The following is a 144,179-nucleotide window of genomic DNA, read 5'->3' as shown; positions in this document are numbered from 1 at the left end:
GGAAGCCTCTCCTCAGTGCAAGACGTATGAAAGCCCGCATAGAGTTTGCCAAAAAACATATGAAGGACTCCCAGACTATGAGAAATAAGATTCTCTGGTCTGATGAGACCAAGATTGAACTTTTTGGCGTTAATTCTAAGCGGTATGTGTGGAGAAAACCAGGCACTGCTCATCACCTGCCCAATACAATCCCAACAGTGAAACATGGTGGTGACAGCATCATGCTATGGGGGTGTTTTTCAGCTGCAGGGACAGGACATCTGGTTGCAATTGAAGGAAAGATGAATGCAGCCAAGTACAGAGATATCCTGGAAGAAAACCTCTTCCAGAGTGCTCTGGACCTCAGACTGGGCCGAAGGTTCACCTTCCAACAAGACAATGACCCTAAGCACACAGCTAAAATAACAAAGGAGTGGCTTCGGAACAACTCTGTGACCATTCTTGACTGGCCCAGCCAGAGCCCTGACCTAAACCCAATTGAGCATCTCTGGAGAGACCTGAAAATGGCTGTCCACCAACATCCAAGCTGACGGAACTGGAGAGGATCTGCAAGGAAGAATGGCAGAGGATCCCCAAATCCAGGTGTGAAAACCTTGTTGCATCATTCCCAAGAAGACTCATGGCTGTACTAGCTCAAAAGGGTGCTTCTACTCAATACTGAGCAAAGGGTCTGAATACTTATGACCATGTGATATTTCAGTTTTTCTTTTTTAATAAATTTGCAAAAATTTCTACATTTCTGTTTTTTTCTGTCAAGATGGGGTGCTGAGTGTACATTAATGAGAAATAAAATGAACTTTTTTGATTTTAGCAAATGGCTGCAATGAAACAAAGAGTACATTTTAAAGGGGTCTGAATACTTTCCGTACCCACTGTATATAAACGTTAATGATGACAACACTGATCATGCTGAGGATGATCACAGCATATCTTTTGGATATTGGGTGTTGAAACAAATCCTGCATGCTTACAGAATAAGGATAATTAGTGTCTTTCTAAGATGAAAAAATATATATCTATATATGATCTCTGAGTTTTATTTGCATCTATTTTCAGATTGTTGATGATTCAGGACTTTATGGAACCTTGAATTAGACTTGTAGATTTCCCAACAAAATGATTCATAAATTAACAGTCGATGAATGTAAAGAGGAGTGCATGAGATGAATGACTGTGTGAATAGATGCTCCCATTCACACACTCCTCTGTCTGTGTCTGGAGGAAGGTAACTGTAGGCAGATGTAGGGGAGTTTAATTTGAATATCCCAGCACCAAGTTTCAGTCTGGACACTTGACCTGACAAGTGTTACACTTCCTGGGGTAATTTAATCCCCTCCACCGCCCCAGGACCGAGCCCAAGCAAGGGTTAATGCTTTCTGCACATTGACATGGGAGGACAGGAGGAGGTGAGGAAGGAATGTGGAGAAAGATGTGATGAGGACATGGAAGAAAAGTTGTAGAAGGAGGAAATGTAAATGAAGGTGGCAGACATGCAGTATGACAGAAAACGCTGCAAGTTGACAGAACATTTGAAAGAGTGGGAGAAGGAAATGAGAAAAGAGAGGAGGTAGACTTAAGGACATTGATGTCCAACCTCTTTACGATGTGTGTATCTCAGCAGCAGCAGTGGGTCCAGGAATTCAAGCCAGACAGAAGTCTGGAAAGAAATCAGGCCCAATCTTTTCTGAGTCAATTAAGAGAAGATAAATAAAAGAAGCCCTCAGACATGGAGGAGGAACCTTAATTTAGACCTTGTTTAATGTTGAAATACTATATAGCAGAATGGAACAAAAACTACTGCCTTGCTATGTGCTACTGCTTTGTTGGGGGGTTACTTCATTGAAAAATGTTGCACAAAATGTATTTGTCTTTTCTGTATTTTTGTAAATAAAAGTCCAATTACAGAAACATTCATGTCTTCTGGAAGATGTAACGCTTCTGAAACCGCTCATGGTACAGCAGTGATGGTTGGCACCACTAAAGCAATTAGAGCCAAGCAAATATCAGTCTTTTAGCTGACTGATGTACCTCTGTCCAAACCTGCTTTTTCCCTACTTCTCTCATTGGTTTTCTTTTTTGTGTTCAGTTCTGCAGAATTTATCAAAGAAGTGTACGTCCTAAAGCACGTCAGATCAAACTCCCATTTTGAAATCGTGTATTTTTTCAACTTCGATTGTGTTCAAGATCTTTGAAGTCTTTGAATACAAGCTCTTCTTAATTGTCATTTGATAGTTTCTTAGATTTCTCTTTTTAAACAGACATGCCTACAAACGTGCTTTTTGGACACATATGAGCACAAACGTTATCAAGGAGCTAGTGGACGAAGTGGAGTATATTTACCAGCCAAAGAGCCTAATATTTCCAACAGGAGTCGGTGGAGACCAAACTAGAGGTAATTGGAGAGTGAGTATATTGGCCTCAGGGCAGCCTGGTGGCCACATCCAAGACTCCAAACTAATGCTAATGGTGCTCTTGGTCTACTGGATTTGTATATCTGCAACTGTTTGCTGACATGTTTGGCGTCCGTCAATGCTGTGTGTCAGCTTGTTACACTGTGGTCATGACTGTTGAAGTAACTCTCACATGAAAGTTACTTCAACATGTGTTCAAAAGCACACACACTATGTCGGTCTGAGAGGAGGTATTTACGGGCCGTGTTGTGTCTGCTCTCTGCTCTTTCTCCCAAGTGTCCATTCAGGTGTCACCCTTATCCCTGCGTAGCAGCTGCAGTGTGAGCGTAGGTGGCTGGGCTCAATCACCGATTAGGGCCATGGTGGTTAAGTGGCCGGGAGAGAGAGTTCAAGCTGTGTGTGTGTTGTGGATTTGGTGATCTCCTCTGCTCGAGCCACGTGTGCTGGTGTTAGTTTCTTTAAACAGCTAGTTTGTTTCATACTGTGGTCTTTTGAGTTGAATTATTACTGCTGTGAATCAGTGTCGCTTTCCTTTCTAGAAAGTAGTTTTCAGTTGTTGCATTGTGAGCATTTCAGTTTATTGTTAATAAATTACTATTTTGTTTCTTCATCCATTGCCCATGACTCTTTTTCCCTGGGTTTATTTATCATCCCCTGGACCTTAATAGGGGAACGTAACACTTATTATTTCATATTTTAACAAACAACCTGCTGGAATGCAAACTGTGAACACACGTGACAATTTAAAAAACAAACCTAACGGAGGCTTTACCTTTGCCTCCTGCTGCTACTAACTACTATACAACCTGCACAGCAGCTGTTTTACAGCTGAACAGGGGCAGCTGAACTTCCACCTTTTCCAGAGCTAAAATAGCTACGCTTGCCCTCCGACCTGTGTGGTCAAACAGGGTTACACACACAGTGAGCCTTCAATAGTATAGTAGGAGAAAACATTGAAAAAATTAAATAAAATCTGGTCACGGTCCAAGTTCTATAAACTGCCAAAAAAAGAGAGCAAATCTTGTATTCAGTATTATAATTTTGTCTTTTTCTAAAAGAAAGTGAGAAATTATGTCCGAGATTGACATTATTCCACTTTCAAGAAAACAACTATTGACCACTTAAACATTTACACTCACTGTAATAAATTGCTGTAAATGTACGGTGGATTTGCAATATCTTACAGTATTTCATAATAACTGTAACATACAGTTAAAATATTCATCCTTTGCATGTAAATTAACAGTTTATGCCATCGCTTAACCGTAATTTATCAGCTTAATACAGTATTTTCTGTGAAGTGGTGGAATTACGCTTCTCTAGTAAGTCACTATCCAACATCGTACTGTTGATTAAAGGCTAATGTTTCTGCTATGATGATAGCATATTTTTATTAATCAAACCGTTTATGGTGCACTAATCATTTTTGAATGACAAGACGTGACCGGCTGTTCCTGAACGTGACTTTGGACAGCACAGCTTCGGTAGTCATCCTTCTCAGCACAGCCATGTGGAGATCAACCGAGGATCTGAGATAAAGTTAGGATGAAGAAGTGAGCCAGTCAAATGCTCTCTCACTGTTCACTCTCTATCCTTCTCTTCTTTTTCTCCTTCTCTTCTCTTTCTCCTTCACACTGTTCATGCAGGTCACATTTACATGTGTTAATGTGTGTGTAATTATTTATTTTATTCTAAACACGCAGTACCTCTTCATTTTGGAATACAAATGTTCCTGATATTTGTATGTACTATATATTATTATTATTATTATTATTATTATTATTATTACAAAGTCCGCTGTATAAATGATTGAGGACAAGTAATAAACTTCAGGACATTGTATTGTATATGACGTTTTGTGTTTTCTACTTTTTTTTTGTTGTTGTGGGGAATTAAATGCAAAAGTAGATTGTATTACCCTTTGTAAATAAACGGTAGCATGCTGGTATATACTTTAAAATGTGTTATTCTTCTATCAGATACTAAAATCCAATAAACAATAAAATACCATTTAAATAAATTACAGTATCTTCACCGTAACATAACGGTAAAGTACTGGCAGCAGAGACGCCAGTACTTTACCGTTATGTTACAGTGAAATTGTTTAATGAAGTGTAGAATTACTAGTAGAAAGTAAAAAAGAAAAAAGGACAATGAAAGGTCTGGAGTCCAGTTCAGTGTGCACACATGTGTGGTGCTGAAACGAGGGACTTCACCCTGCCCTGACCGAGCAGTCAGTCTATCTGATAAATCAGTCTCGCCCTGGGCCAGGACGGGCTGTCTGTCTTCCACGACACCCACCGGGTGGTGCTGCTTCAAACGGCATCACATCTGCCGGTGTCATGTTGAAGCTTGACCAAGACCATCAGCTGATCATAGCTCTATCACTTCCACTTCCTGTCTTATCCTCAGCATCTTTATCTCTGCAGGCTGGTCTAATCTATCTGTGTGCACCTGGAAGACTGTCTGTCTTTCTGCTTCACTGTCTAGCTCCTTCTCTATCCATTGTATTTATGGTTAGGATGAGATATCATAATATTGTACTTGAAAAATGAAGTGAAGCAGTGGGGGTAAAGCAAAAATAGGGGCGGTAAGGGAAAAAATAGAATACAAAGATAAGTTAAACGAAGGAGCTGCATGATAAAACACTTTCAAATACAGTAGCTCTGTCATCAATACTACTTTGTAGTTTTGTATGCACATTTAACTACTAGAACAAGGTTTCTGAGAGGAAATCTGCTTCCTTCTTTTATTCTCTAATACAAATCACTCCTGGATCACATGAATAATATAGAGCTCCTGGCAGTACCAAAGCAGGCCACAGGATGAAGCTAGACAGCAACAAATACAGAAGACACAGACGGACAGACGTTTGTCTGACAGCTTTAGTTTGGTTTCAGGTTACAATTTTCATTCCCATCCCAATGAAAACCATGTATCTCACAGATATGTTGATTTTGAATGTTTGTGATGAACTGAAGGGTGAAGTGTTCCTTTATGGGTATAGAAAGTTCTCCTACACCTTAAGCTAAATAAACTATTTTCAAAGCCTCTTGGATCAGCTGGAAAATGCACCTCCACAAAGCTGAGAACAGGGCCGTTTTTCTCTATTTATAGATATGTGGTTCTCACAGGACAGAGCAAACATAGCAAACATATGATGATCCTTTAGAATATGATTCATTGCTGTTGACTAAATTACCAAACAGAATGTAAAGGAGGTCAAACTAACTCTTAACTTTTTGTGGAGTATTTTCATAGTGTGATATTAATATTTTACTTCAGTAAAATATATGAATCTTTCTTTCAGCACTGCTCCTGACTGATGACCTCAACAGTGAACATCACATTACCTTTAGAGACCCGAGGACCTGATGTACACAGAGGTTCAGTTCTTTCTTCTGCCACAACCTTTTCTCTTTTGGTGAGACGTCATCTTACTTATATCCCGCTGTGTCAGTATGTGCACGAATTATACTATTATGCTGAGTTTACAGTTAAAGCTTGCACGTAAACAAACTTAAAGTGTCTATCCCCATTCACTCACTGAACCCTCGCTAACATCACTTCTTCACAAAGTTCTCGTGTCCTAAATGTTTTCCTTCACTTCATTATCTACTATTTATTTTCTGACAAAGTTAAATCATCAAGGGGTTAATTAAACTCTGTTTGTACACTAGCCATATTTTGGATGATACTTTTTGGTTCTTGATGATGTTTAACGGTTGTAGTCCTTGGATTACATATAAGGAGAAACAGGGTGATCTCTCAGGTAAGGCTCCCAACTAACAACATGATTATAATAATAATATACATGTACAATTATTATATATCTAAATTGATAGTCCTCCTTTCAGAGAACCCAACTGTCGGATTGTTGTAAATATAAACTGTAACTCTGACATCAACACATGGAGGGTCAATAACATCCTCCGTCTAAATGATTAATCCAAAATGAAGTCAAGTCAAATGAAAGATATTTAAACAGTGTATCATAAAAAAATATATGATGTATTTCTTTAACCTCATAATTCCGAACGACGCCCAATTGGGCGTTGCAAGAGTGTTTTGCGAAGAAGAGCATCATGTAAATCACTTTTCCAAAACGAATATAATGAATTTTACCCACATGCTATATACCTACTTAACGACGACATTCTGAGAAAAAATACAAAAAAGTCATTTTACTCACTCAAAACACAATTATACACAAAGTAATATATAAACTACCAAGTTCTAGCACAATACCACGTATTTTTCGGCGAGCTACGCACTCCGAATGCAGATATCATCACAAAAAAAGAGACCGTCATGGCCGAACGATAGCTTAGCAAGCATGAGAATTCCACCCTGAATCCGCAGATATCTTCCATATTTCTCTCCTTCAAACCATTCAAACGTTACACCGTGGAACACACACAAGATCAACCAACCACAGAGCAAAACATTTGAAACGCATCATACCTTGAGCTGATTTTCTGGCCGAAAAACTCTGTAAATCCACTTAAATCCTTTCGCTACATATGCGCTGGTCCCTCTCTTTCTTTTGAGAGTAAAATAGAGATAATGCATGCATTTATGCATAGATAGTCCTCCTTTTACTTTTCAGCGAATCATTTCGACGCTCGGTCTGTTGCGCAACTCTTTTGGAGTTTTAGTGGCTAAAAAATCTGTCAATCACCTGACTGAGCAGCCCACTGCATTCTACACTCATTTCCGCATTCTTAGACGTATCACATGTGCAAATCGACCAATCATAGGCTTCGAAAACTGCCAATACACACACATGGAGCAACAAAAGAATCACATAAAACACATAAATCAGGCTCCTGAGAAGTCAAATATGGTTCAAAATGAACTCTCTGTACTCCAACCTTTATAAACTTGGCCTGCTTCACTTTATCAAAGTAAAACCTTTTTGTGGAGACTTCTGACATGTTGTGCTATGATTGTGGAGAGTTATAGGCTTACTGCTGCATTTTTTTCAAAGACAAAAGTGTTTTTTTTTCCAGGTGAACCTGAACATTTTCAATTTGAGCTGTGTGCCATCTTCATTCAGCATTAGCCAGTAACATATACACTGATATTTACACATCTCAACAATTCTCACAAGTGTTAGTGTAATTAAACCATCAAAATTATTCAAATAGACTTTGTAGTTAGAGAGACAGACTCTTTTGAGTATGGGTATATATTTTTCGAGCAGAGGCCTAAAAATAGGCTTAGAGGTTAAAAGGGTTCAAAATATGAAATAAAATCTCTTTATATATCACTTGAAAACTGTTGGTTAGGTCAGACTGTTTCTTGACAATGACGCTGCAAAACTAACATTAATCACTGACTTCAGCTACAGTAAACCTGTCCTCTCTGGGTCCCGAAGCTATAAATGTACCACAATTAGCAGTTCATACTGCTGCAAGGATGGCAGAGAAAATGCCGTTTTCAAAAGTGCCTTTGTCTCTTTCTTTAAATTAAAAATAAAATGTTTGAGAAGTGGAGTAGAATACACACTACTGGTTCTGTTCTTCAGATGACAGATGATCACAACTTCTTCATTTGGCTTCAGAGACTCTTTCGTCAGAAGCTACTGTTCACTTTCTTATCAATTGTTTAATTAGTCAGACACCAAATTCCCAGAGTGGGAGTTTTTTGTCCATGTGTGACCACTTTGACCTTTTTTGTGGACAGGCAAATGGCAACCAGTGGATTAGGGGAGAGGACAAAGAATTAATTCCTGTGCTCTGTAAATGTTTGTCAGAGGCCCTTCTTCCCCATGGTCTCTCAAAACCCAAAACCTTATGGGAGAACATTTCCCAAACTGCAAGTTAAGCTCCAATATCCTGACGTACACATGGCTAAAGACTGACAGAACTGGGTAACAAAAACACATATCATTTCTGGAGCTTCACTATTACAAAGAAGAGTTTGAGAAGTAATTCAAACTTCAGTTGATGACTTATATTAAAAAGTTAAAGAAAATATTGTACCATATTAATCCAAAATCCCAAGAGCAAAAGTAACTTCCAATCAAACAGTCAAGTGCACATTTAAGACCATATTTTTCCCTTTCACAGATTCCTGTCTGAAAAGTCAGTTGGAGAAAAGTCAGCAAGTCAACAACTTATGGCACCAATGTTAGCTTAATTAGCTAGCAAGCTAAATATGATCAAATCTGATGGCAAAGTTGTCATTTTAGAGCACAAAGCTGAATTCAGACAGAGCTGAATTGAAAGATAGAACCGAGAGTCGTAAATCTGCTGCTGCCATTGTAAACTATACATGGGCCATGCAAGATCAGGGCGGGCCTTTGCGAACGTCTATTCTGTTCCATGTCTAGATTTTTTGCATGTTTCCATGTCTGTATTTGCAACCCAGTCTCACTCCGTTAGTCATGTGACTCGTTTGTCAGTCAAGTTAAGGTTAGCAACGCTCTTTTCCTAAACCTAACAGAGTGGTTTTGATGCCTTCACTTACCTTAAAGTTTATTTTGAAAAGACACTACATATGTATCATGTGGAAACTGACATGCCATCCCTAAACTAATGATAGAGGGGTACTTAGAGCTTTGTAGCCACGAAGTTGGGAGTAAGAATGTGTTGATTTTCAACTAGAAAGATTTGTGAATATGTGTGCAAAATCTACTACGAGGTGTCTTGTGAGGAAAATTTGAAGGAAGAACTTGTAACTACCATAACTTTGTATTTTAAAATTGTGATTGGCTAAAAAGCTTAAAGTTGTTTGTGAACCCGTGGTCAAATGCAGGCCTTGGTAGATACTTTTAACAACTAAGGACTTTACTTTGGCAGCAGATGTATGTGTACAAAAAAGTAGAATTGAGAAATAAACTCCAGAATGAAAGCAAACGGATGTTTTCTTCAGTAAAACGTGTGATAAACGACTGATAAACCCTGGCGTCCCTCTGTAGTGAATACCCTGGAATGAGAAAATAAGCCACATTTGCATCTCTTGCTCGCCTGAACGTTGAGTGCTTTAATTTCCTGGTCCTGTGCACCCAGAGAATAGTCTGCTGCTAATTGGTCCTGTAGTGTGTATCAAAAGCGTAACTGCTGAATGCATGCTCTAATAACAGCTTCATTATACACTGGTTCTTTGCAGTGCACTTTTGTTGGTTTTCAAAGCACTGTTTGCCAACAAGGGTGGCCTTGAGGCAGCAGAATGCTATGAATAACCGATTAAAGAGCCATGTTGCTCTCACACTGTACAGCTGCTTGTACTCTGCCAACACTGTGCATGCACTGTGCTTTTGAATGAAACAAAAAAAAGTAATAGAATGCAGTGAGACTCTAGTTTGTTACAGCCCCTCTCTGCCACTTAGAACTCATCTAATGAATAATGTATTTGTGAGGAGGTTGTTTTATTTGGTCCATACAAAGAATTCCTCAGAAACAATGGTGCTTACATTTTCTTGCTTTTTCAGTACAAAACATGACATTGGTGTGGGGAAAAAAGTGCCTTCTTTAAAGTGACGGATCAGTTTGACACATGCTCACATTGATAAAGTAGTGGGGCACCACTCATCTATTTACGTCTACACTTTGATTGTTGTGAGTGATCAGCACACAGCAGGGAATATAAAACGTAATGCACCACTTGCAGTTTTATGCGAATCTCGATTCATCAGTAGTCACTTGGTTTTACATACTTTTCAAGCTGTAGCCTATTAACTGTATGCATGAGCAGTAATGATAATAGCAACATAAATGGTCATAAGGAGTTTAACGTCCTCCCTGAGCCTGCCGTCTGCCTGCACACTCGATGCCGAGAAAATATATGTTAATATGACAGAGTTTCTGTTTCTGCTCACCACCAGTGGTCTTTTCACAATTATGTTGTTTTTGACATATTACAAATATGTTTCTATTCCTCGGATGTGCGCTTAGTGAGGTCGGGGTAGATGGGTGGGTCAGCCCAGGTTTCTCAGGAGACCGCTGCTCCTGTCCCGTGTGAAACGTCCAAAATGACTTATTTCAATTTTTGCACATACATTGTCACACAGGGAGTGGCAGCCAACATCAGGACAGCGACCTGCTGAGAATAAAATACTTTATCATCAGGAATCTAATCACGTCCTCAAATGAGCTCCAATTGAGACTTATAAAGGGGGCTGATGAAGACCAGCTCGGATAACAGTACCATAGGGGGAACAATCATCTAGTCTATTATCGTGTTGTTTGCGTGGAATACATTACAGGATCTAGGCTTAAAGAGATGTGCAGCACTTTCTTTAAATGTATTGTGATCTCTTCCCACTCGTTTTTTTAATTATCCTTGTCAGTCAGTGCACAGAAAGAGTCTCATTGTGTTTTGTTCTGTTCAACTTCTGGCACCTTCTCTGATTTGTAATCCAAGATGAGAACTGTCAGAAAAGGACTGCCTATTGTTTGGTGTGACTGTCTGTAAACGAGCGCTCTGACAGCAGTGTCAGCCACAGAACATCACAGTTCAATTTAGGGATTTCCCACTTCATGCAGTCTCCACATGAGACCATGGCAGATATTTCATTTTAAACATTCTGCCTTTGAAGGTAATTGAACCCCCCCTCCCCCCCAAAAAAAGAAGAATACAACATGACATAAAACTAAAATGGCATTATGAACAATCTATTCATTACGTTTCCTTATGTCTCACTGAATTTATGTTGCTCCAGCTTTTGTTTTAATGTTTGCGTCTCGCAGTGGCGGGCCGTGCATTTTATACCTAGGCCTTCTGTGCTGTCCTACTACAGTTGATTTACCTCCTAATAACCTCATTATGACACATCAATCCAGCAAACCTGCAGCGAATCCACGGATTCCACCACATAAGAGCACGAGCCATTCAAATACTATTCATAAAAACGACACGATAGACAAATGAACAGTAGTAACATTACTATGTAAAAGAAAACCCCGCAGTTTGTCACTTACCGAAATTTAAAGAGTTTAATCCCAGTACATCGTTTCAGTTCCAGTAAGAAGTCCTTCTCGATTCATGGAGCCAGTGATGACAGTCGAGCCTCCCCAGTTGTATTTCGGCGGTCTGCTGCGGCAGGTTCGCAGCGGGGCCGGGATCCCACCTCCACCGTGGAGCTGTTTCCCTGCGAAATTGTTCGTTGAGTTGTAGAGCCACTCGAGTCTCTCCAATAGTTTTCAAATGCTATGGTGTCATCAGGTTAGCATAGCATAGCTCCAAACCCAGTCATAAAATGTGCAACGCTTCTCCGACGCTGTCAGCAAGAAATACCGTTCATACAAATCATTTTCCTGCTGAGTCAGGGCTGCCAGCTGTGGCGTTGACTGACCATTTCTTACGATGTCCAGCTTTTCCTGAAATGTCCTTCTTTCTTGAGAAAGGTGTTGTCAGTCACTCCGCCACTAAATCTGTTTCTCCTCCTTATTCAGCCATTGAGTGTTGAAAAAACAAAGCTAGGTAAAAAAATAAATAAACTACACCAAGCAAAACCCTAAAAAATTTATAATTTCTTCTATATCTTTCAATTTGAACTGTTACTACTCCAACTAAGCTCTGCTGGCAAGTTAAGTTTCATTTCACAATAGTCACATGCTCGCCCACTGACCAATCACAGCACACGCTGCACCTCACTGCAGAGCTGCACCTGCAAACTGAGCTGCACGTAATGCTGACGTAGCTGTAGGCCAGCTAGCAGCTCTGGCACCTCAAAGAATACGCCCAACATGTCAAACTAAAGATCTGATTGGTTGAAGACTATGACAATCAACAATATCGTCCCCATTCACTTAAACTGCACATGGAGGCACTGGTGAGTCTGCAGGCCTGGGGCCTTTCTTCTTACCTAGAGACACAGAGGTGAAATCTGATTGGATAAAAGCTCTACTTAAAACAAGCTGCACTGGAAGCAGAGCAACTGAAGAGCACAGTAGCTCTGCAATGAGAAAATAAGATAATGGGCAAAATATTTTTATAAATTATAATGCATGTAGTGTATTTAAGAAAAATTATTAAATTATAAAATAGCTATAACTTTGATTCTGTTTAGGCCAGCAGAGAAGGCTTTGCAGGCCCTGACGGCCCACCACTGGCGTCTCGACACAACAAAGAATAGACTACTGTGTGTGTATTGTACCGTTCGCCCATGTGCTAAAAATGTGCAGTAGAGATCAGCCTGTGTGGTTTAACTGTATGTGTGTGTTTGTGTATCTGACATGATGCATGGCGCTGGTGTGTGGGAGGATGTGAGCGGACATGCTTGCCAGAGCCCCCTCAATCCATGTAACCTCTCACTTTTGGCCCTCCACCTCCAGCGGAACTTATACATAGCATATCTGTTTCACCATTTTCCGGCCAAGGACTTTGCAAAGGCTCATTATCGTATTTGTTCTTTGCTGAAGAAAATTAGCAAAAGACCCGGGGCAAGGGATACGAGTCTGGGCATCAACGCTCCCACTAAACAGACTGATCATTAAAAAAACGTGTTGTAAAACAGTGTAAACAGTCATTACCTCGGGTGATGATTGATTTTCACAGGGATTTGAAGAGATATTAGAGTGGAAGTCTGGCATATTTAAAGTCAATCCTTGGTTACAGTGAAAACTAAATTGTAAACTCTGTGCTGCACACACACACAAACACACACGCTACAAAGTGTTCACCATCAAGACCCCGCATGTCCCGATGTATACAGTCATTTAATATGAGTTGCTGCAGGCAGCAGCTTAGTTGAAAGGAAGAGCGCTGATTTGAAAGAAGAGTTCCCATCCTGTTAAATGTAATGTATAAGTGGGGCTGCATTATGAGAGTCATAGGCCGACTTCAGCTTCTTCTCTTCTTTACAGTTCAGACTGACAGATCACTGCTGCTACATGAAAAACAGAACAGTGATCCTTTTTGTGAACTTCTGACAGATAACCTTTACCATTATAACACCATTATTAGTGAGAGTTCTTTTCTGCATCATTAACTAATGAACCCTTTCACACAATTGAGGGAATTTCTTTATTCATTCAGAAGGTTAAAGGTTTTTCTTTATTGTTGTGGTACAACAGGGCTGGGTGGGTTTTGTCTTTTAATATCCTTTGAGCTCTTCACAGGCTCTTCTTCGAACCAATATCACTGATGCTCAGTATGGGTATCGATGATGATCTTGGTGGTTTTAATCACCCGCTGTAGAGCCCTCTTGTCCTGGTCCCATGCCAGTTTGTAATATTTCCAGTCAGGATGCTTTCTATTGCTCCTCTGTAAAAGTTAACAAGAACTTTGCACAGACATTTTGCCTTCTTAGGTTTCCTTAAGGAATAAAGCCGTTTATGAGCTTTCTTCACCAGAATGGAGATGTGTGATGACCATGTCAGGATGTTTGTGATGCTGATTCCCAGGAACTTAAAATAAGCATCTCCATTTACAATTGAAATATTATAATATTTTATAGACTTATCCATCCATTTTCCCCCACTTATCCAGGGGCTGATTCAGACTTATCTCTCCCCTGCAACATTTTCCAGCTCATTCTGGGGGATCCCAAGGCGTTCCCAAACCAGCTGGGAGATGTACTCCCTCCAGTGTGTTCTGGGTCGTCCCCGGGGTCTCCTCCCAGTTGGACGTGCCCGGAAAACCTCCAGTGGGAGGCGCCCAGGAGTAGGGATGGGTATCGTTTGGGTTTTTTCCGATACCGGTGCTAAAACGATACTTTTAAAACGATACCGGTGGCTAAACGGTGCCTGAACCGATACTTTTTTTATTGCCAAGTCAAATTTTTTTTCTTTAAATTTAACAATATATTTAACTGTTTAAAATACACTATACATATTAGTGCTGGGCAATGATTACAATTTTTAATCGCGATTAATCGCATGGATTTTTTGCGATTAATCTCATTGTTATGGCAAAGTTCAATAATTAATTCAAAGGTAGTGTATTTTGCACTTTTATTTTAAAAGTACTGCTATATGAACAAAAGGTCAATAACATTTGGTTTGCAAACACTTTAAACAAATAAGGTTCTTTTTAACAGCAGTATTCCCTTTACACAGTAGCAGTTATATCTCTTCACTATCTGTGCTCAGTGTGTGACTTCATGTGAAACGTTCCACTGCTGTGCAACAGGAATACAATGTTTCATCACGTTTCATCTAAATGTGTGTCGTCTTCATGTCAGAGCATGTGAATGCAGCTGTAACTCAGAGGTGATGATGGTTACCCAGCGATCAAAGAATAAAGACACACTTACGCACAATGTAGGTGTATTTTCCCTTTAACTCACGAGATGCAGGTAGCATGTTTTATACTTAATGTGAATTTAATTCATACTTTGTTGGCATCTTATTCTGAAAACCGGATGTTCCTCTGAAGAAACCGGATGTTGTCTCACGTTAAATCTTTCCACTAACTTTCAAAGTCCTTCGCTCGCTCCCGATCTGTGCCGTTTGAATGCGTTTACCGTGAATTTCAGCGTATAGGTCACTAACATGTAAGTGTCTGCTGAGTTGACCACGGAGACCTGAGTGTCTGCTGACTTTACCGCAGCGATGTCCAGTAGTCTCCATTCCTCCACTGCTGCCAGTGAGCAACGGACTTTCAAAATAAAAACAGCCACACTTTTGACCGTTTACCTTTCGGCATTTTCTCTGTTAAAAGGTTGATGGCTAGCTAGCTGCTGTAGCTATACAAACGGTAGCTATCGTTACCTGCTGCCAGGACGAAGTCATCAGAGTAGTGTTAAAAAAAGTATTTCAATCGGCTCAGGCACCGAAAAGAAGCACCGAAATCTGCATTGCGTTTCGGTCCGGTAGGTACCGGTCGTATAGGTACCGGTGCCATATTGGCACCGGGTTTCGGTACCCAACCCTACTCAGGAGGCATCCTGATTAGATGCCCGAACCACCTCAGCTGACCCCTTTCGACGCAAAGGAGTAGCGCCTCTACTCAAAGTTCCATCCCGATGTCCGAGCTCCTTACCCTATCTCTAAGTCTGAGACCGGCCACCCTACGGAGGAAACTCATTTCGGCCGCGTGTAGCCACACCTTTCGGTCACGACCCTGAGTTCGTGACCATAGGTGAGGGTCGGAACGTAGACCGACCGGTAAATTGAGAGCTTCGCCTTCCGGCTCAGCTCCCTCTTTCCCAAGACGATCCATTCTCATCAGGAAGGCCTAGACGGTGTGTCCCCCTCCTGCCTGAAAGTCTGTGCTGCCTAGCTGGCCCCCATCTTCACGCAGATCTTCAACTGATCACTGGAGCTGTGTGAAGTCCCCTCCTGCTTCAAACGCTCCACAATTATCCCGGTCCCCAAGAAATCCTCTATCACAGGATTAAATGATTACAGGCCCGTCGACCTGACGTCTGTGGCCATGAAATCATTTGAGAGACTGGTGTTGACCCATCTGAAGAACATCACAAAGCTGAACAAGCTCGAAACTGTGGAGATGACAGTGGACTTCAGGAGGAGCCCCCCCAACACTCACCCCCCTCACCATACTCAACAACACTGTGTTTGTGGTGGAGACCTTCGGGTTTATGGGATCCACAATCTTCCAGGACCTGAAGTGGGCCCCCAACATCAACACCATCAGGAAAAAGGCCCAATAGAGGTTGTACTTCCTGTGCCAGCTCAGGAAGTTCAACCTGCCTCAGGAGCTGCTGATCCTGTTCTACTCGGCTATCATCCAGTCTGTTCTCTGTTCTTCCATCACTGTGTGGTGGATCGGCCACTAAACAGGACAGGAACAGACTACAACGGATTGTCAGGTCTGCAGAGGGAATCATTGGTTCCAGCCTGCCCTCCATCCTGGACTTGTTCACCTCCAGAGTCAGGAAACGGGCAGGTAAGATCACTGCAGACCCTTCACACCCTGAACACGAGCTGTTCCAACTCCTCCCCTCTGGTAGGCGCTACAGAGCACTGTACGCCAAAACCACCAGACACAGGAACAGCTTCTTTCTGCTGGCCGTCACGCTCATGAACAATTAATCAGTCATACTGCACTATTACCTCCATTCTGCACATCACCTTAATTCCATTGACACTGTTGTATATATGTTCATATATATAAATGTACTTTTTGGATATATATTCATATTTATATTGTACATAGTCGTTAAATGTTTATGCTTACATCTGTTCTATTTTTTTTCCTATTTTTTTTAATGTATTTAAATTTGTTCCTGTTTATTTGTAAATTATGTGTATGTACACGGAGAGCAATGAAAAACCGGAGTCAAATTCCTTTTAGGCGTACGCGTACATGGCCAATCAAGACCCCGAGATACTTGAACTCCTTCGCTTGAGGTAGGCACTCCGTCCCCACCTGGAGGGAGCAATCCACCGGTTTCCGGCAGAGCACCATGGCCTCAGATTTGGAGGTGCTAACTCTCATTCCTGCCGCTTCACACTCGGCTGCAAACCGCCCCAGTGAATGCTAGATGTCACGATCTGAGGAGGCCAACAGGACCACATTATCTGCAAACAGCAGAGAGGCAATCCCGAGACCCCCTGCGCCTAGACATCCTGTCTGTGAAAGTCACAAACAGGACACAAACTTGATGGATTTTGCAGTTTGATTGTTGTTGTTATTTTTTAACCTGACATCTTGGAGTTTCCTACAGCCCTGCACGGTGTTTACAGGTATTTCTGTCAGGATACATACAACCCCAGCAACCATCACTTCATTAAGCTCATTGCTTTGAGCACACAGTAATAACTGAAGACGTCTCAGACAAGCACATCAACATGGTGTCATAGCTTCTCCTCTATGGTGGCTGAACAGTAACTGGACGATGTTCTAAAATAATATATATATAATAATCATCGGAACAATAAAATTGAAGGGGTCACAAACAGGATATTGAAAAGTGAGCGGCAGGGTGCAATTTTATGGTAATGACTTTTGATTTGCAATTAGTCACTTAAAAAAATAAGTCCACAAAATAAGTAGCACAAAACATCAAGGTTCCAGTTGACCTTTTTTTCACAAAATATTTTTTTAAAAGCACAGGTCTAATTATTAACTAAAGATAATGGCTGCTGTTAATGTTATTAATTACAACCGGACCTTGAAAAAGCCTATTGGTCATTTCGCCTTTTGCCAACAAAAGTCCATTAAAACTGATTTGGCGGGAAAACAAAATCTAATATTCCATGTTTCTTTACTACTTTAAAGCATTCAATATATATAATATGAAATATAAGACCTTTTTAAAGCGTGGTGTGCATCCTTGCATGTAAACAACCATCAGGCCTGCGATGACGTCACGTCTCGATTTGTAAGAGTGTGTCATTTTGCCTCCTCACTGTGAACTCAAAGAACACGAGAGACGGCGAGATTCAGCTGAGCAACAGAACGGCCACTCATTCACTCCAATCAGGGCGGAAAATCGAGAGACAAGAGACCCCTTCCCTGCTGGACACACACATGCACACACACCCTCTCCCCCCCACACACACACACTTGCACAGTGAGCATGACTGGCTTCCTGTGGCCCTGGCAGCAGTTGAAAGCGGTCGGTGGGATCAGACGAAACGAGCCGGGCCTCTATTGTAACAGATGACTGGGACAGCCGTGTCACCGCTCTGAAGCTCCCCGCCACTCCGCTGAAGGGCGGTCGGGGCTCGTCAAAGGATGAGCTCATGTGCGTGGCGGTTGCTCTTGTTGTCATTATTTACTGCTGGTGTTTGGTTGAGCTGACATGCAGCTTCTTTGTGGACAGGAGCACAGATCAGAATGTATCTGTCACGGTCAGAAGCTATTATTGTCAGGTTCACCTCATCCTTTAGATGCTTATTGTTCTCAGCACGGAGATACATATTGCTGGAATACATCATGCTGAGCCATTGCATTGTTTGGCTTTGATCATGGAACCGATCAGTATGTCTGTCAGTCCCGGAAAAAACTGTTTAATTGTACTATGTACTATGCATGAGCTGATCAGATAAATACTTTATGTCTAACACACATAAGTTGGTTAAGCAAAGCTGCAATTTGTTTTTCTTGCAGTTCCTCTCCCCTCTACGGACCGCTTACTGTTGGTTAACTCTCACCACTCTTAATTGTGCTGTTTCCAGATCCTCTTAACAGTGAAAAAGGTTCTGATAAACCCAATATATTATTCTTGCCCCTCACCAAGGGGTTTTAAACACATGGTCAACATTGTGAACATTTTAATGAAACACAACAAAACTACTTGGTCAAGGTTTGGCTTAAAATATGTAATAAGTAAATATTAAGTGAGTAGTAAGTTACTGACGTAAATACAAACAAGTCAACATTGACTTGGACACAAACAGGGGTCTACTGGGTGAATGTCCTGTGCATGTTTGACCTGCCCCTCCACCTTTCTGTGTTGACTTCAGTGGACTATGGTTGGAAACGTAAATGTGATATGTTTAAAACAAGGGTAGATTGTGAGAAAATGTGTCTCCCTCAAAGCATAACTGACAATGCAGTTTTGTTGTGCGGGAACGTGATTGGGAGTCCAGGCTGAAACGGTTGGCAGATAGATAACGAATAGCTGGCGAACATGGTGGAGCATTTATCAGCTAAAATGCAAGATATTTGCTTCATTCTGCTGCATCAGGGCGATTGGTTCCCCCGTCGCTCAGAGGTCCCTGCGGCCGATCGACCCGGTCACAGCTGTTTTCTGTCCTGGCCCCACAATGGTGGAATGAACTTCCCACTGACATCAGGACAGCAGAGTCACTGCCCATCTTTCGCAGCAGGTTGAAAACTCACCTCTTCAAGAACCCTGAGCCTTCCACTTAGCACTCATTGTATTCAGATTAGTTTGTTGCACTTGTTTTCGTTTGTTTCTGCACTGTACGTTTGCTCTGGTTTATGCTCTTAGATGCTTGTTTAAAAAAGGAGATGCACTTATGACTTCTGGTGACTGGTAGTTCTCTTGAATACCTATGTTGAATACACTTATTGTAAGTCGCTTTGGATAAAAGCGTCTGCTAAATGACTGTAATGTAATGTCAAGTTATGGATACAACAATGGATGGGCTACCATGAGTTTCTTTCCTTTGTCAAGCAGTGGTCTCTTTGAAATGACAGAAAAGTCGCTGTGAAGGCAGAACTTACTGGCCATTGAAAACAGCACTTGTGGTGGCATGTTTTGTCAGGTTTTGGTCGAACATAATTCAACCCAAGCAAGATGGGTTAGTCTGAAACGTTTTGTGAACATATGGTAAACATTTTGGCCACCAGGCCATACCACAACTATGAAAAGCTGTCAGGGTGACACCTTTTCTTCAAGATCACAACAATAGCAGGCTGATCGTGAGGTGATTGTGATGTCACAACATTTTTCGACAAGCAATGTGTGCATTTGGATTGCCAACTTATTGACAATGCATTACGCTGTAAGAAAAATGTACTTCAGTTTGCTGGAAAACCTTATTAACAAGTCACAGTTTGAACATAGTGTTGGCGATTATAGAAGGTAAAAACATTTGCAGACATTAGTGGGTATGAACCTGGGTTGTCCATGTACAATGCAGAGCTTTCCACCCACTGTACTAGTTTAATAGTTCAGAGTATATAAACATCATGTACATTTTTCATGCACTGAGCATGTTGGCCCACAAAGTTTTCATCCACAAGAGCGGATATGGGGGCGGGTCGTCCTTCAATCAGAGAATCAGCAGATCGATCCTCAGCTCCGCTAGTCCATGTCAATGTGTCCTTGGGCAAGACACTTAATCCCAAATTACTCCCGTAGGTGTGTCAATGGGTTTGAATGTTAATTAGTCTGATGGGAAGGTGACACCTTGCATGGTAGCCCCTGCCATCAGTGTATGAATGGGTGTGAATGGGTGAATGATGACATGTAGTGTAAAATAGCTTAGAGTGGTCGGAAGAATAGAAAAGCGCTGTACAAGTACAGTCCATTTACCATTTATTGCAAAACACAAACAGGCTTATCAGCCTTCATTGTCTCTTGAACATGTTTCTCTTTTGGCTAACGCGTGTACAATCCACTGCCATCTTTTGAACCCAAGGCTTGTTCTGACATTAGTTTGTTACACTACTTTTGGATTTGCTCTAACATGCCACATGTATCTGCAAGCGGGGGAAAAGTATATCAGCTGATGATCAAAGAGTAGCAGGTGACGTGGCTGAAGCTGTGGGAACACTGCCTGCTGAGGATGACTCGAACAAAAGTGTGCTAGAAACAGCAGCTGCCTAAGAAGTCGGTCCTCCAAATGGCAAATTCAGCACAGTCATCTTCCCATTTGGATCCAGCCATGCAGAGCCAAATGGAAAATATACCAGTCTTCATTGTTTATTGGTAAGCCAACAGTTGGCGCTTTGTTTTCTTGCGGCACAAGCCTTCAATTCAGGTTTGTGAACGCCACATCCATCCTGCACGAGTCAGCACTTTGTGTTTTGAAGTCTTTCTCACTGCCACCGCCGAGCTTCATCAGCATGCTGCCCTACCACGCAAGTGTCCGTGTAACTGCCCGACTCTGTGACGTCACTCATGTCACGTGATGCTACACCTGTTAAATGATACATTTGTAAGAGCTGCATTACTTGACCGACCTTGAAAATATTAACGTTAAATATAAAAAAAGAAAATCTAGTGACAAGTTTCCCTGGGAGGCCAAACCAGCATCTTATGTGGCAGTTGCATGATGGATGTTTTGATACGGTTTTATTCCTATTCATCGGAACGAAGCATCTCGTCGTCTCACTGACACAAAAACTAACTTTTCAGATTTATGGGATCGTCTCACAAAACAAAAAGCAAAGAAGGGAGAGGAGGAGGGGGCTCCATGCACCAGGGAGATGAAGATGAGGAACACTTGTTACCTGTTGCTGCTCTCACTGTTTTGATCTGTTGCTCGATTCATTATGCTAGCCCTGGGGGCTGCATGCACATCGTGAAGCTTACATGTTTTCTAGAAATCTGTCTGAAAGTCTGACTTAACCTCAGTTATTTCAGAAAATTCATGAAAAAATACAGTTTTCTACATTCACTGTGCTTCATCGCTGACTTTAAGAGAACTTTCTGGGCTTACCGACCCTAAAAAACCTTGAGCTTTAGCTTTTGTTAACTCAGCAGGCTTGAGACTACATAGTGAAAAGACTGCATGGTGCAGCAATATCCTGCTCTGTGTTGTGTAGGTTGAGTAGAGTCAGGGAGGGACAATGAAGCTGGTGTGTGTGTGTGTGTGTGTGTGTGTAAACCCATTTGAAATGATCTCACCCCTCTTCAGGTCACTTCATCATTGAGGCCCTCCATCTTTTGTCCTCTCCTCTCTCTCGCTGTATTTCCTTCTGTGTTTTTCTTTTCATTGAAAAGAAAATGTACACGCACACACACACACATACAATCACACACACACACACACACACAATCACACACACACACACACACACACACACACACACACACACACACACACACACACACACACACACAAAACACACACATACTAGTGAGACGAGAGGAGATAGAAAAGTCAACATCGGCAGCAATAATCCAGCACTCTCCCCTTGGAGGACGGGGTGTCAGGGGTTTGTCTTTGCCCATTGTCCAGCCGTGGAGGCCAGAGACAGGGGAGGGTTTCCAGCTTCTGCCCCCAGACAATGGGGCCCTTGGAGGGGGCCAGGACTGACCAAGGGCCCTGGGTTCAGATAGAGGAGGTCAGAGGAGTCATTAGACTTCCCACCTCAACTTGTTGGTCTTTTGCTTTTGGCTGTCAGTTAGTGTAAAACCTTTCATGGACTCCAGTGTGAAGCTGTCTCTTCACAGAGCCTCTTGTTTAAAGTAGCTTCCCAAAGACGTTTCACATACAGCACTTCTCCAGTTCTCAAGCTGTGAAGGTCTTGCCAGTGAGACACCATTTAACATAAAGTAAATGACCTCCCTGTGGTTCAAAGTTCTCTCTTGCTCTCAGCTTCCTTTCTACTTTGTGGTGCATTTTACAAACAAGCAATACATATTTATAAGTATATCAAAGGGTGGCTCTTCCACGCTCGGTCAGTCAGAGAAGCCACAAATTGAGATCCATGTGTAGAAGTCAGTGGATGAGGATTATCCCTCGAAAGACAGCCTCTAAATACAGCAGGCCGACGTGCCTTCCCAACCGTCGCGCCCCGGTGGACCTGCTGGTTTCGCTGCTCCTGGCCGCTTGGTGTATTTTTACAAGAGATGTTTATCCTCAAAATGCTGGTTGAGCTGTAATTTTGGGCCGTCCAATCCGTCTCTGTGTCTGTCTGTTGCTCTCTGGGGGAGGAAGGAGGTTGTGGCTGCTGACCACTAGCACAGACTTGGGGCCTAGCTGCTCGCACAGCTTCCCCTCTGTCTGATACAGCGACTGTCGTGCGACGTGCATCACCTCTGACGTGCTTAGGACCCGGCTACTGGAGAACAACTGCTGCTTGTTTACTGTTTCATTTGAATTTGTGCTTTGAGGGCTGCAGTTCTGAAAAGAAGTATTTTGGTCTGATAACATACAGTTTAGCTATTACTCATGGAGCACGAGTCACCTGCAGTGCCTTCAAATCAGCTCCTTTAAATCAAGATTGATTTAAAGACTTTCCTGTTTGCTGCTGCTGCTGCTGCTGATATTAATACATTTCTGCATTTTACTATACTACTGTATTTTATTTCTTACACTGCTTTTTAGTGTTTTAATGACTGTTTTTAATGTTTCAATGAATGTTCTTAATTGTCTTTAAATCTCCTTTTCTTTTGCTTTATGCTTTGATGCTTTTAATGGTTTTATGTGAAGCACTTTGAATTGCCTTGTTGTTGAAATGTGCTATACAAATAAACTTGCCTTGTCTTGCCTTCAAACTACTGTAGAATATGTTCCATTGACAATCAATGGGGATAACAGTAATAACAGTAATAACACAAATTCACAAATCTTATATTTCAATTCACGACAGAATGAACTGTTTTTGGGGCGATATTAAGTTTTGATTTGAAATATTTGTAGGGCCGATTGGCAAACAAAGACTCAATCTATGCAAGATCCCATTGACGTTTTTACCACTGCTGTAAACTGGAATCTGGTCATATTACATACAATGATGGTGGCATTTTTACAGTCTATTTTCCATAATCAGTCCATTTCCCCGTATTGTTTTTTTGGGGTTTGGAAGTATTTGTTTCGGATTTGAAAGAAAAAAACAATTGGACAGAAAGATGACCTACATAGCTCCAATCTGAGTTCATTAGTACCACATCAGTCCATCCATCGAGTCCTTTTCTAAACCACTTCTCCTAGTCAGGGTTGACGTCACACCCTGGAAATGGTCTATCACGGGGCTATCACACACTGCAGGTACAGTGAAACACATTTACACTCATGTGCAATTTTAGAGATTCCAATTAATCTAAATGCCAATGTCTGCTTGATCCATTGCGTGTTTCGTCACGGCTCCTTTGGGTGCAGTTACCTCCCACAGTCCATGTCGGCATTCTGAATAATTACAAATAAAATACAAACGCAACATCACAGGACTTCCAAATGCATGGTTGAACCAAGTGCTATTAGTTTGAGACTTTTTACAGTGAACATTTGCAAAAACAGATTCCCAAATGTTCTCCAGATACTATATGGGAAATCAATGTCACATGTTGACAGAGATATGATTTGCAAACTGGAGCTATAGCGATAGCCTCATTATATAATGGATCATGACACATTTCGACAATGCTTATCAAATCATTCAAATCAGGTCCTCTTCAAACCAAGGTGTCAGCAGCAATCATATCAGTATGTGTCTAAAGTGTAGAACAAAAAAAGAGCCATGGCAGGCGGCAACTAGCCCCTTTCCCTGCACCATGACAGCACAGCTACGGACCTGCGCTCTGTCACGTCCCCCCAGAAAGCCATTGGGCCTGACTTGGCCAGCAAGAGGAGTGTAGCGTAAAGGGGTATTGGGGGTAAGGGGGACAAGCCATCGGTCTTGCACTAATGGTGAGCCAACAGGCCGTGGGCCATGTGATGAGTGAGATGGGTTTGGGGATGTGGAGGGCAGACATGAGGGACATTGGCTGGCGGCGCATCCCAGATGGAGAAAGATGAGCGCTGCCAGTTGTCACGTTGTCTTTGTAGCACGGTGGAAAACACAGAACCGCAAGTCTGGGGCCATTGGCTGGACCTCATTATCCCATCAGCTCTGAAGTGACTCACTGAGGCAGACTTTCTCTTTGCTGCTGTCACCGGCCTCAGTCTCCCTCTGTGTGCCTTCTCCACCGTTTTAACTGTTGCATCATCCTCTCTCTTTCATGGATTCACAAAGTTTTCCTGTATTAGGGTGTTTTCATAGTTTTGTATCAGCTAACTTGGCTGTCCACTTCAATCACTGTTTTTAAGTGAGACACTAGAAACATAAAGGCAATAAACTGTGTGTGCATAGTTCACATTTCAGTTCATATTTTCCGAATCAACTTTTCAAGTATTGTCGTGTGACACACCAGTATCCCCGTCATTTACATGGAATGTTACTGAGCTATCAGATGCCCATTTGATTTGTGTGTTTCTTGTTGTTCTTCCACGTCTAAAAGTTCCCTTCGGAGCTGTAAACAAAGCCAGTTTTGTTTACCGACAGTATTTCTCACAACACTAATACAAAATACTTTGTATTCGTCCAGAAGTTCAATCAAAAATGTTGTATACATTTCTCACCTCAAACAACATTTGCAAAGCACTTTGGGGGGATTTCTGTATGCCTGCATTGTCGACATGCAGATTTGATTTGTACTCTTTTGTGGTCTTACTTGATTCCTTTTTTAATTTAAATTAACTACAATATTCTACAAAAATATGTGAATATAATGAAGTAAATGTAGCTAACTCGTCTAGTTAAGGAAACGCAATCTGTCCTGAATGTTGGTACCAAATCCCCCTTCGAGCCTCACCAGCCTTTACACATTTGTGGTCTCTCTTTCTTCTTCTGCCACATCCTTGAGCTGCTCTGCCTCTCTAAACTCCTGTGCAACTAAACACCTCCGTACCAAACAAGGGAAGATATTGTGCTACCACTTTCCGTACTGTCGGCCAATGCATTTCACAAACAGCGCTGTCAGGAGAACAGCGTGTAAACTCACGATGGGTGAGGATCTGCAGCGATTGGTATTTTACCACTATGATAGCATTAAGACCAATATTTCTGTATTTTTTGACAGTGTAAACAATCATGAAACAGCTGTGAAATGTCTGCTCAGGATGCAATAACAAGTCTTGTTTTCCTTAAAACATTGCTCTACAGCGCCATTAGTGGTTGAAAATGTTACATGGCAATTTTAATGAGCTGGTAAAATCTATACAGGGCTTTCACCCAGGAATACGCTGAGACGTCTGGCGTGTGAAACCAAAAGTCAACGTTGTCTTCCTTTACCTTACCTCTGTTAAGTAACTTATATACTTAACTAACACTCTTACAAACATTACGTAACAAGGAACAGTTATTTTACATAACAAATGTACATATTTTAACCCAAACCACGATCTTCTTCCAAACCTAACCAAGTAGTTTTGTTGCCTATACAGGTTCTGCAACGCAGGGCCTTGCTGGACGCAGTTGCAGTCTGGATTATTGGAAATGCATGCCAGGTGGGAACTAACAACTTGTCATATGTCAACACTTCACTGACTGGGAAGTTTAATAAGTTTAATACATTATACAGTCAGTGGTGCTCTAAGCTAAATGCTAACATCAGCTTGCTAGCAGATTTAAAATGGTAATGCAAACATGCTGATGTCATTGCTATGCTCACTAAAAGAATCAAAGCTAGATGAACCGTTGCTATTCAAAAGACACCTCATCAAGATGAGTGAAGTGCCGGAGAGAAAACGTTCCAGATTGAAAGACTAATAACACGCATTCCTGACTCAAGGCAAGACATTTTGTTTAATTTCCCCTTTAGTGGATGTCTGTGTCTGTGTGCTTCCCACAAGCGGAGCTGTCCTGAGAGGTGCTCAGGCAGGTACCGTGTTGTGCTGTGATCTGAAGGCTTTAACAGGAGGCAGAAAAAAAAGAAAAAGAAAGGGAAAGCAGTCTCCTGAAAAGACCTAGAAATGAATAGAATAGTGCTGACTGGGAGGTTCTGCCAAACACTAACTCTTTTTATCACCTGTCACCTGACGCCTGTGTCTCTGTCTGTATAAAGCCATTAAGCAGATATCTGAGGCCGCCAGGGCGCCGTGTGACACAAAACAAACGCCCTCTGTCATTCTTTACCTGCAGTTCCTGAGGGAAATGGAGTGAGGTAATGCTGCTCCGCTTACATATGTGCACATGCAGATAACTGCTCTCTGTCTTCCACAAACACGTATTTTCTTTACACGTACATGGAAACAAACGTGCCCACATATGTCATAAACCTTTATTGTCTGATGGATAAACAGAGTGGGTCAACTGTCCCATGTCAGGCTGGTCTTATCCAACATCTGAAATTACTTTTGTATGTTATCATCGATGTTTTTGTCACATAACTTTCCTAATTAGTTACGGCACATTCGTGGTTATTTGAACCCAAACTATGAACCTTTCCTAAACCTAACTAACTAGTTTTGTTGCCTCAACCTAACTGAGTTGGTTCCTGTGAAGACGGAGGGTTATTCTGAAAAGACTGTATTCATGTAACGAGCAGAAATGGACATGTGTTGGTTTCGTAGGAAAACACACGGAAATTGAGCAGTAACTTTTCGTTACCATACAAACTGTTGTATGAGTTCTTTCTGGGACAAACTTTGCTCAGTGAGTCTGTGCTTCACTGCACCACCAAATATGCCTCGTCTTACCTCGGGCTCAGGCTTGCCCTCTTCTTGAGGAGCATTAAGATATCAACGGATTACCACTGTAGTCTGCCTTGTAAATATATGGTCCAATAAAGGTTTATTCAGGGCTTCCTTTTAGAGCGCGGATAAGGGGAGGGGTTGACAGCTGCTTGGATTTCCTTTCATTGGCACAGTTTATACCTTTCAGCCTCACCATCCTCCTATTCATCACTGACATAATACTTGGCCAACTTCACTATTGAGTCATCTCTCGACAGAGTGTCTGCCAACTTCCTGTTTGACTAGATATCTGTGTGTTTGTGTCTCTGTGATATTGTACAGGCAAAGATCAGATTTTGGATTCATTGGAAGAACACCTTCTTTAGAATTGAATGTTTTAAATTTGCAAAAATTGCATAAGTTGTTAACTGCAAAAGCTGTGCCCGTGCAAATGTATTACAAATTAAATTCAACCAGACGTCAAGTATCAATACGATACGCATAAAATGATTTTCTAATCACAATTCCGGGGATGATTTTCTCTCCAGTGGAAAACAGAGAGTCAGTCAGAGGTTAGTCAGAGGTTTTGTGTCTGAGTAGAATATCACAAACCTTTTACATTTGATACAGACTTTGTGTTCTGTATACTGTATTATTGACAGCAGGGTGTAACTGGAGAATGGATTAAAAATATGGTGTGTAAGAAGGCATTGCTAAAACAACAGATGTGGTTTAATCATTTCCTGAAAGAGAAGCAAACCTCAAGCTGCCTATCAAAGTCAGGTTTTAAAATAAGCCATCATCACTGCAAAATCACCGCGGTCACGTGGCCGGTTCGTAATTTGGTCATAAACAAGCCAGACTCTTGCCGTTCCCAGAATTTGTCTGAAGATTATGGAGTCTGCCCTTGCCGACAGAAGTACCTGAAATCTCATCCAGACGTGTTTATTGGCATCTTTGGCGTAAATGACCCCTTCTTCTTCTTCACCCTTGGATGTTTGTATTCTTCCAGTTTCACACCGGTTACATGCAAACATCATCAACACTTGTGCGTATTCTCCGGACAATGAGCGTCTCCATTCACACATATGTGCAATTGGAAATTACACAGGCTTTGTTCTCGGGTACTGGCTCCAACTGATTTGGACATTTGTGTTCTCTCAAACAGTTCCTACGGGTGAAGTCTTGAAGTTTAGGGTTGGAGTGAATGTGTGAAAGGGACTTAAAGATAGGACTGGTAACCTTGAGAAACTAGCAAGAGTACGCTTGATTTAAAAAAAAAAAAAAAGATCCAACCAGGGTTGCCAACTCTTTTCCAATGACAGTAGCTAGCAACGCTAGCTCCAAAAGTTGCTAGAAGTTGCAAGAAGGTCGCCAAGTTGGCTACACTGACAGCCCGTTCCTTCAGGCCCCCTCCAAAGAGTCTCCCCCAAATTTATCATTATGAACATAAACGACCAAATTGGCTAATGTTAGTACTCACAGCTGTTGGGCCAGCAGCTTGTGGAAGACTGATGTCTAGCAATGAGTGCAGAGGTAGAATACGCGCAGGTAGTCAGGTAGTCAGGTAGTCAGGTAGCCCTTTTAAATAATTTCAATTGGGCCGAATGAAATGCTTGGATGGGCTTATTACAGTCCTGTGACAGCTATACATTTTTGTCTTTTTTTGTCAGAGCATTTGATTCATTGATTGCTGTCAAGAAAGTTTTTGAAGAAGATTACCTGCTAAGACAGTGAACCTTTAGGGGCTCAGTATGCTTGAAACAAAGTGGTTCTTACATCATGTTGTCCAGCCATGTCTGAGGGAGAAAGTGTTTGTACCTGTTTCCACTGGCCACACTTGAGGGCGAGTTCATAGCGTCCTCCTGGCTGCATCTCACTGCCTCCCCTATCTCACTTTAGGAGCTCTGTGTCTTTTGCTCTGTGTCTTTTAGTTGTCTTTAAAGGAGGGGATCTCTGTCTGTCTGTGTGTCATTTGCAAATCTCGAGAACCGCTCATCTGCTCATCTCCTTGACACTTGGCAGGTGTAATGCTGGGGACCCAAGGGAGTACTTTGTAAGTAGTCCAGCATGTTGTCTGCAGCGGGCAGATGGTGGCTCTGAAGTTCACTTTTACAACGAATACTACACCTTTTTAGAAATGATCTCTGCTAAGTGTATTTCTCTGATGGTTCAGATCATGAGCAACCAAGTCTCGGATGTGTTTCTCAGAGGCGGATGTAGTGATTTAGGGCACTTTTCTCCCAACTTTTTTGAAAATACATATATATGTATATATACAATGTATAAAACTGTTCTATAAAATATATTAAACAGTTTTATATATATATAAAACAGTATCTTTAAGTATTCCATAAAGACGTTAATTTAGCCAGCAAAGTTAACGTCAGTAAAGTTAATCGCCAATTGCAGTGTGAAGATGTAATGTTACCTAAATATGTTTATTTGTGCTCTTATAGAGCCAACTGTAGAACTCCAAACCAGAAGGAACGGGACTATGTTCAAATGGGAGTGGAGACAGAAATGCAAAAGTGTGTTTCAAGACGATGAAGAAGTAAGGCAGTCAAATCCTCTCTCTCTTTCTCCTTCTCTTCTCTCTCTCCTTTACTCATGCAGGTCACGTTTACATGTGTTAATGTGTGTGTAATTATCTATTTTTCCAGTACCTCTTCATTATGGTTACATGCTGGTATATATTGTAAAATTACCGTAAGACCCAATGATACTATCACATACTGTAATACACTATACGATAAGGTGCTGTACAAATAAATTACGGTAGCTACACTGTAAAATAACAGTATATTGCTGCCGTCTATGTTGCCAGTATTTTACAGTTATTTTACAGTGAAATTGTTTGTCGTTGATGTTTTTTACCTGAACTAGAGTGTATTTCACCTGTGTTTCTGACCGGGAGGTAACAGACAGGGTGTGTGTGTGTGTGGGGGGGGCCTGCCACATACAGTGGAACCCCAGGGCAGCACCAGACCGTATCTAATGGGAATTAAACAGTGTATTAAAACATCACCCAGTCATCTTTCTGCCCAGCCTCATCACAACAGTTGAACCTCCTATGCTTGGCTGGTGGACAAGCTCCAGCTGCTTTAACTTGGAGCAGTGCGTGCTGTTTAAATTAAGTGATAAAGTGAATGTGCAGAAATGAAAAGTGAAGAAAGAAAATTCAAAACGTCTCCATTACCATCTTGTAAGACAGTGCATTCTTCTAGTATTAAATCTTGAATTGAAAAAAGAAGAAGATTGAATTGTAGCAGTGTGCCAGCAGTAAACCCAGACTGGTAGTCACTCTATACCTGCTTCATCATTGAATTTGACATTCAGGTACAGTTTGTATTTCAGAAAAAATTGTTCTGAGATGATGTATGCTGCTGACATTTTCAATGAAGTGCAAATCCCTTCCTTCCACGGTGCAGTGTATAAGGAGCCAAACACACCTGCAGAGCAGAATTGTGTTCGTCCCTTCAACATGACCACCCAGACTTTCTTTTCTTCTCACTGGATCAAATTTGACATGTCGAATATACTGCTTTAAGGTTTACAGATGTCAACTTTAAATACAATGTAATACCAAACATTGGTAACGTTTAGATTAATGGATTTCGGGAACTAAATTCAATAAATCATTTCTCTATCATATGAAGTGGATACATTAAAAAAGAAAAGAAGTTCCTCTCATTCAATTAGGATTATCCTCAGGTTTAAAAAACAGACAATTGTATCTCCCTGACTTTGAATGGAGTTAACAGTAATTTAACATATCAACCTGGTCATTGATTTACTCTTCTTACATTTATTACATGAATAAACATTAGCCTAAAGATTGAGTACTTGTCAACACATTGTTACAAAGTGCTTTAGGAGACAATTAATTGGTCACAGTCAGATGGGAGTGACAGCGCTCCACCAACATTGCTCATTAGCTGAGTAATAGAAACTGGACGGATCAATACTGGAGCAGCAGAGCCATGAAGATGGGTATATATTCTTGTTGGTTTTAATCTCCAATAGGCCTTTCAAAAATCACAATCTTAAAGTTTTGAGACACAAAGAGTAACTGCATAAAGGTTAAATCCCTACTGTGTTATAGCACTGTGCTCAGGGAACAGTCATTCAAAGGAGGGTATCTTGAATTCATACTACAATCATTTTTATTCATTCACAAATAAGTGGTCATTTCAGATTATATGAAAGGACAAGGAAAAGTGTTTAAATGGATGTGGGTCTGTGTGTGTGTGCAAATGTGTGTGTGATTTGAATTTCAAGCACAGAAATTAATCTGAGACTAGTCTGGCCTGGTGCCACAGGAGCAGCAGGCTTTTATTCTGCCTGGCAACAAACCTTGAGACACATCAAACACACACACACACACCGGGCAGTTATCACCTCCACCGGCATGGGCCTGTGTGATGTCATCAAAGACAGAAGTCCCAGGTGCTGATGGGATAGGAAATGGTCTCTCTAGCTCTCCCCCGACTCCTGGCACCTGGCTGACAACTGATGACATCTCCCTTTTCATGTAATGATCCCCTTGACTTCAAAGTGAAAGTAGGGGAATCCCTCCTCAAACACACACACACACACACACACACACACACACAAGTGCAGGTACACAAAGCATAAAGATATGTATTCATCTCATTTTTCTTCCAAGTGGGAAGGTGTGAGATGACTATAGCTGGTTTTCCCTTTTGGTAAATATTCTTTAGATGTCAAACTACTCTCCAATACAGGCGTGTCTTATGATATTATGGTCACTTTTTGGGAAACCGAAGACATTTCACAACATTTTCATGATAGTTTAAAAGATTTCAGAAATATGCAGACATACCACCTGAAATGAACATGCTAACCGACTAGCCCCATCCCGTCCTGTCTTGTAATATCACTTGTTCCACGAGAGGCAATAGTGAGTTACTGTAAAAACATTCTGCAGAGAATGAAGTAGAGCTGCGCCGAGGGCCTGTCAATAATACATCCATGGTCCGTGTACGTTTTGGTAGTTTGTTTTATTGGATTAAATTGAAAGTGGCAGAAACAAGAAAACCACTCACACTAACGCCTCATCCTACCCAGCACACTGGTTGTGGGCCTCAGAGGCTATTACTCGGAGTCTGGTGGCTTTGAAGAGGGCATAGATAAGTTTCTCTTTCAGTTTCGTTCGGATTAAGGGCTGTCTGATGGCCAGTTAAGAGGGTGAAATGTTGTTTGTACTCCTGTTTTGTTTCTCCAAACAAGGGCGTGCAGACTACCATCAACTGTGGGTCATACAATGATTATGGATACCCAAACTATCCATTTAAGTGACATTTTACTGTAGTAGTTAGTCAAGGTAGAGCTTACTATTTTATAACTTTTTAGTAGTTTATCTTTATTTCTGTAATGTAGCTACACCTTTCTCTCTGAAATGTAGAGTAGAAGTCCCCACAACACTCGCCCCCCCCACACACACACACACACTCCTCATACACCCTAAAACCGCCCCCACCCCCCAACTTGTCCTTCACAACTTTCCAGGTGAGAAAAGAACTGAGAAGGATCAAAGGTGAGAAAGGCCACGGGTCCAGACGGCATCAGCTCAAGGCTCCTCAGGTCCAGCGCAGACCAGCTGTGCGGGATAGTGGAGCACGTCTTCAACTTGAGCTTGAAGCTGGGGAGAGTACCACAGCTGTGGAAAACATCCTGCGTGGTACCAGTCTCAAAGACCCCACGACCCAAGGACTTCAAGAGCTTCAGGCCGGTGGCCTTAACATCCCACCTGATGAAGATGCTAGAGAGGCTGGTCCTTGGGCATCTCCGCCCCCTGGTGAGCTCATCTCTGGACCCACTCCAGTTCGCCTATCAATCTGGCACCGGGGTGGATGACGCGCTCATCTACCTGCTACACAGATGCCTTTCTCACCTGGAAAAGGCTAGAAGCACTGTGAGACTCATGTTTTTTGATTTCTCCAGTGCCTCCAACACCATCCAGCCGTTGCTTCTGAGGGACAAGCTGGAGCAGACCAGGTGGACCACCACCTCACTGCATGGATCCTGGACTACCTCACCAACCATCCACAGTATCTGCGGATCACCATATACACCTCAGACTTCACACTCTCCTAACTGCCACCTGCAAAAGTTCTCTGACGACTCTGCAATCGTCGGCCTCATTTCCGCCGATGATGACAGGGAATACAGGGAACTGAACCAGGACGTTATTGGTAAAATCAAAGAGCTGGTGGAGGACTTCCGCCGGGGTAAACGCCCTCCTGCGGTACCAGTGAACATCCAGGGAAACTTTGAGATTGTGAGATCTTATAAGTACCTGGGTGTTCACTTGAACAATAAACTGGACTGGATTGATCACACACATGCACTTTATAAAAAGGGTGCAGCTCCTTCAGCCACCGGTTGATTCCCCCCGGTGTGTGAAGGAGAGGTACCGCAGGTCCTTCCTTCCTGCTGCTGTCAGGCTGCGCAACCAGCTGTGCTCCCAGTACACCACACAACACCAAAAACACTAATAATCTGTGCAATAATTACACTGTGCAATACAAAATACTCTGTCTGTATATATAATATTCTTTTTATTTCTTTTTTTTTTCTTTTGAGTTTATTGTGGATTTCTTTGTACTTTTTTGTACTTATTTGATATTCTTTACTGTTTAACATTTATATTACTTGTCGCTCTTGTTTTTTTTTACCATGTATCTTGTGTGCACTGTCCACTTTGCTGCTGTGATCCTGTAAATTTCTTCACTGCGGGACTAATAAAGGATTATCTTATCTTATAAATTAAATTGAGTTAGTTTACAATCTGTTCCTTGGCTTTGGAGTACACTCAGATACTACTGTAGACAGCAGAATAAACACACTGTCAAATTCATTCCTCACTTTTGTTCGTGTGTTTTTGGCTCGGAAAAGCTAAAAAAATATACACCACCCTTCAAACTCTTAAAGTACAGTTAGAATATGGTGTTGCTCTGCTACAGTGGAGAAATCCTGACAAACCCGCTGTGCATTGCTGAGCTATGATTGGTCAGTCTAACTTTGGGGTAGGGGTTACGCAAACAGTCAGTTGGCATGATTCACAGTTAATCTATAAAAGATATACCTCAGGAGAATTTTCCTCGTCCTTTTGACGAGATAGAGACAGGTCTAAGATCATTTTCATAAGACTGTAAGCTGAGGTCAGACATCCACTGTGAAGCCCTATAACCTTAACTGTACCGCTCTCTTAAACTCTGGATGACTGATATCACAGATGCTGTTTCAGAATTCTAGATGGACCATCTGTGAGCTAAACTCTAGCATGTCACGTCTTTGATGCTGGTGGGGGGTAGAGACAGATGCCAGAAGGCCTGACTGCAGAGGAGCTACTCCGATGGGTGTCAGTGACACTGACTAACACTGGAAACAGCCTCTCAGAGGCATACACTACCTGCATGCATACACATTCATAACGAGATGGGCTCTAAAACTAATATGTAAAAATAAAGTTGTGTTCTCGTCCCTTTCCTTTAGACATTTTCAAAAGCTAAATTCACCTATTTAATGACATTTCAGATTATTTTTCCAAGCTATCACATCCCTACACATACACATATGTGTGTAGGGTAGGCTGTATGTGGTTGGCCCACTCTGGATCTATTTCTATCTGCATGCAGGAGGAGATCAGGCAGGGCTGCAAAGGACGAGACGTGACTGACAGGCGAGCAGATGCCTGCCGCTGTGGCAACCGCTGACACAGCCAAAAATAATTCTGGAAGAACCGGCGGAAATTCACCCCCAAAAAAGCTTCCACAGATACAAGTAGCAGGGTAATTATGAGGTCTGAAATGAGGACCAGATACAGGACAAGAGCACAGGACAGGAGAGAGGAGGAACGTCTGGAGCCGGAGTTGTACATTCTGGAGTCCACTGCTGGAAAAAGCAGTGCCACATGACAGGCAAAACAAACAAACAAAAGCACAGTGAAAGGGGGATGAATCAGGGAAAAAAGCTGACATATTCCTGAGCTTGCCCCACTGAGGGATGACTGTGGCTCAGTAGTAGAGCAGAGGATCGATCCCCGGCTCCGCTAGTTGATGTCAATGTGTCCTTCGGCAAGACACTTAACTGCAAATTGCTCCCGCAATCTGTGCCATCAGTGTATGAATGGCTGTGAATGGGTGAATGATGACATGTAGTGTTAAAGCGCTTTGAGTGGTCGAAGACTAGAAAAGTACAGTTTATTTACCATTTATTGCAAAACACAAACAGGGTCACCAGCCTTCATTGTCTCTTGAACATGTTTCTCTGAAACTCTGGTGTGGACGCTCAGTGTAGCAAAGGATATGCGTTTTCAAAGGGAAACGTAGTAGTGTGGACATGGCCTTACTCGGCCAGCGCTACACCCAACCTGGAAGGTTACTGTGGAAAAGTGTAGTCTATTAACAAACGTGTAAGTGGTGATGAGTGTTTTTTCGGACGAGAGCAGCCAAGCCTGTGCCCTAAACCAAAGACTCACTCATGGTGTGGGGTCTGGGGTCAACCTGCAGCTTAAAGGGGCCTCCAGCTAAATAGAAATATTAAAGGTGCTGCATTAACACTTTGCCATTAGTTAAAGGTTCTCTATTTAATATTCAGAGCATTATTATAGCTGCAAAAAGCTAATTTCTATAAATATATAGTGGAGTAATGTCAGCACTGTTGCCACTATTTACACCGTTAGCTGAGCTCAGCTACGTTAGCTCATCCGTCGCCATGTTGAGAGCCACATGCAGGAAAATAGATTTGTGCTGAATTTGGTATTGGGAAACTTTAATCTCATATTCTTGATCATATATTTAAATTTGTTTTAAATAATCACATTTTGAGGAGCTCAAGATTGAAAATGTCTCATTGTAGATCAGACTATGCTTCTACATTTACATAGCGCCGGGTCACGCGAATGTTCACCATCATAATAAAGAGCTTTGAGAGCCACCTTGAAAGTAAGTATTTGTGTTACCCTGAGTTCAGATATGCCTGTGTAGGTATATTTTGTGCAGTCTACTACTTCGATACCATTAACTTGTCAAAGGGGATTTGACTCTGGTTCCTCTCACATCGAGTTCCCAGGACAGAAGGCTCGGGGGATCGACCTCGTCTTAGTGTGGTTTCTAAATCTTACAATCTATTTCCATCCTTAGCCGGAAAACTCAACTGCTTATACTTCCCGTTGCAACCAGATATGTTGTATTCCTTTTGGGATACAAACAACAGACTGGACTGACAGGCCCCCGGTAACTCAACAACCCATCTGGGGGGGAGAGACATTATGAGAAAGAGAGAGACTACTAAGGGCTTCAGACAGTTGGTTTAGCGTGCTGTAAATAAACACATTGTCTGTCAACACAGTGGCACGGTGCAGCGATCAGCAGTGTGCCGGGGTGTAACACTGTTCAGATTTAAGAACATCTGTAGCCACCGCCGACAATACAAACTACATTCTCAGAGGGAGAGAAGGATCATTTATCCGTGCGGAGAGAAACACGTCGGTAGAGGAAAGGAGATAGCAAAAAAAGAAAGGGCTTAACGTTGTTGTTTCGTCAAGGCTCTGCTCATGAGAACAGATAGGTGGGTCAGAGCAATCAATTAGCCGGAGACATGAGTATGGTTATACAACAACTCAGGGACCTTCAACGAGAACCTGCGGAAGCAGTGCGGTTGTGTTTCCTCACTGACTCTACATCACACTGTGCAGATGACAGTGCAATTAGCCTCCAAAGTACAGAGCAGGGAATTTCCCAGCTACCTCAAAGCACTGACACTCACACACTTGGCTTCGCCAAGTACAGGGCCACCAAAATTGCATCTTAGACCTTAACGACAAGGAGACGCTGTTATGAGCCAATGAGGTATAATATCACCATAAGGTGATTCACATGAAGAGATTGGTTCCATAATGTGACATCTCATGTTGGAAGAGGGTGAAACTAGTTATTGAAGGCTTACTATTAAGAAACTCATTATATATTGTAATGGATAGTAAATTATTTCTCACACTGCCTTCGTCCGCCAATGTGCTCTAATGGTTACACCCGTGCTTAGCATTAGCAGCATCTTCAAGTTAATGCTGCATTCCCATTTCCTTAGCATGCTTCACTACTAGTGTACATGCTCAACAGTGGACTAAAGAGAAAGTGACAGTTGTTACAGCCTCACCCTGTTCAGCTTTCACTAGTTTTTCAGGATGGTTTGAAGGTTGTAGAAGTAGCTTCTACAATCAAACCTAGGTTCATGTTCATTATGGATGAGATAGCTAGACCACAATGACAGAGCGGGGAAGAGTACCATCAAGTAGATGGTTTACCCGTCGCTTAATAAGTAATGAATAGTTCAATTTCAACTTGCACAAACACTGCTGCCAAAAATGTTGCTCTTATGTCTATTGCATGCTTTGGCATGCCGCGAGGAATGCAAAGTTCTTGTCAGACGCTTACAGCAACTGTTTGCCTCTTATTAAAGTGAGATGTAGCAGGTCCCTTCAGGGGCAGAGTGGGACCCACTTTCAGAGTGAGCAGAGTGGCTCACTAATGAAACCTCTAATCTGACACAGCTCCAAACCAATGACCAGACTTTTTATCAGAGATAGTTAGATGTAGATACTTGACCTTTTTTTTATTATTCAAGTGTTCTGACATGATATGAATGCACAAAGAGCAGAGTTGTGGAGTCTGAAACCACCCGGCAGGAATGATCTCCACTATCGCTCCTTTACACACCAGGGTTGAATCAGTCTATTGCTAAAGTCGCTCTTTAGCTTGGCTGTCATGGTGTGTGTCTGTGATCCGTGAGCAGGGAAGCCAGCAGTTTTGCCAGTATTCTGTATTTCGCCACCTCCTCCAGTGTGACCAGCTTGGAGCCAATGAGCCGGCCTGCTCTATGATTTTGGTAGCGTCCTTTGCTTTGATGCACTCGCCCCAGCACACCACAGCAGACAAGATGGCGCTCCCAACAACAGGCTGATAAAACACGTGGAGCATCCTGTTGCAGAAACTGTAGCACCTGAGACTTCTGAGGAAGTTAAGTGGACTCAGACGTTGGTGGACCATTCCAGTTTGTCGTTCAATTGGATGCCCAGGTACTTGACGGACTTGACCTGTCGCTCCCACTGATGGACCAGAGAAGATGGGGCCTTACTCTTCCCACAATCCACCACGATCTCCTTTGTTTTGACAATATTAAACTGGTTTCTTTCCACACAATTTCTGTAGGTGATGCGATTCTGAGTTGTATTTAAAGTTGACGTGAAAAAAAAAAAATCTATTTTAACAATTTAATTTGCACTTGCACCACCCACCTGCACAGAATGTCTGTTTGGTGCACTTGGCGGCATCCTGCTCCAATATTTTTAACACATATTTGACAACCATTTCCTGCCACCTGCTCTCTGCACCCACCCACATGCCCAGTGTACGTGAATCGTCACGTGATATTCGTTTTCAGGCATTTTAGTCTGGACGGAGATCATTTAGAAAACGATGCTGAAATGCCGTGTGGACGGAGATCGTTTTCATTTGTTCAAACTCTGTTTCAAAAACGAAAAGGTAGTAGTGTAGCTGTAGCCTCAGGGAGCCGCAACAGAGGGGCTGAAGAGCCACATGCAGCTCCGGAGCCGCGGGTTACCGACCCCTGGTTTAAACCGAAGCAAATCTCAATATTGTTTAACCCACAGTACCGACCCTATGGTACTGGTACGGTTCCTTTCCTCCGGGCTCTTTGACTGGTGGTCTGATCGATCTCCTAGAGCAGTTGTTCCAGGGTTTTAACTAAGTCTGGGCTGTGTGGGGTTTCTCTGTCCACACCAGTGTCTGCACATGTGGACTGGGTATTTGCGCAAAATGGGATCCTCTGCAAGTTTGTGTTTGACACCTCAAAGAGGCATGCGTTGGGTGAACATCTCATCTACGTTTAGTGGGGATTGCATTAGAATACAATCTTGATCAGGATCAACAAATGTATAGTATTTACCCTTGAAACTATTACATTTATAACAGCAAAGTGTCATTGCACCTGTCCTAATATTGTAGGACTAATACCATGAATGGTGATAAAGACACCATGAATGGTAAGTAGCGCAGACATTAATAAGCCCCATGAGAATACTGCGGGGGTTATTAAGGTGATGTTGTGTTCGGGCTGCGCTTTGTGCCCTGCCAGAAAAGCTGGCAGGAGCTGTGAGAAGCCTCATTATGCTCGGCGGACTGTGAATATCTGTGTAGTGAGCTGGCTGTGCGCTTCAGCTGTTTGTTCGGTGCATTCCAGCAAACCTGTCCAGGTGTTTACCAACTACCAGAATGGAAAAGGCGACTGCAGGACCACCTGTTCACAACACACAGGCTAACAATACGAGCCAGTGAAGTGTGTGTGACCTTCACTCACTTGGCCATGACAGATTTAATTATGAGACTCACTAACTGAGCTCACTTAAACAGTGTGCTTCCATTTGGCTAGTTAACGAGAAAAAACTGATTGACTGAGCAAAGTCCATGCATAGACAACATGATGTGTCTGATATGGTTTTAGGCACTGCAAAACACTTTGTGATGGGTAGTCAACTAAAACATTTAGAAGACACATGCAGAACACATTTAGTACAAGCTCTCACAGTAAAAATATCTTTAAATCCTTGTTTTTATGAAGCTAAGTATTGGTTTTCAATTTCATGTATCTGTATTATTTATATGTGTCTGCATGTTTTATTCACATGCATTGTTATATTGTTTTTGTTGGTATATTGACAATGTTACTTGTAACCACCTGACAGTTCCACATTCGCAGAAGAAACAGTGCCTAATGTGGTCGACACAGGTCAGGGAATCCTGCAAGAGATCATGTGATGCTAGAATGGATAAGTATTGAGCCCGAGGCAGCATCTTGTTTGTGCAGCTTAGATGCTAGAGGTTAAAGTGCAACTGCAACTTACAAGTAATTCTGCAACAAAGAGGACTGAAATGAAATATCCTCTGTGTGGAACTGAGGGGAGACTGAGGCAGACCTGTAGGACAATAAAAACAAAACGTTGCTATTGAACATATGGACCGTAACCAAAGGTTTGGGTGTGACCTGCCCCGATGAGGACTTTCCACTTGAAGTGGAAACACGGTGGTCTCAAGCCAGGACTCAGTGAAAACATTTGTACCTGTTTCCGGCTTTGAAGTGCCCCGGATTCTTCTGTCTGTCAGTTCTGACCAGTGATTAACCTGACCAGCACCTGAATGCGGCTGGTTTTTTTTCTTCTTCTTCTTGTATTTGTTGCAGGTGTGGCTCAGAGGTAGAGCGGGTGGTCCTCAGTGGTTTGATCGATCCCAGGCTCCTCCAGTCCAGTCAAAGAACCCCAAATTGATGCATTTGAATGTGCATTAGAAGGTGGGACCAAGTCCATTTACCATGGCGGAGGAAATATTAAGATAATGAAATTAAAAACACACTGGATTTTCTTTCGATTTTATTTATAAAGCCCAATATATATGTGCCAAAATACAGCATTTCCTTGTTAGAGCACCACCATCTGGTCGATGATCTGTATGTTGTTGTTACCTGAAAAGTGGGGGAGATAGGAAAGCAAATTATACTGGTATCAAACTTCAAGTCTTTATGGCAGTGGTGGAGGAATAGCCTCCAACAATCTAAAAAACACTCCACTTCAAGTAAGTGATTGCTTTTTTAAAGGGTTACAATACAGCAACAGCAACAACAACAAAAAGAAACCGCTTCATCTTAATCTTAAAGTCACCCGTAACTATGTCAGATAAATGCAATGGAGTACAATATATCCTTCTAAAGGTCAATCATTTAGCACGAAAAATAAATACTTAAGTGAAGTGAAAGTATTCAATTCTACAGTACTGACTTACTGTCCATCAATGCTAGTTTTCACCAAAGCGAAGCAGGAGAGCATGACAACTTTATAAGTTGATAGTGTGTCTGTATTGTGCAGGTCTTTGTTCAACAAAAAAGAACTGAAATAGTAACGCGTGTATTTTGTCCACTTCATTCTGCCACTGCAAAGAAAAACCCCAACCTCCCATTTTAAAAAAACATACTGCTCACGAAGCTTTCAAAGTCGAGATTTACGAGCAGCACCTGAAGGCAGCCAGGAGGAGAATCTCCCTTTTCTTCTCTTTTTATCTGCGCGTGGAAAATGATGCTGCGCGCTGATTGGCTGCTGGCTTGCTGACTTGCGCTCCATCCTGCACGCCGACTCTTCACAGAGCCGGGACTGAGCGCTCAATCCGCGCGCTCCTCCTGGTGATCCCCGACACTGCGACCCACCGCTCCTCCTCACACACACACACATACTCACACACACTCATGAGTGCGCGCGGCGTCCGTGCGCACCACCGGCTCCTGCAACCGGCCGACTTCACCTGAACGAGTAAAGCGTAGGGGGGGACAGAGCCACTAAACAATGCGTGCATATTGCATTATGCGATACCGCAGGTTATTACTACTTTTGCGCTCTTTTAGGAGGTAACGGCGGAGGAGGAAGCTTGCATGCCATCACCATGGATTGCCTTTTTCTTCTGATCTGGACTTTACCCATCCCGCTGGTCGGCTGCAGCTCAGTCAAGCTCCTGTCCACCCTGTTGTCCTGGAACATTATCAAGGCATGTGGCAAACGCATCCACTCTTACAATCCAGCACATGCAACGATCTGGTGCTGGGACCAATTTGTTTGTTATCAGCGGCACGGTGGCGCATGCACTGCTGTGCTCTCTGACTGTGGGTGAAAAAGTTAGACAAGTGGTTGTCATCCCAAATTAAACCTGAGTGCAACTCGTGTTTCAACAGAGGAACTCCATTTATCATCTTTTCGGCTTCCACGTCTTTCAGTGCTTGTAACCTGTTGCTACCTGTCCGTTGATAGCATTTTTTTTTCATGTTTTTTGCAGACGCTGCACGTTTACTGCTCACACACCGTCACGGCTGGCTATTCCTCCAGCGACAGACACGGATTAAATCACGGTGAGTGCTCATCTCTTGACATCTATGGAGGTTTCTTCCAGCTGGCGTGCTTCCACGTTTGTAGAGAGAATGTGAGTAGAGTGAGATATGGCAGTGATGGGCTCAGTGATTGGACCAGTGGTTCCCAAAGATGGTTCTTCAATGAAGCAATTAGGAATATTAGAATGCCATTTTTGATCGGGGTGCTTATTAGGTAAACAATGTTAGGAACCCCCTCTTTGGTCTTTATGATGTGGGGCTACTTTAATGTCTGTGGAGGCACAACCCAGATCCATGAGTGCAGGGATTCCCTGTCGGCTGCTTTGACCTGAAAATAAGGAAACAAGTGAAGATGATTTACTCACTTCCTACTGAGGGGAGAAGGGGTGTTTTTCTCTGGTTGTGAAGGGAGCATCCTGTTTCTCCCAGTCACTCTATTGAAGGGTTTAGTTGAAGAACATACAGACACTCAGATCTTTTGCCAGAGCTGAGAGAGGAAAGAATAAAAAAAAATGTTGGAGTTTGTTGTACATTTCTGCTTTTACTGTGGAATCTGTATTGAAGTGGTTAGTAAATACATGACTCTGGCGTTTCATTTGACTGCAGCACCATGACAACTATGATATAATCACAACCTCTGGCTCTGAAGTATTGACCCCATATCTAACATGCGTGGAAGTATGATGTCAGACCTATGGCTTCTGTGGAAAGTCATCTGTGACCTGCATGAAGTGCTCCGCTCTGAGCAACAGCTGAGTGCTTCACCTTTCCCTCCCAACACACGCCGGTCGTCTGGGTGATGCATGATGGCTTTCTGGGTGCATTTCCGGTTAGACCTGGCTAAATGTGATTGCATCTCTGATGTCGTAGATGAAAATCAGTTTTTTTCCCCAGCTATTTAAAATGTCAACAGTAATTAACATGCAGCAAACATATTTTTGAGGTGTGAAACAGCGTCTCCATCAACATCAGCTTTACGGGAATGAAAACCAGAATGCAAGTGTTTACTTTTATACTTTTAGTTTGGTGTCATTGTCTCTCTCCACTGACACGTACAAGCAACGGCTAAATCTTATTCTGGAACATGTTAGAAATAACTAACTGAAGCTGAAAGAGATGAAGCAAGCTGTTATAATTGTGTGAACGCCAGAGAGCACAAATCCTTCACAAAATAACCGCGGTAGCAGAATCATCAGAGCGTTAGATGTTGTCTGTCTTATGACTCTCTCTTCCATCACTCTCGTCTTCAGACTACGTGTTTGTAACCCCCGTGGAGGTGGACTCTGAGGGGGGATACCTGAGCCACGATGTGACCAGGCAAAGCCATCGCAGCAGGAGGTCCCTCTCTTCCTCTCTGCACTACCGGCTCTCGGCCTTCGGGCGGGACATGCACCTGGACCTGCGTCCGTCCTCTGTGGTGGGCCCGGGGTTCACCGTGCAGATGCTCGGCTCGGATGGCATTGCCACGGTGATGGATGATGTTGGGTTTCACGACTGCCTGTATCAGGGATTTATCCGGAACCTGTCGGCCTCCTCAGCAGCCATTTCGACTTGCTCTGGACTGGTAAGTGTCTGCCCGTGACTTTTTGATGAATCGCAAACTTTTGTTCCGTGAAAAAAGTTGTTGTATTACTTTTATTACATGGTTATCTCCTGAAGTGGATAATGTGGTTTGAGAAAACATATCACCCCTTGGGTTGATGAAACATTACCAAACTATTTCAAATGATCTCAAACATGCTAATGAGGATGTTTTTCATTTTGCTGAAAAGTTTCGAGGACTTTTTTTGGAAATAAAAGTCTCTCATCCAACATATTTTGAGCTCCACCCTTACATCAAGCTCTGTTCCTTTATGCCCTAAAAGACGTCTGTCCTGTAATGACCCGATGGTTTTGCTGCATCATTGTCTGCACAGTGCAGACCTTGGTTATATGGGTGAACTGTAACATGACATCATTACCCATGAGTGTAAGCATCAGTTTCTCGGGCTTTGTGAGGCACCTCTTTGAACGACGGGAGGTTGGGAGGAGTGGGAAAAGAAAAGAGAATGGAAGGATGAAAAGAGGAGAGCAGGAGAGGAGAGAAATGTTACACTGCTGACGGTACAGCACATGAAAAAGGGCAATGATTCAGTTGAACTGTTATTTGTAGTGCCAGCACACATGAGAAAAACACCCAGCGTACTGACCAGAGGACAGTCTGAGGAAGAGAATACTGACCACAAGTAATTCCTGCAGGAGCTAATTTAACAGTTTGTTGCAGACAGTGCATCTTTGGAAACAACATTGCTCAACATTGGCTTTGGAAGTAACATGGTGAACAGTCTAGCTGGCCCACAAGTCCAGCTGTTCACACCAGCACTAATTGTATGATGGTCTAGAAGTGTAGAACTGGTTGTGCGGCCTTGTGGGAAAGTGTCTTCATCACATTTTCCATGTCATTGCCGGCGTTCATGTATCTATGCTAAGGTTTGGTCACTGCTATTTCCAGTTCTTCTCAGTCACCACACCCTCTGGTGTTCTGTGTAGATGAGTATTATGAAAAAAAAACAGCTCAACATTTTGGGAAATTAGCCTTCTTTCAAAAAATGAAGATCAATAACCTGTCTGTGTGTTTATTGCTGACATGGAGTCAGAATGAAGTCATAATTAGCTTAGCTCATTTCTAATGGGGCGACTCCTCTGGTTGTATAGAAGTCTCTCTTGATTTATTACCTCAGTAAACATTGTAAACATGAGTTTATGGTCTCAATATCTAGATTCAAGTTTTCTTCAATACAGCATGATGTTCATTTAGTAAATGATGGTCCATTTAGAGTCAAACAGACCATAAAGCAGGGGATGCTTTAGGGCGGGGCTACCTTGTGATTGGCGACGGCCAAAATGACGAACTCAAAGCTTTGATGCAGTCCACAAACCAATGGGTGACGTCTTAATGACTTGGCCCACCAGCACACACACATTCCTTTACACATCCCACACCAGCCTGGACCAGATGGACACACTACACCTCCATAAAAGCCCTACCTCCATTTATCATCCAGGCGTTCATACCTCCTCTTGCCTCTTCTGACTGCGCTCATCCTGCTCATTTGTCCTCCGTTTGCCCTGCCTCCACATCTCCTCTTGTTGCAGCAATTAAAGCCAGGGTGAAGTTTGAGCCGCCTCCCCGGCACTGCTAATCTTCACATTGTCCCTTTCATTAGGCTAGCTCCCACTCACAACAAAACACCGCTGACCCGTCCTCTTAAAAGTGCTGTGGGAACACAATGTGATTGCGTCGTGATTGCATCTGAATGGGCCGCGAAGAACACTTTGATCTTTATTTCCCTCCTCACAAGCTTTTGCCTACTTTTTAAAATGTTGTTTTCGTCTTCTTCCTCTCCCAAGTGAGAGGAATTGTTGAGGCATTGTTGAGGCATTGTTGGTTGGATGTTCACTCCGCCTGTTAAATGGACTCATGTTGTTGTATTGCTGGCAGATGAGCAACATTGTTAGGAAAATGAAAGATGACAGATTTTCTGGGCCTTCCCCTCGTCTCTCTGTTTCTCTGGGTTTACGCTGTTGGACTGCTGTGAGGCTTAGAACAACGAAAGCAGTTGACCCTCGCTTTTCATCTACAAAAGTACAAATGAGGAAAGAGCCATTCAAGCCTGCCCGATGCAGTGGTGGGCTCGAGAAAGAGATTAAGCTGGGATTAAAAACAATGGTTAAGGGGAAGAAGTGAAAAAAAGAAGAGGAAGAAGAAGACAGGGAGATCCAGGAAAACACCAGAGAGAGAATTACAAAGAGGGTGAAACACTGAATGACTGGGCTGGGCTGGGAGCACAGCGCTACAGATAGAAAGTGTTGTGCAAGAATAATGTGAATTGACTGTCTGGGGTGGAAGATCCCAGGGTGTCTGGATGGTTTCTTTATAGAGACTTGGAGAGATGGACTGTTTATATCAAAGGGCTTTGGTGGAGAAATGGGGGTGAGAGCGAGAGAGCGGGAGAAAAAAAAAGCTTCCTCTTACTTCATGTCATTGTCTCCTTTCAACAGAGCAGAGGAAAGAGGAGAGAAGGGAAAGGAAAGTGTCTGAAATAGGGTTTATTTGGGACTTGAACCTGCTCGTTAAATGCAGCAGAGGTTTCAGCACCGGCTTCTGGACCAAGCCTTTTTTTTTAAACATGGCTCAGGCCAAGCAGATGGAAGAGATTCAGCTGTTAAAATGAAGAGCAGGGCGAGATGGTATTAAGAGCAGGGCTGAAAGGATGACTGGCAAAGAGGGATTTTCTACTGTAAATCCTCATTAATTGAACATGGTGTTATTTGCTGCTTTTTAATTACTCTCTCCGTGTCCTCGTTGAAGCACCAACCTCATTTGTTCAAGGGAAATAAACATGTCTGTCTCTACAGCATGGACGAGATGTTTCACATGTAATGCGCTCTGATTCGTAAGAGGGGGGGGGGGGGTCCTCGCTCTTTCTTCTTTTGAGGGTTGCTTTGCTCGTTGACCCCAATCCTCTCTGCTCATGGATATGGGGGTGTGTGTGGGCGGTGTCAACCTGGACTCTCACAGGTTCTTTGTATGTAAGGTTCAGAGCTGCTCGCCACTCGTGTGAATGCAGAGATGAGAGGTGATTTACTGCTCCCCTCTGTTCTCCAAGCCCCTTCCCAGGATAGGATTCTTCTCCCTGGGGTGACGAGGGCAGGTCTGAGACCTGCGCTGCCGGGCCTGTGAGAAAAATAGTCAGCCTCAGAATGTCATCAGAATGTTGACACCTGTTTGCAGCTTGCGAATGAACAATAAAGTGCAGTAGACAGACAAATATGCAAACTGTTGATTTTTATATCCAGTCAATATTTTTGGGTTGATTTTAAGATTATTTGTACTACATAATATCAGAAAAGAGCGAAAAACAAACCATAATAAGTCCTAAACCTGAAGATGTTCAACCGACAGTCATATACTGTAGCACAGAAAAAGAAGCAACTCCTCAAGTCTTTGAGGGAAATATATGAAATACCTTTTCAGACGTCAGCATCTGAATTTGGAATTTTTATTTTGTTGTCCGTTAGCTATGCAGCTACATCCAAGATGTTGTAATTGTATATACAAGTGTTGTATAGGACAAGATGCAACATTTTTCCAAGTTGTCCTGTATGACTGCTATGAATAATACTTTAGGTCATTACTCACATCGTGACATGTCTTCATAACGGAAACATTTGAGTGTTGGATACACAACACGACAGGCTGGCTGTTCACGTTGTGGCCGAGACGACCGTGACCGTTACGGTGACCTTTCCCAAGCCCCTTAAGGCCAGGTCAGAGACAGGTTAGGCTCTATGGAAACTGACCTCGGTCAGGCAGACCAATAGGTGCAATTCGTGGGATCAGTTGTCCTTGGGTTGATACCCCATGTGCATGGTATCCAGTTGTGAATAAAAGAAACACTTTTATTAAATATTTTCATCTTCAGGGAAATGAAGCAGAGGCCACATTTATAATAAGTGAGCTGACTGTTTAGAGGAGACCATCATGTAGCAACTACATGAGACGAGACGCGTCACAAACTGCTGGATGCAGTCTGATTTGACTCAGTGATTCACATTGTATGACAGAAATGGGTGTTTTGAAGTGTCCCAGTTCTCTTTCCTCTGTTTTAAAACCTTTTCAAACTTAAATTTGGTTTTACTCTTCATATTCATACAGGTATATTACAAAGCAATGTGTGTTTTTTTTTTTTTTACCACGGTATAGTTTCGGATACGCTTGGGGAGACTTCATAGATTTACCCCCAGGTATCACAGTTTACAGCTTAAATGAGTGTCTGCGCACCCATGTGAGAGAGAAAAGAAACACCAGAGAAAGTGTCAACACACACCTCCTCTTTACTGCCCTTCATCTTTTCAAGCAGCTCAGATCAAACCCCGTCTGACGGTCGTCGTTGACGCGGTGCCGCGTGTTGTGGCAGCCACCGGTGACTGTTGTAAGAGTGGAGCTCAACCTACGACCTCTGTCTGTCTCTACCAGGCATGGGGCTCCCTGTGGTGTGAAGAATGCCTTTGCTCTTTTCCCAGGCCGCATATATTGTGGCCTCTGGAGGTGCTTGTGGTTGTAGAACCCATCACCATGTATGAATACAGGTTGGAGTTCCATTACTTGTTTGGGAAGATGTGACATCCTCTCTTGTGAAACAGTTTCTGGCATCAAAGCCTCTTATGTTTTCTGGTTGTGTTGTAAAATTGAATATGTATTACAGGAACAATTGATGATTTAAAAGTCAGTTCCACTCCAAAACTGCTGTACGGGATTTTACAATGACATTCAAACATCTGAAAAAAGGGTTCATAAACTACATCTGGAAAATAAAACTATGTGGGCCAATAGTCATACATTTAAACACTCACTTGTTCTGTTTGAATGTTTAACATGTGTAGATGGTAATCCCATCAGACTCCTCTTGGAGCTTAGACAATATATGATTACTCATTCGTAGGGCTCGGAACCGAGACAACATGTGATGTGTGCGTGTGTGTGTCAGTGTGCTCCAAATCCCTTTGGCCTTTAGCAGAGTTAAAATGACACGTGAATGACCGATTTCCAGCCAGTGCCCGGGCCATTTGTACCTGTCTGTTTTCTGTAAAAGGCCAACAAATTGGAATGTCTCCCCACTACAATATGCCTCTCTGGCTTGGCCATAATTCAGCGACTGGGCTGGGCCACAGAGGAGCTCAGAGCCTGGCTCTACAAGAGGAGAGTGGCCCGGAGCCGTTCCCTGGTGGTCTGAACGCTGACAGTGATGTAGTGCCCACTGTTAGATGCCAGCAGGAGAGGGGGGTCAGGCTCTCAGCATGGGCGTGGGATGTTGTGTGTGTATGTGAAAGGGACAGAAGAAAACTGTGTGTGTGTGATCGTGTGTGTGATCGTGTGTGCTTGTACGTCCTTTCTAGGCTGTACAAGGTCTTACTCTAAAGACTAATGGCTGGTGTCGAGGTCTTCAAGTGGATGCTGCAACCTCCACGAACAGAGCCAATACATCAAATCTGACCTACTATTGTCACCACTGCATCACATTGACTGGTGCTGTGGTAAAACAGTCCAGGCTAACAATAAAGTACCAAGTGCTGCCTGGTTGATAAGCAGTACCAATGTGTTTCTTGTTCTCATGGCTTAGTCTTTGTTGGCTGGGATGAAAGTTTAGTTCAGAATAAAATAGAATCCTTTTGAATATTGAAGCCCGAGTTCTCAACTGGCGAAAAGCAACCTTTCAGCCCCAACCATTACATAATAGTACAATCTATTTGGTATGCATTTCAGTTCCTGGTAGAGCAGAATCTAGGCTGAATGGTGCGAGGGGCACAATCTTGTCCTTGTGTTTCAGACTGCTGGGTGAGGATCATGGGTAAAATGACACAACCGTGGTGGCTTCCTTGGGTCAGGGGGCAAATGAAAAGGTTGTTAATCGTAAAGGTGGATATATGGCCCTTCAGGCCTAGGTTGGACCTTCCCAGCACCGGGTGCTGTTGCTGGAAAATGGAAATTCTCTTACAGCATTTCTTTCAGCTCATTTGCACGTTCACATCATTTGCATTGCAGTAGCCCTGCATTTCTACGTCAGCAAAAGCGTTAGGGCTGCACTGTAACCCAGTTAAAGATCAATTAATGGTGCTTTTGATTGAGGAGGACATTTCCATGTGTATGGCCTGGTGTGGGAGTAATCCTCCTGTTCCCTACTGTGTCCACACGGGATGGCAAATGGGACCATGCCCAACGACTCCAAATGACAAAAGACTCATCTAACACCATTAGGTTTGTTCTCTTTGTGACTGCCCACCTCTGCTTTGTTCCCAGACATGCTTAGAGAGTGTCAGTAGGTTGTTCAAAGACAATTAGTGAACCCAAACAAGGGCTGCAGGACCCCGGGCTATTGCCACATGTGATCCTAATGAGTCTTTCATGAAGAGGGTTATCCAGACATACTAGAACTAATGGGGTGGCTGCAAACGACCTGGCTGAACACTACTGTGCACTGGGAAATACAGTAATTTGAAGTCAAAGGAGGAGAAATTCAATGACAGGGTTATGCCCTGTCATTGCTGCTTGGCTCATGTCTGCTGTGCCATCTTCTTCTGATCCAAGATCCAAAATAACTGCCTCTCCTCGACCCAGTTCTAACCCCATTTTAAAGACACATAATTCACTCGAGCAAACCGTAATTACTCAGATTGTGATGCCGTTGAATAAGTTTGATGCCTGAAGGGCCTCTCTGCTCCTGTATGATCCCCCCCCCCCTCACCACACACGTGATCCTCTGCTGAGCTGGAGTGCAGATGTGCTTTAGAGCTCAGTAATCACCAGCTTGGGGCTTCTTGCCGCTCGGCACCAGTCTTTAACAGCATGTAAGCACTTACTCATTTGCCTTATAATATCATGGTAGGAAACCTTAAAAGAGAGTACAGTTTATACAGAGACAAGCTAAAGGTTCTGTCTCCCCTGACATAAACTGTTACGTTGCCAAAGAGAGAGAGAGAGAGAGAGAGAGAGAGCTGTTTGTTTGAGCGGCTTGGTTTGGCTTTACCATAGTTTTTCTCATGTAGAAAAATAGCTCGTTGGTTGTGGCCTGGTTCAACCTGTAATCTTGACTGTGTGAATCTGTGTGTTAGAGTTAGAGAAATGTGTGGGTCTGCATTATGGGAGGAAGGTAAAGTGGCATTTCACAGAGGGTTCATCCCTTTAATTTAGCCAAGTGTTAATGTACTGAGATAACTAGAGATCTGCTGTATCAACGCTACAGATGGCCCTTCTCTGGTGTCTGCGGAGGGCGCTGTGAAACTCTACAGCTCATATATCTTTTTTCATCGCGCATCATGAAATGTATCGGCCAGCACTTGAAAGCATTGGGTTTGACACAGGGAATAATGTGGTACATGTAATACTTGCAAGATGCTTCATATTCTAAAGCTCAGAGTTTAAATGTGGTGTTGATCCATTGATGCAGTTCTGCTGAGAGCTGCAGTAGGTGATGTGTCGGACAACAGAAGATCGGACTGGGTCAGTTGATGAAGCCTAAACCACTGCTCCAGCTCTATTCTTATTCTATACTTAGTACCTATTGGTGTCCCGATGATGTTTGCAGAAAGCACTGGCATCAGACAGAGTTCGATGCAATAGAGTTTATTCTTCAAGCAAAGAATTCAACCCGAGCTTACTCCCTGGAGAGCAACGGATTCATTCTGTTCTTTAGTCGTATATAGTGTGGCTGACATCGCCTCTTGGTCTTTAAGCTCTTCCTCTGTTTCCTTGGATACAACAATATTTTTTAAATACACCCATTTTACCTCATTCTGTTGGAATCTCAGAGTGTACCAAACTTTCCCTTTTCATACCCCCTTTCAGTAATTAACATCTTTCTAATGCCCCCTTTCCTTAGACAACATCTTTCTAATGGGAGTTGAAAAACTCTCCAGCCCCGGGCTGGAGCAGCCTTCCCCACACCTGTTGTGACTCCAGTAGCGTCAGTGTTGCTGAAGAGTGATGTTAAACAATCCAAACCACACTATTCCCACTAGTTTTCAGTATATAGATATCATATATGCAAGTTTTAAACGTTTAGATATAATCAATGGTGCTAAGTCTATTATGCTAAATCGAACTGCAACAGATGTTTTACCTTGTTGGGTATGAAAGGCATGTAATTGTAATGCTGTAATAGTTGTTCTGTCTTGTACTCACTAAAACATACAGTGCATACTGACCAAAGAAAATGTGACTGCACACACACCCACACTACAACATCATTACCATCCCTGCAGATGGAATAGGTTTTCCTGTCATTATCATCACAGACACATCCATCTGCTAACTGCTGGAAAAGAAAGTGGAGAGCTGGCAGATGTTACGATACAGCGAGAGAGAGAGACAGAGAGAGATAGAGAGTGAGGGAGACATAGAGAGAGTGAGAGAGAGATGGAGACAGAGTGAGAGAGAGATGTAATGGATGTGAGTTGTAAGTTAATGAAGTAACTTCTGTCGGTTGGATCTTCATAGACTTATTGTTTGGATCCAGTGGTTGCCTGGCAGGTTGGACGTCACCATTTACACCACCTTTGTATCATGACAAATTAGATGATATGCATTCCGAAAAGACAATAAAATACAAGATAATCTCATATTACGTTTATGAAGCTAATTTTCATGTTATCTTGAAAAGCTCAGTGAGATGTTCTAAAAATGTTAGTTGATGGGAGACAAAATATGAAGTTATCTCCCAGTGTTGCGGGATGATTACACTGATATTGTTTGTCAGATGGAGCTGTCAGAAAAAAAAACATCTTTAAAAGAGGAGTATTTGATGAGGTGTATGTTTGACCTCCTCGAGCTCTGTTTTGAATTCTAATCTATTTTGGGAAGCTGCAGTCATTTTTGCCAAGGACCTTCTCTTTCTTAATTCAAGTGTTCGATTCGATATATTTAGTCCATGGCCCAAGGGGACATCTTCTTGCAGGTTGAGCCTTTCAGTGTGATTGTGCAGGAACAGGTAGCTGTTAAGTATCTAGCTCAAGGATGTTTTGGCAGATATTGATGTGCGGAGGTTCAAGCCATTGACACAGCAGAACAAAAAATTCCCAACCACTGGACCGTGTGCACCTGACACATAGTCAAAATAACGAGGTTTGACAACTGACTTCCTGTAAAAGTTACCATCGCACCAGGGAAGATTGATGGATGAAGAAAATGATTTATGAACAGATCAAAGATGTGCTGGCAGCTGAAAGGTTAGAGGGATGGATGGATGGATGGATAGATATATGGATGGATAGATGGATGATAGATATATGGATAGATGGATGATAGATATATGGATAGATATATGGATGGATAGATGGATGATAGATATATGGATAGATATATGGATGGATAGATGGATGATAGATATATGGATAGATATATGGATGGATATATGGATGGATAGATGGATGGATAGATGGATGATAGATATATGGATAGATATATGGATGGATATATGGATGGATAGATGGATGGATAGATGGATGATAGATATATGGATAGATATATGGATGGATAGATGGATGATAGATATATGGATAGATATATGGATGGATAGATGGATGATAGATATATGGATAGATATATGGATGGATAGATGGATGATAGATATATGGATGGATATATGGATGGATAGATGGATGATAGATATATGGATAGATATATGGATGGATAGATGGATGATAGATATATGGATAGATATATGGATGGATAGATGGATGATAGATATATGGATAGATATATGGATGGATAGATGGATGATAGATATATGGATGGATATATGGATGGATAGATGGATGGATAGATGGATGATAGATATATGGATAGATATATGGATGGATAGATGGATGATAGATATATGGATGGATATATGGATGGATAGATGGATGATAGATATATGGATGGATATATGGATGGATAGATGGATGGATAGATGGATGGATAGATATATGGATGGATGGATGGATGATAGATGGATGGATAGATGGATGATAGATTTATGGATGGATAGATGGATGATAGATATATGGATGGATAGATGGATGATAGATATATGGATGGATAGATGGATGGATGGATTGATGGATGGATGGATATATGGATGATAGATATATGGATGGAGGATAGATGGATGGATGGATGGATAGATAGAAGGATAGATGGATGGATGGATGGATAGATAGAAGGATAGATGGAAGGATAGATGGAAGGATAGATGGATGGATAAGTGGATGGATAGATATATGGATAGATAGAAGGATGGATGGATGGATAAGTGGAAGGATGGATGGATGGATAGATGGAAGGATGGATAGATGGATGGATGGATGGATAGATAGATGGATAGATGGAAGGATGGATAGATGGATGGATGGATAGATGGATGGATGGATGGATAGATAGATGGAAGGATGGATAGATGGATAGGTGAAAGGATGGATAGAGGGACAGATGGATGGATAGATGGATGGATGGATAGATGGATGGATGGATGGATAGATAGATGGATAGATAGAAGGATGGATAGATGGATGGATGGATGGATAGATGGATGGATGGATGGATAGATAGATAGATAGATAGAAGGATGGATAGATGGATGGATAGATGGATGGATGGATAGATAGATGGATAGATAGAAGGATGGATAGATGGATGATAGATATATGGATGGATATATGGATGGATAGATGGATGGATAGATATATGGATGGATGGATGGATGATAGATGGATGGATAGATGGATGATAGATTTATGGATGGATAGATGGATGATAGATATATGGATGGATAGATGGATGATAGATATATGGATGGATAGATGGATGGATGGATAGATGGATGGATGGATATATGGATGATAGATATATGGATGGAGGATAGATGGATGGATGGATGGATAGATAGAAGGATAGATGGATGGATGGATGGATAGATAGAAGGATAGATGGAAGGATAGATGGAAGGATAGATGGATGGATAAGTGGATGGATAGATATATGGATAGATAGAAGGATGGATGGATGGATAAGTGGAAGGATGGATGGATGGATAGATGGAAGGATGGATAGATGGATGGATGGATGGATAGATAGATGATAGATGGAAGGATGGATAGATGGATGGATGGATAGATGGATGGATGGATCGATAGATAGATGGAAGGATGGATAGATGGATAGGTGAAAGGATGGATAGAGGGACGGATGGATGGATAGATGGATGGATGGATAGATGGATGGATGGATGGATAGATAGATGGATAGATAGAAGGATGGATAGATGGATGGATGGATGGATAGATGGATGGATGGATGGATAGATAGATGGATAGATAGAAGGATGGATAGATGGATGGATGGATGGATGGATGAATGGATAGATAGATGGATAGATGGAAAGATGGATAGATGGATAGATAGAAGGATGGATAGATGGATTGATAGATAGATAGATAGATAGATAGATGGAAGGATGGCTAGATGGATGGGTGAAAGGATGGATAGAGGGACGGATGGGGCTGATGATGGCAGTCTGCCATGTATCCAGTCACTGTTTTGACAACAAGAGCCTTGCCATGGCTTCTCTTTTGTCTTGCCTCTGTTTATTTTGCCACCTGCTACTCTGGGGGGGAATGGGGTCAGCTCAACAGGAGCAGGGGTCCTGTCAAACACACACTAACACACACACACACACACACTTCAGTAGGTTGCTGGGGAAGCAGATGACTCAAAAACACACACACATACACAAAGAGGTCAGAAGTCACTGGGTCAAAGGGTGCATGTGTATGTTTTTGATAAAGTCAGTGAGCGTGTGTGGATGTGTGTGTGTGCGTCTGATTGATTGCACAGCTATTTTGTGTGCATTCGGCGGGTTGTGGAGTAAATTGGGTAGAACTCCGTGGTCAGACGGAATGTTTATTGTTCAGTAGCTCAGTTTCTCAGTTTAGAGGGCAGCTAAGGCCACTCGACTAAACCAGAGACCCAAAACACGGAGCTAGTCTGCTGCTCAACAACATGGTAGTGAGCTGGACATGTTCATTCGCTTTGTAACATGGAAACAAAGGTGGGATCCATTCAGATCTTTCCCATTTATATAGCAGAAAATGGGTTGACTGGTCACTTTCACTGGTGAAAAATGTAGAAAGAAAATGAATGCAGCCATATATGCATGTCCACATTAAGTACAATGTGTCAGGTAATGGATGAAGCAGTGAATGATAATTATGCTTTTTTTGTCTGTATTTAGATCCTAGATTAACAATTCCAGGAGCAAAAGATGTATCAAAAGTATTATTATTATTATTATTATTAACATGTTTTACTTCTCTATTTATATCAATCTTTTATTTATATTTTTTCTGAATTTCCCCTCTGGGGATAAATATAGGCTTATTTAATCTTGTGTTATCTTATGTCAACAAATGTTGTCTGCCATCAGTTAATCATGCTCTGAAGTAATAATAATAATAATACTTACAGTTTATATAGCGCTTTCCTAAGTACCCAAAGACGCTTTACATAGGGCAGAGACAAACAAAACAAACAAACAGAACATCCAAGTAAAGTCCTTTCTTGGATTGAACCCATTGTTGTTGCAGAAATGATTTAAATGTTGCTAAAATCAATTAAAAACATAGCTCAGCTATTATGTTTTCCAGCTAAATAAGACACCTCCTCCACTCAACAACTGTATGTTCTTGCACAGTGCACATCTGCCTAATGGTAGGAAAGAGTTTGGTGGTAAGTGTAGCTTGTCTGGAAGTCTTAGCCCTCTCTGTATTGAATATAAATGACTGCTGGCTTCATTCAACAGCTGCTGGTTTTCTTTAAAAGCAGTAACTCAAGAAACAAATGATGGACAACATAGAAAGAGTTCCATTGTCCATGTCTTTTGTTTTTGTGTCTTCCAGTCAGGTTTGATCCGCGTGTCTCAGGAAGAGTATTTCATTGCCCCGCTACCCCAACATCTGGCTGAACAACACAGCTACAGCGCCCCCGATGGTCACCACCCGCATGTCGTCTACAAACGCTCAGCGGAACACATTGTGCACAGAAGATCCAGCAGCTCATCCAGCACCGGTTCTTCAATGCCTGACAACCCGTATCTTCACCATCAGCATCATCAGCAGCAGAATCATCACCATGACTACCAGCATGGAAAGCTGCAGAGGCAACACTTCTGCGGACGCCGCAAGCAATGTATGTAAGGGAACCTTATATTCCTTTTACTTATTTTATTACGTGCACCTTTCATACAAATGTTACAGATCCAAATGGTAGATGGACTGTACTTAGACCGTTTCTAGTTTTGCGACCACTGAAAACGCACTACATGTCATCATTACTGTCATACAGTCATACACTAATGGCAGGGGCTACCATGCAAGGTGCCACCTGCCCATCAGGACTATCTAACATTCATACACCACAGGAAAAGCCTGCGGGAGCAATTTGGGGTTAAGTATCTATCGACATGGACTAGCGGAGCCTGAGAGGAACCACCCATCCTCTGATTGAAGGAAAACCCTCTCTGGTGTGTTGTGTGTGATATACATCAGCTGACCAGCATTTTTAGCCTCATCAGCATTACACTCATTAGCTATATAATCACTTCAAAACAGGTCGCACTCTCACTTTGAGTGGGGGGTAGTGCGTTTGGGCTGTGGCGGTTGACACCACTGGGGATGCAGGAAGAAAACGAAGCATCCTTTGGCAGAAAAGTTAAAACAGACTCAACTGTTACGCTGCCCGACTTCACGCTGATTAAATGGATGCACGTTGTAGCAATTCTGTGCAGAGTTTGGTAGTGTTTTTCCTGCAACAAGCTCCAGCACAAGACACGGCCCCTCATCTTTTCTTGTCCAGCTGCTGTGACATGACTGAAGCTGTGCGGTTGGAAATTTCAAGATTATAACCCCCCTCCCCCTTTTAGAAAACAATGTAAATTATTTACTCAACTTGGGGGGTCAAACTTCACAACATGACGTCACACAAATGGGTTATTTACACTCCTACATCGCCGCACAACCCACACAATTGCCGGATTTGGTGTGAATGCACCCTAACTCAGTCACCAATTCTTTTTTTTAAACATACATCTGTGGTTTACAGACACACGTTGTAAAAATGCATGCAACTGTTATATGGATAATTCAGATAAGTATGCAGTTAACACGGTCAACTGCAAGTATGCAATTACAACATGCCATCATGGTTTTACTTTTTACTTTGCTATTGTGATTTATAATGTAATCGATCAAAGCAACAATGTATGAAAATAATAATCATATGTCAATATAGGACAGACTCAATGGAATTCACCCTTGTGGATAAGATGCAATTATGTACTGGACAATCAGCATACATTCTAACAGAGTATTGTGATATGTGGTATACAGTGTAGGATCCCACAATGCAATACATTTTGACTTGCCATGGACTTTCTTGCCTTAGTATTATTAATCTTTAATTTAACATTATTTCACAATCTCTTTACCAAAAAGGACAATTTTATTCAAATTCTATTTTTGCCAGGGAAGAGAAGCCACAGAAAAAAGCAGTTAAACCATTAGGCGATATAAGAAAGCGTTAGCCTAACCCTAAAATCTTAATCTTCAACATAAAGCATTGCATAGCATTATTTTCACCACTTCAAAACATGAAAGTGTTTAATATTTTAGAAAGCGGTTAACTCTAAACCACTGCAGTTTCTAAATATGTCCATTGTAATAGGGCTACATTAGCCGGAGGCTACTCAGCCCACAGGCTAGTTAACAGTTGTATCTCCCCTTCTCATGGTGAGAGGTAGGAAGCAGTGTGGGGAGTGAATTTCCTGTCCTTTCAACACCAGAGCCTGTGCCCTTATCACCCGGCACGAGCGAGGAAAAAGACTGCCAAGTTCTTTCTCTCTCTCGCTGTATTTATCTCTCTCCCTCATGGTCTCTCTGTCCCTCCTCCCTTCCTGTTTTGCCCTCCTAGACGCTCCCAAGCCTCCCGCTGAGGACAGTTTCATCATGCCTGACGAGTTTGCGATACCTGAGGTGGAAGGACCAGGAAGGGCGAAGAGATCGCCCATTAACTCCAACAGAGTGGGAGGTCTGAATGTGGAGACCCTGGTGGTGGCGGACAGGAAGATGCTGGAGAAACACGGCAGGGACAACGTCACCACCTACGTCCTCACCGTCATGAACATGGTGAGGGGTGGGAGAAGGCAGGAGAGGGAAAGGAGGAGGTGTCACGCAACATATGACAGTGATGGTTTGAAGATGCACAGAAAATCTGTTGTATTGCTCTGTTCCTCCCAGGACGTGTTCATTTATCTAACATGGGAGATTCAACAGAGCAGTACGACCTGCAAGGCAAGGGTCACGTGACGGACCACGTTAGACGAGCTAGCTTTAAGACTAGCAAGCTAATCTGCTAGCATAGTTTTTTCCCAGCCAGACATTTTGTAGTCTTCTTTATCAGAATATAGATACAAGTCATTTACATTTAAGGTGAGCTGATGGAACTTTTAAAAGAAGAAATAGGATGCTCACTATCCTACAAATGAAAAGTTGAATTCATAAGCATTAAAACGTAGCCTTAGGCTATAGTCAATGCACTGAAGGGTTGTGATGCTATTGCTTTAACTGGTCTGCAGCAGTTTAGAGTGACTAATGTCATCAAATGTTGACATTACCGAGTCTGTTGGGTGACTTTGTAAACCCGCTCTATTTGTGCTACATTTTAACTGTCACATTCTAATCGCTAAATGTTGCCAACATTTAAGAAAGAAAAATCGGATTAACTTGAAGTTACATTTGAATGAATATTCCTCGTGGATGAAATGTCAAATCTGGGGAGAAGTAAGCAAATCTGTTTCAAGTTTGTTTGTTCTATCATTTTAAACATTTTATTTTTCAAATCACAATTTGTGAAAATGTTATTGAATGTGAAAGGAGAAGGAAACAGGTTGATCAGCTAGCATTACTGCACTTTTTGCTGAACAGAGTTTTGCAAAATTTCCGAGGACAGATGTTGTTTCCCATTAAACATTGTCTAGCAGACAAACAAGCAGGGCTGCTTCAAAGTAGCTTCTGGATGTCTTCAGTCTGTCTTCAAAAATGTAAAGTTTGACCTTTACCCTCTATATTTGCAGTGCAAGACATTTTCATGATATAGGAAGTCTGCTGTTCTACCCATAAGCTAACCCAGATAAGAGCGGTGCATACATCTTACTTAAGGCTAAACATTATACTGTATTTCTGATAATAAGATGAGCGCACAGGACAATTAGAAAACCATAAATATTAGATTTTGTTCTACTCTTTTGCAGGTCTCCAGCCTTTTCAAAGATGGCACCATTGGGACGGACATCAACATTGTGGTGGTCAGCTTGTTGCTACTGGAACAGGACCCGGTGAGCTGATTCAGACTATAATTCTGCCAAAATATGTTGTTTTGCACTTATTACTGCCGAATGATGAATTCACTCTTGCTCTGTATCTGTTTTTTTCCAGCTGGGCTTAACCATCAATCACCATGCTGACCAGTCCCTCAACAGTTTCTGTCAGTGGCAGTCAGGTCTGGTCGGGAAAGGTGGCAAACGGCACGACCACGCTGTTCTCCTCACTGGATTGGACATCTGTTCCTGGAAGAATGAGCCCTGTGACACCCTGGGTAAGACAGCTCACCATAACAAGCCAAACATCCTACTTCTTTAGCCAAGTGGGAAGCATCAGTTAACAGAATGGAGTATAATGACAGAGTTCTGTGAGATGTGGGAGCTGTCTTCGACGGTTGTCAGCTGTCTTGCGGTGACAACATCCCACAATCCCTTGCACGAGTTATGTTGTAATTTTGGCCATGTAGACAGGGGAAGAGGTGATACTGTGGGTGTAGACATTACACCAAGGAGTAAAGGAAGACAGGTACAAGCTGAGGAGATTGAAGAATGGCACTCATTTATCACTGTGACCAAAAGCTACATTTTACTGGGAGTGTTGAAACACTGACGTAAACCCAAGCATGCGTGATTTTAGATAGTGACAGTGGAGATGCAGACAAGAAACATGAAAGGGGGCGTAACATGCATCAAAGGTCCTTGGCCAGAAATGCAAATATCACCTTGATTAACTGTCAATTAAGAAGAAAAGAGCTCATTGAAAAGTATCCTGCCATGGTAGTCCTTCAAATCTGTGTGAAAAACAACCATACGTGTCAAACACCAAGGTCTGGATAAGCTAAGTTGAACAAAGAAACAAATGTTGACCAAGAATCATGCCTCACCATGCGTGAAGTGACCATGTTGCACTTTAGGATGAGCTTATGTTCAGTTTATTCATAAATCTTAACGCGTGTAGGAACAAAAGGCAGCTGGAACAACATCAACGCAGCCAGCTAAGCTTGACTAATACCATAATCATATTGCTTTCACACCACTAACTGTTAGTAATCTCAGAGCAGCACCTTATGTTATTAACTGCATGAGGTAAAAAAAAAAAGAAAAGGTGAAAGGTGACTCATGATTAGAATGATTTATTAACTGTATGTTGTTAAAGTTAAACATCATTTAATTCATATTCATCAACCATATATTGATGTTTTTACTATACATGTTCTTATATCTTTGGGTCCATTAGGTAGTAAGAATATTTTCATCAGCTTGTCTGTTCCAGTAAATCCCACATCTAGGATCGCTTATCTTATTCCCTAATGTGGTCCGGTCCACCATCAGCAGTAGTCCTTTAAACCGAGCGGCTATCAAAGTCTAGGGACAAACTTAAGTCCAGTTGGCCCGGGCTTGGAGGTTGCAGCTGGTCTGAAGGCCTACACCATGCATTTATGTACGCAATACGCAGATGTGTCAGATGTTCGTTGTCTGCCAAATCTGTCAAACATTCTAACGGAAACAATGCGCTCAGTTACCCCAAAGGAAAAAAGCCAAAAGGATTTTATGGTTGGATGTTTGAATTTCTTACCCTTCAGCTTTTTATGTTGTCCGTAATAGCCAAATTCCTGTCTACACGTATACAGATATTCTTTTCCTCTACCTTTTGGCTTCTCGTCCACATGTTTTAAGTTACTGAAACAGATATTTTTGACTTCTACGGCGTTACTTTGTACCTGAGTGGACATGTAAAACGAAGTGTTTGGTAAACGATGAAGTCATCTTTTCTAATTAGCGCGTGCCCATTTCCCAACATTCTCAGAGTCTTCCTTGGCAGCAGACTGTTCCTGAAAGGCCATTTTTGCATTCTAGTGTGAATGGAGATATTTGGTAAAACGAATGTTGTGTGGACATCATTTTATTTGTTCTATATACGTGTAGACAGGGCCTTAGTATCTCATAATGCTAACACCTTTTCCCTCTCCCTCTTACTTTCTCAATGCAGGTTTTGCTCCCATCAGTGGAATGTGCAGCAAGTACAGGAGTTGCACCATCAATGAGGATACGGGACTAGGCTTGGCCTTCACCATCGCTCACGAATCTGGACACAAGTATGTTTGACAAAATCTGCAGCCATCTTAACTCTTATTTTAGTTTTGGTACACCACATGAGACCACACAGACCAAAACAGATGAAACTATGTCAGACCGTGGTGTCATTTTAGAGCGGTACAGTATACCAGTCACTCTATTGGCTGTGTGCTGTGAGTGGCTGTAATGAATATATATTTAATAAAATAAATGTGGTCTAATTTAAAGAAACAAATATTCTCTGAACTAGGAGCATTACGTCAGAGCACAACCTCATCCACTCCATGACACTTCATGAGAGACTAATGGAAACTGCCTCTGGCCACATGGCTCAGTGTTTGTGTTTCCATACGTTTCCATTGAGATAGAAGGCTGTCGATTTCATGTTGGGCTAAAACTAAAACACTGCAATATGTCAGAATATATATAAAATGCAATATCCTGATGAATTTGGTCAGCTTGCCCAGAAACACGATGTCTCAAGGCTTAAAACTGTTCATGGCAGATAAATTAACAAAGAAGTAACATGTCGCAGTGATGAATGAGTAAGTAAGTATCAGCAAGCGTGTGTGATTTTCTGATGACCGTAATGAGCGATATCTTTATTTTACTGTATCGTGTGAGTAAACAATGACATCAGCTTGATCAGTTGAAGAATAACCGTCATGTTCTTTTTCTTGGAAGTCCAAACTTCTACTCATTAAGGGACTTGCACTACATGTCTTTCTTTATAAACTATAAAGTTACGTGGTTCTTTTTTTGCTAGTTTTGGGATGATCCATGATGGTGAGGGGAACCCTTGTCGCAAGACAGAAGGCAACATTATGTCTCCAACTCTGGCTGGAAACAACGGGGTCTTCTTCTGGTCCACCTGCAGTCGGCAGTACCTCAGCCGCTTCCTTGGGTAGGTCTCATCGCCTCGTGCAAGTGCACAAGCACTTTCAGCTTTGCTAGTCCCATTGCTTTCTCCTTGACCGACACGATTGGTTTGCTGTGTTCACCAGAACAGCCCAGGCATCCTGTCTGGTGGACGAGCCCAAGCAGATTGGTCAGTACAAGTACCCTGAACAGCTTCCCGGGCAACTGTACAACGCAGACACGCAGTGCAAGTGGCAGTTTGGTTCCAAGGCCAAACTGTGCAGCCTTGATTTTGTCAAGGTGAGATCTTCACTTTATACACTGTTAGCATGGCGGCTATAGTCTGCTATTGGTTCACTCTCACTGCTCGCATCAGGGATGTTTTCCCCTGCAGCACCCAATTTCTTTTCAGCAAAAATGCTAAATAAAAATGTGCTGCCTCCCCAGCACCAAATATCAAAGTTAGAGACTGGCTGGTGATCAAAGTGGAGCATTTCGCAGCTAAAGCCAGATGTTTTTCTCAGGAGTTAAACAAAAAAAGAATATTGGACTTACATTCACAAATATTCAAACTGCCAAAAAACTCAAAATGCTCGTGTTGCTCCATACCTGCTGTATGTGTCAAATGGCAACTGTTTAATGACAATCAATCAACCATATCAACTGAAAAGGTGATGATATGTTGGACATTTCCTGCTGCTGTTTCCAAAGAATACGTTTTTCAGGTTTTAACCGGGATGCTCACTAGACACGATCTGTGCTAAGTCTCCTTTTGGAGAAAGGTCGGCCAACAAAGACACTATACACCAAAGTAAGAAGAGTAAGGAAAAGAAGAAGGATGATTCCTAAAAGCGGATCATTAAACTAAACCTGTATTGTGCCGTTACAAAGAACCAAATCTATAGCAGTATATGTGAATCGTCCTGGTTTTACGTGGAGCCCAACATTCCTAAATCAAGCATCATTCATGTGTCCCTTTGCCTAAACTAAGACTCACTAGATGAGCCTCCGGCTGGAGATGGAGCACCCGGATCACACAGGGGCTGCAATTGTCTGCTTTGCAGCGCTAATGGTGCAGTGCTTAATTGGCACTTTATTAATTAGCATGATCTTTGCACAACAACCCCGAACCCCCCACATTTGACCCACCTTTATAAATGCATTCTACAATCTGAATGGGAGTCCTCAGCCTTTACCCCCACCCCTCCGAAGCCTTGTGGTATGAGCCTTTATGTTGGGTGCAATCACTGGTGTTTATTCACATGTAAATACTGTTTAAAATACTACGGGGTATCCTCTCCAGGGCTGTAATTGCTGGGGAATCGACTTGGCCAAATCGTGTATATGACGGATTAGCACGCACTTCATCGCCTTGGCTATTCATGATCTCTCCAAATCCCTGCTATGTTTCCCTCACAGAAGATCAAATACTACATCTGCATTTGGGTACAAGTCAGTGGGTGGTAAATGAACCTACACGCTGATTAGCAGATTTAGGGCTGCCTTTCACAGTTGTTTTTTTTGTCCCTGATAGGCTCATGTAGAATGATTTTCAGCATGCTGGTATGGCTGTCAATCACCTGCTCGGCGTCAGAGAATAAGGACAAAGACTCAAACACACACCGGAGCGGCCTCTCCTGCTCCCTCCTTTCTGGGTTCTCTCTTGTTGTCAGTTGCAGTTGGGAGGGTTGCCAGACTCTGCCGCCTGTCTTTCGACCCGGGCTCTCCCTCTGTGCTCACTCGCTCGCTCTGTCTCCGTATTGTTGGGTCAGATGACACATGCAATTATAGCCTGTTTCATTAAAGAAGTACAGTGATTCGATTTGACACCAAGGCTTTGTGGAGGAGCTTATCCCCGGCGGGGGCTTATTGACCAGCGTGATGGTGGTCCTGGCAGGAAGCAGGTGCTAGCGGGTCAAGGAAGAGGAGAGAGGGGAGGAAGACGATGCCAAAAGGCTGTCAGTGTATGGACAGAAAGAAAACCGATGATGGTAAAATAAGACCGTATCTGATAGACACCTCATACTGTGTGTGTGTGTTTTGTGTTTTTGGCTTGTTTGACAGGACATCTGCAAGTCGCTGTGGTGTCATCGCACGGGGCACCGGTGCGAGACCAAGTTCATGCCTGCTGCAGAAGGCACCAGCTGTGGACCTGACATGGTGAGGAAATAGTGCATATGGTGCATACACCAATGAACAAAGTTCACAGTTCATATATTTATACGGTCAAATATGGACCGTATATATGGAGTGTCTTCTTTGAAACAGGAACAAATTAGATTCAGCACACTCTTGGTCCCTACGCTGGATAAAACATGAAAAGTGTCCTTTTTATTCAATTGTTTGCCTCTGCTGCAAAGGTTTACTTCCCACTTATAATATCGTATCAATTCATTTAACTCTTTCCCCAAAGGCTTAACTATTGCTTCAAACTAATTCCGAGTGACTAATATTTATGTGAGAGAAATTGAGGGCAAACCTTAAATTTACTTTCAAACTATCTGTTGAATTGATTTATCCCAGTTTACAGATCGACTTACTTACTTTGATGTGATGTGCTTGTTGCAGCTGTGGGTCCAAACACTTTTCCTGTGTAACGGCAGATTATTACCGACATTTCGGGTGGCTTGGATAAATCAGCCTTTGTTGTCAAGATGTCATGGTGTCCCCAGATCGCTGTAACTACTTCAGTGAGTGAAATGTTACAATAACTGTTAGAAATATTGGCTGTGAGTATAACAGCCAAGGTGTGATGAATTGCAATCATCCTTTTAAGTTAAAGTATTCAAACTTTCCTTGAGCCAAAGTAAATCTTGGCTTAAAAAGGTAGAGCAGACGGCTCGTGTGCCTGCATGTACCTGCAGAAGCATGTTTGCGTCTCCCAGCTGGACGCAGAACGGCCGTACCTCTTCACATGATCCAAAGATGATATTTAGAGAGACGGAGAGGTGATGATGTGTGTGAGTGCAGTGTTGTGCTTGGATCGACCCGGGTGTGGTGCATGTGTGTGTGTGTGTGTGTGTGTTTTGGCTGTAGCTAGAGAGTGTGGGTGTCCAGGTGTGGTGCCGGGCATTTGTCCAAACCACGAAACTCAGGCGAGAGGCCCGGGCCGACTCTCAAGTTCTGATAAGAGAGCTATTTCTGTGCGTCTTTTTCCTCTTCATTTGTTCCCTTATCTCTCCTTTTTCTCCAGTGGTGCCGGAGGGGTCAGTGTGTTAAATACGGGGAGCACGGTCCCAGGGCGGTCCACGGCCAGTGGTCGGCCTGGTCTCAGTGGTCTGACTGCTCCAGAACCTGTGGAGGAGGGGTCATGTACAGGGAGCGCTCCTGCTCGAGCCCAAGGTATCCACGCTAGCACACACTCACACGATCATCTGATTCATCGACTCCTTTTTAATGCTATCAACGAGCCAAACGGATGACAAAGTGATTCATGTTGTCATGTAGCTGCTTCTACAGTGAAACAACTGAGTTTGGGCCCAAAAGCAATTCATGAAAGCCTCACGTCCCAAAATCCTTCCTTTCTGAACACCTGAAAGCGCCGTCTGCCAGGTAGCTGTCAGCACAGACATGCAAACACACACACTGTACGTGCACACCCACACCCACACACACATACATACAAGTAGCAGATAACGGCTCTCATCAGTCAGGCTGACAGTCCAGACAGACAGACAGACAGACTGTGTCTCCCCGTGCTCCTCCTAACATCATGCTCTTTTTCTCTGAAAGCCGTCGAGACAGTCAGCAAACGTCCCCTTTTGCTCACTCACACAAACATAATTCTGCAGACCCAGATCCCACAGTGCTTATCTCTTTGTTAGCAAAATGCTCGGTGAATGTTCGTACAAGCACGTGAGAGATCCTCAGTTTTACTGTTGTTTCCTAAATGCCTTGTTGTTATCCATCAGAACAATCTGGAGATTTATTGGATGTTTTTAGCCTCTATTTCACTTTCATACAACCGATCTCTAGATTTATTAGAAATCTGAAATAAAGTTGTTGTCACAATGCTATGCACAGTTGATTGATTGTCATTGTCTGCAGAAGCCAGCAAGCACCGACAACACTGGCCCTTTAAATCTGAGGATGTCTGCAAGAGGATATTTAGAGAATAGATTTATTTCCAGATCATAAATGCCATTTCAGCCCCTCCTGCCTTTTTCTGTGTAGTATCTGTAATCAATAGTCCGTCTTACAGAGCATACTGACATTATGTTGTTGTTTTCCTTGAAAAATGTGTGTTTATACTGGTAATTTCCCCCATACTGTAACTCAGGAAGAGTCATGATGGGGATGGGGAAACCAGTTAACTGTGATTTTATTTTCACCTGTGGGAGCCATGGCCAATCAACAGGAAACAAAGTCAACACAAATTCCCAGACAACCCCTCTAATGTTCTTCTATTTGTGTGTCCAGCAAGCTGTCAAGAGAATTTGAAGCACTCCTGATATTTAATATTTAAAAACTGAAGATAAATTGGTTCCTATAACTAGCGAGATTCGGCTCAGCTAATGTTAAGCGAATTTCATGCTGTTTGAGGACAAATGTTTCACTCGATAATGGAACAACCTGTTGCTCTTCAACAATCAAAGGAAACAGCATTGCCAGGAATGCAGAACTCGTATTCATGCATGAGCACACACATCCACACTTACAGTACAACCAGAATCTCATACCACACTAATAAGGATTATGAGTATGACTGATGTCTAACATCCAAGGCCACTGCACCACCTTGATTGGTGGATTCATCTCATAATTCATCACACAAAATCTGCTGTTTGGTTTGTACTGTTCATGAGTGCCATCATTTAGGAATTGTTGGCGCATTGCTATCTTAAGGCAGCAGAAAGCGATTGTGCCATTGACCAATAAAAACCTGGTCTTAAGTCTATGGCGCAGTATTTTCCTGCTATTTAAAGGGCACATTATTCAGATAGAAAGATGTTCCTACATGCAGGTTCAAAACTAAAATGTTGTGTCAAACATTTAATTTCCTGAATTGCAATGCACTAATTTAAAGTGGAAATGTTTTTATTTATGTGAAGGGAAAAACAAATTCCTCTGTCCCACACTCGGAGGCTTCCCCCACACATGTTATTTGTCCAACAGTATGTGTAAGGAATCCGTGAGTGCTTTTTTTATGCCTCGCATGGAAGGTGCACACACACCTCAGTCTGAACTCAGCGCCTCCCCTCCTCATCCCTCTGTGTGTGTGTGATACTGGATTGGTGTGAGAGTTTAAATGTAAGGCTACTTCAAAGTTTGCCTGCCCTCTCCCCCTAAACGGCTGTGTTTTGAGCCCTAACTGCAAGCCAGCGCGTTATGCAGCCTCCGGATTCAGGGCCCCCTCCCGTCAATGGACAATGCCCAAAACACACCTGGTATCAATTACGAGACTAAATACAACCCACTTGGCCATTGCGCCTTACTTTGTGCCCAGATTCTGCACCATTTAACTAGCGAAGGTGGAGTTGGACATGCCCTAATTACACTTGTGCCATGGAGATCATGCACCATAGATCATTTGAATAGAGCCCTTCCTCTCCAATTAGCTATTCAACAGCTTTCAGTGCTTACAAAACTGACAGTTTCACTGCTTTCATTTCTTAGTCCTTATCATAGTTCTTATGCTTTCTGTGATTACACTTCAGCTGAAGTCTGAACTCACTTTATTACTTCAAAGTACAGGAGAGTACCCTTTCAAGTCTCAGGTTCACCTTTGGAAAAAAACTATGTTTCAGTTTTTCTAACTCTCACAACTTCCACTGTTTAATCACTCATTACTCCAACTGCTTTCAGTGTTTACATTTCAGCTGACACTTTAACTGACATCATCTTTCAGTTTTTACATTTGAACTTGCACTAATTTCTTTCAGGACTTTGACTGACTCCAGGCCAATTTATCTTCTTCACGTTCAACTCCCTTCTGTGCTTTATCTTCCTTTGTATCTTCAACTCCTTTCAGCACTTTCCCCCCAACTGATACTTCAACTTTACTCAAGGCGTACATTTATATTGACACTTCAACTTCATTAAGCACTTACACTTAAACTGGATGTTGAACTTCTTCATCACTTCCATTTTAACTTTTTTCAGTAATTGTACATTGACTGCCTACTATGACTTCAACTCTTTCAGTGTTTCAGATATTTCAAATGTTAAAATAGTTTTTACTGTGTTTCGTCACTGCTTACTTAACACTGATGTAGATATTCCGTCCGTCACAGCCGACTCGTCTCTTAATCCTTGTGAGGGATCAAAGACCAAAAGGGTTCAGAGGCAGACCGGCCCTCATATGATACACATTATACACCAGAACTGGCACACCAAAAAGGGCCACAGAGTCCTTTAAACCAGGTTAGCTGTCAAGTTCATCTGTCATTCCTATAGATAGATGGAAAGATGGGGAGGGCTGAATATTTATTCCAACAATGCCAGGTCATGATACCATTTTCAAAAAGATACAATGGGTCAACTAGTTGCCAGATCCCTCTCATGTAAAGACAACATAATTAGTCTGGTGTATGTGTTATGGCATCTCTTCCCCTCTGTCACCATCCTCAACACATTCTTCCACCAGACCACACTCAGACCGTATCACAACTGCAGCATGTACCCCTGAGTCATGTTTTAGTCCCTGACTCAGAGTGTTCAGTAATCTCTGCGATTATTTTGGCAGGGCTCTTAATCTGAGCAGAACAAGAAGGATTAGCCCGAATCTTCAACCCCAAAATGAACTGTCTGGACACTATGGGTGCTATTCCTCAATGACGCAATTTAAACATATAGTTTCTTGTCGGACTTGAAGTATGTGTAGATACAATTTATAAATGTATGGGAATCAATGTCTCAAATGTTGTCAAAATCTAATAAAATGCCACGTTGTTTGGAAGTTGACCATAAGGACATGACAGCTTCTTGTAGGTTTTCACCTCTGCCCTACTACAACATTTTCACTCAGCAGGAACAGTCTTAAAAATCCTTTCATTTGATTCTGCACAAACTCATCCATTTTATGAGTCCAGCAAGTATCTTTTGGGGAGGCTTGTAAAAGAGTTCTATTGGATCGGAGTATCGGAGTTGCTCCCAGACAGAAAATGAATCTTCTTCCATCCCTCCGCTTCCTTGTAGACCACCTGCCAGATCAAACGCGGTCAACATAATCCTCACCAAGAAGCCTGGGAGATTAGGTTCACAATCTTGACCTGGTTTTGTTGGGAGCACATTTTGTTGCACACTGCATTTCAAGCGAGTGGGGAGGGGGTAGGGTGAGGGGGCGATGGTTGGTGTGGTCTCTCGGTAGACTTGTAAAGGAGATTTGCTTGGCCCGTTGCAGAGCAGTAGAATAAGGATCTATTTGGGAAGTTATGAGAGAGGCAGAGAGGGGGGGGGGGGGGACTCAAGGAGAAGACAAGACTAGACATGATGACCTCTGACTTGCAGGAGTTCAGTCTCAGCTTCTGTCGCTGGGCAGATTTACCGGCCTCCCGAGGCATTTAAGCATCCTTAAGAGGCCTGAGGGCTCCGTTGGAGTTGGGGTGTAGAGACAGAAGAATAATAACTGAAACACAAAAAATTGATATTTGACAATTTTGGTTTCTGTCTTGTTCTTGGAAGTAGATTTACAGTTGCAAAGATAATAGATGATCGAGGGAAAGGAGAGGAGCGGAGAAAGACAAAGAAGAAAAGAAGTTGAGAAACCAGCACGGTTGTGAAACTCAGGCTGTCCAGAATCCAGGAATTGCATTCAACTTTCTCAAGTAAACTGTCCCTCATCCATGCTCGGCTCTGATCAGAAGGCCTTGACTGATGCGGTATACAGTGTAGTCCCCCACTGGCCTGCCGTAAGCACATTACCATATGGGCTGCATTTGTCTGCAGCTAAGTCTTAATAGGATCAGGCCTACGAAAACCTGGGCCAGATCCCCCACCCCCCCTCCAACAAGGAAAACGAGATCAGGACCGAGCAGATTTACACACATACACACACACAAACACACCTTGAGGAGCTCCATCACTCTTGGCAGCTAGGAAACTGTTTGATTGAGTCCAGGTCTGAATGCAGGGGATGAGCAGTTGGAGTTGAATAACAATGCAGTGAAACAACATGCAGCTTTTATTACTGATTGTGGCTGACATTCGTTTGATTCAGACATGTTCAAAACTGTTGCACTGGTGCAAGAAATACTAAAAGAAATATGCCTCCAGTTGCATTCTCTTGCTGGTGTTAACCGTTTAATCGTTTTGCAGTTCCTTTTCCAAAGTGGTTCATTACGCTGCAACACTTAGTGAATTGTTTTTATTGGACGTGTTTGATCAGCATGGTTCCCCAGTCTCTCAGTGTGTGCTGACCACTTTGGTAAATAGCTAAACTCAATTTTCTCTGCTGGTGGTTGAGTTGGAATCCGGAAGAAGTCAGACGTGGCATCCTTATATTGTCTAACTGTCAGGACTCTGCTTCTCTCAAAGTAGTGATTGCTTTTATCCCTTTTAATGGCATATTAAGTCTCCATTACCTGTTTATGTTGTGTACCAGCTATTTCCGTGTGGTTAAAGAAGCCTTCATTTGGTATGGTGTGCAAACTTCTCTTTGACAGTCGCATTAAACCAACATGATCTTTAGTCCTGCTTAAAACTCCAATATCCTGACACTACATTGGTGGATGAGATGGAATCATTTTAGTGAGTTAAGGCAGCATATTTGTTATGGATGAAAGGAAATGTAACAGAGAAACTGTTAAATGTTACCATCTTGGATTTTATTATGTTCTTCTCAGCTCGTCAGTCACAAAGATTGGGACACAAAGTTGCCTCTCGAAAGCCTTCAAGATGCTCTTTTAAGTTTTCTTATCAATACATAAAAGTTTATGTTTTATTCTTGTATGAAAAACAAACAAAAAAATGTCAAATATAATAGTATGTGAACCTTTTGTTCACTGATAAAACAATCCACTTAAACAAATTGAGTGTATATTTGAGGTGTCATCAACATGTTGAATGTATTTTATAACTCGTTTTATTTCAATATTTGGCAAATGTTCTCGGCAGCACGACCTCATACCTAAACGATAGAATAGGTCAATTGTCAAAGTCTCCCAAAACAACAGATATAGCCGTCGCAGTTTTAAACACAAAGTTAACTTGGTAAGTTAAGTAAGTTAACTTAAATACAAAAGTTAAAATAAGCCAACGTTGACTTCACAAGGGAGGTTAACACCGGTCTCCTGGGGAAAAGTCTTGTGTTTGTATGACCCATCCATTCACCCCGATCTCCTCACTATGCAAACTTTTTCACTCTTTGTACTACATCACCTGACTTCCTTCTTTGGGTGGTCTTGTTCCCTGATCATCTTGTCAGTACAGCTGTATATCATTATAGAACTTTTGGTCAGTGCGGTAGCTGTAATGTTTTGTAATTGTCTTATTGGTATAGTATGGTTATGATCAACAGACCTGTAAACCTTTTCTTCTTCTTCTTCTTCTTCTTCTTCTTCTTCTTCTTCTTCTTCTCTGTCTTGTCCTGTCTTCCACCCAGGCCACAGAACAATGGTAAATTCTGCTCGGGCTCCAGCCGTCTCAACCAGCTGTGTAACACTCGGCCGTGTCCTCTTAACTCTGTGGACTTTCGGGCCCAGCAGTGTGCCGAGTACAACAGCAAGCCCTTCAGGGGCTGGTACTACAAGTGGAAGCCCTACACCAAAGTGGACGGTAAGGTGATCAGTTCATGTAAGACCCAACACGTACAAAGTCTGTTCTGTCTTGTGGTTCATTGCCTCATTTGCCCGGAGGTTGTTTTGGTTGTTATTTTTCTTGTCTCTTCTTCTTCCATTATTGAGAGATCTTTTTGTATCATTTTTCTTTCTCTATTGTAAAAAAGACACATATCCAAGGACTATGAAGACATCTCCACTGTATTCTTGGCACGTAATGCGCAAGAAGAGAAACCTCATTGTTCAAAGAACATGGCGCTGCTAAATACACAGCATTTCAGCATGCTTAGTGCAGGCTTTTTCTTGTCTTAATTCCGTAGATCTTTTCATTCTGAACCCCGCTGTACTCTGCGAGGTCTTAATCTTTTTCATAAAGTGTTTCTGTAATGCCAACCTCTATTTACTGCTGCAATGATTAGGGCCAAAAAGCTGGAGGAAACTATCACTCTGTGTAATGTGCATGGGAGACATGTAGCCACCTGCACCCTCTGACACAGAGGGGATGGATTTAAAGAGGAAGCCTACGGGCCAGCTTTGTTACACAGAGCGAGGGAGAGAGTGCAGTGGAGGGGAGCAGTGCGTTTGGCCGTCATCCCAGGCCTGTTTAAGCTGTTGATGAATGGGAGGTGATGTCGAGAGGAACAGATTCTGAACTGCCTTCTGGGACCTTGGGCCAAGTCACCTTCACCGTCATTTATTTTAATCAAAGACTGCTGTAGAGACTTGTCTGTGATAACTGATCTGAACCACATAATAAAACTGCAGCCTCACATGAATACCCCTGGGTGCATTCATATTCAGTTCCTGTCTTTTCCAATTCAGCTTCATCAGGAGCTGTGCATACTCCGTGTTTAACAGGTTGGAGCACAGTAGCCACAATTTGAGTTCACCAAGTCATAGAAGAACTTGTGAATCAGTAAAGTGAAGTGCCATTCCACCCAAAAGTTGCACTTTTTCCTGCTGCTACCCTTTTTTTTTTTTACTGTTACTGTATGTATCTATGTGTTCTGTGTGCAGATGAAGACATCTGTAAGCTGTACTGTATTGCAGAAGACTATGACTTTTTCTTCGCCATGTCTGGCAAGGTGAAAGACGGCACCTCCTGCTCAGAGCACAAAGGAGACGTCTGCATCGATGGAGTGTGTGAGGTACACTGTCTGGATGGGTTCAGCGTGCTGTACGGAAAAACGTACCGGTCCGACTTTCTTCAGTTGCGATACCCATACCGTTACCTGGGCTTTGGGTACCGGCTGATACTGTGTACCTATCTGATATCAGTGTTTTTTTATTATTATTATTTAAATTATATAATACAAATAATAATAAAAATAAATACATAGATGTAAATGTGATTGTATGGTTTGATTAAAACGAAGCAGTCATGTTGTTTGCCATACATTTAAGGAGTAATTCTTGCCAATATGACATATCATTTCTTATAATATGCACAAGGGCATTATAATAAAGAACATTTCTTTGTCCCAGCATGAATTTACTTCAGCATGTTAAATGCTGCAGTGAGATGCGTGCGAGCAGGTGTTAACAACCCGGCTAATGAAGTGTAATATCCCTCAATTTGTTTTGGGGGATTTCTTTGAACAAAACAACTCTAACATCTACATTTTATTCCATATTTCTCCACATTCAATCTTTGAGGTAATGCTGCATCACCCCACCATTGCTATATTTTCCTTATAAACCAGATGTCAACTAATAATACATTAGTTGATTCCTCTTAATTCTATGTCTGTCCACATTCATGGCATGTGTGTGTGTGTTTTTTTGTGTGTGTGTGTGTGTGTGTGTGTGTGTGTGTGTGTGCAGGCCGTAGGCTGTGACCAGATCCTGGGCTCTAAGGCCTCTCTGGATGCCTGCGGAGCCTGTAAGGGAGACAACTCCACTTGCAGGTTCTTCAAGGGCCAATACACCCTTCAGCACAGAGCCAACGGTAAGCCTGTCTTTGTTTGTAGTGTGTCTGTGCATGTCGGTTAGCATAAACTTCTGCAAGACAAAGGGAGACTTAAGCAGACAAACAGAGACATACAAAATCCATGCACAGACAAATGCATCTAATCCCACTTCATAATGGACGGATTCACTTCATCCACTAGCACACATGGACACGGAATAAAGTTAAGCACATGATGGGGTAGAGCCGGGATGGTGGTGTGTGTGTGCGTGTGCATGGGTAGCAGGAAGAGTGAGAGAACGGCATTAAAGAATTATCTCGGCATGATTCAGCCTTGACTTTCTTTCCTTATCCTTTTTTCCCCAGAGTACTACTCCATGGTTGCAGTCCCGGCCGGGGCACGAAGCATTCTTGTTCAGGAGATGGAGGTGTCCACCAGCTACCTGGCTGCCCGCTCCCTCAAGAGGAAGTACTACCTGACCAGGGACTGGACTGTGGACTGGCCGGGGAAGTTCCACTTTGGTGGGACCGTGTTCGACTACCAGCGCTCTTTCAACAAGCCAGAGAGCCTTTATGCTGCCGGTCCTACTAATGAGACGCTGGTGTTTGAAGTAAGCCGCCGCTGCCGAGTGATGTCCGTTCGGGGCAATTGACAGTGACAGGGTCCCTGGCAGAGCTGCCGCGCCTCTGTTTTTTTTATACGTCTGGATATGAATAGGCTTAGATGAAAAAAGGAGTTTGGGGTGGTAGGGAGAAGCGGGGTGGTTGTAACTGTCTGTGGTGCCTCTGTGCGATGCTAATTGTGTTCGGTGATTGGTTACGTCGGGGATGATCTGGGGATGGGTGGGTGGAGTGGAAGGCTTTAATCAGATAAATTGGGGGGTTCAAACCGCCTGTCCTGTGCAGAGCAGCCCTCTTTGTGGGTTGAAAGAAAGAGACTATAAGGCTAAAAAGTGGAAGAAGAAGAAGACAAGAAAGGTTCGTGACATGTCAAGGATTAATTAAAATCAAAGTCAACAGTTTAAATGGTCGGTTCACCCAGAACAAACTGTCAAAGTGAATTTAAGACGGTAGTCTCAATAATCACCTCCTCCCCTCAATCTCTGCCACCCTGGTGACTGTCCATTAAATGCAATCGCACTGCTTTTAAAATCCACTTTAGAGTCTGTCTGAACACAGTGTAAATAATTCAGTGCTATTCTCCAGAACATTTTAGAGGTATCTTAAAACCTGGAGAAAAATAATAGATACACCTGCATGGACAGATACTAATAAGGTTAAGTGAGAAATTATGTTTTGTGCAATTTAGTCGAACCAATCCCTTCAGCATCAATAGAATAATGCAGCCACCAGGAAGAGGGGGATGTAGTACAGTGGGTCTAAATCAGCCTTGGTGCCACTTTCACCATTCAGCTCAGTCTCACATGGCAGAAGCCTGCCTCTTGTTTATATGCAGTGCAGTTACTTGGTACTGCCGGCTCCAGCATAACACAGTCACGTGTTTGTCCACGAACACACACTCACAGCCATGGATGTGGCCCCCATGGCCGCTGATCTCAAAAGTGCTTTGTTGCAGCCATGTGATTCATGGCTAATAGAGCGAGTAAAATCCCTAAGTCAACTGCCCCGTTAGAGGCAGGGATGAAAAGTATGAAATGAGATGGTTGCTTTGACTGAGATGTTTTGCATAGTATGCACATGTGATTTAAGAGCTGATGGTCCCTTTTTTTTGCCCGACTTTTGTTATCAGTGTTGTGTCAGAAACCGGAGCTCCGAGGGGAGGACGAGTCTTTACCCGTCCTGAAGCAGCAGAATGTGATGCTGGACAGGCCTATCCTCCAGAGAGAAAAACAATTATTCCACAAGTGGCTGAGTCATTATCTTTATGACTTTAGGGCTTAAGTGAATGGTGGTGGGATGTTCTTCTCACATAACTTTGTCAGCGAAAGCATTTATTTTCTTTTGAACTCTGAACCCTAGGTGTGGAAACAGAAGTGGAAACCAGGTGAAGAGTAGACATGTGGGTTTCATTTCCTCCATGGGTGAAGTGGTAGTCGTGTAAAAGCTCTTCTCCCCTCCGTCCCTTGGGCTACTAAAATTGTTCGACCATCAGGAAACATCTAAATGTTTGTTCTAGCTATTTTAGAAAAGAGACTTCTGGTTGTGGGCAGTTTAGAGGAGCAGCTGCTGTAGTTGGCATTTGAACAGCCCATTGTTGTGCAGACTAGTAACAACAATCTAGAAATGTCATCCCAAAAGACCTTGCAGGGTACATTTTATGATAAGTTCTGAGAAACTTTGCAAACAATTCTGCTTCAGCAATTTTTGCATTCTGCAATGCCACAATCTTGTTTTCACTGAGCGAGAGATGATTCAGGTTTGTTTCTTTCTTTTAGGAATGGAAATCAGTATGTCAGTAGGTGGGACAGTTTGTTGGTCCACACTGAATTATCTCAACTGCTATTATATGGATGGCCATTACAATGACACGAGACACATCTCATCATCTACTTGATGGATTAGCACAACGTTGGGACAAACATGAGCCCAGGTTTATGATGAAGTAACTAATGCCGTTCCCATCAGCCTTGGCTGTACTTGTGGGTGATGCTGATTAGCGAGTAGTAGCATGCTAAAGAAAGATGGATAACACGGTGAATTAGTACCAGCTACCGCTGTGCCTAAGTATAGCCTCACACAGCCTCACACAGCACAGAATGCTAGAGCAGCGTTTTTTAAGAAGCTACCACGTTAGTCGTCAAACTTATTTGGAAGAGAAATACAAATTAAATTGTATAACTGTCTGTAAGTTTGTTGATCAACCTCCTGGTTCAAGTTTGACCTGCAGGACTTGCGCGTCGTTGTGCGTGTTTCCTGTGCAATGAGAGAAACATAGGGACATTTTCAGGTGCACTCAAGTCTGGGTTTTACTTCCAAAATGAAGTGATTTAGATAATGGTGCTGAACTACTGGTTTGCGCACATCTGATCGTCGGACCATTCGGGTTTCTTGCCCTGTCGTACTTCATGGAGGCGATGCCACCGCATTCACCACTTGTGAGTACAGCGTTATCATAAGCAATAGAAACAATTACCCAAGACCCAATTTTGAATAACCCTAAATATTCTTTAAAGAAGAGACTTCGCTTGGTCTGACAGAGCTCCTCCTGCTTGTCCATGTGTCCCAGTTATACATCTGCTGCAGATCTGCAGATGACACGAGCATAATCTCTATAAGTATGTCCTGTAATTACAAAACGGAGAAACAGAGTTGATAGGGTGAGAAGGATAGAGAGAGGCGGGAGAGTGAGATTAAAAGATTAGGAATTCTGCAATTGAACTCTTTGAATGTGAGACGTTAAGGTCAGGGCACGGGGACTTTAACTGCAAATGGAAAGAGCCAAATGAAGGAAAGCGAGGAGGTTTTTTTTTTTCCACTGCTGATCTGAATCAGTTTCACACATTCTACTTAACTCGCGCTGTCACAAGAAAATGGAGAGAGTACGTGGGGGAGGGTATACACATCAGTCACTCACAGACCCTTACTCAGCTTGAAACTCCAAGGAAAAAAATAAATACCGAGGAGTGTGAGTGCAAACTGTGACAAGGGGTTCACATCTATACAGCTGCTCAGCTGGTAGGGGGGAGGAAGGAAAGGGGGGTTGGGGGGGTAGCTAACAAGAGGACGAGGAACATATGGCTGAGGTCTCAGAGGATACAGAGAAGGATTATTCCCTCTGAATTGACATTCTTGTGGTATGGCGAGGGTGACGTCATGCCAGTCCAGGGCAAAGCATTGTGGGCCCACATGTCAGATAGACAGATGTCTGCCATATTCTAATTCATCATCATCTCATCTGACCTGATGAGTGGTGTGGTGGCTGGGTTGTGAAAACCAAGACACACTGTGGTCTGATGTACTGTAGGAACGAAGGGTCCCATCAATCACGCATCGGGGACTCGGCAGGCACACTATTCACATTTCTGTGAACCAAAGGAATCCAGTTTGAATTTAAAGCTTTTTAGGACAGTGCATTTGAACTGACTGGACATTAAGAGGCAGAGAAGTTTCTTTATTTTTTTAATCACATGCTCATGTGTCTACTTTCTACAACTTTTAAGTTTCTTTTGTGAAAGTCTTCTGATCTAATTATGAAGTCATTCACTTTGCTTCCACCCTGCTAGTCTGCTGCCACGGCAACTCTTTGCTTGTCTGATTTTTTTTTATTTGAACTGATGCACCTTATCCTGTTAATTCACAACAATATATTAATATTCTCATAATGCATGTAAATAGGCACCTTTGCTCAGCGTTGGTATCATCCTCTGCCTCATGCTCTATCCATTCTTTATTTCTGCTTTCTCATTCTTCTGTATTCTGTCACGTCTCCCCGGGGTTAACTTGTTTGCTTTGCTAGTTCTCTTTATACATCCATGGCTGGGATCGAGAGTGCACGTGTGTATGTGGGCATGGGACGGGTCCTGTCCATGTGTGTACGTGTTGATCTGATGGATTTTTATTTATAGATATTATTCATGTTATTTCTATGCAAACTGGGTCTATCCAACCGGACAAAAAATGAAACCCGAGGCAACACTTTCCACAAACCGCAGACCTAGCAACACTTTGTACTTACAAATGTTATATATAACTTCCAAGATGCATTGTGGCTGGAAACATCCAATCAGAGAGCTTTAAATGTTACTAAGTATGCTGCAATGGGTGGAAGCTACTGAATACAGAATTGAGAAAACAGATAATGCAGTCTGCAGCTTCACTTGTTCCCAAATACAGAGATAAAGCGTTGTGAATTGTATTGGCCACTTGGCAACTTGAGATCTTGCAAAGGAATATGGATTATCGAACCCAAATGTAGCTGTAGAAAGCTTTAAAAATATTAAAGTTAAAGATTCATTTATTGTCATTCTAAAAAAGGCTTTATGTTTACCTTATGTTCAGCTTTGTGATCGGTCAGAATGCACTTTCTGTCCTCGGCTCGCATACTGCTGATGCAAACTGCAGCCTGAGGAAAGAAGCCTGGTGGTACGACAGCGGATACTTCTGTGTTCGCTTGCCCGACGGCATCAGGGTGTTGCTGGGGTAGGTATTGTCCCCAACTATCCTTTGGACCCTGCGTAGGAACCTCACCTCACCAATATCACGGAGGCTTTGTCAGTATGTCCATGTCAAAGTATGTCCATAAAGTGATAGCAAGCATGAAGTCATTGCTGCTATTGTGACTGATTTGCAGGAGGTTTGTAGGGTTTTGGTTGGTCGTACGGGGAGGTAGGATGTTTTTCTCTGTTTTTATTGGATTTGGTGTTTGGTTTTGACAGCTGTTGTCCCAGACTGAAGAACTAGAGCGGAACAGGTTTGGATATGTCTGAAATTATTAATTAAATCTCCTCTTACACAATGTTAATGCTGTGGTTGATTGGCTGTAAGTTATTCAACTTTGCGGATGGCTTAAGAAAGACTGATTGGTTGTCTCTATTAAATGGATTACAAAGAATTCCAGCTGAATGTTGTTTTCATAGCTGCTGATTTACATCATTGGCAATTGTTTGGCAAAGAAGAATGGGCATAAAGACCTGGTGTGGCTCGTGGTGGTCATTGTTTCATGGCAGTGGGTTTTGGTTTGGTTGGGTGATAGTATCAGCAAAGGAAGTGTGGGCGGTAAACAGTTGCTGGTTCTTATTCAGTTTATAGTAAAATAGGCCAGGGCCACCATTTCAACATCAGACAGTGCTTTATGTGCCTGGTGTGAAATGAAGCAAACCTTTGGCTCTAGTCTAGTCTATATTGCTGTATTAGTGCTCGGTGGTGTGAAAAAATCCAAGCACAAAACGTCTCTGCACTTGGGTTCAGAGTTACATACATTTCTCTGATCAATGCAGAATATTATGCACAGCAGGTTTCAGCATGCAAGCCTACATCAGTCTGATTAAACTGAAGCTTTGTCTGAGTTTTGAATGAGAATACAGATAACAGGACAAGTTTGTTTGAGCGCAGAGGACCTGTGTCCCCTGGACCAAATCGTGACTGCCCACTCCAAAACTACAGATCCTTTAGGGGTTGTTAACAGGAAGTGTAATGGGGCAATTGATTCAAAGAGTTGCCGACAAATTTATGGCATTTTGTCAAACTGGCACTATTATTTGGAATTAGCTATTTGCAGTTCCTGTTAACTATTACTGAATTACTTTGACACTGACGAACATTTAAGATTTATTCATTACAAATTCCTGTTGCTTTTAGAACACTGCCATGCACCAGACCATTTCATCTCAAGCAGTATCTTTGCCTCACGTCTCTCCCTACGCGGCCCTCCGTTTTAATGGGATATAGTTTGCATGTGAATGCGCCTGTCTGGCTGTCCTTCCAGCTGTTCACAAGTCTGTGAACACTGTACCAACATATGTAGATGTGTTCGTCTGACATTGGACAGCTCTGTGATTCTTGCTACATAAACACATCTCTTTTTGCCTCCTGTCTGGAGCCGGGCCAACCATACACATGGACGAGTATACATGCAGCAGAAGGTGATTGGTCCAGTCCGTGGATGCACCCCAGGACTGTTGCATGTGGATTGAACCCAGAAGATGCTTGGCTTTATAAGTTGGATGCTTGATGGTAGATTCCCCCTCCTTTAGAATATACCCCAAAGAAAATACACACTAATTATGGCAGATATTGATAGACTTGGTGAATGGCTGTTGACAGTTGGATTTAATACAATTTGCCAAATGGATTAAGGATTAATACCCACCCAACCTGAACTTAATTGAGGTGGGCTTTAAAAGAAACATAACTGCGTAAAGCACAGTCCATTGCAGCATTTTGAAATGAGTCCAAATGACACACTATTAGCTGACTATTCAAATTCTTCACATTGGCAGTGAATCCTCATGGTTGCTGTAATGATAGCCTGATGCTTCTCCTGTAATGGGTAGGTCTGCTTTCGTTCATCTGTTAGACTCTGCTTGACTGGAATATCCAAATAAATCTCCCGAATAGAAAAAGGTAACTCAGAATTACCAGCCCGTATAAAGGATGTGGTACAAAAAAGAGCTAACGAGAATGGAAATTGTCCCTCAATTGTGCGCTCTACTGTCAAAACAAAAAGACCGTGTAATGGTGTGGTCAGCCAGTTTGGACTAGAGATGGAACATAGTGCTCCTTAATGTCTCTGGAGCCAGCTGGTTAGTGGGTAGTGGATCTAACAGCTCAGTGGGACCTCAATGGCTGAATTTGGCTGCCACGTTGTCAGTGCTCTTACCTTTAGTTTCTTGCAGTGGAATCCATAACAGATGGACCGTTTGTGTCTGCTCTCCTTTCACTGCAGATGAACCTTTTGGTCTAGACAGTGTGTGGCATACTGTATATATTGTTGGAGTTCTACCAATATAGAAGAAATTACTGATAATGATTAAAGTCAAAGGCAAAATAATAATAGATATGTAGTTTTCACCCAGTTTCATTGAGAGAAAACCAGTGTTTCCACACCAGCAAACCAAACGTTTTGTCAAAATAACTACACAACAGCACTGAACAGTTAGAGGTTTGAAGCTAAATTTGCTTAAGTGGTGTGCCCACATTTTACAAAAATGTCTTCTGTGTCTGCTGCTCTTCAATGTAATTGAATATGTTAACTCTAATACAGTGCGTGGCCTGAGTAGAAAGTACACAGGTATGAATTTGCCCTGTATGAATTTTGATTACAGCATGCTAAATAAAGCCTTGACATGCACATATGGATCTGCTGCTGGAATTTCATTCCCAGAATGTTCTGGGAACATTTTATTAAACTTTTCTCCATGATGTTAAAACAACACATTTTCCTGTCGTAAAACCAACATTATTGTTTCGTTCACAGAACGATCTGGTTCGGTTATTTGAATGTTCCAAGAACGTTACGTTAACGTTTCCCCATAACGTTCCCTAGATGTTCAAACTGCAGGTTATGCTGACAATAAACAAACCTTATTGTTACGTTCCCAGAATATTCTGGGAAGGTTAGTTGAATGTTCCAAGAAGGTTACTTGAATGTTTCGCCTTAATGTTCCCTAGATGTTAAAACGAAATGCTTTTCTGATTGAAATACGTTATCGTTAAACGTTATTTGAATCTTCCTAAAGGGTTACTTGAAAGTTTACCCATAGATGTTTGAACTGCAAGTTTTTCTGATTTAAAACCATTGTTGTTACGTTCCCAGAAATATATATACACACACACACACACACACTCACACAGTGTATATCTATATATATATATATATATATATATATATATATATATATATATATATATATATATATATATATATATATGTATAATTCACATATGGGACACTTTTCTGATGTACTGTGCTCTTGCCTGACAGATCCTTCTGCAGGGAAAGAACCCGGGTGTAGTGTGGGAGTACACCCTGCCTCGCACTGAGAGGAAACCCGACTACAGCTGGGGCGTGGTGCGCTCTGACTGCTCTGCTCCGTGTGCTGGAGGTGAGACTGTGTGTGTTTGTAAGTGGACCTGTACATGTTTGTCTGGAGAATGACTCTCCAAATACTTTGTTATGCGTCGTGTATAGTTTGTTCGCTAAACCCCTCACTTGGATGGCAGTTTTCCAACTTAACAGCTTGGTTCGGCTTTGGATATCTCCACATGCACACACAGAAGCATGAAGTAAGAGCAGCAACTTGGTATAGAAAGAGTTTGGAGTTTTGCTACTTTGTTACTCAAGATAGAGTTACATTTGCCAAACACATCAGCTATTCCTCTTCTTTAAAGTTGTTTCTCTTGTTGCATTAAAAGTCAAAACATACTGTTTGAAAACACAAACATGTACATATATGCAAGCTTAGTAGCCAAACAGGGTGACATTAGAATAAAGTAAGTATCATCTTCAATTATTCCCTTATACTACTAGCTTTACACTGCAACACCAGATCAATGCTGCTTCTTCAACTGGTATGAATGCTGACTCTTTGTCCGAGACATTCAGCTTCAGCCTCAGTCTCTGAGCACAATCTAATGCACGGAGCTGTCAAGTGAATATTTAACACCCCTTCTACAACAGCATTTTCAAACAAGCCATGGAGCATAATAATATCTTAATTAGATAACTTATTTTTGTAATAGCCAACAATCTCGGCAAACAATTAGAATAAAAAAGTGGTCGAAATATATGCATATTCCTAGGTATACTCCAATGTGCATGTGTGTCAGATTTTATATTCAACCTTATTTCCAAACACATGAGTCCATATTTTATATCTCTGTTTGTGTATGTTGCGTTCCTGTAATCCAATTCTGTCCAGGACATGTATTAAGGCTAATGAAAAGCACCTTTGACAACTGAGAATATCAGACTCTGCAAAAGACTCACAGCAACCCCCTGCTTACTTAACAGTGGATGTGTGTGTGTGTGTGTGTGTGTTTGTCAATGACCCTTACATATTTCCATGTTGATGGGATGCATGTTGAAGTTGTCAAATTGTATACAAGAACTACATCAACTCTCATGTTTTTCCATCAGGTCGTATCTCGACCAAAGCTATCTGTCTGCAGGACCAGAAGGTTCAGGTGAACTCCACCATGTGTAATCCCCACACCAGACCGACACTGGGCTCCCATCTCTGCAACACGCAGCCCTGCCCTGCATAGTAAGTGCTGCGAGAGTGCAAGTGTGTGTGTGGGTCAGGGCATTGCCTCGTGTACAGTTGGCTGTGGGATCTGTGGCATGGGTCTTATGTTGCCAAATCTTCAGGAACCCTAGGCGCTGTTTTTACTACAGGCACACACACTGTGGTTGAGCAGTCTAGAGGTTGCCTGTGGTCCATTTGCTGTGGCCAGCCACCACTTTTGCTCAGCCTGTGTTCTTCTCCTCTCTCCCTCTTCCTCCCTTCTCTGCCCACTCTCTAATTTTTTGGGAGGTTTTTTTTCTCCATTTTCCGATGTGAGAAAACGCATGAAAGCCTCTCTCTCTGCTGCCTTTTCGCACCACTCTTTACTTATTGTTTTCTCCAGCTGTATGTCCACCTGTGTGTCAAGTGAAATTGAATCACTCTGACATGAGCGAATCTTTTTTCGTCATGTCTGTTGTTGAGCTTTGTCTTACCACTTGATGACAACAGGTTCCAGACGATCTAGCTCATTATGAACTGCCTACCAAGTTTCCAGTAGTGGAACTTTAATCTAAATACATATTGTAAATCTAATGGTTTAAAATATGCAAGAAATATATATAAATATATTTGTCATAGCTACGGGATGTGATAACGGAATGTTAGATTTTTAAGACCGATTCTGGCTTTTTTTTTTACTAAATTAATATATTAATATTGACTTAATATTTTACTAAGATTAGGTATAAAGAATAAAATCTATCAGTGAAATTGATGAATAAAATATAAAATGTGTGTCCTCAGACTTTCCCATCAGCCTCAGCTACACTCTGTGTCATACATTTACATTACATTACAGTCATTTAGCAGACCCTTTTATCCAAAGCGATTTACAATTCAGATTATATCATAATTCTACACCGTAGGCACAGATACAGGAGCAATTTTGGGGTTAAGTGTTTAGCTCAAGGACACATCAACATGCGACTAGCGGAGCCTGAACCGGGGTTTCAACAGCCGATCCTCTGATTGAAAGACGGCCCTGCTATCCACTTTGCCACAGTCACAATGAGCAAACGTTAGCATGCTACCACCGAAAACTAAGATGTGAATATGACCAACAGTTTACGTGCTAAACGTTGGCCTGACGCTGTGGCCATGTTAGCGTGCTAACATTAGCATGTAGCTCAAAGCAGTGCCTCAGTACAGCCTCACAGAGCTGCTCGGCTCTCCGTCTCATTTTAGAATACTTAGAGCTTTTACAGAGTTTGGTTAGTAGCTAGTCAAACATTTCTTAGGTGGGTGGGGTTCTGTCTGAGAATTTGGTATTTCTAAAAGCTGTCTACGGCCCTGTCGGAGACATCTTATTCCAATCTAACCACATGTTTTTTTTGTTATGTAGTAAATTCAGCACAATGTTTCCAAGTCTGTAATGGACCTTTCACTATAGCGAACACTTGAGAATTACAAAGAGAGACAAGAAAGAGAGGAGGGAGACATCGAAGCCAACTCGGAGTGATTGTTGCTTTTAGTGTGCATCATCCCTCCCAAAGATTCTCAGCCCAGAGCGCCCTGTCTTTCTCCGTGGCAAAATCATGCCCATGTTATCTCAGCTTTTGTCTAGACATTGTGCTTAATGGCATGCATTTTTAAAGGAGACTGTGCATTCAGGGACCGGTGCAGCAAGCACAGAAGGAAATCAGGCTAAAGTGCAGCGGAGTAACAAGTTGAAACGGCATTAAAGAAATGGCCTCTTTCCTACGTAGGCCTTCGGCTGAGGGAACTGGAGCTACCCTGATTTACAGCGCTGCTCCAAAGAACAGGCAGGGAACCGTGTCTTGGGTTCAGAAAGAGTACACATACACACACACGCAGGGTGGCATGCACAATTACAGTTCATATGCACTGTATGACGCTGAAATATGTATTTCAGATCCGAACCATGGGGTAAAATTAGAAAGACATGCTGCTTCTGTCTGATGTTAGCGGTGTTGTCATTTCGTCGACCATTAGCTACAGCAAGTCCAAACTGAACTTCCTCCAGTGTCAGGGGTTGAACAAGCCAGACAGCTATCGGTTACACCTCCAGCACACAGCCTCTGTTTCTCACTAAGTTTCCCACCACCCGAGAGGGCATTTCCTGCCCCTAATCCTGGGCATACCGTATCTCTTATCTTGGCGAAAGGTATTAAACAGCCCCGTTGTCAGTGTTCTGACCTCCCCCCTTTGTTGAAGTAAAGAAAATGGTATAGCCAGATAAATAACATCAGTGTGGTTGTCCGTTCAGGAATATAAAGCAGTGTTAGACACCCGTGGATCTTATTATACAGTAGCTGACACCATTTCCCAACTGGTTATGTGCATGGGCCAATTTATGGGCGCTGCACAGGAAGAAAGTTGAGTTGAGGGAGCAGCATGAAAGCTTTAATGACTGCATTAAGAGCTCCAGGATGTACGGGCGCACATTCAAGAAGCCGGCGGTGAAAGGATAAATTGACAATGATGTGAGATGCATGTGCGCTCTGTGTGTGAGTCTGTGTGTCTGACAGGAGGGGGAATGTAAAAGTGCCTGCTTATCTCTGCAGCGTGTATCTCGGGTGCTGACAGGCCTATCCATGTTTTATTGTGCAGAGACGGCAGGATTCCCACGGGGCCTGGCCAGTCTAGCCACGCAGAGCCAGTAAAACCCAGCCCCCCCCCCCCCACACACACACCATCACACACCCTCACCCCTTCACTCCCATCGACCCCCTGTTGCTTTAAACCTTCACTCCCTGGGATTCTCGGCTGTGGTGAAGCAGCAGTTTTCTGGACATAAAAGAGGGATACAAGGAGAATATTAAGAAGCCAGTTCAATCTTCCTGCCCAGTGTGCAGTTAGGAAGAGATATGCTCATATTTCATAGAATAACTTAAAAGGTTTTTGTCTTTTTTTCTCCACAGCACAGCCCGTCCCCATCTCCTTCCACTCCTTCCTCTGCTGTTCTGTGTCTTAAAGTTATTTTGCTCTTTCTTTTGGCAGAGACCATCTGTAGAGTCACTTACCACTGGTTGGGATATCTCTGTGTGTCATACAGCGACATGCTGGATGTCGATAGATCAGAGAGAGACATGGCGTACCTGTGCCAGTGAAGATGTACAGGAAGATGTGCACAAGATACTGAGAGTGTTTTTGAAAAAACTTTTATTTCAGTGAAATTATTATCTCAAGTAACAGTTTACATGTAAAATTAACCACAGGATTTATAAGGTATGTAATATAAAACTCATGAATGAATGAATTAAATAATAGGAAATTGGGTCACGGTCAGAGACGGGGGAATTTAGTACCGCATTGACAAGATTTATTTTTGCTCTATACCATGTGATCATAGTCCTGAGTTACATAACTTAGTGAATGACTGCATGAAGATTAATTGCAAACAAAATGACAAACAGTTGCAAAATTCTATCAAATATGTGTTTGGAGCTCAAGAGAAATCTGATAAATAGCTTTTGTTCTTAAGAATAAATATTGCATTCAAGTGTCAAGTGTTCAAGTAAAGGCACGGTATGGTAGTGTGACAGTATGCAAGTCATGCCAAAGACCCTGAAGCAGCTAAATGGAATTCAGCCATCCTTAATTTCATTATTTATTCCTGTGCTTTTTGCCATTATTTTATGTCAACATGTCTTCAGTAAAAATGACCTATTTCAGTCCAGTGATATCCAGATAAACCTTCAATAAGTGCTACAGAAACATTACCACATGCCCACATTGTAAAGGACTAATTCAAATGTTGGCGCCTGTTGGAGCCATTGAATGACCATATTGGAGTGAAATACTGAGAAAAGAAAATAACACAAGGACCGAGATGGAAAGGATGTTTATACAAGCAAAATGAGTGCAGACGGGAAATGTCACCAAAGTACACCAAACCACACAAATGTAAATATGTACAAACCTGGGTTTAAAAGAAAAACATTGTTTTGATATAAATATAGCAACCAGTTTGGCAGAGATGTTCATTTTGTATTTAATTAAGCAGAAAAACTTAACTTGATATTAGGTATCGAGTAAATGTTCATTCACTGGTGGTAACTGGTGTGCAGCCATACACATGCTAACAATGCATGGGTTAGCCTCTAAGAACCTCCCCTACAGCATTGCAACTTTCTACCTCAAAATATGTCAGCTATTGAAACATTTCAGTGATACAAATTACAGCTAGGTCAGTGGTGGTTTGCAGCCACTTGAGCCACTTTTCCCCAATGATATATTGTTATTTATAAGCCAGGCAAAACAGAGAAAAAAAGCAAACAACCCCCAAAAGATCCCTAACCGATGCTTTTGGGTCCCAATGGTTCACATCTCTCCAATTTCCAAATTGCAGTTTTGTCCCGCTACTTCATTTTTTCTGTGGCGCTTGACAGAGAATGAAAGCATTTTTCTTCCCCTGAAGCAGGTCGGCGGCGTGGAGGAACGGTCTTTGTGGTAGCATGTCGTCTCAGAACTGGACTGAGCCATCTGCCCATCTCTCCATCTCCCTCCTCTTAAGCCTGCGGTTGTCACACCACTCATTTGCTGTAATCTCCCCCTTCAGCCCCAATGCCAAGACAGGAGCTATTTTAGAAGCAGCAGTAGGCTTTCATCAGTGGCAAAGCAGGATTTCGAAGAAAGGAGAGGACAGAAGAGGCAAAAAAAAAAAACACCAGACAAAAAGAGAGGAGATTGGAAATAAAATGAATGAAGGAGAGAAAAGACCCAAAGAGAAAGAGAAAAAGAAATGAGAGAAGAGAGGAGGGAGGGATTGTAGTCTCTCCGTAGCCTTATTGTATGTTGTATATTGCGGTTGGCCTTGGGGGACATGGCAAAGCTGTTATGGAGAGTTGTATATGCAATATGGCCGCCGTGTTTAGTTACAGATCCGAATAGAACTTGGAGAAATGGATGGATATGGATATATATTTCGTCCTGTGTATTTTCTTTGTCTGTCCTTAACTACCAATCTGTGGTATGACAAAGTGTCAGTGTGTGAAATATATTGTGAGTATTTTAAAAGCAGCAGGTCCAGGTTTTCATGAATCATAAAATTTAAGAAAAGCAAGAAAGACACAGTTGGAAGTTTTTAACCGCCTAATAATAAGTGGTTTCCTTTCGACTTTGGTGTAATAGTCACTGGGAATTTAGGGTGAAATGGTGTTTTTTCTGTGTGTGTGTGTTTGGGTGGGCCCAAAATAAGTGCCCAACCTGTGGTTGGCTGTCCTGATTAGGAGCTCAGTAATGTGGTTGGTATGCATGTAAGATGTAGCATATGCCCGATCCCCTCTCTGACATTCTCCCTCTTGGTGTCCCACCACAGCTGGGCGACGGGAGACTGGGACTCCTGCAGTCGCTCGTGTGGAGGAGGTCAGCAGACCAGGACACTGCGCTGCCTGAGGAAGGTGACTTATCAGAGGGAAGAGGTGGCGGTGCACTCCCTCTGCCCCGTAATCTCGCCGGCCCAGGTCCAGCCCTGCCACACTCAAGCCTGCCCGCCCGAGTGGAGCACCGGATCCTGGTCACAGGTGGGTTTGTGGCAGCGTTTGAATTTTTGTTGTCAGGTTTTGTGACGTTTGGTTCAGTTGTTCATGTTCCCCACGGGCTGAATTGTAAAAACTTTGGTCACCCCCTCACTTTTTATTGAGCATGCCAAGTCAAATTTCACATTTGTTGGATTTAGTTTATTTGCCAAATAACGGCAAAACTAAGGACAATGAGTCTCACCCGATCTTTGTGTTAAGTGGCAATTATCAAATGTTAGCATGCCACCACGCTAAATGAAGATCATCACCTTTGAAAAATCACCACATGAGCATGCTGACATTAGCATTTAGCGCAGTGAAACTCTGTGCCTAAATACAGCCACAGAGAGCTGCTAGCATGGCTGATGAGTGCTACTCTAGTTATAGTTTCCTACATAAGACAATCTTGCCAGGAGAGTTTGTTTTGGAAACTACAGGACAACCTCTGTTTTAATGCACATGCCTACCAGGGCTCAAGCCCCGGGGCCCGACGACGTGACGGGGCCCAAAAGGCTGGCGGGCTTGACTTTGTGTAGCATTCCTGACTGAAATGGACCGGGACAGAGGACTCTGGGTTACAGGGCTCCTTAGCTAGCTAGCTAGCTTTCCAAGCAGCTCTACGGCCTGAGATTGACTGCTTGAGTCAGTGAAGAGTGAGAGGCGAGTGACACTCTTAAAAAGAAGGTTGTACTCCTTTGACGCGCTCTCTCCCTCTGTGTGTGTGTGTGTGTGTGTGTGTGTGTGTGTGTGTGTGTGTGTGTGAGTGTGAGTGTGTAAGTGTTCAAATACGTGCATCGTGTGTGAGACCTTTTGGTGACGCAATTTCTGTAACATACTTGTATGCATCACTATGGACTTATAATGATTATTGTAAATGAAACGGCTTTCATGAGTGATTGCTGCTATACTATTGTATTCAAATTACGCGTGACTGATGTTTGTGCAGGCTGGACAGTTGAGTCATGATGGTGGGGGAGCGTGGGTGAGTAGGGGATAGGGCCTTGAAAAAGTGAACCTCTAGGCACAATACTAGGAGCATGAAACTGAAGCAGCTAAATAGAATTCATCCATTGTTGATTTGACTATTGACACCTGTGCTTTTCCCACTGTGACGTGTGAAAAAGACCAATAGCTACCTTTCTACTCGCTGTTCAAACAGAAAAGTAGAGTAAAGTGCTGACTTTCATACCTGATGATGAAACTCTTCCACTGTTCCACTTTGTTTGATGTAAAATCATTAATTGTGCTGTGTTTGCAAGTTACATGTGCCCACTGTCATAATTCATTTTCTCTGCAAAAAATGATCATCATCCATCGACAGGTTTTAACAAAGGTGCATGTTAAGACATCTGCATGACAGAAATCTCTCTCTCTCTCTCTCTCTCTCCCCCTCTCTCTCTCTCTCTCTCTGACACACGCACACACACACACACATGCTCACACGCTGCGTTTCCTATGCGAGTTGTCAGAGCTCATGCTCATGCTAAAACAAACGCTCTGCTGCCCTCTGTTGGACATGTGAAGAACATTGAACACAAACTACAGAACTGAATAGTGTGCAACTTGTCTAAATACAAATGAGCCACTTGTCAACTTTTATCCTCAGACATCTGCCCATGTCCTTTTAATATGGGAAATGTAATTTAAACGGTTGAATCACAATGAAATACCTGAAGGTAGTAACCAAACATGCCTTTGAATCACAAAACAGCTTTGATTAGGCTTTTTAGTCCTATGGCTATTAACCAAGTATGACATGATGGTTTTGGCATCTGCATCCACAGTGCATCACACACTAGACAGGGCTTTTATTTGCTCATTATGCTGTATACAATATTAATAGCCTGGCAGCAAATCTGCAGATGTGACCTGCACAGCCCGGACACACAGCTGTCATTCAGCCATTGCTCAGGACGCAGGCGTTGTGCGCCTGGACTATTTTGTCACACTGGTCCGAGTTCAGTCGGCGGTCACGCAGAGGCAAGGCCAGTATCTGTGAAAACATCAATCTAAACTTTCAGTGACAAAAGGACAACTGGGATGCGTGTTCGCGCACGGCTGTGAGTGTGAATTGGTATGCACAGATGTGCATGAGTCTTTTCTCTCATTGATTAATGTGATGCTGTCACATTAACTGCCCTGACGGCTGTGGTTTTCAGTCCCGGCAGAGCAGTTTGACACTGTCCACCTCTGCTTTTCAGTTGGAGTTGACAGCGGCACTGTCTGCCGTTGGTGGATACTTTGATGGGTCGGGGTCACATTCATCTGCGAGTTATTGGTGTATTGTATTTAATGTTAGGCCGTAATGGGCTGTCGTCAAAACCGTGACCTTCTGTTTGCTCCTACACCATGTGGTGAATAACAAAAGCATTAACAGAGTCCGTGCCAAGGATTTAACCTCTGCTAAACGTGATGAAAGCTGAAGGTTAAAGCGATATTAGAAAGTACAGTGCATGCATGTATGATTTAATATGTGTATGGTCATTTAACTTCTGCCCATTGAATCACCACACTCCTGAGGATTCACACATCTGTGTTATCGACTTTCGTGTCCACTCACAGTGCTCCAAGACCTGCGGCCGCGGACTGAGGAAGCGGAGCGTGTTTTGCCGCAGCACCGATCCCGGGGCCAAAGCGGTGGTGGTGCCCGACAGCATGTGCCGACAGCACCACAGGCCCAGAGCCCAGGAGACCTGCGTCCTGCGCCGCTGCCCAAAGAACGAAAGGCTGCAGTGGATCACTACTGCCTGGGGAGAGGTAGGAACAAAAGAGACATGAAGCTCAAAGTGAAGTAGTGGTAGAAGAGAAATGTCTTCAGAAATGTTCTGTTTCAAAACCCTAAAACACACATGTTATAAGAAACAAAACGCTTTAGATGAAGCTCATTGCTTTGTGGGTCCATTTTGTTGCCTGGTGGTGATGTTTGTCTCACTCCAAGCTATGATTTGCAGCCTTATAAAACATCGTCATTCAAAACATTACTCGTCCAGAATTAAGAAAATAAAAGCTTCGTACTCTCGCTCTCTGTTTTCAAAAATATTCAACAATCATACAGGGAGAAATCCAGCAGCCTCAATAGACCAGAATGCAATGCAATATCAAGAATTCTGCTTCATCTGGACTGAACTATCAGCACTGCACAACGTCACATCCCTTCACTGGACTTGTTGAAAGGCAAAATAAAAGGATGAACTGGATTGGAAGCTGAGGAAAAAAAGTTTAAAATACAAAAAATGTACAATGCGTTTTTCACAAAATAACTTGTGGGATAAAGATAATTGTGATTTGTAAAGCTATTCTGCTGAGTCCGACCTCTTTGCCACCAATGCAAGGTGGAAAAAAGCAGTTCATTCTAAAACAACATACCCAATTTAACTGACTCCAACTGATTACTTGATTAATTTTAAAAATCAATTTAAAAAGATAAAAGATTATCTTTTTAAATTGATTTTTTATGATAGAAAATAGAGAGAGATGCAATAACGTGAAAATATGTTACAAAAACAATAAAAACATGTCTTACATCTGGGCAGTATTTGCAAACGCCAGGCTGTCGGCCACCTGTCTGCCTTTCAGTCCGCTATAATGTCCACATTATATTTGCATCTTTACTCTGGAATCTTGCCAGTTTAGTCCTGGGATTATGATGGGTTCCATGGCAACACATTGTGTTGTTGGATGATGTACTCCATCAAGGATTCACTTATCATTTCCAAGATATGCCAAAACGATTCCAAACTGTCCTTGAAACAACTGGGAGGTGTTGCTTATGATTTTTAAAGAATTATTTCTATATCTGCGAAGTTGAAGCTCTGTTTTAATGAATCTGTACAGTATAAATCTAGTATTACTGTGTGACGGCCTCATCATGTTGCCCATTATTTAATCATGGATTCAGAGTGTTTAGTGAACTCTTACCTGGCTTGGTTCTGTAAATTCGTCTCTGTCCTCATTCATGTTAAGTGCAGTAGTTTGAGTGAGCGAGAGGGCACTCAGTGAGTTCATGCTGCTGAATATGGAATGTAAAATGTCAGCGTAAAGGTTAGGTTTGCAGCGCAAGACTACCGAGATAAAACACAGGGAAGCTGCCACAACGTCGGTTTGGATTGTGAAGAAGAGCCAGAAGCATGTACACTTTCTAACACATACACGTATGCTCTGCTCTGCTCATCAGATAAAATGACTGAAGAAACACATTATTTTGACTCCATTACTACAATGATAGGTGACATGGTGGTGTCTGCTGCTATGGGAACCCGCCGCACTACACAATCAGAGAGTTCATCTTGTAAAATTGTCCCTCCTGCCTGCACTCTTGTTTCAGTGCTCCAGGTCTTGTGGCTCAGGCATCCAGAAGAGAGAGCTTCACTGCGGGGAGAGAGACTCACTGGGAGGGTATGTGCCTTCAACTGCACACCAAGACACTTTAATAGATCTGATGCTTTAGACCCCACTGTGTCATCTGTGTAGTGTACTATCCTCTGAGTCTGAATGTTCTCAAAATTGGACGCTCTGTAGGAAAAGTCATTTTGAGCCGACAACCTGTCCTCTCCCGCACAGGTCTGTGGAGTTCCCCATACGGAGGTGCAGGAATATAGCGAAACCTTTGGTGGATCTCCAGCAGGGCTGCAACACAGGTCCGTGTCCAGAGCTCCCTCGGGCTGTCCCGGGCAGAACCAGCTCCAGTGCTGTGTCCTTAGGCTGGTACTCCTCTCCCTGGCAACAGGTACATTCGCTCAGGCTTTGATCATAATCTTTCTTCATGAGAGACCTTTAGTGATATACGCGTTCCAGCTGACTGTCTTCCGATTTGGAGCTTTTCTTCCCACATGTGGCACAATTGTGAAGCATTTGGTAGAAAATCCAGTGATATGTCACGCATTGCCATCACAGGCATGATGGAACTTAAATCTTACATCAGTCACCTGCACAGGGACTTGAAGTAGAATAACTACTTTATCTGTTTTTGGAAGGATGGCTAAAGTCAGTCCAGGTTGGTGAAACCACCGTCTCCAAGGTAATGCAAGAACTGTCACTTTGAACTGGATTAAAGCTGGATACGGTTTCCATCCATATGAGCTAAAATCCCTTGACCTCCAGCCATCCAATCATAGCTTAGTAACCAGAACTATAAGGCAGGCCTATTAAGCATTTTATTTCTCCACATGAAGAAGTGGTAACCATTGGGCTCTAGAAATAGAGATACTCTACATTTTCTGTGGAGGATGTTGTTCTTTCTTTCAAGTCCTTCCATAACCAAAAACACAAGTGTAAAATAAATTGAGTAAACAGTGTGTTAATCTACTCTAAAATAATCTGCGATCGTTAGCCTGACCCGCCAACCATCATACTACCTACAGAAGCAACAAGCAGTATACTGTCAGCTAGCTACATTAGTTTGTGGGGTTGCAGGTTATGTTAAAACAGCTCTGATCACAACTGGCGCATCCATTTGGTATTATTTTGCCGGTCCAGGATGCTATCTAGTTCACAGTAATGCCCTGCTCTTTATTGGAGGTGCAGCTTGATCCTCAGTCTTTTAGCACTACATTGCTACGTATCTACAACCCCATTTAACTACATTCTTATTTAAAACCATGCGAGCTGACATTAAAACTCAGCCACGGATGACTGAAGCTAATATTAGCCTTTCAACTAGCTAGCAACAGCTGGTCATTTCAAGTGGAAATATCGACAGTCACTGACTAGAAATGAGAAGCCTACTTGTGTCTACCCCTGTCTGATATCAAGGACACACTGTTTCAAATATTACTCATAGTCTGTATATAAGAAGTGAACGTAGTAGTCGCGACGTCACCCATTGGTTCGTGGACTGCAGTTTTGAAGCCGTCGCCATCTTTTTTTTATGCAACCAGTGACCATGTCTGACGTATACGCCTCTGGTAGCACCCTCTCAATCACAAGGTAGCTTCATCATCTCTTGGGACTAGCGATTGAGACCATGAACTACCGTTTACAATGTTATGAATCAAGTCAGAACCAGAGTCATTTTCTAATAGACGTGTGTACAATCAGACTTCTTTTTGCAGCCAGAGGGCCCTAATGGCCGGGAGAAAGAATGCAGGTTTGAGACACTTTTGGGTTTGCTTTTCAGAACCAGAGGTTGCCGCTGGATATTACTCCAAATGTAAAGGGGTGTTAAGTTACGTGCAAGAACAGAAAGCTTGACAGGCTTAGCAAACAGCAACTGAGCTTTTGAAAATTGAAAGTGGAAAAAAGTGTAATCGAAATGTGCCTGTCGAATTAAATTGCTCAAACTGAAGTCAGCAAGTAGTGGGAAGTGGGTATTATACTCTGCTGTCAATATAATTAGTATTCTTTAAAAGTAGCTTTGAGCAAAATCATCACAATCGGGTGTTCGGTTGCTTCTAAACCAACAAATCTAGTGAAAAGGGTTCGTCCGATTCAAATTCATTTTCCACCTCACCGTCATTGGCCGGGCACGTTTTTCTGGGAGGCCCCGTCATGATGAGGAAGACAACACAGTGTCTGGGTCAAAACAATCATTCAATATGATTGAAAGATACATGACCATGGGTGTTCTGATATCTGTTTCCCCAAAAACAAACTGTTCAGTGTAGGTGGTGGTAGTTTGCAGACATAGCATAGTTCTTGTGTGTGGAATGGGCCTCAGATGCGATCCAAAAAGCTCCACTCTGATACAGAGTCTATCGGGGCAGGTTGTGTAGGCTATGTGTTATATCATCTATTATGCAAAGTCTTGAGGGCAAACTCTTATAGCACTGTGTGGTATTCTGCTTGATCTCAAGCTTGTGATCCCGGTATGTTTCCACCAGAGAAGAGATCTGCTGACAGCTCGCTGGAGGGCAAGTACATGCTGGATGGGATGTTTGTTTTCTTCATCTGTTCTTTGTCTCTGCACTTTTCCGCCATCCCTCTTCTGCTCCTTTTCTCTGTGCGCTCCGACATTTCATCTCCTTCTCCTATTTATACCTCTGTGCTTTTTTCTCACATCTCTCCATCTCGTTCTGCATTTCTATTTGTTTCCGTCGCTCTGTCTCAGTGCTCTGTGTCCTGTGGTGGAGGAGTCCAGACTCGGTCCATCCAGTGTCTCCGGCAGGGTCGCCCCGCAGCCGGCTGCCTGCCCCACCAGAGGCCCGTCACTTCTAGGGCGTGCAGCACACACTTCTGCCCCGCTGCTCCCCTGGCTCCGGCACAACGCCCCGGCCGGGTCACAGCTGCTGGACCAACACTGAAGGGTAAAGTTGAAGATGAGAATCAAGTTTTATTTCCTTTGTAACTGTTTGTGTGTGGAGTTTGCATTCCCTGTTTTCGGTGGGGTTTTCTGACTATAGTAGTAGCTCAAGTGAATACAATGTAAATGTGAATAAAATGTTTCTGTCACGCATATTACGTTGCACAATACACAGTCAAATTTAGCCTCAGCATTTTACCCAACCTAGTTTTAGGATGCAGTGCGCACTACATATACAGCACTGGGGAGCAGTTTGAGGGCACCTCAGCAGGGCCCATGAGGTGAACTGGCACCTCTCCAGCCACCATTCCACATTCCATACTTGTTCCGTGCAGAGACTTGAATCAGCACCCCTCCGGTTCCCGATCCTACGGAGTGAGCTGCTGCCGCACCAACAGCACATCTGCACAGTAGCTGATTTGTCACCTGCTGCCATCATATTCAGCTCTATGCCTACTTTGTGTTTATTGCTAGATTACAACAGTCTGTACTAAGATTTACGTGGTAAACAATAAACCTGCTAAAAAATCTTGTTATGTAAAAATGTTTTGCAAAAGTGTTAGCGTTGCCATTGTGAACATGAGATTAGCATTTAGCTCAAAGGACTTGTGTTAGGTCTGAGTACAGAGCTGCTTGTTACTTGCCTGGTTTGTATTTGATTGAACTATAGTTTTGAAATGATTAGTTGAATAACTGATATTTGATCTAATGAAAAATCTGTTTCTTATATTCTGTCGTTATCAAGTAAAAACGCTTCTGAATTCTTGTATTTTCTGCTTTTAAATAAAGAAACATGGTAAATTGCTTATATTTGGGTTCTAGACTGTTGGTTGGTGGTTTCTGGGAAATATGACGGCTTTTTCTTATTGATTTTCTCCCTATTGATAGGCAGAACAATTAACAGATGTAATCATGAATTGTAGCTCATGACAAGTCTACAAATCATTTTCAGTGGACGCAGGGGACATAAAGCTACAAGCTGACGCCCAACACTTGCTGCTGGCCTCAACTTTTTCCAGCACACCGATGACTCGGCGAAGCACCAACAAGTCAAATGTTTTTGTCTTACCGTTTCAGGTCTCCTTGTCTCTCCACATTATTCCTCTTCTGTTCCTTCTAAGAAATGGAAGCCTTTGATGTCAGTTCTCAGTGCTATTTAACAACGCTACCACATCAACGAGCGCTTGAGCAATGCTAGTGGACATAGCAGAAGTTGAACTGCTACTAAACACGTGCCTTATTTTATTTTTTCCTGCAGATGAACACTGCGTGGACCATTTCAGCTGGTGTCACTTGGTTCCACAGCACGGCGTTTGTAACCACAAGTTCTATGGACAGCAGTGCTGCAAGTCCTGCTCCAGCAAGCGGCAATAGAGCCCTGATACCCTTGAATCTGTGGCTTCTGGCCTCCCGAGGGATACAACACCACAGGAGCCACTTGGTGGCTATTACTCACAACACACAGAACTCTTCCTGGAGTACTTGACTTATGAATTTTGAAAAGAAGTGAAAAAGAGAAACCACGGACTCCTTTTGTTTAAAGCAGACGGTGTGGCTGCTGATGTTCATCTGCCAAAGCGCTAAAGTCATCATTTCATCCATCACATTTTGACTGGAAAGACGATGCAAACAACAAAAGACTTGTTGATGTAATATATATATGTTGTTGTCCTGTGTTCCACCAGGAGAACAGGAAAGGACACGAGCGTTTCAGTTGGCTTATATGTTGTATTTTTAAAGGCGTCTGGTGTCATACGCCTTTTTTTTAAGTTATTATGGTTCGTAATATATGATTTTACATTTTGTCAGGTGTACAGTGGATCTGTGACATGTTATTTCTATGTTTGATATACCAGAGGACTGTGCCAGTCACCCTTGGATCCACTTTTTTATGAGGCATTAACACTCAGTGGTCAGATGCCTCCTACACTTCCTCCCTCACACACTCTCCGCTTGTTGTGTTTAATGCTGTGGGATCATTTTTGGAGCAAGCTGGTACACATTTTTCCTGTGCATTCCGTTCACATTAATGCTACGAAAACATGCCTATTTGTGTACGTAAAACATGTTATCCAGTCACGTTGTAAGTGGTCGCTCTCCTGTACGGTTTGTGGTAAAACAACTCGATCATCCGTCTGTCTTTCTTTTCTTTCCTACATTCTCTCTATCGATTACAGCCACAATGGGGAGTGTGTGTGTGTGTGTGTGTGTGTGTGTGTGTGTGTGTGGGGGGGGGGGGGGGGGGTAATGTGCTGCATTGTCTGTGGGTCTGGAGGAGAGGAGAGTAGGGTGAAGAGGGAGAGAAGGAGAGAAGGAGATGATTGCAGGGTGAGCGTGGGTACAGTCTAGATAGCGTGAGGTTTTGCTTTTGTTCACAGTGTAGCTGTGTTCTCCACAGAAGTCGGGTCAGAACGCCCCTCTGACACATTGAGCAATGTGACGCCTCAGTCACATTGCACAGAAAACATGGCTTCAATTGACTCATAGATACAAACGTGTGTGTGGCCGTTGCACATTGGTCCTAATAATAGATCAAGAGATTTAGATTTTAAATATTCCTCCTGTTCCACGCATCCATAAACATCCACATTTAGTACCAAACCAATCTCTTGAGCCAGTGATTTAAAGGTCAAAAGACAAAAGAAAACTTTGGGTTTACATCGGCCATTGGGGGGGGGGGGCACTCACCATGGAGACCGCTGTTCGTGTTCATGTGTGAAACCAAAAGGAAACGTCTACTTTACAGTTGTTGCATAAAGTTGCTACGCTTTTAACGCTAGAAAGTCCGTCGTTGTTATTACTGCTCGTTATATTGTTACAGTTGTTTCGTTAGCTCGCAGTTTTGTTGCCTAAAGCTAACCAATCCTTTCACAATGTTAACCACGTGTCATTGTGCGACTGTGATACAAGGCTGATATGAGACGTATTTATGAAACATTCTTGGCTCAGAAACTAGGTTGGTTATATTTAACCTAATTGTCTAAAGAAATGTTCACAACAGATGTTTTTTTGTACCTGTAGCACACTAAATCAATGCTTCCTGCGCTCTGCAAATGTATTCAACCTTTTGCTTGTATTCAACCCTTATTTATACAGGATGAAATGATGTTACATGGTGAAAGTAGTAAAGCAGTGATACAAAATGAAACAGAATATCACATCAATGAAAATGGGGTTCTATTTGTTTCAAAGAACTTGAAAAAAGCAGCACAGAGCTTACACAAATAGAAAATCATTGAAGTGTTTTGTGTGAAATGACTTGGTCACTTATGAGTTTGTGCTCAAAATCAAATGTCTCGTGGGCTGAAGTGAAGCAAACGTGTTGTGCTTCATTTGCTAAATAATTATTTCACATCATCTGACAACTGGAGCAATGTTTTCTTCTACACCTTTATTTCCCACCAACCAGTGCCAGCATATCCACTTCTTCAGTTAAACCCAACCAGCTCTCGAAAGAAACCCAAATAATTCCAACCAATTAGTCCAGATGCTTCTGTACAAATGTTGCAAATTATCCCAACACTACTATGAAAAATCATTGAAAACACTTATTAGAGAATTGAGAGTGAATCAAAGCTATACAACCAAAACAATGAGCTTAAAGATGCTAAAACCGCAGCGTGTGATGTAGGCTTATCACTACGAAAGACCTTTCACATTCATTCAATTCAATTCAGTTTATTTTGTATAGACCAAAATCACAAATTTGCCTCAGAGGGCTTTACAATCTGTACACATGCGACATCCTCTGTCCCAGGACCCTCACATCAGAACAGGAACAACTCCCCCAAAAACCTTTAACGGGGAGAAACGAGGGAGACCTGTGGGAGAGCAACAGAGGAGGATCCTCTCCCAGGATGGACAGAAGTGCAACAGATGTGTACAGAATGAACAACATAACAGAGTTACAACACATTCAATGCATAGGACAGAAATGATTCATATAATGAGAGCAGTGAGCAGAATAATGATGGAAAAGTACGACTACTAGTAATAACAGCAGAAGTGGATATAGTAGAATACCAATGATAACAAAAGCAGTACGTATGCTCATTAAATCCATTGGTGCTGTTTCCTTGTATGCTGAACTGTGTCTCCCTCCCCGTGAATACAGTGATTATTTTGCCCAGTTAGACCCACTGCCGCTATTTGTCCAGCAACTCAGTGGGAATCCACTTGCACTATCATTGGCCTCTTTGGCAACTGCAGACAACTTTTTGCCACCCCTCGAAACTTTCATAACTTGAAGCGTGCAGAGATTTATGCTACCAAACGGTGTTTTCTTACGGTGATTACACCACCCTTTCTCACACCGTGGGGGCAGCGATTGCTCTTTAATCAACCCGTCTGCATGAATCACGGAGCCTGGAGTCCCCACATTGCCTCGGCTGCACGCTGTTTACCGGCATGCTGCGAGCCAGACACCACAAGCTGGGGCCCACGCACATGCACACAAATATGTCGGCTCGGGTAGCACGCACAAATATAACGTGTTCGTTCAGCGTCAGGCTGGCTGTGAAGGTGTGTATTTACTGTGCTTAGAATGTGTGTGGGGTTAGAGCATGCTTGTGCAATTTGGGTGAGCAATGCGTGCATGTTTGGCATGCTTTCCTTGGGTGCACGCCTGTGTTTACTGGTTGAATTCATGCATTTATTGTGTGTGAGTGTGTGTGTACAATACATATGTATGTCCCCACAACCCAGCTTATGATGTCTCCCTCTCAGTGGGGCAGCAATGTTACTGCTGAGCTGATGTGAGAATTTCCTATTTCTCCACCCTGCTTTCATTTCCAGATGGGACTCAATATCCCTCGTCCATATTGGTTCATAATGACATATTTTGATTATCTTAGCACGGGGAGCCACATCAACCCTGAGCTTTACTGCAGCAGAGAAATAAAGAGATCAAGACATGAATAAAGAGACAGGAACTGAGGGGTGTTTTTATTTGGTAATTCTCTCCTGAGCTTGGATCTGTACCCACGTGTAGGGCTGTGTTATGCACCTCGTTACAATTTTTAGTACCGACCAGAAATGTGTTTGTAGCATCTATTGAAAACTGCCAAAAGTTGGTATCAAACGCTTCCTCAGACTCATTGTTAACTTGTTCTTTGAGCAGATCATTCTCTACTTAAATCATGGTCAATTTATGTTCATGATGTTGTTTTGCTGCTGCTGATGCGCTCACTGATGGAACGGGAAAGTTGGTGAATAGAAAAAAGGCTTTCATAGACAAACAGTAATATTCCTCAATGTGAGGTGTAACAAAGCGTATTGTTTGGGTATGGGTGCGGAAAAGCACGTTCGGTTGGCATTGGTAGCGAAAAATTAAAAACACCAAGCTCTACTGATGTGGAGAAGTCTGAGGGACGGTTAGGTCCACCGCTTTGGCCCTGACTGAAATATCTGTTGCATGGATTGCCATTAAATTGCCTTTGGGAAACCCCTCGACATTGTTTTTTTTAGTGAAATGTGTCTACTACTATGGAACACAAATGTCTCCATATAGCACCATCAGGTCCCACTCTTTATTTGTCCAATACTTTCAAATTCCTGCAAACCAATAGCATTCCAGCTGCGCTTTAACTTTAGTGCCAATTACAAACTACGTTAGCATTTAGCTGGAGCCCCTGCTGTTCCTCAGCACTCCCCTCACGGAGCAGCTCTTTGTCTTGTCTCAAAATTCCCATGTCGTCGCTTTCTTTATTTTCAAGAAAAATGTAACAACCCTCTTCTATGAGAAAAGCTCGTCTGAAGCAAAAGAAGTGCACCAAATCACCCTTTTTGGAAAGAGGGTACACAATGTGCTCGCCGAGCCAAAGTAGAAGCCCTGCTCTGTCAACTCCAAAATAGGCCTGTCTCTCTTAATACCTTCCCTAGCCAGGCTGATCGATGCAGGTATTTCTTTCCTGTTTTCAACATGCTCTCCAGGTCCATCTTTTTTCTTTCTTTTTTTCTTCTAGTTGGCAAAGCACCAGCGGTTGTCGGTCCAGCTTTAAGTCAGGACCGGCTGTTATTTCCAGCTTCAACATCCCTCTACTAGCCGACTGTCAGGCAGGCCGGCTAAGACGGCCATTTGTGTGCGCTTGGTGTGCAGTGAACCCTGATAGGACCCTCTCACAACTGACAGTCAGCCTAATCACATCTTAACAGAGTTCCCTCTTAGTGTGTGTGTGTGTGTGTGTGTGCGGACTGAGAGAAAGTGAGACTGATCTCTCTATTTCTTGCAGGGCTTACTCTGAGGGCAGGCTTCAGAACAAGTGAGAGCTGTCATATTTCAGCGCCACCTCACCCGTCTCATCCCTCCAGAGTTCACCGAGCGCGTGCCCACACATACAGAAAGATAACAGACACACCCCCCACCTCTGGCTTTCTCTCATCCCTTTCTCTCCCTCTCTCTCACACACACACACACACACAGAGAGAACGTGGCTAACGGCACAGGGGAGAGCCTGGTATTTGCTGCAGGGTGATAGCAGGTGGATCACAGAATCGGCGAGGCTTTGGAGGTGTGCGGTTGCGTGGGAGTCGCGGTGTGGGTCTTATTTGTTGCTGCCAGGCATCTCCTCCGACGTTAAGAGGTCTACCCCTCGCAGATCTCCGTGATTAACAGCTCAGAAGACGACTGACAGCGCTGCGTCAAACCAGGCCTTTGTGTATCCGTCACGCTGGGTGATTTAAGAGTCGGGTAAAGACCCGTGGATATCCGACTAAACCTCCTCGGCTCTCCTGAACCCTCGACCCGATCTCTGCCCATCACACACCCAGCCTGCCTCTCATCAGCCTCCTCCTCTATCCGTCTCCATCTGTTTGTTTTCTTTTGTTTTACATCTTCTCCATCTATCCACTCCTCTCCTCTGCAGCGCCATGGCCCTCCTCCTCCTCCTCCTCCTCCACATCGATTTCCCCTAACCCCCATCGCCTTCTTCACCTTTCTCTCGCTCTTTTCATCTCATTACCCTTGCTTTTGTAAACTCTGAAAAGTTTGTAGTGTTTGGCTTGTGGAGCACCCAAATCACTTTATAACCCCACCTGCTGTGTGTTTTCTGTCTGCAGTGGGTGTCATCTGGGAGTCAGCCACAGCTGGTGTCGATGCCAGTCTTTAAATTCAGTTTTAAAGGGAAAGCCTCTCCCTCCTCTCAAGCTTATCTATTCTGAAGCTAAACTTTATAGAAATGAACCTTTGACCCCACTAATTTGATCTGTCATCGAAGAAGAATACAAGAATCTTTCATCATTTTTATCTTTGAACATTTTGCACTAAGATCTTTGCACCATCCCTGTTTGTCATACTGCAGCAGAGGCAGCACTATTCCCGCTGGTTGAGCTCCACACAAAAATGTTTTTTCCCGTTTAATTGTTTTTCAGGTTATCAACCCCACGTGTGTACAAATGAACTAGCCAGCAGTACAGAGCATTTGTCATCCTCCCTCTGTAGTTATGCTTAATTAAAAACCTTGACAATAGACGATATCTTTCTTTTTGCTCATTTTCTCTCCATCTCTCCAGAGCACTGTTTCACACTTTTCTTTACCTAACTCACAGCAGGTCTATAAATCGTGGCAAGTGTTGCGACATCAGTTCAACCAACAGAATGTATGCTAGCCTTTCACATTAGATTCAATGTAAGTCGGCTACAGTTATCAGAATGATATGAACATGCAGGCTACCTTGCGTGGCTCAAAGGTAGACTGCACTTTTAAAAGACTATGGGAGGTATTCAATGGAAGAAATTCGTCAAATTTATTTGGTGATCTAAAAAAACATCCTGCGACCCACCAGTGTGTCTGGTCTTTGGGATTGACTTCTCCAGAGCATAAAGGTGGACGTACCAGCTGTGTCACTGAGCATCCCCGCTCACATCCATCGAGTAAAAAGCTTTTACTTAACATATTTTCTCCTTGAGGCTATGAATATTATTGATCTGTGGTTTTGCTGCAACTCTCTCGCATACATCTTCCTTTGAGCAGCCACTTTCTCATCACTTTCCCCTGAAATGTCTGATTAGGATCCTCGGGCCCCGTAGGCACCAGCTGTAGCAGTGCCCACCTGCCTGTTAACCCTCCGACCTTGAGGAAACAGCATCCAAGTAGCTGCAAAAAGCACCGCGCTCCCTGATTCTGTCTCTCTCTGTCTGCCCTTCTTGTCTTTGTGGTGTTCAGGGTTTGTTCAGAGCGTGTTTGTATGTGAATTCATCAATGTAAAGTGGAGAGCTCATCCATTTCATGCTCAGAGGAGTTTGTCCCGCCTCCTCCTCCTCCTCCCTGGAGACGCGCTGCTGTGCTATGACATCAGTTTATTCATATAGATCCATATAGAGTACATGTACACACATGTATAGGAATATGCTCACAGGCTACCTTTGAAATGACATCCAGCAGTGTTTGACAATGGAACCAGCTTTAAGCTGCCACACACACACACACACACACACACACACTGAGGGAGCTGCTGTGGAAATGAGATCAGTTCCTTGCCTGCCCACCAGAGGGCAATGCTTACCCAATAAATACACTACGATGGACTTTTATCTCCCTCTTCCTCCACATTTTAAATGCAAATGACGAACAACGACATAAACAAAGAACAACTACAGCAAGATAAATCATACTCTAACATCTATGCTGGATATGCAAATATATTCCCTTTGATTTCCATCTCTCCCAAAACAGAAAGCATTGACTTCTCTGACCTCTGTCCCCTACTTAAACATTATCACTATGTGCACATTCCCAAACTTCATTTTGACAGGCGTGATTTCAATATTTGTTTCTCAGACATAGTCATATTTTATTGATGAACTGCGCACTCACGCTGGCCACGGGGAATGCAATTGCACAACAGATATGTAAATTCCAAAACCTATCAATTTTTCAGACTTTCTTTCCGTGCGTGATGCCAGCTGAATTTCGGAGCTGATCCTTCATTTTCGCCCCTTGTGGATAAAAAGATGAATGGGTGAAAAAAAACCCAGCCAGGTTTGATTTTGTAGACCACCAGTGATTTCCTAAGTAAATGAAGTGCTCTCGAGCTCGTTGAGGGCAAAGATGAATTACAAATAATCAAATAATCAGGGGGAAACATCATCAGACGGAGAGAAACAAGGTCAGAACTACTACCAATTAACTATTACTTTTTTTGTGCAAGGCAAGCAACAAAAGTGTAAGCAGGGAAGCCATGCTAGTGCTTCAAACAAGGACACAGCAGTGGTCACATTACAGCACATTATTTTCAGACACACTTTAGTTGCCGTCGTCCTCAAACATAATGACTGCACTTCCCACCGCTGGCTAGCACTCCCCATTACTTGACCTCCCACGAAATGTTCTGTTGTATTGAGTGGCACACACATACAGTAGCAGACGAAGATCCCCCCCACATCAGGGTAGCCTTCATCTAATTGAGGCCTTTATGAGACTGAACAGATTGCATTTTGAAAGTGAAAGGCCCTATGCTTGAACAAAATGTCTCTGAAGTCATTTCAGAGGGAGATTCGCTTTAGCTGCTGCTATTTCAACTCGACGGAAAGATGTTCTGAATCGCTCTGAAAGGACAAATTCTCCATCGCTGCTGTGTAAAGTTGATCTTTCCACAGCTCAGATCAGCTTAATGGATCAGAATAACTTGATAAAAATCTCAAAGTCATCCCATGAGCCGAGGCAAGTTTAGACAAAGTCAAATTTGACGCTGCGTTTCATCCTACCTCCGCCTCACATTTCCTAACTAACTTGGCTCTGTGCGCGGCCTTTCAGAAAAAGAAATAATCTACATTGTTTACAGGACGCTTCAGAAAAACTGGTTTCAAAAAGGCGCCAAAGGAGTCCATCTGTATGCTGTCTGGTGTACAGTAAAGCAGTAAATTAGCCCCAAAAAAAAGCACTGACGCTGTTGTTTAGTGACGTCTCAAACGGCACAAGCAGAAGCAATTTACTGCAGTTAACACTGTGCGTGTGTGTGTGTGTGTGTGTGTGTGTGTGTGTGTGTGTGTGTGAATGAGCTGGTTTTTATTGCGTGTGCAGGCATGCATGAGTTCAACGTTTCCTAAGACAATAGTGACAATTGCAGGTGGATCTCAGTCGGCTGTCAGAAACGGCTCTGAAATGTATGTATATGTATATATATATATATATATATATATATATATATATATATATATATATATATATATATATATATATATATATATATATATATAGAGAGAGAGAGAGAGAGAGAGAGAGAGAGAGAGAGAGAGAGAGAGAGAGAGAGAGAGAGAGAATGCGACAGACAGACAGAGACGGAGTGAGAGAGGATTCTGACAGATTTCTGTGACAATGGGCCTTACAGCCACTTCCTCACTGCTTTTTTACCCGGTGCCTCTGGTGAAGTACACACATGAAAGTGGAGGAGGCATCGCATGCGAACGGCACCATTAGGGATACAAAACAACTGTCACCTGAAGCCAGAGTCAGCGGATTTGACGGCTCACCTTTTGTTTGCAGTGAAGTTAAACAGTGTAAATATGATAAGCTTAAAACATCCATGGAACTCTTGATAACAGCAAGATAATTAGATCCCATTTTTACAAATGATTCCTTTTATTAGGAGTAGCACTTGTAGCAACTGGAGCATTCTCTAAATATATCCCCACCTCTTTTTTCTTCTCTCAGGAGTTTGTATGAACCTCCGTCGCCAGCAATCACAACAGCAACAGCTACGAATCCAAATGAAGCAAATCAATCAAACCGCCTACTCCTCTTCCTCCTCCCTCCTCTCCCACCAGCAGAGAAAACAGCTGCCGTTAAAGTGGAGCTAAAAATGGGAAAGTTTGCTTCCACTCGGGGTCGGGTTTCCTTCGGAGAGCAGTGGGGTGTGAGCAGGGAGGCAGGGAGAGGTGGGCAGGTGCGTCTGGCTGTGCTGGCGACGTTCATTTTCCTTGTTACCTTTGCTACACCTCGGCTAATCATCTAACTCAGTGGTCGGTCCACCCAGCAGGGGCCTCAAATGCCTCGCCCCTCCCTCCGCCCTCCCCGCGTTGGCCTCAATTAGTGGGGAATTAAAGTCCTGCTTCACGGATGCGATTCATGGGGGACACTGCTCCTTAATTACAGCAGCTCTTCATGTGCTGCTGGGGACTGATTGCAAGGCAAGTCATCCCCCAACCCAGCACCACCTCAGCCCTATTTGGGAGTGTCAGGGATGTAGCCTTCTTGAAATCAGCAGGCAGATGCAGATTAGTTATTCAGCTGGTACGATAGCGCAGAGCTACAAGTGCCGCTGTCATTTTTTTTCTCATCCTGCTGCCTCCAACAAGTCAAGGGAGAGAAGAGTATTTCCTTTGTTCTAATGCAGAAGCAGTAGACAGCACAGCTGTGAGGGAAGTTTTGTTTGGAGGCCTCGCTTTTGTTACAGTTTGTCCAAGGCTGGCAAAAGAACAGATAACAGACTTTTTGGAGACTAGAATCTTCTTCCCACCTACATTTGGGCTAATTGTCTGTGGTTGCATTGTAATTGTACAACTTCACTGAATATTTCATACCATATGCTACATAAATGTCCTCTTTATATTGAAGCAATGGCCTAGAGACCTAACTTATTTGAAGCTTTTTTTTCTTATTCTTATCAATGTATTTATCATCCAGTCTATTATAACACAATTCTAGTACCCTTGGATACTCCTTATGCTTGTATGCCCTGGAGTCAGTGCAGTAAGTTTAAGACAGCCTTCTCCTCATTGTGTCCCAGATGTAAAAAAGAAACTGGTAGCTTTACTCACTGTTTGTTTCTTGCCACAAATTGAAAAAGAAGCCTCAGAGGAATTCAGATTGCGGGTACTGGTGTAGTTGCTACTCTTGTTGCCAGGCATGTCAAATGCAGATCATAAGCCAGAGGTTCACAACCTTTTCTGGCTCAGGGCCCCGATTTTTCAGCGCTGAACACATTTGCAAACCCAGCTACTTGCAACTTTTTTTCCATTGATTTATAAATAAATAATAATTGCTTTACAACTATCACTATGGTACTGAGTCCGAAAGTGCATTATTAAGCTGATGCTCATCTGAACAGCATGTCTAACGAGATGGTTGTGCTTGTGTGTCATGTGGCAGCCTCCAGTGCCAAATCAACGGATGTAGTCGGGATTGAACATCTAGCTTGGAAAGGTACTTTGATTTGGAAATCACATTTGAAAATGCACCGTGTCACCTTTGAGTAATTGCCTCTTGCTCCAAACCAAAACTCCTTGTCACGTTCGATCAGTTCTGAAGTCAATCAGCTGTTCGATAGCACCGGCAGACCCAATGAGGTTTGCATTGCAGTGGAATGGGTCAATCAGACACTCAAACGTTTTGCTAACTTGCAGGCCTCCCAGACATCACAGGAAGATTTGCTCCCATTACTATGTCTACAGCTGTGCTGAATGACGTTTTAAGACAAATTTAAATTAAACTTTTTTTGTAATATTCTCAAACTTTAGATTAAAGTAATGTTGATTCAACATTAGTTACATTCACTATTAACAATTAAATATGAACTTAATACTGAAGAAAATCTATTTTTAACAACTTCCTTGTTGCATATTAGTCAGAAATATGCTATTTTAATACAGACAAATTGTTTCAAAGTCTGCAAAAAAAACATATTTGCAATGGAAAAGAAATTGCACAAAAAAGTGTCATTTATTCCAGCAATAGCTTTACACTATATATTCCATTGACCATGCTGACTCAAGAGCATTTTATCTGAAAATAAGGCGTCGACTGAACCTACACTTGTCCTCACGGGGCCTGGCCTCTGATGGTTTGATATGCATTCCTTATTTGGGGGGGCAGAAAATTACACAGCCTGTTTCCACAACCCACGTCTCAACGTGGCTTTTTGTGAAAAGGTTGGAATAATTGCTCTTTGTCTTTGCACCTGTGTGCTACCGAAAAGCCAGAAAAGCCTCCTTGAATTTCCATGAAAAAAAGCCCGTAAGAGCCACTAGTGGAATGGGAGCAGCAGCAGGCTGAAGTGGCTGCAATATTCTGGAATTAGCAATGATAGCGGAATACTCAGGGAGGCAAGTGGGTACATCTCCTTAAGTTATTTTTACCTTTCATTTCGGAAAAGTCAGAGGGAGAAGAGTGAGAGGGAGGCATCCATAAAATGAATCGTTTTAATTTTGATGGTACTGTTAGCGTCCAACCTTGAATTAAATCTGAATGTAGAAAATATTAGCAAGCTATGAACTAAATAGCAGCTGAACCTTGTCTTTATGCAGGAAATGCCCACCTTCAGCATCACACATTTGTATCCTGTCACGGCGCATATCCCCTTTGAATAGAATAGCCCTTGGTGAATTAACTAAACTATTTCAAAGGAGAGGCTCAGCCTGAGCCTCACAAACAACAAAGATGGCCTATTTCTCTTTCACTGGGAAACGACATGCAGACTGTATCCACTGCATGGCTCTTGACAAATGCCACGAGGCTACCCTTCACATTGGATTTTGCACTTGTATCAATAGTTAGAGAGGTTTCATAAATCAGCTGAGACAAGTTTTTCCCAGTCTTCTCAGAGCTTAGATTTACAGTGGTGTCAATGATGGTATGACAAACGAGGCCCATTGTCACTTTTGAAGAAAAAAGGAAGGGGACATCAAAAGATAGATGGATATACGTTGGAACAGGAGGGAGGGAGGAGAGAGCATTCAGGATGAGAAGGGGGATGTGTTGATACAATACCAGGTCAATAGGAGCATTTTTGTTTTTAGCTCTGCCGTAACCTACTGACCCCTGCTTAAACGCATATTGGCATGTTCTGATTGACGTCAGAGAAAATAATGTTGGGTAAATATGCGTATACATGTGTAGGGTGTGACAGTGTGAATAGGAACATGTCTGCATGAATGTGTGCTATATCACCACCATGGCAGATGAGTGGTGGAGAGGAAAAAGCAAGAAAAACATTCACAGCTGCCGTGTGACTGTTAGAAGAGCACTGAATCCAAGGTAGAAATACAAATAATGACTGATTGTGAGAATGTGTGCAGTGTCTTGTGGCAGATACGAACTGGATGAAATACGAAAATATGGAGCTCTGTTTTTGATTGATGTAACCACGGCCAAGACAATGTCAGGAAATTACAGCTCTATCAGTATGTATATCTCTATCTCTATCTCTATAGACATACACACACATATGTATATATATATATATATGTATATATATATATATATATATATATATATATATATATACACATACATACACATACAAATAGAAGTAGTGTACAATTGAACAGAGCTCCAACTAACAGAAACAGACAGCCCAAGGACATGCTCTCGAGGTCACGGTACTGGCCAACAACTGTTTGACTGACAAGTGATGTCTGGGGAGAGCACACCAGTCCCACCACAGTAAGTAACATATTCCTTTCATTTACTATCAATTTTAAAACATTGATTGAAGCAGCTTTAAAGTAATACTTCACCCACAACATGACAATTTTGAAATCACCCAGTTTTACCTTGCCTCCACAATGAACAAATAATCAAAAACAGGATACAAAAAATCCATTCACAAATACAATATTAAGGTTTTAGCAAAGATACTTGGTTGGGAAGTACTGAACATACGTATGCAAGAAAAGCAGAATTCAAGGTGACACGGGGTGAGTAATTGATACAAATGGTCATTTTTGGGGTGAAGTAAACATGAAATCAAGTAAAATACCCTGACACTTCTATATCTATATCTTGTGATATCTAGCCATTCAGTTTGGGTTTTGTGAAATCCAATCCTCAAACTTCTGCCGCCACCCTGATTGAGGTAAATGGGATTTAGTTTGAGCTGCTCAGAGCTTTGAAAAAAATAATCCTTTTGATTCAATTTCACCCCCATTGTATTGGGGAGGTGGCGGCACAAAACTCCCAGACTGACATACCAAACCTCTGCAGATCAAAAACAGAACTATCTGCATGGCCATAGAGGTCTGGGGGAAGTGACCCTTTCAAGACGGAATCCCTGATTAGTTCAAAATGTCAGAAGAATGTCAGAATACTCGAGGCAGCGAGCAGTCTTGTTTGCAGAAAGATACACCAAGAAACAAATGAAGTGCTTCAATTCCACCATGATTAAATGCTGACATGAGTCTTCTTGAGCATTAGCTTGAAAACAATCCAAAGGTGGCTCTTGTCACTGTGTTGCCAGAAAGTAAAGCCACTCTCGCTTATTTCCCGTTTGACACCCTGTGTTTAGTTCTGAAAGCAGCCATGTTGAGGCTTTGGTAGTTTGCACAAAAGAGAGCGGATAGAAGCAGCGGGTTTGTTAGCAGCACCAAATTAAAATGCCATTATGTATCTCTATTCTTAGCTGAGACTGCTGCAGGGATCTCCCACATGTCTGGCTTTGTTCAGAGAAGTGGCGTGCGGTTTCAGAAAAGTTCACAATTTCATGTGGATCAGTTGCAACAGGATTTTAATATTGTGTTCGCAGAGTATACTGACACACACGTGAATGCACAGGCAACTCCCTGTAATGATAGAACAGGAATATCTAGACAAGATAACAGCCAGGTATCCAGATGTCAGAATGAGGTTTAATAACATACAAGGGATATTGGTGTTCAACTCTTAATGTTCAGGTGACTGGAAATGGAACACTTGTCACGAGGCATGGTGGAGGACTCAAGCGCAGACCAGGCAGAGTAGTATGAAGAGAGTAATTTTAATGAACAAAACAAACCAAATGTAGACCATACAGGAATCGGCAGGGGATCCACAGAGCAGAACAGAGACGAGGGAGGAAATTCCAGCAGGACAGGGAAGACAGACGGGAAAACCGGGAACAGGACAAGCCGAACGGGCGGGTAGACAATACAAGGATCTGGCAAGGAGTGATTGAGGGGCAGGAGTTTATGTAGGGGGAAGAACAGGTGAGAGGAGTTGTGCTGATGAGGGGGAAGTGCTTGATTGGTGATCAGAGGCAGGTGAAGGGAATAGGCTGAGGGAGTGACTGACAGGTAGAGTGAGGAGGGTAGAAAAACACAGAGGCAAAGCCTAATCATGACAACACTTTTATGAACACTGTGATGGCTACAGTCACACATGTTAATGTTATTGTTGGAATGCTGTTAGCCACATTTTTTACACTACAGACACAATTTTCACAGGATCTGTTGGTCAACTCATCCTTCCGCTCATGTATTGATATCGGAACAATAGGAGCTACGGTTATGGGGTTTTTGAGGATTTGTTTGAGAGGTGTTTCCCTGTCTGTTCTCCATGAACAGGCTGCTGGCACACAGGTGTTCGTGATTAAGGTAATCAGCAATATTGATAAACACACAGGCTCACAGAAAAAATTCGCACATACACTTCTCTCCCTCTATCTCTCTGTGTGTGTCTCATTCAGTCATTCAGGTCTTGGATACTTTTAGAGGACCCCCCCCACACACACACACGCACACACACACACACACACACACACACTTATTCTAATGCTACTAATACTTCTACTACTTATAATACTTTTACTACAATTACAACTTCTACTACTACAACAAATATCAGTACTGCTGACATTTTTCCCCCGCTCTTTCAGGAGAGGGGTGTTATGACTTTTGAGGATCTCTGGGCCCGACTGTCGGTGTGGGTTGCAGAGCGTCTGTGGGCCCGACGGTCGGCGTGGGAAGCAGAGCGTCTCTGTTTCCGACGGTCGCTGTGGGTGGCAGAGCGTCTGTGGGCCCGACGGTCGGCGTGGGTTGCAGAGCGTCTGTGGGCCCGACGGTCGGCGTGGGTGGCAGAGCGTCTGTTGGCCTGAGGGTCGCCATTGTCGTTGATTTCTCCCATTTCTCCTTCTTTTTAAGAAGCAGGAAGCCCCACTTCTTCTTTTTTCTCGGTGTGGGAAGAGAGCGTCTCTGTTTCCGACGGTCTGCGTGGGTAGCAGAGCATCTCTTGGCCCGACGGTCGGCATAGGTGGCAGAGCGTCTGTGGGCCCGACGGTCGGCGTGGGTGACAGAGCGTCTCTGGGCCCGACGGTCAGCGTGGGTGGCAGAGCGTCTGTGGGCCCGACGGTCAGCGTGGGTGACAGAGCGTCTCTGGGCCCGACGGTCAGCGTGGGTGGCAGAGCGTCTGTGGGCCCAACGGTCGGCGACGGTCCCTCCGTCTGTCTGTGTCTCACACTCTCTCTGTCTGTCTCTCTACGCACACGACTTGGAGGGATTCTTAGACCTCCTTTCTGTCTCTCTCTCCCACTCGCTCAGTCCATCAAACTGTCTGTCTGCCTGTCTCTCTCTCCCACTCGCTCAGTCCATCAAACTGTCTGTCTGCCTGTCTCTCTCTCCCACTCACTCAGTCCATCAAACTGTCTGTCTCTCTCTCCCACTCACTCAGTCCATCAAACTGTCTGTCTGCCTGTCTGCTTGTCTCTCTCCCACTCACTCAGTCCATCAAACTGGCTGTCTGCCTGCCTCTCTCTCCCACTCACTCAGTCCATCTGTCTGTCTGCCTGTCTCTTTCTCACTCTCTCTCACTCATTCTCTCTCTCTCACACTCATTCTCTCTCTCAAACTCATTCTCTCTCTCTCTCTCTCTCTCATTCTCTCTCTCTCTTATATATATATACAGTCATTCAGGTCTTAGAGATTTTGAGAGGACTTTTCCCTTTTTTAAGCTACAGAAACCGTTCAACTATCAAAATGTTCAGCTCTTTCAGGAGAGGGGTGATATGACTTTTCATATTTGTAATCTTTAAATCTTTTGAATTATTCAGCTTTTTGCATTTTTTTGAATGGGATATCTATGGAGAAAATCTTCAAATCCTGTTAAACTTCTTCAACTTTCAAAGCCTTCTTCTTTCTCATACTTTCAGCTACAGACACCATAGTTAAACATTTCAACTAGAAGGGTTTTCAGCAGTGCAGTTTAAATGCTTTCGGGCTACAACATTTTTCAGACAGGTAGTCTCCCATTTCTGTATTTTCAGCAATTTGTAATCTTTAAACTTTTTGAATTATTAAGCTTATTTGAACTTTTTTTTTAATTGGATATCTATTTTCAGCAATGTTTTTGCAATTCATTTCAGCTTTACAGCATTCCAACAATTATTATTAAGCCCGCAGGATTACAGTCAGTGTGCTTTGGCACAGGCAGTTTTACTGCCTTTGTGCCACAAAGCCACACTGAACTAGAAAATTTCGCAAGAAATGTTGACAGTGTGGCTTCTACTGCCCGAAGACAGATATACATACATGCCGATGTTACCGGTAGTGTTGTTCAGGTTCAATTGAGATAGAGCTTCTCTCTTTTCTGCATTTTAGATTCATCTTGGATTGAATCTTGTATTCGTGACAGTCCACAAATTGCTCCCATCATTTCTGTACTTAGTGCTGGACAGTATAACGGTTTTAATTTCCTGAACGATATGAATCTTTCACATACCAAGCCGGAAAACAACTGCTGTCTGTCTTCAACAGGCAGCTAAATATATTGTTCGCCGCTAAAAACGCTAGCATCGGAGCTAGCTACTTATGTTGTGTGTATTGAGAGGGACACCTTGTCATGGTCATAACTTTATAAATTTATAACAATTAACAACCCACAACTAACGCTCTTTAATAGAGCAAAACACCACGACACAACAGTCTGTGACACAAATAATTTGTAACACTAATACTTTTACGTTTATAAAATTTCACCGCCTGCTAACAGCTGGGAGAGGCTCCGCCTTCCAGTAACGTTTTTCACATGATCTGCTCTTCAACTCATCCTTCCTCTCATGTATTCATATCGGAGCAATAGGAGCTACGGTTATGAGGATTTGTTTGAGAGGTGTTTCTCTGCTTTTTCTCCATGAACAGGCTGCAGGTGCACAGGTGATTCTGATTGAGATAATTAGTAAACAGAGACTTACAGTTACAGTAAACAGTGATTTTGAACAAAGCTCCTGCCCCCTTTTAACAAAAAGCAGGAGTCTGAGTGCCAAAATATGGATACCGTGAGAAAGATAAGACTCTGCCGAACGCGCTGACGAGCGTTAGCTCCCATCATTTCCAAAGGCTTCTCAAACAAAGATGTATATGTCCAGTACAGAAATGACGGGAGCCATTTGTGGACTATCCATCACGAATACAAGATTCAATCCAAGAGTATGAATCTAAAATGCAGAAAAGAGAGAAGCGCTATCTCAATCGAACCTCAGCGATAGTACCGGTAACATCGGCGTGTGTAGCTATATATTGCGACGTATAGTGCGACGATTACTATTGCATTTGGAAAATGAAATACAGCTTGACTTGTGTGAAATACAATGTTCTCGGTTGAGCCACTGCGCTCGACAAGGCAACCCACACGACTTAACTGGCAGCGTGCTGATTCAAACAGGGCTAATGCAATCGCCACAGCGATTGGTGCATTTATAGCTGCAGGCTTTAAGAACATGCTTAATGCTGTTGAGACCCGTGATACTACTCCTTCACAAGCGCATTTCAGCCAGACCATAATTCCTGTTTTGTAAAAAAAAATCTAAAAAAAAGAGAGAATCAAATATCCGAAGCTCTCGCTGTTGCTTTGACAACAGACGGCCGGACGTCAAGGGCTACACAAAGCTACCTGACTGTAACGACACATTACCTCTCTGCTAATTGGGAGATGAAAAGCCATGTTCTTCAGACACGCCCCCTTGAGAGTCTCACAGCGAGGATTTGGCCCAAGAGGTGACAGAAGTAGTTTAAGTTGGAGCGAGCTAATGTAACTATTCCTGTGACTACTGACAATGCCAGGAATACAGTTAATGCTGTTAGAGCTGCTGGACTAGCACCACAAATAGGATGCCTTGCCGATGTCATTAATCCAGCAAAGCAACGTCAGTGCTGCAGATCTCTGGCCTCCCAGCAAAGATCAGAGAGAGTGTGACCTTCTTTCACTGAAGCACTACAGCAGCCCACGTCTTGAGGACAAAACAAGAGTTGCTGAATCTTCCTGTAAACAAATGAATCCATCATTGTTCAAAGTCAAAAAGAACTTTATTAGTTTTAATATATAAAACTATTTTAAAATCAAGGGAATTTCTCTGGCTTTTCTACTTTTTTGAAAACGTCCTGAACCGTGGCACCACTGTGTCATATTGAACCGAACTGAGAATTCTGTGAACCGTTAATAATAAAAAATAATATATTTACTTGTTTTCATCAAAACAGCTTCAATGACCAAAGGAAATGTTTGATGACTATATCTGAGTGACTTAATCTCTGCCTCCATTCCTCTGATTTCATAAGATAAGATAGACTTTATTGTCCCGAAGGAAATTTGTCTTGGAAACATACATACAGTGTCTGCTGTTAAAACAATACAAGTAACATGTGTTTATATGTATAAATATGAGTAAATATAATATGCCAGGCTGAACACCCATGTGCTGTGATTGTTTTAAGTCTGAGGCTTCCACAGGTGACCCCGTGTTTAAAGTCACATTGCTATGAATTGTGGGTAATTCCCTGAAGCAAAGTGTGCAGAAATGCGGATTTACGGAAAGGGTTCATAAATGGCTCAAAACGTCTGAGAGAGAGCCTTAATCACTCGATGATTTGACAATGGGACAGCCCTAAACCCTCATGGACTTCAGAGGAGCGCGCCTCAAAGTCTGTGAGTCCTTGAGTGTGGAGATTGGGATTGGGCCTTAAATCCTAAAGCGCAGCTCGTCGGAGCAAACCATTTGCTGCCATGTCATGGGGGGGGATTTGTTTATTGGGGCTTTCTATTTAGTTATGGTAGGTGTCTATCTTGGATCTTGGTTTCTGTTATTTGGTTTGGCCAAGCCACTATACTGTATATCTTCCCTCAAACGTCATTGTGAGTTTGTTCAGTTAACACCTTCTTTAATTCTGTGATATTAAGTATAGTTGTGGTACGTTTACCTCGATTATAGGCCTAGCTATTCAATTCTTGGTTTCTAATGGCATTTTTGGGGAAATAAAAACCCTGTTTTCATTCAACAGTTCCTGTTTCCTTACTGTATGTTCAATAACAAATGCCATAAACTGGCTTGTAGTTGCCATGGATATGACTCATGAGTCAGCGCCATGTTGTGTAAATCATCAAAATGATGAGTATGTGCAGCTTGGACAAAACATGTATTTCAAGTACGCAACGTTAGCTAGTTTTGTAACACACTCAGGATTTTGAATCAGTGTGAATCCATTTAAATCACGCTCTTCAAAAATGTGTTCAGAAATAATGAAAAAGAAATAATTGCTGGGTATAGGGGCGAACAAACTAAATCTATTTAGACCAAACCGTATGTTTTTTCATAGTGATGTAGTTATTTCTAAAAATGGCCACTTAGCGCTTATGAGTGCACTTAAAAAAATGTCATGCAGTTACAATTTCCTTAAAAGGTCTGCCGAGGGCGAGTAGAACAGCTCCCAGTTGCTGTTTCGTCAGAGATGGCTAACAGGATTTTTTTTCTTGCTTTGATTCTCACTTTTATTTTAGGGATGAGCACTGAGCACATTGAGAATGCATTTGAAAAAAGGCCGAACTTACGTGATTAGAAAATGATTATGCAAAGTAATTTTGTACTTTATGAATATTAAGTAAATCATAATATGTCTTTATCTAAAATAAAATGCTAAAATAATGTTGGACATGAACATGGTTACAGGTTATTGTTGCTTGTTACCAAACATATGTGCTGGTGTCATGTTTTGGGGATGACTCAAAGCCATACTCCTGCTGCGGAATAACAACAACCTCTACCTGTTTAACATCCACCAGACAATCTCATATCGTTCTCTTCTCATTTTGCAGAGAGCTCACCAGAACAGCAAGAATTTTGTGCTATTTTCTCTTTATTACCATGGAGTGGAGTGAGCTGAATCCTCTTCTCCTTTCCTTCCTCCGTCCCACAGGCAGTGTCGCGGGCATAAAAAAGCAGCCTGTTGAGCAGCCATCAGTCTGCTGGCATTTGATCAATGCCCAGGTCCCTTTGTGCTGCTAAGCGACAGATAAAAAAGACTGTTATCAGCTCCACAGCATCAGCTGCAGATAGCTACGTTGCAGTGGCCAGTGGAGCTGAGGGTGTGTGTGTGTGTGTGTGTGTGTGTGTGTGTGTGTGTGTGTGTGTGTGTGTGTGTGTGTGTGTGTAGGTGTGTAGGTGTGTGTATGTGTGTGTGTGTGTGTGTGGGGTGGGGGGGGGCTTACACTTCAGCAAAGTGTCGAAAGGGAGAATCAGTGAGGGAGGGATGACGGGGAGGATGGGGCAGCACACCGTAGGTCAACGCCTTGATACAAGGTTTTACAGCTGTCACAAGCCCTTTGGAGAGAAACACGGGGGGAGGAGATGAGGGGACGAGGGGAGCAACAGAGAATAAAAGGGAGGCAAAGATTACGTGGAGAAATGGTGTAACAGACGGCCTGAACCTGCAGGAGAAGGAATTGGACAGTGCTGTTTGATTGAACTGCGTCTTTGACTGTGACCGAGAGCAACGCGGACAAAACACGAGGTAGCAAGCATCAAAATCAAGAAGCAAAACACACATACGCAAGCTAAAACAGCATATGTCATTTGGATGCAATCAAAAATATGAACCAAGTCACATTCATGCCATCGAAGCTCATTTTGTTTTTGCCAACATTCCCCGTCTCCAGCCCCGTCAAACACTGCCCCCCGCCTCTTTGGAGAGTCAATGACGAGCATTGATTGGAGTGTTTATAAGACCTCTTTTCACACTGAATTCCTTGATAATTTTATCAGCACCCTCTTCTGTTTGAAGGAGTCAAATATATTCAATTTGTGGCACCACTTTGAATAAAGCAAACAGAAAAACTTTACACTTGTAAACAGCCTAATGGATTGAAGTGTCCAATTCGGCGAAGCGACGGATGGTACAAATGAGCGACACGGAAGAATAAAACGGATTCTGAAGCAATGCGTGACAAGCAGAGTAATGACACGATGCTTGGAGGGCTTTCTTTTTTGATGTGGATTACTGGGAGCGACAAAGAAAACAATGGTGTGACAAAAGGCTGACAAGACGGCAGATATCAGCTGCTATTAAAGACCCTGAAGCACAGACAGAAATAGTCTCTCTAATTTACTCAGGATGGGAGGAGAGGAGAGGAGAAGTTTTGAAAATTGTTTCATAAGAAAGAAAAAAAGCCGTGGGATCAAGCCAGGAAAGATATAGTCAGAAAAACAAAATGGAATGCAAAAGACAACTTGCCTGGGGCCCAGACACATTTTTTGATGAATGATCGCGTTCAGCGCTAACCTTGACAAATACATTGTGCTTCCTGTCATTGCTTCACAATAAAAGCCATGCCGGTTGAACATCGGAAATGTTTGCTCTTAGATGCTTGTGCAAAAAAGGAGATGCACTTATGACTTCTGGCAGTAGTTCTCATGAATACCTATGTTGAATACACTTATTGTAAGTCGCTTTGGATAAAAGTGTCTGCTAAATGACGGTAATGTAATGTAATGTTTGTGTTGGAGGAAATGTTTGTTGTGTAAATGCATTTTTTTAGACCTAATCCAATTTTCTTGCATTTTTAGCTTAAACTGTTGTGTATTTACATCCTGTAATTACCTCGCTGTAAAAAGCTGTTTCCATTGTTAGTGGCGGAGTCCACTATTCCTGTGCTGGACCCAAGTTGGAATTCACATGAAAATGTTGCTTAATATCGGCCTCTCTGGTTGCTGTTCATTTTTTCACAGTTGTGTCGGGGCTGTATTAAGTTACTACTGATCTGAACAGTTCCTGCTTAAAGTGTTTGGCCAGCACACGACTGGGTTCTATTATGAAGCAGCCACAGGAAACACAATGTGTTTCTCACCACGGTTAGCAGTTAATGTGAACTGTGTCTACAAATGTGCCTGTTACAACCATTAACCACAGGTGTCAGCAAATCAACCAGGAAATCTGAAATCTTAAGGAGCACAACTTTAAATTAAAGTTCATAGGTATTATTTAAAAAGTTGCACTCAGATAAAAAAATGTTGATATTGACTTCTGCATAAACTAATGCTATCTTAGCAGTATGTAAAGTTTGTAGCTAGTCTATTTACCCAAGTATTATGCTTGATTGCTGTTTTGAGGTACTTTACTTACACTTTATGTAACTGTATACTTCTACCACTACTTCTACTAGGAGGGAATCAGTCCATGTTTTTCCAAAGGGACACAGTTTACTTGTTATTCTACTACATATATAGCTGACAGCTGGTGACTGGCTACTTGATTCAGATTTTCTCACACACAAATGTTAACAAATAAATGATGCCTTAGTATACAATGTAATTATCCAGCAGTATTTAACGTATTTAAAAATAATTATTTGTTTTAATTAATTAATAATTTTGCATCAGGCTCATAGCAGACCACCTCAAGGTCTCACTCTGAAATAACCAGGACATTCTGATGTAGCATTCCAAAATTAAAGCCCTTCATAATCTCATTCATGAGACAATTTGTCTAATTTCAGCTGGGGCCAAGCACAGGATAAGGGTTAGGTTTGTTGTAGGTTTTGGGGGGGTGCAGCTCCTTCGTTCGGGGGGCTTCTGCCACATACGCTGGTGGAGGTGTGCGCGCGGGCCGTATGTTTGACACCCCTGTCCTAGAGCCTTGGGAGTGGGCTCTACCCCCACGAAAGTGATCATTGCAAGTTGAGTTGAATCAGTCCCGAGTGTCTAGGAACTTGGGAAGAGGTGAAGGCCGATGGACACCACATGTCTGAGTTTGCCTATGGCCGACAATTTATTAAATCTGCTGCTGAATTTTTGCAAAAGGAAACCCCAAAAAATATGACGAAATTCATATTTCTCTTACCGCCATCAACATTACTGAGAGAGTGGCAAAACTAACCTTCATTCAATTCCGAACCATGATGATCACAGTAGAAATTGCTAAGTCATTTTGTACCCATTTAGGCAGCCTTTCTCACTTGGGGTGCATTATGACAGTTTCAGAGAATGAGTCTTGCATTTTCTGCTGTGATTGAGCTGGAAAATATAGGAGAGGCCCAGGAGGAGGTTGGGGGTAATGCCAGGGGGTTCCTGTGTGTGTGTGTGTGTGTATACATGTGTGCATTTCTCAGTAGACAGGTGTCTAAATTGGTGAAGGTATTTCTGCACTCACTGCCATGGACAGTCTGATGTGAGTCTTACTCTACAGAGATTTTGTTTGCGTTTTTTCCCTCCCTCTTGTCGTCGTCTGCCACTTTCCTTCTGTCTCTCTCGTACCTCTCACAGTAGCTGCCGTCCTTGTTGTCTGTTTTCTTGTGAGACTATTATATGGCCTGTCAGCAGGGAGCCCACACTGGTGCTCGTTTTGTGCGCCCATGCGTGTGTGTGTTTTATGATTCAGGATTGCTTTATTTGTCCCAATTACGCCGACAATTATAGTGCAGTGACCGACATTCACAGTGAATTCACAGACCTAATGAATTAAGGCTAAGTGTAGACATAAAACGCTTTCTCACTCCTCACCCTCCTTATTTCCTCAGTTGTTGAGATTCACTGAATGGAAGCAGTTTGTACTCGATGGAAGCAGTTTGAAAGCAGGACAGGGAGGGTTTAGAGATAATTTTACAAGCCTGTTTAATAAGACTCTTGTCAAAACTGTGTGTTTTGTGTGTGTGTGTGTTTCCTCCTCTAAGTCTATTGCGTCGCAGATCAGTTGCTACACAACCTGCCCATGAAACAAGCAGGAGATTAAACTTACAGGAGGACGGCATCATTAACTGTGTATAGTAAAATGTTAATGGGCGTGCTGCTGACTTTGAGCACAGAAGGAGGATGGTATAAAATTGCAAGAGCAGAGGAAGGGTGAGGAGAGGGGAAGAGAGAAGAGAGGGCTCACAGTTTGTTTGTTTTTTATGCAGAGAAGTTTGACAGAGGGAGCTTTTTTTCAGCAACCTTCAACTTCAAACTCATGCACATATTTAGACCTGGGAGCTGCCCCAAGTCTGCTCCTGCTGGCAGCCTCACGGCCCAAAGGCATTTCAGTGGTAGTGAGTGGGAGGGAAGTGCGTTCATTTGTTCAATTCAACCAACATCTACATTTGTCACCTCAAACAAACTCATTTTCACATCACAGGGCTACCTCTGAAATTTCAGCTATCAAGCTCAGTCTAAGTGGTCATGCATGCAGCTGCCTCGACTTCAATGACATTTAAACATTAAAGTGGGCCTATTTAGCCTTTACTGATTGTTCAGCAACAATCACAGGTAAACGGTAAATACTAAGTAGCAGTAACATGAGCAGAGAAAATAGTTTGATGTTAAACTGAATGAGCAATGTCAGTGCAGAAATATCTACATACATCATAATTAACATTAACCACCAACAAAATGTAAATAGCTTTTTGTCCATCTCTTTAAGATGTAAGTTGGAGACTGTGTCATTTCTTCTATCAAAAGTTAGTCTCACTTTGGATGCACTGGTACAAAAGGGTTGGTTTTTCCCCTTTTTAATAAAGTGCTAGTGGCTCTGTGAGGCTGCATTTAGGCACAGCTGTGCTTTGAGCTAAATGCTAATGTCAGCATACTAACATGTTCATGTTTAGCAGGTATGTTGTGTACCGTCTTCATGTAGCGTGCTAACATTTGCTTAAATTGTCACTAAGCGCAAAGTGCAGCTGAGCATATGTGATTAGTTTAGCAGGTATTTGGTGAGAAACTAAAAACTATTGGGCAAATTAGAGCTTTGACTTATGGTGGCACTCGATGAAAAGCTAAGGATCATCAAAGTTATCATAATTCATCCTCCAGGGAACATATCTCCTTGTCCTCCAATTTCTGACTTTCACATTGTGTGCCTCCCAGACTGTGCACTTTGATGTCTATTGGGCCTCTTTGTAGCTTGTTGTCTGGTTAAAGTAATCACAGTGGTGGGCCGTCAGGGCTAGCAAGGCCTTCACTGCTGCCCTAGACAGCATCAAAAAGTTATAGCTATTTTATAATTTCACTCTTTTTCATTAATACATTACTAGTATTCTAAATATTTGTTATCATTCGCTTATTTTCTCATTGCATAGCTACTGTTTTCCTCAGTTGCTCTGCTTCCAGCGCTGCAGTGCTGCTTCCAGTGCAGCTTTGTTTTAAGTAGAGCTTTTACCCAATCAGATTTCACCCCTATGCTGTTTCTAAGTAAAACAATCTGCCCGGAAGCCTTCAGAATTACAAGTGAATCCCTTTGCAGTTTAAGTGAATGGGGACAATATTGTTGATTGTCATAGTCTTCAACCAATCAGATCTTTAGTTTGACATGTTGGGCGTATTCTTTGACGTGCCAGAGCTTCTAGTTGGCCTACAAGTACGTCAGCATTAATGTGCGGCTTGTGACCTTTGTAGTAGTAAGAGATAAAGTTAAAAAATATGCAAGACATTTTAACGTCACATTACATTTTTAGCGTTTTGGCATGTTGGGCGGTGATAATCCCAATATCTGCTGCCTCTGTGGAGCAGACATTTTCAGCCCTCAAACGCATTAAAACGTATTTAAGAAATACAACTGGGGAGGCTCGACTGTCTTCATGTCACGGGAATGCAAGGACTAGGACTCAATAGCAAGACCACAGGAGATAGAGTCAGGAAAACAGTCTTTATTGATCACAGCTGATTACCGACAGGAAGGACTGTGTGGAGCCCGTGGTCCGACACAGCGTGCAGGCCGGATCGATGGTGTGGTTCCCGTGGTCCGACACCGGAGGGCAGGCAGACTGACGGTGTGTGTCCCATGGCACGACACCGGAGGCAGGCAGAGCGTCGGCGAGACAAACTGTTGGAACACAGAGGAACGGGGGACTCCCGGACCGTAGGACACCGGAGGGGCGAGACGAACTGTTGGAACACAACAGTGGAATGGGGGACTCCCGGACCGTAGGACACCGTAGGACACCGGAGGGCGGACGCTCGAGACAGCAGGTGATGCAGGGTTGAAGCGGGTGGAAGACGGGACGAACTGACAACCCCAGACTGCAGGACCAGGGTTCTTATAGTGGCAGGGGAAAGGATTAGTGTAACTAGCGTAACTAGCTAATTGGCTGAGTGGCTGCAGCTGTGCACCAGTCAGGGGTGTGGCTATGGGAGTGACTGGAGGCAGAGGAAAAATCCCAGAGCACATGGCACAACACAACAAACAGGGAAATGACAGCCAAATGAGGAGAGGAGATTGGGGAAAACCAGAGGTTAACCCACACGGTCCAACAGGGATCCTGACAGTACCCCCCCCTCAAGGCACGGCTCCCAGACGTGCAACGTCCAGAAAGACAAACAAGGGTGGGCGGAGGGGGTCCGGAGGAGGGACATCCCAGCAGCCACCACGCCAACCTGGCTGAGCGGAGGGGGTCCGGAGAAGGGACATCCGAGCAGCCACCAAGCCAACCCGGGTGGGCGGAGGGGGTCCGGAGGCGGGATGACCGGATCTGACACGGAGTTGTAGACGACCTCGGACACCGGTGCTCGGGGGGCCGGCCGGACTGGGGGTCGGAACTCTAGAGACTGGGGTCCGGGGGACGGAACTCCAGAGACTGGGGATCCGGGGGACGGAACTCTAGAGACTGGGGACTAGACGGTGAACAGAGGTCCAAACCCGGGATCTCGGGCGGGCGACCGGACTGCAGGACCTGCTTCCGACGCGGGGGCTCCGGCGGACGGCCGGGCTGGACGGGCTGAGGCTCGGGGAAGCAGGACTGGACGGGCTGAGGTTCCGACTGGAGCTCGGGGAAGCAGGACTGGACGGGCTGAGGTTCCGAATGGAGCTCAGGGAAGCAGGACTGGACGGGCTGAGGTTCTGAATGGAGCTCGGGGGAGCCGGACTGGGCAGACTGGGACTCCGACTGGAGCTCGGGGGAGCCGGACTGGACAGGCTGGGACTCCGACTGGAGCTCGGGGGAGCCGGACTGGACAGGCTGGGGCTCGGAGGAGCCGGGCTGGACAGGCAGTGGCTCGGAGGAGCCGGGCTGGACAGGCAGGGGCTCGGAGGAGCCGGGCTGGACAGGAAGGGGCTCCTCGGCGGCGGCAAGGATTGTGGGTCGCGGCTCCTCCGCAGCGGCAAGGATTGTGGGTCGCGGCTCCTCGACAGCGGCAGGAGCTGAAGGTCGCTGCTCCTCGGCGGCGGCAGGAGCTGAAGGTCGCTGCTCCTCGGCGGCGGCAGGAGCTGAAGGTCGCTGCTCCTCGGAGGCGGCTGGAGCTGAAGGTCGCTGCTCCTCGGAGGCGGCTGGAGCTGAAGGTCGCTGCTCCTCGGAGGCGGCTGGAGCTGAAGGTCGCTGCAGCACGGAGGCGGCGGTGGCAGGCACTGGAGGTTGCTGCTGCTCAGGGACGGCGAGGCTCAGCCAAATGGCAAAGCCTGCTAAGAATAGGCTCAACTCATTGGCGGCGGCCAGGTCCGGGGACTGCTGCTGCGCTAAGGCGGCAGCCGGGACTGGAGATCGCTGCTGCGCCTCGGAGACGGCGGCGGCCGGGACTGGAGGTCGCTGCTGCGCCTCGGAGACGGCGGCGGCCGAGACTGGAGGTCGCTGCTGCCCCTCGGCGACGGCGGCCGGGACTGGAGGTCGCTGCTGCCCCTCGGCGACGGCGGCCGGGACTGGAGGTCGCTGCTGCTGCTCGGAGGCGGTGGCGACTGGAAATGGAGGTCGCTGCTGCTCCTCGGAGACGGCGGCGGCCGGGACTGGAGGTCGCTGCTGCTGCTGCTCGGAGGCGGCGGCGACTGGAACTGGAGGTCGCTGCTGCTCGGAGGCGGCGGCGACTGGAACTGGAGGTTGCTGCTGCTCGGAGGAGGCGGCGGCCGGGACTGGAGGTCGCTGCTGCTCCTCGGAGGCGGCAGCCGGGACTGGAGGTCGCTGCTGCTCCTCGGAGGCGGCGGCGGCCGGGACTTGAGGTCGCGGCGACTGGAACTGGAGGTCGCTGCTGCTCGGAGGCGGCGGCGACTGGAACTGGAGGTCGCTGCTGCTCGGAGGAGGCGGCGACTGGAACTGGAGGTCGCTGCTGCTCGGAGGCGGCGGTGACTGGAACTGGAGGTCGCTGCTGCTCGGAGGAGGCGGCGACTGGAACTGGAGGTCGCTGCTGCTCGGAGGCGGTGGCGACTGGAACTGGAGGTCGCTGCTGCTCGGAGGCGGCGACAATGGACTGCTGCGGAGCTGAGGCGGCAACGGCCGGGACTGGGAGAGGCTGCGGCGCTGAGGCGGCGGCGGCCGGGAACCACTGCGGCGACGAGACGCCGGCGGCTGGGTCCGGGAGAGGCTGCGGCGCCGAGGCGGCGGCTGGAGTCGGTTGGACCGTCAACAGGACATGGGGAGCTGGAGTCGGTCGGACCGTCGACCGGACACGGGGAGCTGGAGTCGGTCGGACCGTCGACAGGACACGGGGAGCTGGAGTTAGCTGAGGCCTAGCGGGAGCAGGGGATCGCTGCGGCCCAGCGGGAGCGGGGGATCGCTGCGGCCCAGCGGGAGTCTGCCCCTTCCTCTGCCTCTGCCTCCTACGAGGGTTGACAGGGTAGTCCATCAGGTCACGGTTAGCCCTTTGAAGACTCGGAGGCCCTCCCAAGACCAGGCGGGTTCCCGCAAACTGTTCATGCCAATCAGGGGAAAAGCGCTCGAAACATTGGTCCCCTGACTCCCACAAGTCACAGTTTGCCTTCTGGACCCTCCGAGGCCCTCCAAAGGCAGGGCGGGTTCCCACGAACGGTAAAACCCACTCAGGGAGACGACCATCCCAACGGTGGCCTGCTGAGTCCATTCTTTGGTCAGTTCGTTCTGTCACGGGAATGCAAGGACTAGGACTCAATAGCAAGACCACAGGAGATAGAGTCAGGAAAACAGTCTTTATTGATCACAGCTGATTACCGACAAGAAGGACTGTGTGGAGGCCGTGGTCCGACACAGCGTGCAGGCCGGATCGACGGTGTGGTACCCGTGGTCCGACACCGGAGGCAGGCAGAGCGTCGGCGAGACGAACTGTTGGAACACAACAGTGGAACGGGGGACTCCCGGACCGTAGAACACCGGAGGACGGACGCTCGAGACAGCAGGCGATGCAGGGTTGAAGCGGGTGGAAGACGGGACGAACTGACAACCCCAGACTGCAGGACCAGGGTTCTTATAGTGGCAGGGGAAAGGATTAGTGTAACTAGCGTCTGGTGTGTCAGCCTGTGGGAGGTAATTGGCTGAGTGGCTGCAGCTGTGCACCAGTCAGGGGTGTGGCTATGGGAGTGACTGGAGGCAGAGGAAAAATCCCAGAGCACATGGCACAACACAACAAACAGGGAAATGACAGCCAAATGAGGAGAGGAGATTGGGGAAAACCAGAGGTTAACCCACACGGTCCAACAGGGATCCTGACACTTCACTGGTGTCCATGAATCCAGAAGGACTTCTTACTGGAACTAAAACCCTCGGATGTACTGAGGAACCGTGAGATTAAACTCTTTATTAACAAAGAAAGGAGGATTAACTTTGTCTTTAAATAGTGAACAGCAGCTTTGGTAAGTGAAATGCTTTTTCTTTTTACATCTGCAGTAGTGTTACTACTGTTTTCATTTTTCTGTTGTGTCGTTTTTATGATATGGTTATGGATAATTCTTGAGTGTGCGGCGGAATGCGTGTTTTAGCACCCCAGTTTTGCTGGAATGTGCAGAGGCCTGTTGAATCGTGTTATTTGGATTTTATGTTATTCTACATGCTTGTTGTCATATACATATATATGACTGGTTCTTGTGAGTTTGTTCTTGTCATTGTGTTAATTATGTTGATTTTAACTATATGCATTGTCTTTTAATGACGCAGCATCCCGTCATGCTGCGTAATAGTGATATAACTGCATCCTTTATAGTTTTATGTATTCATGCATCTGCACTCTGCAGTTAGTGTATTTGTAGGTGTTGAGCTTCATGTAAGATTTTATTGCACTTGTGAAATGTTGCAGTGGTATGTGAATATGAGGTTTTTACATTAAACAAATAATAACCCGTAGATGTAGCGTCATAATGAGGTTATTAGGAGGTGGTTTAACTGTCGTAGGACAGCACTGAAGGCCCAGGTATAAAATACAAGGCCCGCCACTGAGTAATCGTGTACGTAAGTGAAGGAAAGAAGAAGAGGGACATGTTGCAGGGAAAAATGTCAGCTGTGCGTGTTTGGGAGACAACCTCCTCAAACCTCCGAGGAGGCCCGCAAGCGGGGGTTGATATGGGGTTAAGACAGGTGTTGGTGTTTGTGTGCGTGGTTCTGTCTGTCTGTCTGTTAGCAGGCCACACATCTGGCTGCAGACAGGGCTTGAAACGTTGCCTTGGAGATTGACAGGCTTTATCATGTGTTAATGTGCTCCCATCCACCACTTGTCCGCCATGCGACATGGCCTGTCACACCACTTTGTAACAGTGGGAGAGAGGTCGTAACATACGTGTACGTGCATGCACAAACACACACACATACACAGTCCGTCTAACGTTTTGTTCAGGGTGTGAGAGAGAGGGGGGGACGCAGAAATACAGATATAGAGAAATAGATTTCTCACTCACTGGGGGAGAAGAGTAAAGTGTTGTTCACGGATTTGAGGACCATTTAGAAGAAAGAGCTGAAATTAGCTGTTTTCTATTCATGAATTGAACTGGAAACTCCCAGTGTGAAGGGCAGAATAGAAACAGCTGCTTACTGACTTACAGGGATTTTTAATTTGGAGGTTTGATATTATGGTGTGTCTCTCTCACACACACACACACACACACACACAGGCATCAAAATACTTCAGTGAGCCCTGCCGTTCCCTCCATGCTTGCTTTTCTGTAATCTTGCCAAAAGTAATTCATTATTGCCTCTGGAGAAGCTTGTTATATGTGTACATCTTAATGTTTCAGCATAGCGATTTCATCCAAAAGAGCAACCCACCAAAAGTCAATTGTTAACAACACTGTTGTGCTTGTAAATCACTTAGATAAATGTAGTGCTGCTCAAAAAAAAAAGACTTATTTCAAAAGACGTGGTTCATAAAATGTGCTATATGCTAAAGGGCAACAAAGTCACTGTTTTAAACGAGTAGAATCATTTTCTAGCCTGGGAGCTTAGACAGAAAGCCACACGGTTTATATGTAAACAAATGTCAAGCGAAATGATTTTCAATGCAGAAAAGTCGTTTTCTAGGACAACAAACTGGCTGCTCCAGGTCAAAAGACTTAATATACAAATGCAGCTCAGCTTAAGTTGGAGGGTTGATGTTCGCAGGAGGCAAATTACAGCAACAAACTAGGCCAAAGATAAAGGTACTTTTCCCTTTGATGTAGGCAGTGGCAAAAAAAACTTCACAAAATGGGATTTAACGGGTCTGATATCACACCGAACTGGACGTGAATGGAGATGAAACAGAAACCTTATCGACTCAGGTGGAGCAAACGTCACCAGTATTTAATATTACCTGGCCAGCTTTATTTTGGCAGTAACCTAAAAAAACAAACATTTGTCCATTGACAAACATGCAAGCAACACACCCTCTGCAAACCTGCAACGTTCCAACTTTACCAGACAAGTGTGTTCACTTTTGAGCTTGTGCTCAATTATGGCACTGTGTTGCATTGCATTACACTAACATTCACATTGTAGAAGAGAACATTAGGGCCACCATTCAATATGGTGTTTTATTAGCTCAAATAGTATTCACTTATAGGAAAAATAAGCACAGCTTATTCTTTCATCCAGGAACATTTTAGTGGTGATGATTTAGCGATTCAAAACGATACAGTGAGCTTAACCTCATCGAGTCAGACATGCCTGAATGTGACCTAAGCTGGGAGACAATCGCAGCTGAATTTATGCAGGCTTGTTAAAAAAGATGACAGGTGGGTCCTTTCCATTGTCATACAGTCTCAATGCATCTGGTATTTAATGTAGACCTGTTATGAGTTATGTATCTCAGATGTGTGAAAGGCCCCTTTTCACCTGCAGGGGATGTCATCATACAAACTGTTTCATACAGCAGCAAGACAGTATGATAAAAGAAATGCCTGTCAAAAATATATTTCAAACATGAAAAGAATAAAGCAACTTCTCCTACTTACCATGAAGAGTACGAATAACTTCTAGGAGAAGTGACCACATGATGACATCACTTCTGCTAAGGGCAGAAATAGCCAGTCAGAGGCCCAATCCCAATGTCCCCCCTCACGGACTCACGGACTTTGAGGCGCGCTCCCGCAAAGTCCGTGAGGGTTTAGGGCTGTCCCACTGTCAAATCATCGAGTGTTTGAGGGCTCTCTGGCAGACATTTTGAGCCCTTTATGAACCCTTTCCGTAAGTCATGCTGACTTAGCCTAAGGGAATTACCCACAAATCATTGCAATGTGACGTTAAACACGGGGTAACCAGTGGACGCATGGAGACGTAAAAAAAGGTAAACAAGGAGGACGGCTCACGTGGGTTCAGCCTGGAGTATTACATTTACACAGAAACATTAAGGGTTAAAGATGGAACAAAAAAACACATGAAATCAGAGAATATTTATTTATTTATTCATTAAATACTAGATTTTGTCATTGAAGCTGTTTTGACAAAAACGAGTAAATAGATGATATGAAATGACTTCTCATCTTGTGAGGAAAGAGCCTGAAGACGTTCAAATCAGGGAGTACAAAGTATAAAATAAATACATCCAAATATACATACTATTTTTTGTCATTGTCATGGTAACGTGATATGTTGCAGCAAAGTGCTGTCCCATTCCTATTTACACCATCTCAAGCCCTCACAGCCTCTCACACTCAACCACTTAAGAGGTGATGTCAGTGAGTCCCTGAGGGTTCAGGGTTAGAGGGTTTAGGGGGGACACTGGGATCGGGCCAGAGACAATGATTTCCCCGACAACATCCCCATTGTTCATTCTTAAAAAACTGAAATGGAATAAGCCTGAAAGTTTTCTTATTGAACCACTCAAGTGATCAACAATGATGATATTATCATTAAAGTGAATTAAATCTTATCATACACTAACTATTTATTTACATTAAGGAGAACCAAACGTAAAAAATGTAATCAGCAAGTCCATATTAATTGATTTAATACAATTTCAGCTGTAAACAAATACGCAAAACAGCGCAGCTTATCGCAAATCTGGACACGCAATTATATGTAATAATTCTGAGTCTGACGTGAACAGAAAGTCAATCGGAGCATATCTGATTTCCTCATATCTACATTTTCTCATATTTGTCAAAGCACCAAAGAAAATGTTAATTGTAATAAATAAATCACATGTCACAGCATATAAAATGATGAGCACAGAGTGATCATCATTCATCACTGCAGGCGGCTCATTTTTGACAGGCCCTGACAGCTTAAGTGTGTCCTTCCCCCGACCAACATCTGCTGCTGCAGCATACACTGTAACTCCACATGGCCTGGAGCGGTGTGCTCTTCTCATATGAGCTCATAGACTTTCCATCTCCAGGAGGAAAACAACTCTCTGAGTGGATTTTGAAAAAGAGAACAAGCTAAGGAGTACCATCACACAGGTTGTAACAGCTTTCAAAACACTCACATCATTACAATAAAGCTCACCGGGAGACAAGTCTGTCAGACTACTCCAATTTAAAAAAGGTATCGCCTCTATAGTGACTGTATAGGCGACGTCTTCCCATTCACATTCCCTCTTTATCAACATACTTGTATTTACAGTTAATTTGTTTGGCTATTTAATTCCATGCCTCTTAAACAAAGAGCATAACATTTGTGTTGCAGGTATTAGACCACGATGATTAGTACAATATAATAAACGCTTACAGACGATGGATGGATGGATTTCTGTATTTGCAGCGTTTGTTTGTGATTTTGCACACGTCTTATCAAACTGGAGAAGTTGCATTGCGTTGAGCTCTCAGGTCCACCACACATGCTGCTGGATTGAATAAAAATCTGATCTAACGTTTGGAGTTCCAAGATCTTCCACTAATTGTCAAACAGTCAGTATACCAGTACATCCCCATGTAGTGTTACGGAGGCTTTCTGACGATACCAAAGGCATTCCTAGGAAGAATTTAGATTCACGACTATACAGTCTCTTGCTTTTAGTATTACTAATTTCTGTACAAACATTTTCTTTGCTGTATATCTTTTTTTCACTTGATGTTAAGTTTTCATATGAATAAATATGAGAAACTTCCCCTTCTGAGAACAGATAATGTTTTCAGAACTAAATCCCACATCTCTAGAACACTCTGAATTAAAAGTAAAAAGGCCCTCTTTGCTACTTTTCTTCTCAATTTCCAAAGGGTGGGAGTGATTAAATCAAATCTTCTCTGTGATGTATCAAAGACTCAAAGCGACACTTGAGCGTGGAAGACTGCGCTCATCCACAAAAGCAAATGTGAACCTCCAGGTACTGAATTATTCTTGTAGATTTGATTTTTTTGATGAGGCAATCTTCTCTGGCTTGCAGTCTCAACATCTGTGCCCCTTCATGCACACACACACACACACACACACACACACACACACACACACACACACACACACACACACACACACACACATACACACACAAACGTTTTCTCCCCGCCACTTCCATCCCAGTTTGAGACCTTTGCGGTTTGTGTCACTTTAGAACGACCTTTGCCCTTCCATTCCCATGGCTACCACTGTCACACCTGAGACCAGGGGAGGCTCATTCTGCTCACTTCACTGAGACACACTCCTAGCAAATGGCCTGTGTATAAAGACATTGTAGTGGTTAAACCTCACAAGAGCTGATATGGAACTTCAGCAATGTTATGTCTACTCTGCTTTTTTCTCTGCAGGGGTGAGTCATTGTGAGAGAACACATCTATTTGCATTACAATAATGGCATATCTTAAAGATCTTTTGGGAAGGCAATGGAATCTGATTGAATTTAAATCTTGCATGCATGTTCTGTGTAGGAGAAGATGTGAGATTGTACGTGGTGATTATGGCTAAACAAGCTGTAGACCACATTGTGCCCCATTTCCTGTATGCCCATCATAGTGCAAAGGAGTTTGGCAACAGATTATTTATTTGGCCATAGATCCATCACAGAAGACCATCAATTAGACCAGAATGGAATAGAAGCATGCAGTGAGTTCTTATAAAAGTATAACACTTTTACTTTTGTGTGCAGACATACGAGGCAGTCCTTGTGCAAATCAGTGCAGCCTCAGTGCTGCTTTCAGCTCATGCATAGCAGCTTGCATTGCTGTCTGCCACCGTGTGTGTTTAATCACGCCAGCAGCGTGGCTCTGAGGATGGCCATGTCTGTAGATCGGTCGGCCTTTTGTCACTTTGGTCCAGGCTGGAATATAACTGTTGAATGAATTGCCATGAAATATTGTCCTCCTCAAGGCCTTTACACACCACGGGGCTTTTTTATTGTTTGTTTGTCATGAGTACAATCACACAGAACACTGATATTGTGCGGCGGAAAGGCAGCGTTATCGTTTTATATTTTTCTGCTTTCGCATCATGAATAAAGGCATTCAAAATGTACACTGGAGTTTACGATAGAATGTGGGCTTCGCAGTCTGAACCACTAGGCAAACTTTATTACTTCTTTCAACCTTGACAGAGGCAGTGCATACCAGATCCACTCCTTCTGTTCTTTCTTTTCACTATAAAACCCTTGATATCACTACGTAACATGTTGCCAAAGGGAACTGAAATTCCCTCAGAGCATTACGCTAAAAGGAATTTTAATGAAATAGATTACAGCAGCTATACAACATATTACCTCAGACATTAGTCCCTGCTTTGGGTCAATAGGTTCCCGGTAGTTGGTCCTCTGTTTTATTGAAAAAGTATTGCAACGCCCCCCCCAATGAGTAAAGGCCCTCGGACCGAATAACTCTAGTGATCACCTGACTTATCCTCTCTCACCATTAGAGTCCAAATGTATACTTGTCCAACACTTTAGTTTCAACTAAGGACATCCCCATCAGCCTCACCTCTACTTTCCTTTTTTGTGCTAATTAGCAAATATTAGCATGCTAACATGCTAAACTAAGATGGTGAACATGTTTAACATCATACCTGCTTTGCATGTCATGTTGTTGTCAACATGTTAGGAAGCTCTTGTTAGCATTAACACCTACTGAGGAGGCCTTCTGCTGGACAAAGTGAAACAGGTTTGAAATATCATTTGGCCTTTTGAAATAATTTGTTGTGTTGTTTTAAGAATTGTTGTGCTTGCTTGTGGAGGCATTATTCTGTTGTTTTCAAGTATGAAAAACAAAGATTTAGAGGAGCTGCTGAACATAGCTGACCATTGCAAATGAATGGCCCAGCAAAAATGGCATATTTCTTCACTTTAAATAGTCCAACTAAAACATTGACTACATGGAAATGTGGTCTGTGGGCCTGAATTCTCAGACTCTTGGACCCGAGCGAGCCCCATTTGGGGTTCAGAGCGAGACAGTTTAGTGTAGAGCATGTCATAAAATGGACTTTTCAGAATAAAATATAATTAATGCTTCATACATGCTATATACCAAATTAACGAAGAGATTCTGTTCTACACTGTCCTGCAAGCCAGTGTACACACTCCAAACACAATTCTAACCAAACTCAAATAAGCAACTAAAAGAATGTTCACAATATCACTCTTTTTTTGCCATTGCTGAGCCGACCACACACTCCGGTAGGCGCTAATAAGAAGATGCTAAATGCTAACACGGAAAACCGAAATAGCAGAAAACACGCCAATAACACACTGAATCCAAAGATATCTTCAGTATTTCTCTAAGTCAAACCACCACAGAGCTGTGAGCAAACAAGCACCAGAACAACAAACCGCTTCACCGCTAATATTTCATAAACTCCTTACCTTTGTGCTGTTTTGATGTAAACAAAGGCATAAAAAAGAAAAAGCCCAAAACTGCTGTATTAGGATGTATTGAACACCATTAGTAATATACAAGTGAAATATGTAATTTGGTACATGAGAAAATTCAAATGGCACACATGGTGCCCAAATGTGTCCAAATGCACATTTTGGAAACCTCGCCTAAACTCTCTGTACTAAAACCTATCTAAAGTTGTTTTGCTTCACTTTAGCAAAGTCAGACTTTGCAGAGAGACTGCTAACATGTTGTGCTATGATTTGTGAGAGTTTTTAGGCTAGCCAGGGCCTCATTTCAAGAAAATAATAACAATAAAAGTGCTTTTTTTTCAGGCGAACCTGAAACTTTTCAATTTGAGCTGTGTGCCATCTTCATTTACTCTTAACCAGTAACATATATACTGATATTTACACATCTGATCAAATCTCACAAGTGTTACCTTTTATTCTCACATCAAAATTATTAAAATAGACCTTGTAGTTACAGAATTACAGTCTCTTGAGTATGGGCATGCAATTTTCGAGAAAAGGCCTAAAAAAAGGCTTAGGGTCCATCAATCCAGTGTTTGTAAAATCTTGAGATGCTCTTTGGAGCACTTGTGGCGGTAAAGAGGTAAAAAACAAAAGCTGTGCACAGAGGAAGTACCCTACTGACAGCCGCTGTTTCTGAGGACAGACAGGATGGACATCTTGAGTTTCTAAAACGATGCAATAAGATGCATCATTCACATTTACGTTTTGCCTTTTTTTACATCAGCAGCCGAGCTTGTTGCAAATTTAAATTATCACATGGCTCATGATATGCTGCTGTAGTATTATTTCCATGTCATTTTACCATTTCTTGATAATAAAACAAATAAGGAGCTACCAGCATTGTACCATCATTCAAAAATCTAACTTGTTGACCTCTGACGGTTTTAATTAGTTTCACAAATCTGTGCCTGATGTAGAAGTTATGGTCTTGAGCCACCACCACCTGAACCATGTGTGTCATTCTGCAGGGACAATGCTCGAGAGACCAGAACATCAGTCAGAGGCAAAACATGGCTCAAGAGAAACCAAGAAGATTGTGATCCAAACCCTTTTTTTTAACTACATGGAGACTATGTAATTTATTTTGTATAACTCTGCTTTATACGTGTGATGAAGTCCTACTGTTTGCACATTTTGCAAACCGATTTGCTTGCAACTATTTTTCTTTAATTGTGTGTACGTGAATGCATGTTAGATGTCATGTGCATGGCCGTATCCTAGGTCTACCTGCTGATAACAAGCTCCAGCGTGCACGGACGATAGCATTTAGTTCAAAGCACAATTGAGCCAAAGGATAGCTGCTAGCATAACTGTACTCTTCTTTCAAAATCCTAAAAGTTCAAATCTGAACCATAATGAATAAAGCTGTCTGTGTCTCATAAAAAATATATATATATACATATTTTAATTGAATTGAATTACAATGTTTTTGTCATGATTAGGCTTTGCCTCTGTGTTTTTCTACCCTCCTCACTCTACCTGTCAGTCACTCCCTCAGCCTATTCCCTTCACCTGCCTCTGATCACCAATCAAGCACTTCCCCCTCATCAGCACAACTCCTCTCACCTGTTCTTCCCCCTACATAAACTCCTGCCCCTCAATCACTCCTTGCCAGATCCTTGTATTGTCTACCCGCCCGTTCGGCTTGTCCTGTTCCCGGTTTTCCCGTCTGTCTTCCCTGTCCTGCTGGAATTTCCTCCCTCGTCTCTGTTCTGCTCTGTGGATCCCCTGCCGATTCCTGTATGGTCTATATTTGGTTTGTTTTGTTCATTAAAATTACTCTCTTCATACTACTCTGCCTGGTCTGCGCTTGAGTCCTCCACCATGCCACGTGACAGTTTTTGCTAACATTCTTTTCACTTTCATGCACCAAGTTGACATCCGTTTTCCAGCAGTTATAACAAGATATTCTGGGAGGATATCATTATATAGAGGTCGACGAGACAGGTTAAGAATAAGTTACACATCACAAGGTTGAATTACACTTCACTTCGTCACAACTAAAGAAACTGGTGGGTCATCGATGATGATGATGATGATGATTATGATGATGATCCATGCTTCGAAAGTATTAAGTTCTTACTTGGGTCCTCCATAACCTTGAATGATAACACAAGGAAAGCAGAGTTCCTATAGAGAACTTTTGAAAATGAGTGTTGAATGTGGTGCTTGACACATTTGGAAAAGTGAGGTTTACACAAGGACCAGACTGCTGAATACGAGTAAAGCTGAATCAGGGTTGGAGCTGAACAAAGCTATTTAAGTGATATTGCTAAACTGTACTGACTCAATCCAACCTGTTAATAATGAATAATGCTTGGGCAGGTAACATCCCCAGAGATTCATGTTAATAGCATTTGGCCATGCTGCTCATCTGCAATAACAATATTAATGGGCCGGCTGGGCAATGCAGGAGCAAATTCTAAAATCAATATTATTTTCGTTTCCAATTTTGTGTACCTGCCCATGTGTCACCATCGACATGTGTGCACATGTTTTCTGAAACGTGCCCTCACTGCCGCCATGTCTCGCCGTTATCTTCACTTCAATCAGCAGCACTTCTATCCATCACGCAAGACTTGCAAAGGGAAAAAAACAAGACTTAACGGCCATTTTAATAATCAAGCCCCACCCTCAGCCACCACTGCCCCAAACAACGTCCCCACAACATACGTTAATTCAGGGTGTGAAAAGCCACCTTCCCACACTGGACACACGTCTGCCGTTCCATTCCACTTCCAGCGGCGAGCATCAATTTTTGCGTGCTGGGTAACACTCAGACTATAAAGGCCCAGCCTGCGACTAGCAGCGCCTCCATTCTTTAACAATTACAGATAACAAGATGAACATTGGAAATGAAAAGTCATCAGGGTTCCCTTTCAGCCGAGCATGAGCGAGCGTATCGGCCCCCTTCATCTTTGTGTTAACCTTGGCTTTGTGTGTGCTCTAGCTCGCCACGCCTTTATTGGCATTAAATTCAAAGTGGTGGCGGATGGGTAGTGGGCGACACCCCCAACTTCACCCCTCTACCCCCTCCTCTACACACGCACACGCACACACACACACACACACACACCTACACACACACACACACACACACACACACACACACTGACAATGCTTGCTTGTGTTTTGTCATTTTCCCAGCAACCCCCACCCTCTCTCGTTTTGTCCCCAGCTCCATCTGCTGGGGTTGAAAGGGTTTTTAATTTGCGATCCAATCGCCGCTCTTTGGCTCGTAATGTGGCAGCATGTAGCCATAAAGAGCAGGGATGTAATGTTTGTGTGGGCTGGGTGTTAAATGCTACCTGTCCCCGTTAAGCCTGTCTGGCCATGCAGATAGCCTCCACTCACAGGCATTAGGCACAACTGGAATAGTTCTCATCTGCTGCAGGGAGCATGGCCGCGTCTGATAATAAGGTGTTGATAGAGTGCATTAACTTGATGGCTTCTGCCGCCCTGACACACCAACAGACCGCGGGCAACGGGTAGGCTCAGGGAAAAAACAGACAGCAGACAGCAGTCACACGTCAATTCACATATCAATCATTCATTTGTGAAATGAATGAATTGAATTGAATTGATTAACTTGCAGATCTGGATCGGATCTTTAAAGGAGCCTCTGTCAGGTTGGACTATGCTCTGTAAGGTGTGATTAAAGCTGACAAGCATGACAAATCCAAATGATATTGTTTGTTGGCTCCAGTTGAAAAAAGGCAAAGCGCAGCACATCTGACATTATAGCACAAAGACGGTTATCGCCACAACTTGGCAAAGACTTGAGGGCCGACTGATAACTCTTGAAATTATGGATCATACATTCACAAATGTAATGTAAGTGATATTGACTGCACCAATTACTACTAATACGTTGAGGCTCAAGTTCAAATTAAACCCCAAACATATAACTGCACAGAGGTGTCTATATGTTTGCCTACTGTCTGTATACACCCAGTGTAGAAAGCACTCTGCTCCACATCTGTTTTGGAAAATATCATTAACCACCCTTTAATCGGCTATATCTTAAAAAAAACATAAATGTATGAAAATGATGAGTTTTGTAAAGGCTGCTTTTCACACAGACAAAAAACAAAATGTGAAATACATACAGGGGGTCCTGGTGGGTCTGAGACCCCTTGAGTGACACTTCAGACCCCTTGAAAGCCTCAATAGCTAAATGTACTCTCTGTATACTACTAGACAGTTATTTGTCACTTGTAATTAAAACATAAATGTCTTTAAAAGCTTATGCACTATAGTTTTCATTATTCAAACTGCAAAACATATATTCACAAATAAATCTGAATAGTGAGTGCGAGAGACGATTTTCCGCCGTATATGAAACATCCAGAGCTGCAACAGGTTGCGTGAAGTGAGTGTGTCTTCACGTCAGTTTGTGGACCTAAACGGACCCCCGTTGGACCAATTTGATGGGAAACCTGGATTAAAGCCGGACATCGTCTCTCCTCTTCTTGGTTACCAGGACGGCAACTACAAGAAGCCGAGCCGAGGTCTGTGACTCAGGTTCGAGCGTGTTCATGTGTGTCCGGTTAGCACGAGAGAGGCGAGGTCCGTTTTCTGTTGCAGGGCGTTGCTGTGTGGTTTTGTGAGAGACCTTATTGTTACGATATCAGCCTTAGTGATGCAGGTGCAAAGTGTGTACAGCTTATTTGCCTTGGATTGCACACAAATTCTTTGTATGTATGACATACTTGGCAATAAAGCGTTTCTGATTCTGACTCTAGCTTATTAAACTATAGGGACGTGAACAAATCTTCTATTTCCTCCTGTTTCAGTCAGCAAACTACAGGACAAAACTCCCAGTCAACATCTGGTAAGGAGAGGGAGAGACGCTAGAGGCTCCTCTGGCTCTCCATCTTCACCCAAACTGTGTTTTAATTCAGCTAAACTAACGATTTAGTTGTCTCATTTACATATTTTCTGCTCCTGTTGTCAACAGCAACACACGGAAAGAAACAAATATGCTACCAGTTTACCTCAAGGTAGCGTTTATGATGTCTCAGTGAAGTAATTCCTGCACTGAGACATCCATCAGATCCCTAGCTTTATTATCGCAAAGTCATCTGGTCTAAATACAGGATCTGGAGTGATGAGTTCTGAAGCACATGGTTATATGTAGAGCTTTTTAATAGCGTGTCTTAAAAAATTCTATTAAAAGTCATCACTCCAGATCTTGTCTCAGTTGTCCAGCCTGTTGAGGCTCTGGATGCTTTTAATCTGAAGGTTGGGTCTCTGCCTGCAATGGCCAAAGAGTGTGGAGAAAACAAACAGCAGGTGAAAGAGAGAACTGAAGAGGTGGAGCTGAGATGGAACACATTAGAGGAAAGTTCTAAAAACTAAAGATGTCAAAATTACAGATATGTAACCATAATGAATCATGGTTAGTGTTTTTTTTTTAAATGGTAGCAAGTCATGGTTTAAAAAAAATGAATAATCATCAACACATTCATGCGGTAAGAAAAAAGAAAATGTGTATGCATGGATAACAATAATATGGAGATAATAATGAAAATAAAGACCCGTTTAGTCTTTTCAGTCAGGTGGAAGTACCTCTTATTAAGATGATGATCAGAAGAAGTCCAGTCAGAGCTCAGAGAAAACATTAGATGCAAATCAAAGAAACAAATTACACACATGAACATTTTCTCCTGTAGCCTTAAGTATGCAAGTTCAATTGACTAAAGACTAAAGACACTCCGCTTTAAACTATTTTAGATGTTTTTCAAAACAGTTTTTGTGTGCAGTAATAAAACGAAGAGATGTTTGACTGACATGAACAGTGATCTGCTGTGAATGTGAGGAGATTGGCCTGAGCTGATGTCACAGAGCTTACATGTCAACATGTTTCTAAATGCTCACTTTTCCCTGGCCACACTAAAATACAAGTGTGCTGTGTTCAGTTGTATCAACACTAGACACTGTTGACAACAAGTTGTTTTTTCAGTGTGAAAATACCTGCTCACAGTGAATGGAAGGCCAAATTGTACAGATTAAAAGTTTACTGTGGCCGTAGCACAAGTAGTTTAATTAGTACTCATGCTGTTACTGTATTGATTGTTATTTTCTGATTAAATGCACTTTTTAGATATAGGCCACACCACTTGTTGGGAAAAAGACATGCACAGTGTGCTTAAACTATTTTAGGTGTTTTATGTTCCACACAGTACATGCTGCACACACGTGCTTTTTACAAGGGTGAGATGACCCTGAGACACCTGATTTGATTTGGTTAAGAGATAATTTGCAACCTTCAGGGATGAAGTGGGGTGAATTGCCTTCCCATCAAAAACAGACAGAGGAAACGAGAGGATAGAGAGCAAGGTGAGGATAGAGAAGTAAATCTTAATAGTGAGAATGATAAAGCCGATGCCATAACTCACCGGAGAGCTTTGGAGAGTGGACAGTACAGAGAAGAAAAGAAATAAGAATACAGAGACAAACCAAAAAAACAAGAAGAAATCCACAAAAGGGCGCAGTGATAAATGCTCCTCTCTCTTCTCAGCGTCAGGCCATTCAGAAATCTGATAAGCACATATCCTCCAAAGTACTGCTGCCTCCAACGCCATCACTGCAGACTTAAGGGCGAGCATGTTGTGCTGTGTTTATCGGCCAGTTGCCGTCATTAGGAATCACACAGATTAGCCTTGACATTCTCGCAGATGAGAGGCGTAACAAAGGGAGCGAGCTATTACCATGCTAATGCACATCGAAAGAGTTCAGAGCGGTCCTTTCATCCGGGCTTTAAGCCCTCTATTCCGCTGAAAAACGCACAGATAATACATTTCTGACTCACCTTTGGAGTGTGCACAAGTGTGTGGATCTTTGCACGTCTGCGCATTTTCAGTGTATGTGTGTCTGCTCAGGTGGTTTCACAATAACAATAAATGAGGCTACATCTGAGCCACTTAGCAGTGGCGGAGTCAATGCCATAAAGATTAAAAGACAAAAATGTTTGACTGTCCAGCACTACTTGCTGCGGTCATTAGGCAGGCAAGACTTCCATTATTTGCGTGTTACTGCTGCTTGTTAGTCTGCCTTTCTTTCTCTCACAAGATGGCAGTGTACCACCTTGGTTTCTTTTGTTCCAGAGGGAGAGACCCCGGCTCCCGGACACATTCAAGGCTCTTTGTTTGGACTTTGAAGTGAAAGAGGTAGAAGCTGTGTACAAAAGCTAATGTTAGCATCTTTCAATCCTAATAATGTGCTGCTAAGAGTTGTGTGTGTGGTCTTATTGATTGGACAACTTGCCTGACTTAGAAACAATGGCTTTGGTAAGTGTGTGTATGTGTGTATGTAGACTGAAATGCTGTGAATCTCATTGAGTGCATGCATGTGTATGTGTGCGCATGCACCGACACGGACATAGTATTTATGTGGGTGCACATGTGCTTCAATTGTGTTTTGAGTGATACGCAAGCACCATTGTCTCGTGTTACTTTGCATTGATAATTTCAGCTTCATCCTTTGTTCATGCAGCTGCATCGTTTGTTAAAAATGAGGACAACACGCCTCAAATCCCTTGCTACCCTCATATGGCTGTAAAAAAAAAAGAAAAAAAAAGAAAAAGCCCCAACATCCATTTCTTTAAGTGTGAGTCTACTCCGTAGCCTATTTCTCATTTTCTAGGATAAATGGGTATTAAAAGCCTTTAGTCAAATGAGTCCATTATTTAGTCTACTTAACGACAATCCTGGCCTTTGAACATGTCTTCTGCGGCTCTCCACAGAGAGCATGTGATCCTTCTTGCTGCTGAATGACATTGCTACTGGCTACAATGGGAATGTAAGTGTCGGATGTGCATCAAGCCAGGGAGATAAGGCACTCTCTTAGGAGAGATCCAATTGGAGAGTCTGGAAGAGTCAGCAGCCTCTCACAGTAGCTAAAGGATAGCTTGTTATAACAATACAATATCAATACAATATCTGCCACTCATATTGAAGCCAATGTGGTGGTTTTTTTCAACTCAAGAGCAAAGCTCCAAACAAATAATGCTTTCTACTTTGAATTTATGATATAGTTTCATGTTTAGTTACTACTCTAAAAATCCACTGTTACAAAAGGTAATCATATGCAACACATACTGCTGATTAGCCTGTGCATCAAGCATCCTTTTGTTTTTTTAGGTGATGGGGTGCACATGGGGTAGGGGTGGGACTCACCTGAGGCCCCTCTTGTAAGATATTATCACGATACAATATTATTGTTTTTTTAAACATTTTAAACATTTTGTGATATGCTGAGTATTGCGAGATCAAACAATGCGATATATTACCCTCAACCGCAAACTATGCAGGTTTTCAACATTTGTTTTATCTAATAAGATACATT

At 43.0% G+C, this 144,179-nt stretch overlaps 1 protein-coding gene across 1 annotated transcript; it reads left to right on the top strand.

Moving 5' to 3' along the window:
• Window positions 1–41,658: 41,658 nt before the first annotated feature.
• adamts18 (ADAM metallopeptidase with thrombospondin type 1 motif, 18) lies at window positions 41,659–99,099 on the top strand (the record flags this gene model as incomplete). The annotated part of the gene is made up of 24 exons (XM_079178942.1): window positions 41,659–41,760; window positions 42,046–42,118; window positions 43,348–43,661; window positions 56,570–56,858; window positions 58,638–58,852; window positions 59,977–60,060; window positions 60,161–60,320; window positions 62,036–62,141; window positions 62,888–63,025; window positions 63,126–63,279; window positions 65,044–65,139; window positions 66,173–66,321; window positions 72,521–72,693; window positions 73,713–73,843; window positions 74,520–74,643; window positions 74,971–75,215; window positions 82,988–83,108; window positions 84,143–84,269; window positions 89,572–89,776; window positions 92,336–92,530; window positions 94,098–94,168; window positions 94,334–94,499; window positions 96,819–97,014; window positions 98,269–99,099. The coding sequence occupies 24 exons, from the start codon at window positions 41,659–41,661 to the stop codon at window positions 98,382–98,384; spliced, it is 3,750 nt and encodes a 1,249-aa protein (XP_079035068.1). The 3' UTR covers window positions 98,385–99,099.
• Between the last annotated feature and the right edge of the window lie 45,080 nt (window positions 99,100–144,179).

This window comes from Pholis gunnellus (assembly GCF_910591455.1).
Source record: "Pholis gunnellus genome assembly, chromosome: 1".
NCBI classification, from domain to species: domain Eukaryota; kingdom Metazoa; phylum Chordata; class Actinopteri; order Perciformes; family Pholidae; genus Pholis; species Pholis gunnellus.
This window is presented reverse-complemented; position numbering and strand designations above follow the sequence as displayed.